A 118,677-nucleotide genomic window follows, 5' to 3' on the forward strand; every position below is an offset into this window, starting at 1 on the left:
CTTGTTTTTTTTTTTTTTTAGTTGTTGTTGTTTAAATCCTCAAATCTAATGTCAAGAAACTGCTGTTTGTGGGGAAATATAGGAATGATGAATGAGTCAAGCTATATGATGTGAAAGTTTCATCATCTGGCCAATGTGAGAATACAATATATGTATGATCAAGTGTGTTTGATGAAGTTATCAGTGATGTGGGGGCTGATTTTGGGCAGAGTTTGCAAAAAACTTTGAAAGAGAACTTTAAAACATGGATTGCTGAGATGATTTTCCTGAGCTGTTCTGCTGATGGTGAATTATTCATTTGCTCTGCAACACTGTCCTTCCCTGGGATTATAACTCAAGTGGTTGTGAGTCTGAAAGTGTGTCTGGACTTCAGTAAAATGACCGCCTACTTAAAACACACCATCACAATGATTCAGTCTCTCTGCAAGACGATTCTTAAAAATTCAGAGATGATCACAGTGAAATTTCAGGCTGGGTTTTTCTTTTGAGGCCATATGTTGCACAATGGGATTTAAATGTGACACAATAGGATGTGGGGCTGCGCAGTGGCTTCGTGGTTAGCACTTTTCGCCTTGCAGCAAGAAGATCTCCGGTTAGCGCCCCGGCCTCCCTGGGATCATTCTGCATGGAGTTTGCATGTTCTCCCTGTGCATGCATGGCTTTTCTCTGGATACTCCAAAAACATGCTGAGGTTAATTGGTAACTCTAAATTGTCCGTATGTGTGAATGTGAGTGCGATTGATTGTATATGTAGCCCTGTGATAGACTGTCCCCTGCCTTCCCCTAAGTTAGCTGGGATAGGCTCCAGGCACCCCTCACCGCAACCCTAATGAGGATTAAGCGGTGTATAGACAACGGATGGATGAACAATAGGATCTAAGTACCTCAGTGCAACCAGCAGGTGTCACCAGAATGTTGTTTAGGGCAGAACATTGTTTGAGGCACTGACTGACTGAGTTCACCAGAGGATCAAGTGAGCTTACAGGTTTAATGAGAACAGGAATTGGAAGTATTCAGTGATGTAGATGGATAGTAGAAGTTAAGATCAGGATGGATGTCGGGGGTCCACTCTGGGATACTTTGCACTTTTTAGCTGTCTCATTTCAGCTAATAGCTTTGCACCAAACCAATTATAGTCTGTAAATAGTGGCTAGATGCAGGAGAAGAAGAAATTAGGGATGAGCAGCTGACTAACTTTGGCCATTCGGCCAGTCTTTTTGTATTTCCGGACCCTTTACATAATTTTAAACATTCATACAACCAGTTGCTTTATCAATTATTCAAGTCATGCATGGAGTGGAGGCACTCAAGTGTGGATGGGCAATGCTTAAAGGCATTTTTGAAGTGATTTATGCCTACAGGATCTACTGTACCAACATCCTGCCTGCCTTTATTGTCTGTCTTGATTACACTCTCAGAGCAAGCTTCTCTATATGAAGCTCAAAAATCTAAATACGTGCAAAAGTTGAAGAAGAATCTGTCAATCGGTATTTATCTGCATGTAGACCTACCATGTCATAGCTGTACATATCCATATGTAAATTCATTAAGCCTTGTATATTGTCTCTATGAGATCTTTATTATTATATCTTTATTTTTTAGCTCTGTTGTACTTATCTGTATAAAGTTGCTGTAAAATGTAAATTTCCCCAGTGAGGGACCAATAAATTTGATCTTATCTTATCTTACTGGGTCTATGTTGCATAAACAGTAAAAGACTTTTTACAAGGAATTATTGGAAAACCAAGAAAAGTGCTACAAATCACAAGTGTGCATCAATCTTTTTCTCGTTATGACAGCATCTAATGAAAGTAAATTCAACCAAAATGCAATATTAAGTTGAGGGAATTAGTCCTTCAATCAACACAGAAACTTCAGTGTAAATATTGAGTTTAATTATATTAAGTATAATTTTCATCATTATGGCAAAACAGCTCATTAACACCTTAAAAGGTTCATTTAAATCCATAAAGATGTTTCATTTTTTTAATCTTGCAAACCATGCATTTAATGAAGTGGTGGCATCAGCTCATTATTTTTACATTGTGTACAGTCTCAATAAAGATATACTGAACATGTTCGAAGACATTTGTGACATTAAAGCTATAATTTTCAATTTTCAAGCGTGGTGACTTTAACAATACTTTTTAGGTTGCATGCTAACAGTTACCAAAAAATGTAATGTAATAACTGTGCCATGGCTTTCAGAAAAACTCACTTTTTCCCCTTTTCTGTGGTCAGAAATGGCAAATACATTCATAAAAACACTTGGTTTAGCTTTTATCAATCATTTTTATATTAATAATGAGAATAAGACAACCACAGCTGTTTGCTATTAGCACCACAGGGTTAGATTTCTGTGTTGTTTTACTGTGGATGTCCTCAAGAAAGTTGTTTTGTCTGATCTTTAATGAGTGCAGTGGCAAGAACAGCATGCATGCCGGTGTAGCTTTAATAAAGCGCATTAAGTTTATTGCATGAACCACATCAGTAACATCCTAATCTAATTTTAAACATGATCCATGATGGTGAAGATAACAAAAAAAGAAAGACATTCCTGTCAGAAATAGCATACTGTCAATATTTTAGAGACCCCCAAAATTTCAAAAGTCATGCTTTCAGGGGAGCTCATGTCTTATTAAAAGGATTCAAACTCCCTCCGGCTCCCCTGTAGTCTGAACCCGTCATGTAGGGCTGAAAACATTCAAGATATCTCTGCAGGGACTGCTGATTGCCAAACTTACGAATAAAAATGGATTTTATGGAAAACCAGTCAAGAGGAATCAATCAGCTGATAGATGGAGGCTCACATTCAAATTCCGAATCTTTTGCATGACACAGAGATCAAGGCACAGAAAGTATTTTCATCCTAAAACAAGCTTATGGAAATTGAAAGATCTCATTGCATAGGAAAATGGGAGTGTGCTGGTGTTCTTGTGCATTGTGCATAAATCGCTTTGGCTTTAATGGATAGATTAATGAAAATAAAATCCCTCAAAGGTACTAACATGTTTATCAATGAGGGCTTTATTGAAAATGACATGAAAGGAGCTGCTACCACAACTGAGAGAGGAGAAGAAGAAAGGAAACATTGCCTTCCTGAATGTGATCAACTAGTTTCTCCTTGTTATCACTCATTTTGCCCCTCTACAGCTACAAAATGTCACAGAAACTACCTGTGAAACTTCCATGTGTCATGCAAATGTTTTAAATTCCACTTCATCAGAAGGTTTGATCCTTAATCCAGCAAGGACATAATCAGGTGCAATGATTTCTATGATCCAGATACGAAATTTCTCAACTTAAGAATGAATAAAAGTCTCTGTAATTAATACACCGTATGAAAACGAGTTTGAGAATTCCTCCAGCAGCTTAGTAGAACAAGGCCCAAACATATATTCTTTCATTTCTCCACCTAGATATACACATTTTGCCATAAAATTATAACTGCCTAACCCAAGGCTCAATGCTGCTATAGTATCTTCCGATTCAGTGCCTCCACAGTGCTGTGCATCCATGTAGAGTTTTTAATCTTCTCCTGTCTTTGTTGATGGCAATTTTCATTCAACTGAGAAGAAACAGCTCAGCATTAGGTAAAACTGAGGTTGAATCATTTTTCATTCAAATACCAAGTCCTACTTTTGGGAGGCAGTGATTGATAATTGACATTCTGCCTTCCACTCTTGAGCTGATGAGTAAAAAGAGAAAGAAACACATTCCTCGGGGAGATTTTAACATTGACCTTCTCGTTTATTTTTTTAAGTTGCTTTGTACTGTTTATGCTGCTGCATGTTGACCTTAACTCAGTAAGATTTTTCTAAATCAAAAGAACTTGATTAACTCTGCTAAAAGCTGTGACACATCTTGCTCCTCTCATTGGAAAATATCAGCTTCTAAACCTGTGTAGTAGGGATACTGGCCTGTCCAATTGTCAGATTATTTAGCATTTTTACAGTTATCTGTATCGTTATTAAACGATTATCAATAAATTAAATGTGTTACTGCAAATATGATGATGCCTCTCTCTTTCTGTAGTCACTCTGTGGTCTCAGAAATACCTCCCTGGCAGGGGCAACCCGTAAAAACTGAACAAGAAGCACAAAGCATTGCTGCAAGCCAGCGCGTTTACTGCATTCACAGTGGCTAAAGCTCCGCTAACAGCTAGCGGCTAAGTTAGGAGACCACAGATTACCCTGAAACAGAGTCTGAAAAACAATAATTAATAATTAATGCTTCAAGAAATGGACCTTAGTCTGCAATAAAAGTGATAGAACAAAGATTGAGAAAACAGAGAAGAACGGCAGACGGAACTGCGGGAGACAAACTTATGAATCTCAATCAACTGATTATCAGTAAACAGGGAATGTCAGCATCCTGTGACGTTCTGACATCATCAGTCCTATTCCTAGGAGCTGTCTTACCAATGAATTAATAAGGAAGCCTGATTCTCTGCTGTTAAAGTACAATATTTAATGTATGCCAGTTCAAAATACCATTTATTGGTCTTTTTGATGACCAGTAATCGGCATCGATATCGTCCTGAAAAACCCATATCCATCCATATTCCTATTGACTAGTCATGTATAAATAAATACACTGAACTCATGAAGGGCCTTGTGCTTTTTAGAATGTTTTGAAATTTTCCTCAGACGTTCACTTCGTTTCTAGAGGACACTGAGGACTTTCACTTTTTGTATTTTGGGGTTTTCTTAATTGATTTTAACTGTCATAACAAGCACCATCTCTACTGACAACATCTGTATCTTTTCTACAAATACACTTTTTCATTGACTAAACAAATGAAATGCCTCCACCTTGCTTTAGATTTTTACCCCTATTGGATTTTTTTGTAATGCATCTGAACTTACACATAAACTTCTGTGTAAATTGAATATTGTATATCAATTTTTTACTGATTAGTTGTGAAACTGATGAATTACATAATATTTGTTCGGATCTTTTTCCTAATCATTGATATTTATATTCAAGAGGTGTCTTCATAAGCCATTTTTGGCCTAAAACCTTTCCTGCACAAACTCTTACTCTCTTTTTATATACATGTTTTAATGAATAAAACAACAACAACAATGGAAGTAAAAGGAGATGGGTGAAGGGAAGAATAATGTAGGAGGGGAATACATGTGATGGAGACTGAGAAAACCTTGTGCTAACACAGATGATAACTGGTGGCTACTATCATGTGAGCTATTATAACATGAAAACAGGTGTTTTTATATATGTAGAGTGATAGCTTTGTGGTGAAATCTTACCAGGAGAGTTTAAGAGGAGGGAGCTGTTTTGTTGTTGTTTGCCTGGTTTTGCCAATGCCACCTTTTGATTGCAGCATCAATTCGGAAAACACTTGAACAGGCTCCCCTCAGCTCTATGGAGCATTTTACTGTCCTTCAGCTAAGTGATCTGGTTTTACGGCAGATGAATTCAGTGTTTTGGTCCAGAGTCCGTCCTAATACTCACACTTCAGGCCTTGGGCACTTAAATTCATGTTCACGTGCTGCAGTTAGCAGGTGAGTGTGTCGTCTGCCTGAAATAGGGCAACACTCTCTGCCTGCCCTCTCACTAATGCCGCCTTGAAATGGTGTTTAAAGCTAAGTGTATCTCACGTTTCATCACAATCTACTGCTCCACAGCATTCCAGCTGGTGGTAGCCCATCCGTAAGCTGCTTTTAGGACCAACACCGACAAAGAAAGTGGAAGTTTAGGAACAAAATCTGCACATCAGGGTCTGCCACACTGACATACAGCGTATTATTCCATATTATCTTAATATCCTTTTACCAATAATTCAGAGAAATATAATGCTGTCTTAAAATCTAGAGCACAAAACATCTCATTATGTCTCTTTTATGCGTGAGATGCATTTTGTTAATTGGTAGCACTTTCAGCTCCTAAATGTTTGTTTTGTCGTCTGTTTGAAACTATAAGCCTGTATGGGTGTTTTTATATATATATATTTGTCAGTTATGTGAAAATTAAATAAAGCAGCAATACACCTGAGCTCAATCAAGACATCTGCTTGTGTTAGCAACAGGATGTCCTCATTTGCATATACTGAAAGAAAACAATGACTTGACATGAAAAAAGTACACACATACACACAGACACACACACCTTCACACTGAAAACAATGTTATATGACAGGATCGAGGTTAGGGATTTATAAATAGAGCTCATACAACCAGAACAGAATTGGGTTAAGTACTTGCAGAAGAAGTGAGTGACTTGATTTCCCAGATGGTTAAATTAGGAGAAGCCACGGCACACAGAGAAAAGACATGTTTTCAGCCTGGATTTGAACATTTCTGCATCCTGAACATGGAGAGGAAGTTTATACCACACAAGCAGAGCACAGCTGAACAGAGGCTTTATCCTTTAAAAGAGTTTTTGTTAAATTATACCCCTCTCGTTCACTATGCTCGGCCAACAAAAGGCGCCTGATACAACCACCACAACAAGGCCCAAGGTCGATAGCTAGACTCTCCTCTGTCATTACCCGGTGGTGGAATGAGTAACCAGATGCTGTTTGATCTGCAGAATCCCTCTCAGTCTTTAAGAAAAGACTAAAAACCAGCTCTTTACTGAAAAAAAAAGAAACATTCCAATTACCTCCCGCACTGTCTGTAGGCACCAAGGTCCTATTATCACACTTGAACTTGTTTCATGGCTCTTATCCAGGTTGTTTTCTCCTGACTAGATCTTTGCTTGTGCTCTGTCTACTCTCTGATGTACTTCACTTTGGATAAAAGCATCTGCTAAATGAAACTGCGGAATTGTAAATGAATTTGCATTAGCGACACGGACGATCTTGAAAGAGTGTTTCAGCAGCCATCAGGAGGTGTGTGATTTGACCAAACCTCTTAGATCTTATAAGCACTCTGGAAGTTCTGTTTTGAACCAGAAAGAGATCTTTCCCTCCCTAACAAAAGAGAAAATTCATAAATGCCTGGCCCTAACCTTACCTGTATTGATTTGAGAAACTGTGCAGCCATTGGGATGAATGGAAAAATCAGCAAAAAGTAACCCGAGCCCAGCTGGACCAACAAGCAACATTTCAGTCTTATGAGTATTCAGATGTTGGTTGTTATTGCAAATCTCCTGATGGACTTCTGGCAAATATATCTCCATATCTCCCTTTAAAGCTGGGAGGGATCATTAACTCGTACAGGAAGATAAACCAGTGTGTCGTCAACATAGCAGTGATAATGTTAATGTGATTGTGTTTTTAAATATGACCCAGCATCAGCAAGTACACATGAAACAAAAGAGGATGATGTACACCAGATGTGACCTCTAGAGCAGGACTAGATACAATTCCAAACGCACAATTCCAAATCTGTGCTTATGTTGCTCCATATCTATTTCCTAATGTTTGCCAACAAATTCACCGTAGCAGTTTATTAAGCTAAAAATATCTCTTTCAAGTTGGCCCTCATGTGGTCAGAGTATAAATGATGCAGATTTAATACCACTGCAGGTTCACTCAAAGGCCAGTGTTAATTCTTGATTATTCTCCCTTGCAGATGTGCACATGGACAATCATGGGCACATAGTTATTGTTATTGTATAGCGACTACTTAAGTCCACTGGGAGGACTCTGTTCCGCACATGCTCAGTAGGTTTTCTCTATGAACTGCGTGCATTCACATTACTGCAGAGACAAATTTATGAAAGCTGTAGGACAGAAGGGTCTGAATAGAGTCTTCCAGATTTGTGGAGATGATGAAATTTCTTGCATATCATTATGAGGCCATTGTCATACTAATTTCATCATCTTCCCATGTCCATAAGATCCACACAGACCTCTTCCTGGATGTTTAGTTCAAAATGTATTCCCACATGGAGTACACTACAAGGGCAATAATGTACATGCTCAGCAATACCGTGTATGCATGGGCTGTGTAGCTATAATCTACTGCACATGCACGGAACAAAGTCCTGCAAGTGGACTCGAAAACCAGTATAATTGCAGCAACTATACATCTGAGACTAACCAGGCTTAAACAGGATATCCCTGGGAGCAAGACTGGAGTATTGATTGCCATCATCATGACATCATTTGTGTTTGCTGTGATCAACAGTGGGGAAAACAACATTGGTGTTTCTGCAGCATCATTCAGAGACACGTATTGAGCACTTGCAACCAGAAGCTAACCTGGTTATATGTTACACTTCAATCAGTTCGAACAAAACTTCATCCTTTCTGAAATGATTACCGTAGAAAAACAGTTTTGAATTGTAGAAACAAACCTGAAAGCCTATAGTGAAGGAGTGTCTCGCTGAAATGAACAACGCAACATCAAAGTGACCCATCTTTCCAACATCCCAAGTAGAAACAAAACCAGATAGTTAAAATGTCATATTAGCTGTATTTATTTACAGCATATTTATAGATCTGAGGAGTTAAATTTAGCTTTAGGCTGTGGCAAGGTCCAAATGACAAACAAATGAATCTACCTAAAGAAGTATAATCAACAAAACCTAACTAAAACCAACAAATATCAGGTCACTGTCCGGCAAAAAAAGAAAGAAGTCCACCTTTACAAACTCCATTAGACCAACACAGTAATCAATAAGGAAAAAGTTACAGGTAAACTCACATGTCGCAAGTGTAGCAGGCTGAGAGGCGAGGAAGCTCTCTGTCACCGAGAATCTGTTGTATGACCAGGAGCCAATCATCTGCCAGCCAGGAGTTGATCCACCAATCACAGAGTCGTGCCTGCACATCCAAATTAGCATACACTGGAAAATATTAATGCTATCCGACAGTCTTTATCTGTCATTTTTTGAAAAATTCACTGTTGTTTTTACAGATTTTTCCTGTTTTGTTAAGTTATAGATACTAATTAATTAAAGCACTGAATATATGTATCAATTTACTTGCTAACCATAAAAAACACCCAAACAAACAACCAAAAATAGTCGAAACCTGTAGATAACGTCCAGATAAAAAGTACACTTTTAAAATGACAATTAGTTCTTTTTAATGTGTGACAGTAAAACTACAGTTTTTTAGTGTGTTTAAATCAGCAAAAAAAGAAAAAGCTATTTTATAGGTTTTTTTTGCTGTTATTAGAAAAAAAGATTAATAATTTTCAAACTCTGATTATACAGATTTCCACATTTTGTAGATTCAGTGAAATCTCAGAAAGATTAATAAAAATTAAAAAAAAACAAACAGGCCAAAACTGTACATCAAAGATCTGTCTTTTTATAAACAGTAATACATTGTTTTAACAATAAGTCATTGTAAAATTATACAGTTTTATTGTGTTTAAATCAGTTAAAAATAAATTTATTTTACAGATATTTGCATTTTTTTTCAAAGTTTTTGTTTGTTACAGTATTTGACAGTTTTGTTTAACATATTTTTTTTACCCTTGGTACCAGATTTTAACTGTGTTTTTACAGATTTAGTTTTTTACTTTGTACACACATCCACTCGCCTCTGATGCACATTATTCATACAATCCATTGGTTACACATCTTTACTCCTCCTGGCATCCCTGCTTTGTTTTGCGAGGATGTAAAGTTGCCTGTATAAAATATATTCTACGTACCACATGGTCTTTATGTGTTGCCTCACAATGGCAGAGCTTTCGGAAACATCTTCAGAAATGGAGGCATCTTAAGTGTCATCATGTGAGTGTAACTTTTTGCCATGTGATAAAAACATAATCCAATCCAATCTATGATAATAAGAATATTGTGCATAGTTTCACTTTTTCTCTCTGATGAATTGAATGCAATTACTTGTTTGGCAAACGTTCAATAGGGAAGTTTTTCTCGTTTGTTTACCACAATCGATACTGCTTACACACTCCACATTGATCCCTCCCTGTTGAAATAGTGGTCAGTGACACGGCTGATGACTAAATTACCGAGACCAACTTCTTTCACCAGACTGATGAAGGCAAAGCAGGGAAGTTCATTAACAACAAAACTACTGAGCAAGCACAAAACTACATCAAGCTGTGATCAGTCTGCGTTTGAAAGCTCACATTTGAGAGCGCACAAGGACGTATCTGTATGCACAGAGCAAGTTTTCAGTGCATGCGGGATCAGAATCGCGAACAGAATCAAAGTCATGAGGCCACGTGAGGAATAGCCTTCCTAGATTTGAGCAGCAGTAGGGCTCGATTTGCTCGCTGTCTTCAAAGCTGCTCGTTCTCAGTTCTGGCAGCTTGTATCCCTTCACATTCAAACTCCAGCTGAGAGCAGTATAAACTCTGTTGGATTTTGCCCATAATTGAAGTGTCATTCTGTTAAGTAAATTCAGGCTTCTTCACAGTGTGCTCCATTAGCTTTTTCATTTGTTAAAAAGAGTGCGAAAAAGATCTGACCCTAACAGCTGGGTATGGAAATGTCCTTTTGAAGCATGCCAGCCAAAAGTTGTTGCTAAGCTTCCTCTGAAGTCCTCCTTGGACTCACAAATATGTATTTGCAGACTAATTACACCTTACAGGAATAGTTCGGCATCCTGGAAGTGTGCTCACTTTCTTTCTGGGAGCAAAATGAGAAGATCAAACTCATGTTTGTGGAACTTGAGGACTAGAATCAGGAGGGAAGCGCTGGCGAGGCTCTGTCCACATTTCAACATACACTTCTAAAGCTACTAATTAACACACTGTCACCCCTTTTTTAATCCATACAGAGATACAAAAGCCAACAGACAACTTACATGATGAGCTCTCGGTTTTTCCGCCAAGAGTATTTCCGTGCAATCATTTCCGGCTGTACTAAAGGTCGGCATATGTTTACGTGCAGGTATACGGTGCATATCTGTGCAGGGGATTTATCGTAAGCTCACCTAAGAAGAGCCACAGGTGTTTATCGGTGCACGTCTCAGAGTAAAGTTGTCTTCAGCCAGTTGGAGTCTTTCATTTAAACTGCTCAAGGAGACTTTTTGACTTTGACCTTCAAGGTAGAACCTCCATCCAGGCAACAGTAGTGCACCTGTTAGACCATGGATCTACAGACGGGAGACAAACTTAAGCAAAAACTAACATAAACAGTTTTTTAGTGAGGTGTTTGGCAGACCAGTTGCTGTGTTCCAAGTGTGTGAACTCTGCTGAAAGGATGGAACAACATTCTTTCAAAACACATTCCTGAATTTGTCGTTTTGATGATGGTGGTGGAGGTTGCTGTCTAACACGTTGGTCAAAAGTCTTGCAGAAGTGTGATGTGGGGGCTCACTTTCATGCTCGTCAAGCCCTTTAGCGACCCCTCATATCCTATTGATGGAGGCAGCACCATCCTGAAAGAGCAGACTCCCATCAGAATAGAACTCAGAACAGGTTTATATTGATTTACAGAGACTCAAAGCATGCCAGCACAACAATAACAGAGTCACCATTACTGTTGGGCCAGATGATTCCGAGTTTTTCTTTGTCACTCATCTATTTTAAGGATAACTGCATATTGGATTCAAAGATGGTACAAACTTTCCTAAATTAAAAGAACTTGCCTGGTACATGAGGCAAAAAAAAAAAAAAAGTTTAGCTTCAGGGTCTGAGATTTCCCAGCAAGCAGGGAAAGTTCCCACAACACTTGCAAATTTTTACCTACAAGTTCTAAAGGTGTTTATTCATTTTTAATTTTATTTAATTTATTTTTACCAGCAGATAAAAAACACAAGCAAAATGAAGAAAACAGCTTTGCCAGTCTGACAACACAGGTGCAGCATTTAGAAAAAAAGATTCCAGATTCAAATTTAGAGAAGACAACTAGATACCGAAATGCTGCAAACGGCTCAGACTAATGGAGATGTTCCCAGGAGACACTAACAAAGCCACACGGCGGGGGACATGCTTGCTGTTGCCACGGTGACTCATGGAGTGACTCATGAAATCAGTGGTTTGGCAAAATGAGCTATCATGTATATAGGCCTTCTGCTTGTTTGATTCAGCAGTCTAATGGTATGATACATATGTGACTGTTGATATCTGCTGTGATGCTGACAATAAACTAAGATTACTTATAGGTCAACAGGCAAAGATATCCTCAGTGAAACTGCATTAAGCCTGGAGAGCAGTGATGCATTAAAGTCCCTGAAAACCTACATCTGTGGAACTAGGATACATATTTAGATTTTTTTTTGGCACAAAAATGAGCCCTTCATGCCTTAAAATGGCTTACGCTGCATCATTATTGCAGCTTGAGCACACCAGCTCACACACAAATCTGCTCAAACACTGTAAAATTACTCTACAGTGCACAATGTGTAGCATTACAGTATTGGACCGACAGATTCCGAAGAATAATGATACAGAACGCTCCACCTTGCATCTCGATGAGGCACGAGGCTCCACTTTTTGTCCTTATACTGATAAAAGGCACCAAATATGACTCCCTCAGTCTGACAATACTGATTGCAGCAACTCTCCATAAACCACAATTTATTGTTGGTCCTTTTTAGTCTGCGTACAGATTAAATAAATGAGACATCAGCGGCGGTAGATATTAAAGGACCGTTCTTCCATAGACTCCTGTTTATTAGCAAGCTGACACTTTGCTGATCTGGTGTGCTCCTAATCCCATGGATCCCATTTTCTGCTAAAAACAGCATTCTAGTCCCACCGGGTTCGAATAATCTGGGGATTAATATAATATGAACGTTGTCTTCCCTATTTACCGCTAACTGATGACACAGGTCACAGAGATGCTCAGAAAGGGATCAGCCTGCCATTATCAGTAATTGGAGGGATTAATGCAGCGAAAATAACTGTTTTACTGAAATTTGTTGATATATGCTTATTTCTTTGTATGCACCTTGAAAATTTTCAAATTTATTGATGACGTTAAACTAGGATTTTTATGGACTAGAAAATCAAAATGGTTCCAAAAATGTAAATTTGTTGCACTGCATAATGTCCATTTACATTATTGACTCACGTGAACAGTAAATATAGACTAAAAGCATCCCATCTATTGCAATTCAATTCAATTTATTATGATTTATTGGCATGGAAATCAGATTAACAGTATCGTCAATGCATTGATATTCCACTACCTCTGTATGAATTTCTGCTTTTCATACTATCCCGTTACACTTCCTGCAAATCCACTGGAGCTGAACCACAAACAGAAGCTCTACAAGATCTACAAACTGATTTTATAACTAACAAATGTTCCAAACAAGAGCTGATCATGAGCCAAGCACTGATTATTTTTTTCAAATGAAAGGCGGAAAGAGGCTTTTGACAAACACACACAAGCTGTTCTTTCATACAGCTTCAAGTTTTGCACTAATTCGCTTTTCTAAAATTTACCTGGCTGCAACAGTTCCAGAGTTGGACGACACATATAATAGTTTTCATCCTTCTTTATTGAATCAAAGTCACATTTTTGACTCCTGTTCAATGTTATAGAACTTTTGGCAGGATTATTTAGAGATTATACCCAAAATATTCCAGATTAAAATTAAAAACTGCCCTTTTATTATGATATTTGGTGTCCTTAAGGTCCCTAAGGACATTTAAGGACAGCAGTTAGCCAATATAAGCCTCAGTGCTTCTATTAGCAGGACACTGTCTTTATACTTGACTGGAAATGCTAAAACATGATCTAATTATTTAATGCTGTCAGTTTTGACTCTTGGTAGTTTTGCAGGGTAAGAGACATCACACACATACATATATTCTCATGTATTCCTCGTGGTATTGAGCCATGCAGATATTTTTGGTACTTGCCACATCATTAACATCGCAAAGCAGCAGTGATGTGAGCCAAGAAGCCTTTGACAGTCGTCATCTTTGCCTGGCATGAACAAACATTCCACCTGAGCTGCTGTGCTGATGATGAGGGCTCAGATCAGGGCATCAAATAAGGACTCTGCGGGAGACATTTGTAATGTCTGCTGAGCGGTGATTTAAAAAAAAGAACAAGGAGGGGAAAAAATGGTCCAAAACACACCACATTTGGGTCATGCTCAGTTCAAATCAGATCCTTTCTCTTTCCTGTTTAAATCCGACCTAACTACCCAGAGCCATCGGCTTTGCACACACAGGGATTTGTAAAACTATTTATATCATGTGCCCTTTTTTTTTTTTTTTTTTTTGCTTTTTTAAAAAAGAAATGTGTGTAAATGTTTGTTAATGTATTCCAGATGCAGCACAGACATCCTGTTAGGATAATAAGACCTCAAGGCTCTGCCACTGGGTATAAAGCGAGGCCAGACGTAGCGGAGCGTGAGTCAGTGTATTACCTTAAAGCAGCAGCTGCATTAATAAACAACACAGATGAGAGTTGCCCTACCGCAGCACTGCAATTGTAAGTAGTGGTAGCAGGGGCAAATCTGACGTGATTTGTTTATTTGGGGATTAGATGTGCCCCGAGTGCTCTCTGAAATCTGGATTAAAGACGGACGTGCGTCACACAGGAAGATTGTGTCTGATACATTATTCTTGGAAGTTGTGCCTGTCGTCTGTAAAGTTGCGTCTCAAGCAGAGCGGAGGAGCTTCACAGCAGCGAGGCAGCCTTCAGATCGCTGAATCAAGACTCGGTGTAAAACATGTGAAAGAGAGACTTTATTTATGAAATTTGCTGTGAAAGCATTACATTCAGAATATTTTCTGAAGATGAAGGTAGAAGTGAAGTAGGTTTGGGAGCTGATGGTAAGCGTGCTCGTGTTTCTTGCTTTTTTTTCCAGACAAATCGTCTGACGTGCTGTTAGGAAAGTTTTGTTTCCAAATGATATGCACCAATAAAAATAATAATAATAAAAACACATTTAGTCCTGGCAAAAGATTACTGCAATGAAGCATAAGCGCATTATTGGTTGCTAGAAATGGTGTGCATCAAGCTGGGTTTGAAGGAGTAGTTTAACATTTTGATTAAAGCGGCTTTTTCACTTTCTTGCCAGCAGGTGAATGATATATATCTTTGTAAGAGGGATCAGTCTAGCTTAGCTTTAGGACTGGAAGCAAAAGGACTCAGGAGGTCTGTTACAACCACTTAATTAAATGCACAGTTGCAAGAAGAAAATTCTAATTTATTGTTTCCGACAAACCTTTTGAGTTATTTTAATGCGTTGTCTTGACATAATAATGTTGGTAATTACAGGAATTTAAGATATAATTCTTGTTAATTGAGTTAAAAGGAAATTCAAGTTGTAGCATATTAACTAAACTGGTGAGATAACTTTATTTTTCTCCACCTTAAGTTCAGGATTTCAAGTCCTTTAAATACTTGCTAAAACGAATCCAACATTTTAAACACAATTAATTATAGAGGAAATGGTAATTCTCCTAATTTAATAGAGTTTGTTGGTGGAGCATAATTTCATTACAAGTTGTCATGACTTAAAAAGACTGATGCAAGCTGTTGCGTAATTTCTTTTTTAGGAGGTCTTGTATTTTGTGCACTGCTTCTGCTGGTTGGAGAAACTTTTGACCAATGAGGTCCTATTTGGCCATTTCAGAACTGGACCCACATTGGTGGTGGAATGTAACTAAGGACATTTAATCAAGTCATGTACGGTTCTCAGAAACTTGCACCTTCTATGCTTCGCCAGTCGCTTGGAAAGCAATTTCATCATCAATTTGATTTGTTCTAAAAGGGCTTTTTCAATCAAATTTGACTGAATAATTGTACTTTTGTTTTCTGCTACGCATCCAATACATTTCATTAATTATTTTCTACTGTACTTTTTACTCCACTATATTCATCGGACAAAGTGATTTTACATGTTAACCATATGAGCACATCATACAAGGACTTCATCCCATAGAAGAAACCATTACACAGTGTATAAAGTTTGTCCTTTTTCCTCCCACTGAAACATTAAAATACACATTGATGCATGAGTAATAATTATAACCCAGTCATATATCACTATAAGACTGCTCAATTTGGTCTATAAGTACTTTTACTTCAATGCTTCCAAGACCATTTTGCAGCTGTAATTTTTCTTAGGTGAAATTATAAAGGCTCAACTTTTCCATGTAAAGGAGTATTTTTTTTAAATAAGGTATTTCCAGCAATGGCCAACATTTGCTCAGTCTAGTTAAAAAAATGCAGCTTTAGTGTTGCCTGAAGCAATGGCACTTCCTTGTGATGGTAAGGATACAACTAATTAAAGCAACCCTTAACCCAAGGAGACAAAACTCATGAAGCTAACCTGAACAAATGAAATGAAATTCAATGCTCATGTTACAAATACTTTACCCAAACCTCTTCCTTACATTTGTGTTGAAGTACTGAACAAATCAATGAGGTGGTACAGTTTCTCTCTAGCTTCCAGTCTTAACGCTAAGCTAAGCTATTTGCCTTTTGGGTCCAGCTTTATAAATATGCACAAATGTTATTTATTTCTTAGCAAGAAAAGCAAGTCCTCCAAAAGGTAAAGTTGTTCCTACATTGAAGGAGGATCTGGTTTTAAAACAGTGACTTGTAAATCAGTCTCGTAGAACAAAACTGTAGCTCTTGTGATGGGTGAAACCACGCAGCACGATCACTCTATGAGAACAGCTTCTAGCGCACTATTTGCCATCATGATTCAAGGCTAAACAGGACGGAATAATATGCAGTCAGTCATGGTAATGAAATGAAGAAAAAGAAAAGAAAAAGAAAAAAAACGGCCATTAAACCATGTTGGTGTATTAAAAAAATGTTCACTTAAGGCGGTTCAAGTTGGTTACATCACTGATAAAGCTGTCCATGGTATTTAAAGTCCTTCCTAAGAAATACAGAAGATATTGCACGCCTCGTAGCCAGCTGTTTCTTGCACCCTTTGCCAACTTAAGGTATAATGGCACATGGATCAATTACTGTACTAAAAGTAAAGAAATAAATGTTAAATATGAGAGAATCAGTGAATTGAGAAGTCCGTAAATACGTAATCAAATAAAGACTTTGTTTAGCAACAGTGATGGGTGGTGCTTTAACCCCCATTCAGCAGCAGCATCCTGTTCAGTCCTGGCTTAATGGGATTCTTCAGCCTGTTTAATGCCAACAGCGGTCCAATGAGCAACACAGGGCAGCAGCGTTTACTGTCACTTTAACTGAAATGTTGTCACTGTAGTCGGAGCGCTGTTGAGGGAAGAAAGCCTGGTATTTAGCTCGCTTACTGCCTCATTAGCCATCTGCTCTGGACACATTCAGTTACGTGACTCAGTCTGTTCCAAAGGTTTCAGAGGCAACGGCAGCCAAATTACAAGCTCTTACTATTTTGACAGTTTGTTTCGTGAAGATAGAGCGCTTCAGAGTGGAGAGGGTTATTTAGGGAAGCCTTAGGAAGGGGCTGGTTGCACAGAGACACTCTGACTGTTGCTCAGATCATACAGTTCAGATAGATGGAACAGTTCTTCAGTTGTGCAAAGACGGTCTCGCTCATGGTGGCAAAACTCACCAGTCAGGATTACATCCAACAGTAGAGCACATCCCAGAAAACCAACAGAGAATGCTGCTTCAATTTGTCAATATTTGTGAACGTTGCATGTCAAGAAAAGCTCAAATGGAGAAAATAATGCAGAAAACACGATGGAAATATGACATTGCTTACACTTGGAAAATTATACAGGGCTTTTTAGCCTCTTTTAGTTCATTGTTTTGGTTTTCTGGACAGCAAACTACACCTTCACAAACCTCACTTACAGCATCAAAATGCTCTGATAGCAAGTTTAGAGCCAAACGGCAGACAGACAAAGTGTGTAAGTAACTAGCTGGTGAACACAGCGGAGCAAAGAGGTTCTGTTGCCAAACACCAAATGAATGATAATGTTCTTGTCATCTGCTCAATGAGTGTGATGTTAGCCAAAAGCAAAGCGAGGAAAGGATGTCCAAGTTCTCTGTAGCCTGGTTACATCCTGGGAATCACACATTTCTATTATCTTTTGGCAAATCAAATAGGTCTGTTGTTCCGCTATGTAAGAGACTATGACTTAATCTGAGTATTTTAGGGGAGATTAAGAATGGGGACATTGTAAAATTCTCAGAAAACTGGCGGCATGGATGACATGGACACAGATGAACAGGATGTACAACTTGCAGACACAACAGCTATTAAATCCTGGTATTTCTTTACCAAAACCTCTGACAAGTTAGAAAAGCGTTTGATCTTTTAAATAATCGCAAAAAACTCCACCATTTATCCAAGCCAGAAATGGCAGAATCAAAATGAATCATTGGATTGTCAACTTTCAAACAGTTATTGAGCTAATTGTGTATGATGCACAGCTTTGGTCTAAGCTTAAAATTGCAGCTTTTCATCAAAATAGGTTTATCATACCTCTCTTATTTAAAAATTGGCAAAAAATGTAGAGTAGGCTCACCAGATGCTGTAAAAAAAAAAAAAATAAAAAAATTTTGTGCTCTGGAAAACCACAACTGATTCAACTGTGACCAACAGTCACATTACAAAAATTCAGGAATTATTTGACTGAACTAAAATAGGAGACATGTACTGAAACCAATTTAAAAAGTAAGCTAATATATATCTGTATAAATGTTGGATCACCATTGTTTTTTCCAGCATTGCTAACAGCTGTGAGTACTTGCCAAAAATGCAGTGCATCTTGAAGTTTTTTTTTTTTTTTTTTTTTTTTTAAATGTCTGTAAAATAAACAATCAAAGAAATTCAATTTTCATTTTTTGACTATGGAGATTTGGCTGTGCAGGACTAACGTGACACTAAATGATCACAATGAAACTAAAAATGCTGTTCAATCTAAAAGATCTTTCACTTGGCAGACATTTGGATTGTCATAGGAGGGTGAACACAGGTGTGATAATTTCATTACTGATGCCTCAGTTCCATCAAGTACTCCACAAATCATGACAGTGTGGCAGCATGAACAATAGCAGGACCCTGGAACTGGCTCACCTAAATGGAAGGCAGCTGTTTTCAGTCTTATCAGCTACATCTGTGTGTATTCTCATATGACAAGTCAAAATGTCTGCCGTGAAAAACGTCCGCATGAATCTGAATGTATTAATTTATGCAGAAATAATACCCTGTGAGTTCTGGATCAAGAAACACTGTTTGTAAACACAGTAACTCAGCTAAACTGTCCAGCTGTGATCATCTAGTTAAAAAATGTGAGCTTTTGGAAGACTTACAAGGACATTTACTAAAAAACAAAGTGATGAGTGCAGCAGAGAACATTTTTTTTCAAAGGAAATAAGTAGCGTTATGGTTGAAGTTAACACAAAAACACAGAACTAGATGTAAACAAACAGGAGGTGAGCTAGAAAACTTTAGATTATCATGAAATTTGGTAGGTAGTAACCACTGTGGATAGTAGGCAAAGCTGCAAAGTCATGGTACCATTGGAAGTGGTGGCGAAATTTATAGGCGTAAAATGAGTCCCTTTTTATTTTTGTACAACTGGCAGTAGACTGAGCGTGCAACCAGCCCCATGAGGTTGTTGGAATATGATTGGGGTAAATATCAGCTCTTGATACAGGAGGGAAACCTTTATAAGCTCTATAAGTGGTCCAATCCATCAGTGACATGTGAGCCAGAGGTGGAGATATTCACACCCAGAGTGCTGCGATATTCCTCAGCCATTCTGCCAAACTCCACCGGAACATGCAGACCGGAAACAAACTGTACCTCCCTCCTGAGCTCAACGAAATGGTTTCGGAGTTTATTGTTCTTTCACTGCAACAGTTGAAGCTAAAGCGCACACACTCAGCAGTACACACACCAGTAGATGAGGTTAAACAGGATGTAGGCGCCGGGGAAGATCATGCGAGAGTACGTGTCGATGGCGTGGGTGTTTTGGATGATCCGGAAGCCGCGGAGGCCCTTCTTTTTGGCCCCTGTGGACTCGTTGTCCAGGGACAGATGCACCACCATCCGCTCCGGTTTTTCTGAGGCATCCTCAGCCGCCATGGAGGCTCTGGTGTACCCTGCCAGGCTGTTGGCGTCCGCCTCGCTGTACGTCCCGTCCAGCATCATGGTCTTGGTGTGAGACATGCCGCAGGTGCAGGGGAGGTTCTGGGACTGGATCAAAAAGAGAAAAAGAGTCAAGAGTAAATGTAAAGTTTTTAGCACCATTCGGAGTAACTTCGGAACTGCTCTCCGTACCTGTTCCCGGACTTTTTCTCGGAGCTTGCGGTCTTTACCGTCCCTCACCGTTGTCAGGTAGTTGACAGCAGCATATTCGAGCACAGACAAGAAGACAAAGACAAAACTGACCCAGAGGTAAATATCTACCGCTTTGATGTAGGAGACCCTGGGCATGGAGGCGTTGACTCCGGTGATGATGGTGGACATGGTGAGCACCGTAGTTATACCTGAAGCACAGACAAAATGCAACCTTACGTTAGCAGAGCAGTCCATGGGTCATATCATTTCAGCTCTCTGTCAAGTATAGATGTATCGCAGGTCTTTTGGTAGCTTTTAATGCTGTTTTTGTGTCATTTTTGTCAAGTCTGAAGTATGCATACAAAGACTGTATATAAAGATAAATCACAAACTAACACTAAAGGTAGGTAGAAAAAGTCTTCTCTTGGAATGAGAGACCTTGAAAAGTCTCAAATACAGCACAAGAAGCTTTTCAAATAGAAGGTTTAGTCAGACCTGGGAACTTGAAGCTGAATATACTATATGAAAGCAGCATACTAACTCTGAGTCAGGTTTGCTCTCAAACAGCCACAGTTCTTGGTGTCATAAAATCTAAAAGATTTCAGAAATATTCCTTTGAGATTCTGCTGATTCATTACATCATTTCTGTACATTTCTCTGCTGCACATTCATACTGCTGATCTCTGCACTATCACATCCCAAAGGTGTCCTCCTGGATTTAGGTCAGGTGACTGGAAGAGACCACTGAAGTGCACCTGACTCACTTTAATGTTCATGATGCCAGTTTGATGCAACTTTGGGATTGTCACATTGTGTGTTAACCTGCTAGAAGTCACCATTAGAAGGTGGAAAACTGAGGAAATAAAGGGACCCACATGGTCAGCAACAATACTCAGACTGGCTGTGGTGTTCAAACCATAATTGTTGGCATTGAGGAGCCTAAAACGTGCCAAGAAAACATTCCAAATGCCATTACACCAGCAGCTACAGCCTGGATTGTTGATGCAAAGCAGGTTGGGCCCATGAATTCAAGCTGTTGATGCCAAACTATAAGCCTACCATCTGCAGCCTCAGCAGAAATTGAGATTTATCAGATGAGACTATGTTTTTCCATCTTCAATAGTCCAGCTTTGGGGAGCCTGTGTCCACTGCAGCCTCAGATTTCTGTTCCTGGCCGAAACTGAATCTGATGTGGTCTTCTGGGGTTGGCTTTGATCTAACTAATAGTCAGACTATGTGTTAAAGTGTATGGGTTGCACAAAGTTTTTCACTTCTTAACCGTCTCAGTAGGATTCATTTGTCACAAATTCTGGGTAAATCAAGCCTCTTCAGACTTTTTTTGTTAAAAAAAAAAAAAAAAAAAAAAAAAAAAAAAAAAAAGGGCTCCTTCCAATATGGGAAAAAAGCTTGTTCCTCCTTGAAGAATTCAACAGTTAAAGAGATATTCTACTGGAAAATTTGAATAACTGCAGACTCAAAAAACATCCTCTTCTCATTTCTCCATAATATTATCTGCAAACCACAAATTAGAAGATCTGTTTTTCTCTTTTCGTTAGTTGGTGCACCTGGTCAGCAGGATTCTTTAGTCCTAAGTTAGCCAAGGGCTGACCAACACTTCTGGCTTAAACGTAACTGTTTACCTTGTATCAAAGAGTATAGAGGAGTCTAAACATGCTGCCATGCAACTGGACTTTGAATTTTGTTGCCCATCCATCTCAAGGTTAGACATATGGTGAGTCTGAGCAGCTTTTCTACAAAGCACCGCTGTAAAGAGATCTGACTGACTGTAGCCTTTCTGTCAGCTCAAAACAGTCGGGTCTTGCTACTCTGACCTGTCTAATTAAAAAGATGTTTCCGTCCGCAGAATTGTGTTTAACTGATACTGAGTAAATCATAGAGACTGTTCAGAAGAACAGGAGGTTCAGAAATACTCAGACCAGCCTGTCTGGCACCGACAGTCGTACCAGGATCAAAGCCACTGAAATCACATCTTCTCCACATTCTAATGTTTGATTTGAACAATAGCTAAAGCTGCTGACCTGTATGTGCAGGATACTTTTTGCATGACACTTGATTGGTTGATCAATAACTGCATGAAAAAGCAATAGTCACTAAGTACATGAAATATTTAATATCCATCTATCCATTATCTCTTCACCGCTTAATCCTCATTAGGGTCGCGGGGGTGATGGAGTGTCTCCCAGCTGACTTGGGACGAAGGCAGGGGACACCTGGACAGGTCACCAGTCTATCACAGGGCTACATATACAGACAAACAAGCACACTCACATTCACACCTACGGGCAATTAAAGTCACCAATTAACATCAGCATGTTTTTGGACTGTGGGAGGAAGCTGGAGAACCCAGAGAAAATCCACTCATGCACAGGGAGAACATGCAGACTCCATGCAGAAAGATCCCAGGCCCAGGCCAAATACTAATATTCAGATTGCAAATTATTTGAACAGTGGTTTTATGTTTGTCCATACTTCTGAGTTGGAAGGCGCATTTTTCAACTTTAAACAGAGTCAAGCTAGCTGTTAACCTCCTGTCCCTTTTGCTAACCATGTCCTGACTCTACCTCTATGCTTAACACAGACATAACACCGATATTCATCTTCGCATTTCACTCCAAGAAAGAAAGCAAACAAGCAAATGTCCCCCTTTGACAGCCTGATTCCTTTCTGGGCTTCTCCTGCGCTGGCTGGCTGGCTTAGACTCTCAGATCACTTTGATGTGTTTTGGAAACCCATTAAATCTGAGCAGGCAGGAGAGTCATTGTGCTGGATGTCCTCTTACCTAATGAGACTCTGGCAGGGACGGCCCTGCGGTCGATCCAGAAGGACACCCAGGACAACATGACCATCAGCGTGGCAGGGAAGTAGGTCTGCAGCAGGAAGAAGAAGATGTGACGCCGCAGAGTGAAGTTGATGTACAGACGGTTGTACCAGCCTGGAGGCGGAAGGAGAAGCAAAATACAATGGATTTTTGCAAACTGTTTAACTTGACTGAGGTAAAACAATAATATGCTAAAAGATCAGGGTGAAGATATAATAAAATGAAATAAAAAACTAATTTCCACAGGGATGGTGGAACTCTGGAGGGGCATGTGAAAAACAAAATCAATACAGTGCAACAGATTTCTGGATAACAGAATCTATAGCAACAGAGCAGAGCAAATGAGAACATAAAAAAATAATAACATGAAGAAAAATTATTCATTATATTTATAAAGTTCCTGAGATACAGTATTTCTCAGAGGAAGAGCCTTTCTCTGGATATGAGTCCAACCTCTTTAACTGGATGAAACCTCACTGGGCAAAGACAAACAACTGCTTTCAGAGTGAACATCTTTTACTGTTTCCTGACTTTGGTAGCGCTGTTCTGTTTAACTGCTACAACAAGCCATTATACAACAACAGGGATGTGAAAATGAAGCAGCTAAATGGAATTCGGCTATCACTCATCCTTTTTGCTCTAGTTTTCCTGTTGTTATGCGTAATACTGTCTCCCATGGGATTATTTAGACAATCATGACACAATCTGAGAACTAATATGTGGAGGCATTTTGCATTCAACACCACAGCTGGAGAAATCGGGCTCAGGTCTGTTTTTAATGACTTTATAAACTCAGTTGCCTGCACAGTAATTTTACCATTTTGTCACCGAGGCAGTGATGGCACTGCAGATGTCAGTAAATGGAAAAACTTGTGTTTGGTTTAGAATTAAGGCTACCTGGGATGCATGTTATCTAAAAAAAATCAATCACCAAAATCACACCATTTATCAAAGCTAGAAGCTGTAAAATTAGATAGATTTTTTGAACAAATCACATGAGACAAGCCCTATCAGCTAGAAAATGAAACAATCCTGAGTCTAAATCTGTGATATTTCATCAAGATTACTTCATTCTCCATGTCTCATTTAAAAATTCATCAAAAATATAGCAATTCCTCGAACCAGACTCTGTAAAAGTTACAATTTCTGCACGTCTTATCACAACTGTGAAGCCGTTAGAGACTCAGATGCAACCAACATTTGCATTACAAAAATTCTGGGACTTTTCAGCTGAATGTTTTCACACAGAGCAGAGAGAAAACAAGTATTCTTTCATCTGTTGGTAACACCGGAGGGACTTGGAAAAAATATTGTACACGTTGATTCCATTCTTTTCCCCATTTGTTGTTAATAAATAATAAAAGAAATTCATCTGTTTTATTTATTTTTTTTCAATTTTCATGATTTATGACATTCTACCTATGCCTTTCTGCAGAAAAACAAACCACTTCTAGACTCTCTCTACTTCCAGACACGGTTTGGATGTTTTATTACAGGAAAAAAATGAGCCCAAGGTGGGTAAAAATGTGACAGGAGCAGAGAATGCCCAGAAACTGTTTGGTGCTGGGAGAGTTTAAAGGTAATATTAATGGGAACAACACAGTGATGTTTGCCACCAGAGCAGCCACTGAGCAACTTTCTTTCCGTTCTTCTCTCATTTGTCTTTTTTTTTTCCTGGCTTTTGTGGCCTGAAGTAAAACCACAGACTTTATATACAGTCAGTGAGTAATACGCTTGCTTGCTTGTTTATTCTCTGACCACCTTTTATATTTCAGGCACTTGCTCCCATATGAGAAAGCTTGAGAATATACACAAATAATGCATTTTTTCAGCTTCTGGATGTAACTTTTGCACTTTTCTCAAATGTGTGTTTTGTATGAGGGTGAAAATGAACAATAAAACCCTTAATAACAAAAATGAATGGGCAAAAGATAGATAAATACAACAAACAATAATATAAATTTGGTAGAACAGTTTTTTTTTTTTTTTGTTTTTTTTTTTTTTTGGGGGGGGTCTCTCCGGTCCACAAAACACATAGACTGGCCCTTTATTTTTGTCTTAATTTACACCATTTATATCCAGTCACATCATTAAACCTCTCCCTCTCAGTTCCTTCACCAAACAGCACATCTGCAAATTGCAAAAAAAAAAAAAAAAAATTCAAAGTGCCAAGATGCATAAGAGAAAATGCAAGTGAAGTGCTGAGAAATCGCAGGCCAAGAAAAGACAGGCCCTTCAGGCAGATGCTGCCAAATGTGCAAAAAATCACTGACACTTTGCTGCAGGACCTTCCTCATCACCAGCGGCTGATGATGGTGGTGGCAGTCCCAGGAAGGAGGATGAGGAGAGGGAGAGGGATAAAGGGCGAGAGTGGAGAAGCTAACAATCAACTGGCTGCTTGGCTTCACAGTATGTAATAAGAGGTGATTATGATGATTAGCATTAGGCTACAGTTGAGTCCCATTAGGATCTGCTTGATACAATGGAGTGCCGGTGTTTATTAAACTAGCTGGTATTTGCAATGTTGACCACGTTACAATGAAACAAATTCTGCAAAATTTGCGTTTTTATGAATGCAGTTGTAGTTTGGAAGTTGCTGGGTACAACGGTAAAAGGCGTTTCCACTGCAGCATAAGATGCCACCAATGTACACAGGATTGAGTCAGTAATTAGCACTTTCAGTCTTTCTGTTTCCATCTCGGTAGCCATGACATTGCTTCCAAATGCAGCAAAACAATGACAAACAGGAGCAACTGGATATAAACTCAGTTTGAAGAGTATGTAGGAACAGTAGAAGTTTGATGTGTTAGCCTATATGGAGAATTTTGCATTGCTCATGGTGATGTTGGAGAGAAGAAGAGCATTCCTCAAAGACGTCAAGAAGGTAGAAGCTCGTGTGGTTCTCTCTGAGTTGAACCAATCAACATCTGTCCTTTTGATCACCACGTCAAAACCCACACAGCAGTTTTTGTTGGAGCTACCCAGGTAACGGTACTTTTTTTCTCCCCCAAAAATGGCCCCAAAAGAGGTTTTTCAGAGGTGATTCCTGTGGTTTAAACACATGCAAAGGTTCAGGCCACCCTGAAGTAATAGCTCCTGCAGTGGAAAACATCCGAATATTACCATGAAGGAAGGTCACGGTGACTAACACGCTGTATCCACTGGCTAAGATAATTAAAAAACATTTGCTAGTGGCTAGAAAGCTCTTTTCAGATGAGCTAAAATATCTTTTAATGAGTCTCTGATACCATGTTATTGAGAGAACGTCGCTATTTTATTGGCCACAATTTATCCACATAAACAGTGCGTCAGCTGACAGCTTTTGTGTTTTGTTCATTTATCTATGAGGTGATGGGATCTTATGGGATGTGTGTGTGTATGTGTGTGTGTGTGTGTGTGTGGGGGGGGTGTATTTGAGAGGCAGCTTTTGTGTGGCTTCTCAGTTTATGCAAAGCTACTTTAATCTAGATGATGTTCATACTCTGATCAATCATTTATCATCGCTTCTCTCTCTCTTACACGCAGGATACCTTCACCTGTTTTTTTTAAAGGATTCATCAAAGGAGATCACAAGCATCATTTTGACATAGTGAAGTGAAATTTCATGTGTTACAGTTTCATCACTTTTGTCCCTTTTTAAAGGAATTTTTCATGTTTTTCATGATTCTTTTAAACTCTTTACAAAGCTTTAGTGTTTTTAGAGAGTGTCACGGTTGGTATATAAATAAATTGTACATATACATACATACATATGTTTAGGGGAGCTGGATGATACGTTTGGCCAATTAGGCAGATTTTTTGTCCCAGTCCAGCCCTGGCTAACCTTAATACAACTTCATTCAGACTAAACTTGAGCAGTAGAGCCTTGATTCCATTGTGTATCCACTAGATTTCCAAGCACTACTGCTTGTACATAAAACTATTGGTGGTTTAGAGCTAAAAGTCAGTAATGGGCAGAAGTTTAAAGCACTTTAGAAGCTCAAATTCTTATGCATCCCAGACAGCACATCAAACCATCAGGGAGACATCTGATTGGTCCCAGATTTACTCTCCAGTAGGCTAATGAATTCAGACATTGAGCCAGAGCTATACAAAGAATCAGTCAATAAACTATTTACTATTCATGGCATTATCGCTTTACTTTTACTGCCTAAAACGTTTGCATAGTTTAGCACAAGTCTGATCCCATCTTTAACCATGAGTTTCTCAGGTCAAACTGAGTCCAGCCTAAACAACATAAAGGAACAAAGAGGACCTTTTCCAACTAAATCCACGTTAGAGACCTTCACTAGTATCCACTTTACACTTGAGACACTTTCTGTATGTTCCAAATATTGTATGCTTTAGTGTATGTCTCTCTTTTTTAATAATTTTAATTTCCCAGTTGATCCAATGCATTTCGTGGGGTGTTTTGCATATTAAATATGCTATATAAATGAACATGCCCTGGGGTTCTTTGACTTCCCTCATTACTGTTAAACTCCCCATGTGTTCTCCAACTTAATTTGTCTGTACGCCGATTAAACACAAATTCACTCAGGAATATCTACCATGTAGTCATTATGTCAACTGAAATATTAATGGTGTTAAAATTAGATGTTGACATTGGGCCCCTTGACAATACAGGGCCTCAAAATTAGCTGTAAATGAATTAACTGGATTAAGGAACTTTCAAATTCAGTTCGTATTTATCAGTTGATAAAATTTCTCCAAACTAATTCCCACGCCTTGGGGCTTTGTAGCCCTTAAGAGCAGTTGCCAGTTTTTCCCAGTGGGCATCCAGCCTTACAAAAAAAAATGCATTTAAAAGTTGCACTCAGAGTTTGCTTTGCTTCTTGACCTGTGCTGCTGTAGAAAGCCAGTCTGGAGGTAGTGTGAAACTTCTGAATGAGGAACTGAGACAGCGAAATCCTGTCGTCGGTGCTCAGAGACTCATCACCGCTTTTCCAGTACAGCATCAGGTCCTCGTCGGTGTAGGCATCTGAAGGAAAGGAAGAAGGAATGTAGGAAGTAAAGTGGAGAGGTGCATTAGTTTCAGTGTCAGCAGCTGGAACTGAGGTTAGAAAACACTCAGAGATCAGCTGAGTCTCAAATAAGAGTCAAGCAAATAAAGGGCAGTTACTAATAAAGGCCAGCTGAATAAATATATACACTACTGTTCAAATGTTTGGGGTCACCCAGACAATTTCATGTTTTCCATGAAAACTCACCTTTTTATTCATGTGCTAACATAATCGCACAAGGGTTTTCTAATCATCAGTTAGCCTTTCAACACCATTAGCTAACACAATGTAGCATTAGAACACAGGAGTGATGGTTGCTGGAAATGTTCCTCTGTACCCCTATGGAGATATTACATTAAAAATCAGCCGTTTCCGGCTAGAATAGTCATTTAACACATTAACAATGTCTAGACTGTATTTCTGATTAATGTAATGTTATCTTCATTGGAAAAAAAATGCTTGTCTTTCAAAAATAAGGACATTTCTAAGTGACCCCCAAACCTTTGAATGGTAGTGTAGGTTTAACCCATACATGGGTTTCTATGTCTAGGATGTGTTGCTGTAGTTGCTGCTGCTTCTATTTGTTAACAAGTCATTCCAAATATTCCAGTCTACTTATTTGTTTTTGAGAGGTATTAAGGTACTGTCAGTGAAACTCAATGCTTGTATCTGTGCAGGAGGAGTTGATTCACTGACGGTAACAGCGACTGAAAAGCTGCTAATTTAAGGTGACTGGAAATGCAAATGAATCTGTTTCCATGACAAAAGAGGCATATTCAGAAGACGTGGGTATGGCATGTGTTTTTGTTGGTGAAATTTATCAGGGTTCTTCAGAAAGTTCTCGGCCACACCAGAAAATGTCAAACAAAAAAGGTTGTTCTTGCTTTATTGTCGGCATAGCCCCCTAATCTTCAATGCACTTGGCCAATCGATGTTGAAAAAAGGTCACATCTTGAGCCAATAGCATGCACGACTTCATCATCACTCTGAAAATGACAACCATGCAGGTTGGCTTGCAGTTTTGGAAGCAAACAGAAGTCAGAGGGTGCAGTTAGGGTGAGTAAGGTGCACGGGGCAACAGCTCAAAGCCACATCTGGCTGCTTCTGCCAGCTGTGCTGTATTGGCCCATTGCCCTGGAGCAACAGCACACCAGCCCAAAGCTTCCTCTGGTATTTTGTCTGATTGCCTCAAACATTTGAGTTTTTGTGGACAGTGGTATAAGGCTTTATTGTATACAGATATGCCTCAAAATGGAAGTTACACCCCTTGTTTCCAGGTGAGGCTGAGAGCTTTTTAAGGACATTTCAATAAGCTTTCAAGGACTACTAAACATGAAGAAAGCCAGGACAACTAAAATATTAAATTCTAACATAAGCCTGTTTCAAGGACTGCTTCTGTCTGCAGCTGAAGCATGGAAAGGCTGTGACTGCTTAGCAAAGGCATCTGTAAAATGCAGCAACACCCGCTTCAGTGAAAGCATGATAAAATTACATGCTGTTGTTCTGCACCAGCTTCTTGCTGATGAATCACAGTTTGGTGCTTTTCGGCAGGGAGGTGTTGGTGAGGCAACATGCTGCCAACATGCTTTGGGCCTTTTGTGAACTTGCAGCGCATTATTTCCATAGTCTTCCTGGCGAAAGAGTGTTCAATACTGCTGCGTGCGAATACTTACAGCTCTCCAGCTCTAGCGTGCACGTCTGCGAGTCCAGAGGGAAGCGACTGAAGTCCATGTTGCAAGCAGCAGTAACTGTAACCCTGAGGAAACAAAAGCAGAGTGTAAATCTCACCAGCTCCACACAGGCTGCACCGGGGTCCTGCCAAGTCTTATTTGCTTCTTGTCGTCACCTCAGGCTGTAGAGAACGTGACCGTCTGGGAAGACCCGCAGCATGATGTTGTCAGTGGTGGTGTCATGGATGAAGGACCTCTTGGAGTGGACAAAGAAGACGTCGGGCACCCAGATTTTCTTCACCAGGCGCCCGTCGAAGGTCATGCTCTTGTTGGTGGCGCTCGGGAAGGCCAGCCTCTCGTCCTTCCAGTAGTGCCTCAGATACAGGGTCATGGTAAAGTCCTGAGGGAGCAGGGGGAGGGGGGGGCAGATGCAGAAACAGCCTCTGGATTAAGTCTCACTGCGACGACTCTACTTACTTGCTGCATCTGATTTATTGAATTCCTCTGGGATTACAGTGCTCTGGCCCGTGGTCGCTGGATTATTGAGATTGTTTATGACTAAACATACACAGTCATGGGAAGTGCTGAACATATGTTAACTAAACACAGTCCGCAGCGTCCATTGGTCCTAGATTACCCTTGTCTTCTCGCCTCCTGCCTCCCTGTTGCTATGCAGGCAGGAGCGGTCCTGAGCCTGCACTGTTTCCCTTTGCCACTGATCATCATCCTCTATCCTAGTCTCCTCGCGGCATTACGTAAGACCAGATCAGTTTGGAATAATGGCTGCTGCAACACATTGTACTCTTGGCACCCACCATAAAAGTACCTTTGATGTTGCGTAAGACGAGTTCAGGGGCATGTCTGAATCCCTCCGATGAGTAATAACTGTAATGTGTTTACTAATGAGAGATTATTTCAAGTGTACAGATCTGAAGTATCCTTGAATGTCATCAGTTTGTGGTATTTATAAACACAAATGTACTTGTTAATTAATACTTTGAATTGTATTTTGATGACTCCTTTGAATGAATAAATAGCACTGACTTCCTCTTGCAAATGAAAAGTTAAAAACTTATTAGGAACAAAGCAGCACATTTTCCGAAGTCACTGTGTTCTGGTTTTGTTTCCACAGCTGTACTTGTTCTGATGTTAGCAGCAGGTTATTGCTATCTAATTTTAGCAACAATTGGTGTGACATTATCCAACCAATTTTACCTTCATGCACTCCCTACTTGTGTAATTGTTAAAGTACATTTTAGTACTTGTCATTATTTTGTAATGAAGAAAAAGGAAAAAAAAGCTAAATAAGCAATAAAACTCTACACTATGCTACATTTTAGCATTCATCGTTATCTCATAACTACCACCAAATCAGCAATAAAACCAACTCAGATAGCTAACAATAACCAATAGCAAGCAAACAACAAACTTTATCACTGAATATACAGTTTTCTGACTTTGTGACTAACTATCGCGGGCTATTGCTAGCTAATGTTAGCAAAACTATGACAGATATTGCTCTGTAAGGATACATTAATGACTCTTCTCAACCTATCTTGTGGCTATCTGTCATTTTAGCAACAAAGACTTGTTCTAAAGGTGCTCAAAAACATTCACAACCACGGAACATTGCTAGACCACCAGCATTTCAGATTAACGTGAACGGCGTATCCCGGCACTCTTCACGTTTCATTTACAACTAGAAATGAGCTACTAGGGGCACCATGACAACAACAACAACAAAATCCAGGCCAGGCTCTCAAACTGAATTACTGTTATGAGTTGTTGTCAACTCAGTTAACATTTTTTTTTCCCCAATTTGCAACTGCTCAACACTGGCTGATGTGTGAAGCTGATTTTTGAGACTTTGGAGGCAGAGACAGCGACTGATGTCTTTTGATTGATCGCTTTCAACACTTACAGCCTCTGGCCTGTCTTCAACTCTCTTTGATTTATTTGTTTAAATCATTGAGCATGTTTTGCTTGAGAACCTCCAAGAAGAAGGCTGATCAAAAAGTTCAGAGTTAGGATGTCATGTGAGAAAACACTATCAGCAGCAGGAAATGTGTTACACATAATTGTTTATGATATGTCAAACACTATCTGCAATTGGCGCCAACTCTCTTAAACTTAAACCTCAATTTTTCATTTTTTTTCATTTTGATGAAGGGGAAAAAGTCACATGTGGTCAAATCTGGTTATTATGGTGAGTTGGGAACAAAAGGATAGTGTTGTTGTACCCAAAAAAACCTAATGTTTTATTGCCATGTTATGACCGGACGCACAGCATTCGGAAGCACTCATGTTAGCATGTGATGTCTACCACATTTTGTTTTGTCACTGTTATCCCTCTGTGTTTCATAAGCAATGGAAAACTACATTTTGGCAATTTAAGATATAATTTTTCACTTTACTTTGAAGGGTGTACCTTTTGTTACTCTAGTTGTGGAGGTCTACATCGTATTGGATGGACAACCAACCCCCCCCCCAAAAAAAAAAAAAAAAAACAATTACAAGAGCAAAGTTATCTGCTTCCAAAGTCTGAAAAGTCAACTTCACAATGAAGCAAATGCTGAGCAGTTCCAAGCATATAATAAGCACTGTGCATGTGGAGCCGAAACACTCGCTCTTATGTTCACACATATTGTTTTCTGGGCCTCTATCACATCCATGCACCTTGTTTTCATGCGTACAGGTTCTGAGAGTAATTAAACACTAGAGGGCTTCTTATCACCAGATTGTATGTGCAGACCTAAACCACCAACAAACTGATCCTTTTAACAAGTACTGTGTGTATCCAAAGACTGATAGACCCTCTGAGCCAAATTTTGTCTGAAAACTATCATAACACACCAGTGAGTCACACTGTTGCTTTCAGTGACTGCGTGTGAAGAGGCTGCACCACACTGGAACACACTGGAGTGTATTTTGTCTCGGCGCCACCACATAACATTGATGTGACTGAAAATAAAACAGTTGCAGCCCTTTGCACATGCAGCCTCAGTACCACGATCTTCCTCTCACTATACATACACACACACACAAGTAATACATATAAATCTGTATATTTCAGCACTTTTTCTCACAGACTGTACAATTACGGGGTGCTACTTTTCCTTTGAGGTTTTCTCCTACAATAATGTAATGGAATATTATTTCCATCCTGGTTACAGGTCTTTATTAAGCATAATAAAAAGGTAGAAACAGCCACCATACTCACATTTTAGGTTTTTGATGATGATTGCACGAATAAACTTTTTAATTTAGTTAGTTCAGCACAGCTTGTTTTAAATTAGTTTATAAAGAGCTTTCACAAACCATAAAATAGCCTCTGAAAGAATTGACTTGGTAATATGAGAATTAAAAATGCAGACAGAAAGGTTTACTAAGGCTTCATCCATTTGATTTACGTCGCCATTTTCAACAACCTTTCCAACAAACGCCATATTTCCACCTGCTTGAGTAGTACTCACTGTTTATTAGTGCAAAAACTGATTAAATTGAGCCTTTTTAAGAAAATATTAATCATTTGAGAGTTAACGTTGATGTCTTTAATAAGAACCAAAGGGCTTGATTCCTAGATCACATATTTGGTTTGGTCTTTTCATGGGATTGGTTGACAAAAAGAAACCTCATGTTTGCTCAACCTGCCTGCTTTAAAACGAAACAGCAAAGCGAAGCTGCCGTGCGACTGTTTAGCGTCCTGCAGCTTTGCAATGTGACATAATGTTATTTGGAGTAGCCGTCGTCTGGAATCATTCATCTTTCCTTCCCTTCTGTTCCAAAACAATTAAATACACAACCCTGGATTCCAAATTAAATGTAATCCTCGGCTGTCCTTGCAAACAGGAGCTTACACAACATCAGGACGACTGTTTGGGATCCCGTTTACGGTTCCAGAACAGAAGGCTGATTTAATTACTTTACTCAACGCTGCATTCAGTCTGACTTTGAGCAAAATAAACAATTTCTGCCACTGAGCTTTCATAATCAAGCTCTGATTATCCAGCTGAAAACTACAGCTAAATGACTAAAAGGACACCCTCGTGGCATATTAAAGGAGTCCCTCCGACTCCGGAGGCACAACATAGATATCTGATACAAGATCAAGAGATTTCTGAGTAAGACCGTATTTGAGCAGGGATCTCGTGTGCCCAGGAATTTAGACAGAGGACACAAGTGTTATCACAGTCTTACTCATGTGTCCTTTCTCATGCTGTTAATGAAGAATGTTCCCTTAATGGCTCATTAGCTGCTTTGTCTGAGTAGAGATTCTCCCCCATGTGTTGAAGCACAGGAAGTTAATTTGTTAACTTCCACGGACGCAAACAGTCCCAGACTCACTGCCACCAGTCACGTAATCCATCGGAACGGTATCATTAATAGTGACGTTATGCTTCTACTTCTTTCATAATCTCATTACTTTCAGTTAGTGTTGATTGAATATTAAGTTAGAGAGACAGAATAATCCAAGTAATCCTCTTTTTTCCCACCCTGACTGACTTTTAATTACTGTTATTTTCAGTCTTTGCAGCAGATCTGAGTTGGAGTTTTCACTAGATGACTTGAAAAACTCTTTTTTGAAAGAATTACACTCTCTGGGATGATTGGGGTGATATTGGAGGTGAGTCCATCTGCACAGAAAATAACTCAAAAAGCTAAAAAAAAAAAAAGCTTACTGGGGAAACTTTTCTGTGATCTGTTTTTCACATGGTGCAACCCTGGCGAAGAAATACAAAATAGTTTTTTGGCTTGGATGGTATTCAGATCTGGCTTTTAACTCATCATGCAGAGCTTTGCAAAGATGACGCTTAATTTATGATTTAAATGGTTGAACAAATTAGTTGTGTTGCCTTGGAAATGATTGCAAGACACTGCTGACAGAATACCTGTTTTGTGTTAACACCATCTTTTCTGTAGACAAAGTAGTTCCATAAAACTGAAGAGTAGTGCATGATTATGGCCAAAATGATATTCATGATTATTTTGAGATTACAATTAGACTGATAATCACAATTATTCATTAATTTTAAAGAGGGTTTTTTGCACTTTCACACAAATGAAACACTGCACTCATTTCCCGTGTTGTGCTACCTTCCTACTAATGTACAAATCTGCATCAAAAAAATACTTGAAATAAGGTTCTTCTTCAACAGACTTCAGTGTATCATGTAGAGGCAAAAATACAGATAAAATTGGAACCAAACCACCCTATTTGCTAAATAACTGCTTATCGATAATCGCTACAATTGGCCAAAGTTCCTTCAACACCTCTCTCACAGGCTACGGTAAAAGCTGGTTATTTGGCTGCAACATTGTACACACAGAAGCCTCTAGGCTTAATGGTTTGTGAACAAAAATTACTTTGAAAAGAGTAAAATAAGGTGTTGTAAAGTCAGATTTACCCAAGCCAAAACCAAGTGGCTTTTTTTTTAATTAGCTGTTTTCTGAGATCAAAGCGCATCTAAAATGTCAACTTCACAGTCGATCATGTTCATTTAACTGAGGGAAACAAATATCGTGATTTATTTCCCAATAATCGTGCAGCTCTACAACCGATGTGTTTCTTTTTGCAACCAAATCTGTCTCTTCAGTGTTTCTCTCCTGTCCCTTACTCATTTTGCTGGGCACACCTGGAGCCTGCATGTCAGCAAACTTCATGACTTGTAAAGACGTTAACTGTTCAGGGGTTTAAAAAACAGCAAAAATAAAAAACACACACACACACTGAACCCAAGAACTTTTCAGTTTGAGCAAATTATAATATACTGGATAGATTTCTTATTGAGAACTGTTGAGTTTTCTTTCGCATCAAGCACCCAAGAAGTTCTAACAGGATGTGGTAGAGTTAATTTACTGTGCGTCTTAATGTCGATGCTGAAACAATATATCGTGCAGTCCAACTGTTAACTTTACATTACGTGTTGAGTGGCACTTAATGCACTGGGTCCACTTACCATGTCCACCTCAGATATGCTGTCCAAACTCTCCACCTGAACGTCCACTCCGACAGGGACAGCAGGTCCTGCAGAGAAACAAACAGAATCGAGTCGGCACTCATGTTTTTCACTGTTGTTGAGTTGTTTGGAAAAAAGACTTAAAGAAAAAAGTCCCGAAACTCTACTGTGTGTTCTGCTGTTTATGCAAAGACAGACTTTAGTCTTTATATTATAATTGGTTGTATTCACAATCAGCACATACTCGTCTCACAAGAAAATTAAAAACAGCAACCCCCCCCCCCACACCCACACACACACACACACACACACACACACACACACACACACACACACACACACACACACACACACACACACACACACACACACACACACACACACACACACACACACTCGGCTCTCTGACTAGAAAAACTGTCAATTGCGACTTTTGTTAGTTCTCGAAGTCCTTGGGCTACAAGTTTGAAGACAACAAACACACCACACATTTTTTTCTACTTAGAAATGAATAATGATTTAAAAAAAACACATTTAAATTACACTTGTTTATGTCTTATAGCAATATGCTCCCTCATATATATTCCTCTGTGGGTGGACAGCTGCTAGTTCCTCTGTTCTGTTTTCTCCATCATTTCCATTACATCCTTTGGTTGACAATTTTGACATCATCTCATTTGTCCAATCATCCTTCTGCATCCGTCCCCTGAGCCAATCAGTCCCCGTTCTTTAAATATCTTTGCAGTTCTGCCTTTCAGACCCACTATTGCACACCTCCCCTCTGATCTATACCACCTCATCCAAGAAGTCTCAAACAAAATGATCAAAATCAACCATTTTTCAAACTCTGCTCCATAACCACCATCTCTATCTCCTTCCTTCATTTGGTACTAAGCTTTGTGAAGCTGCCTCTGATCACCACTTTGTACAGAACTCTCATTTGATTTCTTATATAGTTGAAGATCTGAGGCAGCAGTAAAATGAAGACAGTGCTGGAAACAGAAACATGATCATGAATTTGGGGGTGGCGTTAATACCAATTTATCCAATATTCACTCTGTTTTACCTCTGTTTTTGCTCTCCACCAACTCCTTAGAAAAGCATTTGCCTCTTCAGCTGCTAAATGCTCCACTTTGCTCACCAGCTCATATCTAATTGGGTCTATCTGCTGTTTGCTGCTGAGCAGATAGTGCAAAGTGGGTAGTTTTGGAGCCTTTTTTCTGAAAATAGCTGCTTGCTGTAGCCAAAAACGACACTCTGAGAGCACTGACAGTGAAGCTGTGTGCTGGACAGATAACCAATAGTCAATATAAACCTGGGGGGAATGGTTATAATTCTCAAGAGACACTTTTGATATTTGTTACTGATAACAATATTGAGAATTTTCTCACTTTGTTGGCATTTTCTACACTGTTTTTGTCAGAAGAATATTAACAAACTAAGGATAGATGTGCAAAAATGTCATTTGATTTTAAAATATTCTGACGTCAGGTCTGATTCAGTCATTCAGCTCATCCTGTCACACATACACTTCTAAAATAGCAGGATGGGGTATCCTGCTAAGCCATGACTAATAGCTCTGATCATTCCACATGGGAAGTCGCATCAAACAGAGCCCAGTATTCACGTATTTGTGGACGTGTTGTTGTTCAGCTGATTGAGAGGATTAAATTTAAGGTCAGTTTGGGATTTACAGGGATATGGGGAAAAGCATCCTAGTAGCCTTATCATCAATAGCAAAACAAATTCACACACCCTTCTGTCATTTGTGTATTAAAGTCACATTGGCTGCTGTAGTATTGTTAATCTGCGCAGCGGTAAGGGTGCCAGGCTTACATAACTGGTGGCACAGCAAAGCTGCTACCTAGAAGAGGGGATATTAACTCGTGCCCAGTTCCAGCTGTCAGCAGAGTGTCCTCCCTACTCTTACTCACACCATATGCCGAGTATCACGTGCCAGACTCGGAAGTGCCTGAGTTTCTGCAGACATGACCCCTCAGCGGACATAAGACCAGACACCTGCTGAGAAAAAAGCCTCAACCAGCGGTGCTTCTGGAGTGCCTCATCTATCTTTCTGCAGCTGGGTAGCAGGAGGCCCCAGCCGGATCTCATACGGCAGCGGTACAAAAAGAAAAAAGAGGGATATAAAGATTGGTATGTTGTCTAAATTACAGGGTTTGGAAGCTCCAAACGTCACACTGAAGCTTTAAAAGTGTGTTCAGACGCTACAGTCGGGCACAGATGAAATGTCCTGCATGCGGTTTTGCCAGAAGATTTCCTTTTGCTATTTGGAGCTGACAGCATCAACGAATTATTCAACGTCACTGATTATCAGATGAGATCCATGAATGCGTCACAGCGATGCTTGGCTTCATAATTCCTGTTAGCCCTTGTAGCCCTCAGTAGCACTTCCATGTGGGCTGCTTTCAAATGGGGCATGAAGCAAAAAAGTGCATCAGACAGTGTTCTCCCCCTCTGACCTTACAGTCCCACAAACATGTGCACCGCTGAGCATCGGAATCACAGCAGAACAAAGACTATACATCAAAGTTAAAATTCTGAGCAGCCTGTTTACGGGCAAACAGAGCAGGCGATTTGATACTTTTTGGGTTCTGCTTTTTGAGAGCTTCACTAAAAAAATGTTCATTTAATAGCAAATATTACTCGTAAAAATGGAATTATCATCAAAGCACAGGAGCACAACAAAAGCACATAATCCATATGCATTCACAAGGTGACATAAAAGAAATTATTCTTTTGTTATGTAAGGGGACTTAACCAGCTATTCAATTTGTTTTATCAGGCCAATTATTTGAGTCAATGAGTACATGGATTGTCTCTCTCTGTGGGGGAAAATTCACAATGTCTCCACTTAAAAAAGCTACACATGTAGGCTACATGATGATTATTAATCTAACAAATACAAGGTCTTTTATTTTGATGTGTACGATCAGGTGTGCATCCTGAAATCAGAAGAACATCTCACTCGAGGAGTGGCTTTCCAGGGATTTTGCTGGTACTTTTTGTGCGCAATGATTTGTGAGCACTCCCTCTTTTCTGTATGGCTGCATGCTAATCTAATTGAAATTTGTTTCTCAGCAGGCATCCAGAAGTATTTTAAAGGGTCACTTTGACCAAATTAACCCATTAGGAAAGCCTGAAGGAAAAAGGAGCTAGGCTATGCTCACCCTCCCTCCACCCCGAATCCTACAGCTCTCTGCATCCAGTCTCCTTCGAGTACTCATTATTACAACAGACTATACTTGGATGTCTCATCATATCATTGCCCATTTTTTCAACAGTTCTCGTGCTGGAATGATGCTTTTGTTGATTAATTTATGGCAATCTGGTTGCACATTTTATAAGAACGCCCTCCAATCCCCAAACCCTCTTGAAAGTCATGTTACGTTTTTAAAAATTGCTACAATAACATAATTTATCAGACTCACAAACTGTAAAAACTGAAAAACCTCAACAGATTTTCAGCTTTCTGATGGTCCTAATACGAACTTATGTGTGACTTAAAGTTCCCTCTGGAAAAATAGTCAAATTTAAGCTTAGGATATTTCATTAAAAACCACTTCATTCTACATGTCCCATTTGAAAACTGTCAAAAATAGACCTTTGCTCTAACCAGATTCTGTTAAAAACTAAAACTTTGGCACTCCTCAGAGCAACCAAAATGCCATTAGTGACTTAGCAGCAGCCAACAATCAAAAAATTAAAAATTCAAGGATTTTTAAGCTGAACTGAGCCAAACTGCAGGTTTGAATTTACATGGAGCAAAGAAGAGACATTAAGAGAGTGCAGGTTTTTCCATTTTTGTAAAACAAATAAAAGAAAATCAACTTTGATTTCTTTTTAAATGAGTTATAGCAGTATAACTGTGTTATGCTGCACAAAAGACATCTTTAGTTCTCTCTGTCTCAAGCCATGGTTGTGATGTTTCCCCAGAGGTGCGGGACTTTATATTCCAGTGAAAAATGAGCCCACAGTGAGTGAAAATGTGACAGGAACAAAAACCACTTCTTGGACTTCAGAGGGTTAATTTATACAGGGATGCCTCTTTTGTAAGCAGAGGTCTTAGGGGTAGAGGGATTAGGTAAGAACCATCCCATAAGGGCTATTGAGTTCTGACACTGTGATCTCTTGGCAAATACACCCAAATAAATTTGTACCAAGATAAAACCCCACAAACCAATTTGCACAATTGAACATGGAGGTTGTTTTTTTGTTTGTTTTAAGCCTTTAAGATTTTAGATATCTGCCTCCACCATAATACAACTAGATAAACGGAATTGGTGTGGTGCTCAGAGAACTAAAACTCAGTTTTTTAATATTGTAAACCATGCTAACCACTTCCTCGATTAACAAATTTCTATATCAGGAGCAGCTGGATGCCATAAAAAATCCTGCTGTGTCACTACACACGGTTAAATAAAAGAATGATGAATCTGTTCAGCTGTTTAGTTTCTACTATATCAAAGTTTGACAGAAAAATATAGTGGAATTTTATTCAACTTGTGCACTGTCTTCCACATCACTGGTCCTGTTCTCATTCAGCCGATTCACACACTGTTACACTTCATCATGTTGTATTGCACACTGATTGCATTTTGTGTAGAAATGCATGCAAGTTTGTTGTCTCTGTGCAATGCATGTCTGTCCTGAAGCATGATCAGGATTTACAGCTGTGTTGGAGAGTGCTGGGGTCAGCAATTAGTTCTGATCACGAGCTAACATTTTAGCGTAGCTCACTGGTGGACCAACTTCCAGACACAAGCATGCGTTTTGTCAATTGACTTTTTGCTTTATTTCCGTGAATGTGTTCAGTTGATTCATAAAACTGAAAGGAACACCCACATACAAAACAGCTGATCCCTAACCACGAGTTCAACTTGTAAATTATAAATTCAACAGTTTTTGCACAGTCAAATATCTCCGATTAAAGCTGCCCTTTGCATGGGTCCTCAAGTCTCACAGACTGGGCTGTCCTCATCTAATTTCTACAGATGTGTCAAGAACACAGGGAGAAACCCCCCCTCATGCCTTCCATGCTGGACTGACTCAGTTCGTGGATTAGTGACTGTAAATCCACTGTTGGTTCACCCTGACTAGATTAGACAGCTAGGCGTGCGCACTACAGATGCTAAGGCCTGAAAGAAATCCCAGTTACGGGACGTATTCGGCGGAGGGTTCTGAGAATTGCGTGGGTGAAATAAGGGGAAAACATTCTGTCTCTTTAATGCAAATGTGACTAATGCATGACAGGTCTATTCACCCTGAGGCAGACAGGGAGGAGGAGCTCCATAAATAGATGTACTCAGGAAGTCACAACTTGATGTGATGACAAATATTCTGTCCAAACAACTGTCTGCTCCTCTTGAGCTATTGGGGAACCGCCCAACAGGAGCAATTCAGGTGCTCTAATTAGGACAACAGGAGCATAATAACATTCACAGCTCCACCTGCACACAGCTAATGACAATCCTCATCTACTGTTGTTCTCTGAGACACAAGCAGAAGAATCCTTGCTAAAAAAAAAAAAACACAGACTTTCTTTTCAATATCTTTGTTCTTTGGAATAATAGATCACAACAAACCAATTTATTGTGTCCTTGTTTTTGTCTGATTCGGGAATTTTCACAGGCGTCGCTCTCAATATCTATCCCCCAGCACACAGGAAGTGGCCATGTAAGAGGCTTTCATTAGTAACACTGCAGTCGCTGTGCTTTGAAGCCAGGAGGAACCACGGCAGCTGCTGCACTATCACAGTTCTTCCTCAGCCAAATGATGGCGCGGCAGCCTCACAGGCGGCAGCAGGGCGCTAACAGCGGCTTTTGATGATGTTTGAATAAGACGATCACATTCTTCTTCTGCTGCTGCGGAATCCGCCGAACAAAAGCTGACAAATGCAAGACAAAAAGTCGTCCTCAGTGGGATCCGCGCTCCCATCTGTGGCTGCAACTGTAGTCACAGAGGAGCATGAAATTCACTGTGGGACATTTCATTTAGCTTGCCACCTCCTCCTGTGCTTAAACAGGGAACGTTTATGCTAAATACCAGGGAACGGGACTCTTCAGTGCAACAAATAAGCTTCTTATTTTTAATTGCCTACCCAAAAATCCCAGGAGCAGCGCCATTGTCCTGACAGTCAGTGCGAGAGCAAGGACACCCACAACACCCCGGAGTTGACTTTTGCTTCTGACTGATCAATGTCAGTGCTGGAAAATTGGAACAATCAGACATGGCTTCAAAAAGGTCTGGCAGCTCATTTTAAACATAATTTTGAAGCAACAGAGAAGATGAGAACAAAGTGTTTCTCTCAGGTGCAGCAGGATGACCTCTGCTCACCTCTCTGTCACTGCGTATTTATGATATAAAAGAACCTGCTGACAGAAATTGGTTGAAGTTGCTACTTTTTCTTCTTTAGCTCCAGACTACAAGCTCCACTTCTCGCATATTTCTATCCTCTTAAGTGTTTGGCAGTGGAGCGGAGAAGAAGACATGTGGGGAAAATAAACCTGACTCTGCTTTTCTACTCAGCATGGCATCAACATTCACTTCACACTCTGGTTCAACAAAGGGTAAACTGTGACGTGCTAATAGCTGACAGGCTGAGCCAATGTCAGCGGACTGCTGACCTCAAACATCTAACGGTTCACGTAGGTGTGTGATATCTCTCAGAAAACACACTTCTTTGGAGGCCCAAGAACAAGCTGCTTACCTGCAAACGCCGGCCTCATGGTGAAGTCATGTTCGTCGATACGCAGCAGATGGCTGGTCTTCACCTTTCGGGTTTTGGTTCCATCCGAGACCTTCTTCGACAGAGGGCTGACAACACACAGAGAGAAGAAAAGTTTCACCTTTGTTCAAGCATGCCACAAAACAACAGTCAGGTGTCCAGATTAGGCAACTTCTAATCATTCCTTTGATCCACGGCGGCCATTAGGAGATCCCTTAACAATGAACTTTCAACATAAGTGATGGAAGATAAAATCCACAGCTCTCAATTGGAAAAACTCATTACAATCTTTGTATGAAGCTAAGGCATTGATGTGCCAGTGCTGGTTATCTGGGAACAATGGTGTGTGCAACAGTCTGGGAAAGATAAGAAGATGTGTTGGATGTGGGATAAATGTGCAGGTGTAAAGACCCAAGTGACTCGGACAAGAGCCAAGTCCATGGCTCAGTGGGTTGGCAGCATGTGAAAGAGCAGGAGATATTAGGCATGGGTTGTCATCAGGTTTTCTCTGAGCAGTGCATGAGGCTTCATTGGGCTGAGTTAGACACATCATCAGGTGGATATCTTCCAAAACTACAGTTTATTTTACTCCATCTCAACCAGAAAAGAGACTAAAAAGCTTGAACACCTCACTATTGTTATGAGACAGACTTAGAGGATTGGAAATCTACCCTTTAAAGTGCAAATGAAGTTTGGTCAAATTGAATAAAACGCATTCTACAGTTTTCTTCTTGTCCACAAACATGAAAAGATCAAAAACAATAATGTGTTATTCCCTCTCTCGATACTTTTGATACTGGGTGATTCAAAAGTTCTGCATTACATCAAGTACTGTGTTTTTGTGTTTTTTTTTTAATTGTGCACCCGAACAACATATTTTTAAGTTCAAACTTTCGGATGAAGTCAGGTAAAACTGTTAAAGAGCAGACGGAGGAGGTTGGGGTGGATGGACGGATCAACAAAATATTGGATTTGATTCCAACCAACAGCCAGTGTTGTTTCTTCTTAAAAGCTTGATCACAGTTGTTTCCTAACCTTAGCCACATCTTTATTAACCTAATGGTGTAGTGTTATTAACCAACTTACGAAGTATTAAAACTTTTAATCTGGTGGACTTACTGAGACATATATGGGCATAATGTGATCTACTGTTTCCTGTGTCAACACTCACATTGTTGGTTTCTTGACACGTGAACTCTTCAGAAAAACAACCACAAATTCTGACTTTTCTTTACGCCCCTCTTTCCATACCACTTTCTACATTTGCACTGACTGTTTACTTGCACTGAATGCATAAGGTATTCAATATGAACCTCTCTCCTTGCATACTGGACTTAACTATTCTGTCTTTGATTCAAAGCTCCAAACCCACTGATTCCCACAGAAGACATAAATTTTTAGAAAAGCCTCACAAATACAGTTTTATTTGAAAAATACTAAAACACCCCTACAATGAAGTTTTTAACAAACAAAAAGGAGGAAATGGTACATTTGTTGGCGACTATAATCAGTGGCAGATTAATCGACACGGCTCTTTAGTGAGCATTTCAGGCAGCAGTATGGTGAATGTGGGACTGAGACAGAATAAACTACAGTGTGTGTGTTCATGGTAATGAGGGAACATGCCATCCGGGGCAACAGAGTGACTCACTGATGTGTGCTTAATAGCTATTTGACAACAATGGAGCTCTGTGACACAAAGGAATACGATAAATCAGACTTTGCACACACAGCACTTAGTAGAATATGTCCATTGATGGTTTGTGCATGAGATTTCTTCAGAAGAAGGAAAATATTTATGGACTTATGCTTTACATCTAGGAGAGTGGAAAGAGGGCCGAGCAATCTAAGATTTCTTTCTGAATTTCATCTTTACTTTTGTTGCACATCCTAATAAGTTTGTGTCTCTCTGTGATTATAATTGCACATTCTAGGTCAGAAAAGCAGTGTAGCAGTAAAAAGACAACTAAAACCTTGTGTTCAATTATCTGCTTAAACAATCAGTTGATTAAGATGAACAATCAGCAGCAAATCAACTCTCTGGTTGCAGCTTCTCGAAAAAGAACTTTTGCTTGCCTTTATAGTCTTTTGTGACCATAAATTACATATCTTTGGAGTTTGGACTGTGGGTAAGAAAACAAGCAGCTTCATTGGTTAGTTTCAGCTCTGGGAAATTTGGAGACACAATAAGTCATCTGTGATTTTTCAGTCTTACTGTGCAGAGCCGATGTTTGAAAAAGGAAATCTGCCTGGTTCAGTTTATTAGGTAAAGAGATGAAAGCCGAATTTTGCCAGCTCTATAAATCAATGCAACCACAACACAACTGAAGCTGCTGCGGTTTTAAATGACACAAGGGTGATAATTAGGGTAAAATACCAGCCAAACTACTGGCTTAAAGAAAAATCCCAAAAATCATAATATTTCCAGTCTCCTTCTCACCTTCACAGAAACCCTGAAATAGCATCTGGCACGCTGTATGTCGAGGGATGCATATTCTTTGCTGCAGATGCACACAGAGCCGATCGATGCGCTCTGGCTGCTTTTTACGCACAGTTTGGTTCCGTCAATCCGCCTAATTCCCAGAAATTTAGAGTGTGACTGCAGTGTGATGGGTTCGCATTAGCTACCACTGGCGAATGAATAGACGGTTAATTTGGTAGGAACAAGTTAAGTCACGGATAAAATGAGTACAAATGTCAACATTCTGGGTGTTCTTGGAAAATGAAGTAGAGCCTAAATCAGTACAGAGGCTACCTTGCCTGGAATTTTCTCATTTCTTCTAAACTGACATTTATTTTAGCTGCTCTACTGGGGTTTGGTGTTAAACTGATATAAGTGGTAATTCCACAGTGTGCGTGCGTAAAGGTGAGTTGGAGGAAGGATGGATGAGGCTCAGGTGGTTTCCCTCGATCTGCTGCTGGATGTTTCTCCTGCGCAGATCTCTGGAGGTCAAATCTACCTTAATGCCAGTGGAATAAAAGACTACTTACTTTCCAGGCTTGTGAGTCTCCGCCGGCGCCGACCACCGCTTTTTCCTACTTTTGTGCTTCCGGCACTCCACGATTACGATCAAACACAAAAGTAAAAGCAGGAACCGGGCGTAACACGGCATGGTGACTTCAAAAGTCCGGCAGAGAGTCGATCAGCGACGCCTTCGGTCCGCCTGCTGCAAGATGCTCTGTGCGCGGAACCATCTTCGTGGTCCGAGGCGGGAGGAAGAGTGCTGAGGGGTCGAGGGGACTGTGGCGAACAAGTGCTCCGGCTGCTTTGCGGGGAGAAAAACGGGATGGCGAAGTCTGATAAGCGCTCTGATTGGTCTTCAGACTCCAGAGGGGGCTCAGGAGCGCGCAGCATCAGCACCACTCTCGGCGCGCCGCAGAAAAAAAGAAATAATGAAATAAACAAACATAAAAAAATAAAATAAAAAAAAAGAAAACAAAAACACGTCCCCCCCTGACGCATCGGGAGGCAGGGACAGTGCTGACAGAAGGCAGTTAGTCCTCAGAGGACAGAAAAAGAAAAAAAGGAGGAACATGCGGGGTTTAACCTGCGATGTGTGGTGTGGAGAGGGGCTCTGTGGGTTGCCATGGGTACACATTCGTTGTGCGCGACAGGCAAAGTCTCTATAAAGCTATGTTTGAATCAAAAATAATTCACAGACGATAAAGACCATGTCTGTGATTGATACATAACAGGGTCTGATCTGTGCTGACAACCTTCTGCTCAAAATGTGGCAGCTGATGACTGCAAAACATCTGTGCTCTCTCCTGTGACTCAACATCAAATGTAGGACTAGTGGAGTCAGGCTGCCACTAACGGGGAATATCTATGCATGGAGCAATATTTTGAATAAATACATTAAAAGGGGATTAATTTCCATTCTACAGTATTAAAATATGCACAGGCATTAGTGATGCTATAGCTAGGAAATTGTCAAACTATAGCTTGTATTACCTCGCTATGGTGTAATTCGACTTCCTCTGATATTTCTGCTTCACACTTTAACTTGGGAGGCATCCAAAAATACCACTGGTGCAGATATCCTGCTGTGAGACTGAAAACAGAGGGGAAAAAAACTGAATTAAACAGTTAAAGTGACAGAAGTACATTTTGACTTCAGTAATCAGTTCTTTTTTGAGCAGTAAAATGATAAACCCTATTTTAGGCAGCTATATTATATTATTTATGAAGGCTTTAACACATGATTGGAATGACAAATAAACAGACCCAGAGCTAATTAAAAAAAAAAAATTATCATTCATACTTTTGTAAAAACAAACATTCATAAAACATTTGGTGCGCGCCTCAGAAAACAGTGGCCTAAGAATGCATATGAATGGTTTGAATTATTAAAGTCCCTGCAAGTGATTGATTAAAACCCTAAGCACATGTCTGTGCAATTAAACTATATAATCTATCCCCTTCCTGCTTAAAAATGGCCTAGATGTAACTGTAAGAGTAATTTGTCCATGCATGCTCAAACCAAAACTAATACTCAAGAGGTACAATGATGGAGAAAACCCTGTCTTGCAAGTAAAAAAAGGACTGGTTCTACACTAACCATCCAAAAAAAGTCGCACACTAATATTTCATAGGACTGCCTTTAGCTCTGAAAATGACACACATTTGCCGTGACATCGTTTCAATAAGCTTCTGCAATGTCACAGCATTTATTTCTGTCCAGAGCTGCTTTAATTTTCTATCAAGATCTTACATTGATGATGGGAGAGTTGGGAGCTGTGCAAAGTCTTCTCCAGAACATCCCAAAGATTCTCAGTGGGGCTGAGGTCTGGACTCTGTGGAGGTCAATCCATGTGTGAAAATGATCTCATGCTCCCTGATCCACTCATTCACAATGTGAGCCCCATGAATCCTGGCATCGTCATCTTGGAACATGTTCATGTCATCAGGGAAGAAAAACTCCTTTGATGGAAAGACCTGGTCATTCAGTATCTTCAGGTAGTCAGCTGACCTCATTCTTTGGGAACATAACGTTGCTGAACCTGACCAACCCCAGATCATAACTCTAACCCCCACAGGCTGGTAGGTACTAGCCATGATGAGTGCATCACTTCATCTGCCTCTCTTCTTACCCTGATGCACCCACCACTTTGGAACAGGATAAATCTGGACTCATCAGACCACATGACCTTCTTTCTCTACTCCAGAGTCCAGTCTTTATGCTACATAGCAAACTGAGGCCTTTTTTTCTGAATAGCCTCTCTGATCTGTGGTTTTCTTACAGCTACACAGCTGTTTAGTCCCAATCCTTTGAGTTTCCTTCGCATTGTTCATGTGGAAATGCTGTTACTTTCACTATTAAACATAGCCGTGAATTCACCTGTTGATTTCCTACAATCATCTAGGAGTTTGTTCCTTGAAGATAATGGTTCACCACTATCCTTCAAGTATTAATATTGTGTTTGACATTTCTTAACCTGATGTTAGTACTTTCATCTCCTTAGTTGTTTTCTGTGCTTGATGCAGGCCAGTAGTTTGACCCTTCTGAAACAGATTAACATCCTTTCTACGACCACAGGATTTGTCTTCTGACATGGTTGTTAAGGAAATGAGAAGCTCCTCACTGCATCAGCTAGGGTTAAATAAACTGATGCAGCTGAAACATATTCATCACTGCAGTAATTATCCAATGGAAGGCTCTTACCTATTTGCTTAGTTAAATCCAGGTGGTGACTCTTTTTTGGACAGGCAGTGTATATGCTTGTTAAGGATGAAACCGCAGTAATCTGAATCTGAGTTTTTGAGTTTTTCATTAGTAAACTGAAATTTAAAGCTAGAAATGTTCAACCATGACGTTGACTGGTCATTTTGCTCAAGATGTGTCTTCCAGCATGTAAAAAACAGCATATGGACAACAAGGTTAAAAAAAAAACATACAAAAGAAAACAAATTTTCACCAACTGGGGTCTTTAAGACTGAAAAATGAAGAAAATATATATGTATACATGGTTGAAAATAGATGTAGTGAAGATGAATATCCAGGTATGAAGAATAAGTGTGTCAGGACTGAGACAGAGCTGGCTCAATTGAACCCCTGGGAACTCACGGTCACATGTTCCTGCTGCAGCTTCTTATCATCCACAGGGCTGCTCCGAAAAATGAGATCTACTATTATTATTCCTATTGTTGAAAAACAACAAGAATATTGCAAAAATGTCTTCACGTCTCAGGAATCTGAACATTGTTGCGGCTTCAGGGTTTGTCAACATCCTCATCTTTTTTTCAGTGCGGGACAGCGTGAGGGCATCTTCTGAAGCTGACGAATGGCTCGGATGTCCACATCTGTCCCGCTCTCGGGCTTCCGTTTGCTGCAGCTGCCTGCAGTCTGGGCAGGAAAGTTCTTGAAAGATGTGAAACTGCATTAGAATCCAGTGGAATAACGCTTTTTTTAAAAATCTGATTGCATTTCTAGAATCACTCTCGCTCTCGATTTACACAAGTACACTTTTCTAACTGAGGACATACTGTGCCACTCTGATGAAAGAACATCGTCCTTGTCAGATTTCTGACCTTCACCTTCCATCATACGGTTAACAGTTTCCAACTTTACAGCAGTCTCTGCGGATGCTGAACACTGTTCCCACATCCCACAAAGCAGTTTTCATCTGAGATAAAAAAGACCTTATACTGTCAAAATTACATTTAAAATAGAAATTCAACAATAAAAATATTTTCCTCTTTTAAATGAAGGTTTTGAAATTTTGCTGCTAGCTAACCCAAATAATGGAGGAATTTGATATAAGCTTCTCTACCTTAATTCAATGCCTTTCAATGACAATTACTTAGGAACTAAGCATTTCTGAAACTGCATTCTGCCAGCCTTAAAATGCTGTTTAAAGGAATACAAAGGAAAAAAGCTACAAAAGAAAACGCTTCACTTCATCTCCAGCTATTCTTATCTTTTTGAAGTAAAGAAGAAGTGAGTTTAAAGACGGCTCAGACGATATGTTTAAAGATATAAAGGTTTTAGGGCAAATATGAATCAGGTCCCAAGTCTATGAAAACAAGAGCGAGTCTCCAGATCATCATAATGAGTGTGAATCTCTTCAAAGCAAGTCTGAAGTCAAAATCAACTCTCAAGTTCTGATGTGTGAGATTTTGTGGTGATATTTAAGTTGCAAAGGCAGAAAACAAACTGCTTCTTTGACTTTCTTTCTTTCACTGTGTGGTTTAGGGTTTTGAATGAACTAATAGATTAACAGTACATGGCGTCTGTGCTTTATAGCATCAACATGTTAGCATTTAGCTGAAAAAGGAACTGTTCTCTCAACAAAATCCAACTTTTCTCCGTCTTAACAACTGAGAAATGAGTTTAAATGTCAGACTTACTTTCTTGTGTTGTAAAAGCCACTTTATTCTTTTCAGCTTCATTGCTTGACGCCGTCCTTCTGGTTGATGCTACGTCTTGGCGGTTGCAGTTTATTATTCAACTGCTAGAGCTGTGCCAAAAGGTGATTATTTGCTAAAAAGTGGCTAGAAAAATTATTTCACCTCCTCTGTGCCCTGGATTATAACCAATCCAGCTGTTCAGCTATTTTAAAAACGCTATAATGCAGTGTTCTACTTGCCAAAAAACTATGGCAGCCCCTACATTTTGACTGAAGTGTTATTAATGCATGAAATTGACTTATGTCATTCATGTGGATTGTATTTTAGGGATTGTAGCCTGTAGAAGAATTGCAAAAGAGATTATTTCTTTAGTTTTTATACACAACCCATCCGTAAATCTTATTCACAGTTTAAGAAGAGATACTATACATACCAAACACACATACTATTGCATATAATCACCATAAATGTCATGCCAATTATGCTGTAAACTGTAAACTTTTCTTTAGTCCCAATTATTTGGTTACAAGCAGTGTTTAAAATTCACAAAGCTTTGCTATTCACAAGGACATAAAGTTGTGCGTATTTGCATGTTTTATGTGTTTGATTCAGGGAAAAGCAGCTGTATATGCACATAATCTGGGCAAAACAGCTTTAGCAAGAAGCACACAGTGATTTTTTGGCACAACATCAGCTCTCACCTGCAACAAACTTACACTCGCCCACTCCTGCATGATTTGTGTTCCCAGAATCCCACTGCAGCTGTCTTACAATGATGCCTTAGTGTAGCCTCACAGAGCCGCGAACAACAGTGTAAAGTCTCAGACGTATTGAGACATCAACTAGTAAAATCGACAGAGCACACTGAGAATTTAAAAAAAATGAAACGTCTGGCATAAAAGAAAGACACAGCTAATTCCCGTTCCTCATAGTTGCTATAGATAGTCACACTTTGCTTGAATCCTGCCAGGTGTTTGTGATTATTCACATGTCAGAAAATGCGACATGACAGGGGTATCGGGTTGTATTTTATTACTACATTAGGACCTGGCAATTACCTGATCCATCATTAGGATTATTTAAAAAGTAACAGCTGCGCTACATATCCCCCGTTGGATGTGTAATTAGAATGAGACATTATAAAACCTGACACACAGAATACACATTCTTTCATTTAGGTGATTTATTTTTCTGTTTATATCCCAGTATACCAGGCGTGGGCACAATGACTGAAGAGACAGACATGGAGCGATTCCAATAACATGGATATTCATATATGAAAAAAAAAATCTCTGCTGTCTTCAAGTAATAACTGAACACCCACAGGTATAAGATGTTGCTCAAGTAGGACAGAAACACCAGACAGGTTTGTTCCCCCTCAACAGGTAGACCGCTGCGACTACCTCTCAGCTATCTGTATGCTGCCAAGTTGCTGTACACGTCAAAAAGCCATCAGCGGTGATGTGCAAAGAATGAATTTAAATTGCTTCCCTGTTCCTGTGAGTCTCATCAGACAGATAAGCCCCTACTCAAAGTATATCAAAGAGGGTAAACGTTAGACAGGGTTTGGGTCTATTTATACAAGCAGAGGGGAGAATAAAAAAGACTGTTTGCATACAGCTTCAGAGAATGCAACACAAACAAGAGATTAATGCACAGGGACGTGGTGTGAATACCATGAAAACAGCAGCGCAGACGGGGAGAGGAGCAGTGACGGAGGAGAGATTCGAATGAATGGGATTACAGTGTCCACAGAAAAATGAGTCCCTAATGGAAACAAATCAGATCTGCCGTAGGCGTGAAAGTGGGAATCCGACGGAGGATGTACTGTTAGAAGTAAGCAGGCAGTTGCAGGTTTGGCAGACTTTCCGAAAACCCCGTCTTGTTTAGTGGTGCGAATATTCCCTAAAATTATCTCACCGGTAAACGTTGCCATGGCAATAACAGTTCAAAGCTCTCTGCCCCGATGCTGTTCTTCGGTAAACGCGTCGTATTCAACAGATCCTGGATCAGTAAACTCATTCCCTTAGCAGGACTGCTGGGAATTATTTACACTGCAGGCTGTGTTTTGGGGGCAGCACAGCAACCAGTGTGAGCGGTGCACTCCAACACTTTGGTATAAATGTGATGATAAAATTTTTACTAGCGCTTGTCGCAGGTCGTAGTTCCTTTTAATCTTCTGAACCCCAAGTTTCTGAGCCACTTTTCTCTTATTTTTCATTTCAACATAAAGTCCTGCACCTCTAAGGGAACAACACAGTCACAGATAGAAGCAGAGAGACCTCAAATATGTATTTAGTGCTATATGACAGCCTTAAATAACCGTAATTCGAAAAAGAAAATTAAAATCAAACTTCTTTGATTACTTATTTTCCTTGAAAAAACTGGAATCATCTTGTACAACATTTTCTTAGGTGCCCACAGGTGTTACCAAGGCAGACAAAATAATCACTACCTCTACGATCTATAGATATTTTATTACTTAGATTTTTAAAACTGTTTTCCTACTTGCCAACTATCTGCTCCCTGTAAACAAAGCCTGCAGTTCAGCTGAAAAGTCGCAGAAATTTGGTCACCTGACTGCTGGTCACAGCAGAGTCTTTAATGGCTTTTCAGTTGAGCCGAGGAGCACAGAATTTTGTGGGGTTTTTTTTTTAACAGCATCTGATAGGAAGAAACTGCTTATTTTCCCAGATTTTATAATCAGACATGTAGACAAAAGGAATTTTGATAAAATATCATAATATGAGCTCTGATCTGGGTCATTTTTCCCACAGAAAAGAATGCTACAGATGAGTAGTTTGCTGATTGTCAAGAGGCTGGAAATCTGACGGCTGTTTTCTCTCTCTGTTAAATGCAGCAATTTTGGTCATTTTTCTAAAAAAAACAAAAAAAACAAAAAAAAACAAAACATGTCTTTCAATACAACTACTGGGTTCTGGAGTTCACAGGATTAAAATGAAGCAGCACAAAGCAGCTCGTATTGTGTGGACAGAACCACATTCTGTCTGGTGCAAAGTCCCTATGCTTTAGCAATTTCATCATTCTGTCAACAAGCAATTCAAATAAATACATGCTTTAAATCATGAATAAACTAGTTTAATTTCACACTCCCAACAATAGATGTATTTAAAATGTTTTTAAATAGGAAAGTTTAACGTGATTATATGTTGCACGATATTCTGTGGCCACATTAAAAGCATACTTAATCAATTTAGCGAAACGCTCCTCCAATTCTTTCGAACTTGCAATGGAGAGTTGAAGAAGAGCGCCACGCTGGATTACTGTTTGCTAACACATAATGACATAGATTTATTTTTTTCCAAAAAAACACATATTTGTTCTGCTCAAAATTAGCTGCATGTGTCTGCTTGGATTTGAAGGTTTAGTCTCTTCCGTATGTTGACTTACCCCTGACTGCAGCAACAACAGATCCGACTTCACTCAGCGTCCTCTGGAGACACAACGGGCTTTATGCTACCGTTTCCAAACATGCTGCAGCTCTCCCCAACACCTGGAAACACTAGGATATGTAAAATCCTTTAATGCGACACTCAGGAGGTGCTGTGACGATACTGTCGCACTTCTACAAGAAAATGTTATTAACCAATATTCAAGTCTCAAATAGGAGTGAGAGTTGAGCTTCTGTTAAGAATATCTGACAATACTTGATATATATTTCTGAAGATGATCTGTGTCAGAATTTGTGACTTTTAACTTGACTACTAACTTGAGGTGTGATATAACATTCCTGCAACGATCACAGAATATGTGCACCACAAATATTGGTAAATCCCTCTGCATGTATCTATAAATGAATATGGATGTTTCTTACAGTTATCCACTAATGTTTTACACTGTATGTAAAGCTTCTACTTTAGTCCATTAAATCCCTGCAGCCATCTGAAGGCAGCAGGACACATGTGTTGATAAATCTGCAGCCTCTGATTTGAAAGCTTCTGCAACACACACCTCTGCGCAGATGACACCGGTCAGCATTCTGTCTGTGGTGGATTACTCATTAATCCTGTGCATCCCTGCCTCCTTTCCAGTAGTCAATTACAACATGATCGGTGACAGCGTGAGAGACCATAGAATTCAGACTGGAGAGACTCACTGCGGTTGCTGCCCTCACACCGTTAAAGCAGAGTCCAGCACTGCATGTTGTTACTGAGCTGACCTGGCAGGAAGTTAAAACACATGAAAAATCATTATAGCACATGCACTCGGTGCAGATGCTTCCATGATTAAATAATTAGACTGAGACAACAATCCCCCCACAACTGCATGTTGTTGTCATGTTATATTAAAGTTTTAATTAAATAATGGGAACAAGCGGCCGCCCTAGGATAGGCAACAACTATATGGGAGAGGACACGTGGTGTGTGTGGCTACTGCACTCATCACAAACAACAAAGGTTCCCGTTCTTAAAAATGCATGACGCTCTGGAGAGTAAAATTCACATTGATTAAAAGACACCCTGGAGGTGCTGTGGTGAATGGAGTGCCTCCTCTGCAGGAATGAAAGTTCCCCCTCAGTGGAGACCGAACCCTCTGCTGACGAGCAGGGAGGGCAGAAAGTCAGTGTTAGCCATTGCCTCTGCTCTGGTTCCTCTTCAGCCGGTCACAGTTCTGTAGGGGTGCTGGCAGAAGGGGTCGACTCGGGGTTAAGGTCACAAATCGTAGTCGAACTTGTACTCGTGCGCCAGATAGATCCTGCGGAAGATGAGCGCGGCCAGAGCTAGAGTGAGCACCACGATGAGGACTGCCGAGCCGGCGTGGCTCTCGTCCTGAGGCTGGCGAGCAGCCGGGGCGAAAGCCGGTCTGCTGGCTGCTGGCTCTCTGCCGTCTCTCTGGCCCTGCTCCCTGTGCTGCTGGGAGCGACGCTGCCGGGGGCTGAGAGGACGACCGGAGCTGCTGCTGGTGGTGGTGGAGGTCCGGTGTTCATCTACACCTGTGGCTGGAGACGCCTCTGCCTGTGGAGGAGGACGGCATTGAGAGGATTACAGAGGCAAAACTTGGCAAAAATAATTAGTAATCAGTTCGACTCTGTCCTCTGGAGCTGCTGTGTTGTGTTCAGGTTGTGCTACAGCTCTGTTTTCACTCTGCTGCAGCTCTACTCTCCGCTGGAAACATTTCAGAAGCAGAGTGTTTGTTCTTCAGGAGCCACATTTCTAATAATAGCTTTGCTGTTTTGCCAACATACACGCACAAATACATGTCTGCAGCTCATTTATTTTAGAGACCTCTTCCACTACAGGAAGTCAGCCACCTGTAGATGAACTTTTAACTGCTGTCTCGGGCTTTGGTTTTGTTTACACTGTCCTCTGCCCTCTTTGGAGGCGACACCCAGGAGCAAAATTATAGAGGTGATACTAAATCCAGTTCTTGGTACTTAAAGGGTTAGAGGTTAGGGTTATGGGCTGGCAGGGCTGTTGCCTGCAGTCGGTCAAGCAGATGTTGCACATAATACGTCAAACAGATGTGTTGTGACATCTCAACCACAACAAACACATGTACGCATAGCAGTGACCACCATTTCACCTCTGTTTTCTAATGAGGAACAATACACACATGCGTACTTTCCCGTTTATAGAATAAATTGGAAAAGTAAAGCAGGGTAATCATTAAGTTACTGTAAAAGAAAGTAGCTTTAGACATGTGTAACAGATGCCATGTGGCTGTCATTTACTCGGTTATTAGCTTATTGTCCGACCCCACCTTGTCTTTCATTTGTAACCTATTTCTCTGAACAGTCTATGTAGAGTAGCACACATCCACCCTAGGCCAGTAAAGCTGTAATTCTGTATTTTTCTATGCTTCTCAGCCTCCTGACCTCAGTCGGGGAGCATAAATCTCATGCAAAAGCAGCTTTCATGATCACTCCTTTTACGTGTCAACGTAGGCGATTGTACAGCGTCTCTCATTAAACTGTATTCATGCTGATTCTGTCACACAGTGAAATCAGCAGTGAAACCAACACCTTGGAAATGACTGCAGGCTAAAAGAACTTAGCTGCTTGTGGACAATGATCATAAGACAACAAAAGAATTTCCAACTTTGATAACTGACAGACATTTTTTAAACCAAAAATTCATTGGTTTAAGTTTCTTAAATGTGAATATTTGTGTTTGTTTTAGTCTTCTGTGGTGGTAAATTGACTATCTTTGAATTGTCGGTTGCACAAAAACAGACACTGAAGTTCTTGGAACCGGTAAGGAGTTTATTTCACAATTTTCTGACATTTTACTGTCCAAATAACTAATTAATTTAGAAAATAGAAAAGAAAAAAGCTATTTCAAACATATAACAAATAATGGCAAAAATAGCACAAATAACCAATAAAATCCTCCATTTGTGCTTATTTGTATTATTTATGTTCACGCTTCCAGTAATCAAGTGCCCCTTCTACAGTTGAGCTGCATTTAAAGAAGAGAAAGTGGAACAGCTTCAGTTGCTGCTTATTAGTGATGAGGTAAACAGTTTTTTGGCAGCAAACTTTTATTTTGATGGCTTTTGCACGTCTTATTGTTCTGGATTTACATGAACAGTTTTGAAGTCAACAGGTGGTGAGCTGAACTATTTCTTTAAGAAAGCTGAACTCTGATTGAGGACAAACTAATCATTCACTGAAACCACGCGTCATTAAGCTTCACAAGAACAGACGCTCATTGGTGTTTTCAGTAGCGTAAATAATTACAACAAAATATATACAACAACTTCTCAATAAACTAAATAAATAACTACCTGTCAATGCATGACTAAAATGGAGTAGGAAGGACCTTCCTCTTTATTATAGCTCAAATAATCTCCTACCGTTCAAAAGTTTGGGGCCACCCAGACAATTTCACGTTTTCCATGAAAACTGACACTTTCATTCAGGTGCTAACATAACTGCACAAGGGTTTTCTAGTCATAAGTCAGCCTTTCAACATCATTAGCTAACACAATGTACCATTAGAACACAGGAGTGATGGTTGCTGGAAATGTTCCTCTGTACCCCTATGGAGATATTCCATTAAAAATCGGTCATTTCCAATAGTCATTTACCACATTAACAATGTCTAGACTATATTGTATTTCTGATTAATTTAATGTTATCTTCATTGAAAAAAATGCTTTTCTTTCAACAATAAGGACATTTCTAAGTGACCCCAAACTTTTGAACGGTAGTGTATATCCTATATACATATGCATTGTCAACATGCAGATTCCAATCCAACAGTAACAACAATAATGTGAATCACACTCCTAAATGTAACCAAGCCCCTTTCCTATCCCTCTATCTTCCACATCTTTCTGAACTGATATATTTTTATGTTTTGCTTGACATCTAACATCTAAGCCATTTCACAAATTCATGCTACAAATTGAAATAAACATACGCTTCAAAGTGGTGCAAATGGAGTGCTACAACCCCCCCCTTTCAATCAGATGTCTGATTGAAATGCATGTTGACTGTCAGTAAAGATGCCACGCTTTGCAATTTAACTGTCTAACCCCTTTACAACATCTTAAAGTATTGGGAAAGTAACGGTGCAGGTTATTAGCAAAGTGATGTCTATCCCCAACTTTATGTAATCATATAACTTTGGCAATTTATTTTTTGCATGGAAATGTGCCTGTTTTAAGCCAGTTTAAAAATGTAAATTAGTTGTTTTATGATGCCATCAATGACTTTCTTGATTATTAATTCCATTGCATTCAGAACATGTTTTCTTCTTACAGTTATTAACTATTTCAGTAATATCTTTTTCTTCTACCGCACTAACGATTACTGAGCTCAGATTTCTGCCCCCCATAATCACAAACAACCCACCCCCTTCTGTTGTCTCTGGATCATTAGAAACTATAAAATAGTTAATCAATATTAGAAATTCCATTAATTGCACCCCTGCTTGGCATTAATGTGCTTACACACACAAATGCACAAAGACTGCCAGCATAAGTAGTGCATACATACAGAAAAATGAACCCTGTGAGCAAATTTTTACAAAGTTCTGTGTTTGCCGTCACTAGAGACTTACTTTTCCTTTTCTGCTTTTTCATAGAAATTTGTAATTCATGAGCTTCCCGGATCAGCACATTAAAAACTAAAACTCTCATTCATCACCATCAATACTTGGTCTTCGAGTTAGTTAAAGATAAAATTAGGAATCTCCTGTTCATTTAAAGTGAAAAGTGCAGATAGCATGAGTGTCTTGAGGGCAGGGAGGCTGTGAGGGAGATGACTAACCAATGAGCAGTGCTGATGGCCTCAGCTTTTGCACAGGAAACATACATTTCACCCAATTAGAGGATGGCTGGAGGGAGCCTGGAGAAACTGGGGGGGAGGCAGTAAACAGTGCACAGTCATCATACATCCCCCTCCTGTACTCTGTACAGCAGCGAGGGATACCATGAGCCAGCCTGTCTCATCCTGGAGTTTTAAGTCTTTTCCCTCCAACTCCAGCAGCAGATGTTCAGCACTATTTCTGACGTGGCCCCCCTCAGTATATCCAAATACAGAAACCCTGATCTAAGTTGACCCTCCTCTCTGCTCCTTCAGCCTCTGTCTGTCTCTGTGATTCTGTGGGTAGCAGCTGGCGACAAAATCAGTCCTCTTAGGCAACAAAGCTCACCCATATCATCAGAATTGGTGAAGAGAAGCTGTGGAAACACAGGCTTCAAGCTACCATAGCACATCCACTATGATGTTAAGGGAGAAAAGTGATGTCTGGCTGTTTGATTTCACACACTAATTCAGTGCAACCAATATAGTCGTCATGCAGAATCCTATCTGTCCATACACATGAAAATGGAGCTCAGTAGGATGTCAGCAGGTGATGAAGCTTGCCACCAATTAAAAGGAACGCCGTGAAAATTGGGAAATCGACTGCACATTGACAGCACCGTACAATCTTGTGGTTGTACACTGTGGAGCTCCATACATCCACTATTCTCTCCAATACTTTGGAGGAGAAATGGACTGGAAAACAAGGCAGAAAATGCTGAAGAAATGTCTGATTTTTTTAACAGTTGAGAAAGAACTAGCCCCCAGAAAATCCAGACTACCTGCAATAGTCAGTTCAGAAAGTAATTAAACCCATACAGCTTTAACACACTTCATTGTCTTCAAGATTTGATTTTTAATTGGATGAAATGATATATTTTCAATCAATGTGAAAAGATGTTTTTGAATTTAATAAAAAAGGAAATTTTACTTTTTCAGTGGCAATGCTACAAAAGATTATTGCAGCAGGGCTTATTTATATGGTAGATTTGGATTATTATTCGTTTTTTGTGACATATCTTCCTGTGGCTGCTATTTAGAGGGATCTATTAGCAGGAATTGAATACTGTATTAATAATTATGGTTTCATTAGTGTATAATTACCTGTCGCTATGAATGGTTGTGTTTTGTTGAAAATGAGCCTTTTATATCCTCTTCCACAGAGCCCACCGTGTTTCTACGGCAGTCCAAAACAGACAAACCAAACACTGGCTCTAGAGAAGGACTTTCACATTTTCACACTGAAGTGGCAGCCACTGTAGAATTTCCTACACACTTAGGAAGGGAGGGGTATTCTGTTGGCTTCAATCTGTTAACCTCACTGCTAGATGCTACTAATCCTACCTAAATCCATTTCATCGTGATATTTATTAGCTTTATTTGAACTGCCCGAGTTTTTACACATAAAAGGCACAAGTCTCTTCTGATATGTTCAGTGAACTTGAGAGGATGTTAGGCCTCTTCATATTTTGATTTGATGAATGCTTGACAAGAATTACCCGTCTCTCTTTTCCTCCCTGCTCTCTTCAAACTCTCTTCAAAAAACATCTTGAGTGGTGATGGCCCTCCTAGCATCAGAGCTCTTCTTTCTTTATTGCTCACAAATCAAACAGATTTATGTCACAGTGTCTCCTTTACAGCAATTACTGGAATAAAAGTGGTGATATTACTTACACCAGTCTTTTGTAAGTCAAAAGATCAGCTGTCAGAGAGACTCCGTTTTTGTTTCACTCTTCCTCTGGTCATGTGTGAGTCACCCACAGTGGCTCTGATATGCAACAATGCAACACAGTCTTAGCATCAGAATGTGGGTATTTCTCAGAAGGGAAAATTTCCCGCTGTTTGGCAGTAGCCTACAAATCACACACACTTCACATTACTGTTGGCAATTTTCCAAAACATAACCCAAAGGACAATTCCAGTTCATTACAACTTGGGTTCTATCTTCTTGTTCTAGTCATCATTTCCACAAGGAATGAATACATTGTATTCAACAAAGTCATAAATGCTGATATCTGGGAACAGAACATTCTAACAACTAGAATTACTGCCTCAAGGTCGTATACCTTTACCAGCAATTCAAGTTTCAGTGCACATCCACGTCTGTACAGATCTGACCTTTTCAATATAAAATGTCGTCAATTCATCATTTTATCCTGTTAGACATTTTTGTAATTTTTTTTCATAATTAGTGTGTTAATTCTTGAGTTACGGTCCAGTAGAATTGCCACCTTGCAGCTGCATGCCTCTGCCTATCAGTGAAGTTGAAGTTTGCATTCCTGTCTGTCTCAGCTCATACAATATGTAGTGAAGACTTTGAAGGCATTCATTACGAGGGAGATTTTGCAGAACACTGTATTTTTTATTTAGCCTTTACTTATATAGGTAGTCTCGTTGAGACACTGAGTCTCATTCTCAAGAGAGACCTGTCCTTAAATAACATAATAAGACAACAATGAGTCACTGACAAACAAAACTAAGGGACCTAAACTACACAATACAACAATACAATATAACACTGAGTTCCAGACAAACAGGGTCATAACAAAACACAACATAGACATCAAAATGGATGTGCAAAGCACCAAGCAATGAAGTTAAAATGTAAAAACACTAAGAACAAGAGCAAATCCTAAAAGATTCCATTTCCATAGCTTTTAAAAGACGTTTGAAGTCCTCCAAGGGAATCAGGTGGGACAGCTTCAGATTCTGCTGTAGTGAGTTCCAGGCTGCGGGAGCAGAGTAAGAAAAAAGCTGTCTTGCCGAGCTCTGTGCAGACTGAGGGGACGGTGAAAGTAATGAAGTCCTGGGAACGTAGACTATGAATGAATTGTTTACGTGACATGAAAGAGGATAAATATATGGGCAGCAGACCAAGGATGGATTTGTAAATGAAATGATGCCAGTGGAGAAGTCTGTGCATGGTCAGTGATGACCAGTTAACCAGGGAGTACAAAGTGCAGTGGTGTGTGAGAGGTTTACAGTCCATTATAAATATAAGTGCTCCATGATAAGCAGCATCCGACAGTTTGAGAGAGTGGGTTGGGGCATTCACGTAAACAATATCTCCATAATCAACAACAGGCAAGAAGGTAGCAGCAACAAGTTGTTTCCTGGCATTAAAAGACAAACAGGATTTGTTCCTGAAAAACAAACCTAACTTTAATTTCAGTTTCTTTAAAAGATTTTCGATGTGGGTTTTAAAACAAAGGCTATCATCAATTGTGATGACGAGGTATTTGTAAGAGGCCACCAACTCAACAGGGGTACCTTGTGTGGTTGTAATACCACGGAGAACTTCTGGCACCTTCTTTTTACCAGAAAACAACATAACTTTTGTTTTGTCAGCATTTAACATTAGTCTAGTTTAACAGATGTGACTGAATGATGTCAAATGCTGACTGAAGATATTCAAGCACAAGGGCAACAGTAAATGATTGTATCATAAGCATAAAGATGAGCAGACGCATTTATGTTTTGACCCACATTGTTGACATAAATAGTAAAGAGAGTGGGTCCTAAGACAGAACCTTGCGGCACACCTTTTGTAACGCCAAGAAAGCTGGAGGAGAGACCACAGAGCTGCACACATTGCTTATGATTGGTGAGATAATTTGAGAACCAGCCAACAGCTTGATCTGATAGGCCTATATCTGACAGCCTCCGATATTAAATATCATGGTCAACGGTATCAAAAGCCTTGGACAAATCAATGAAGAGTGCCGCACAACAGTTCTTGGCGTCCAAGACTTCCACAACATCATTTAAAACTTTCATTGACGCAGTTGCTGTACTGTGCTGCTTCATAAAACCAGACTGATGAGGAGATAAGATACCGTTTAAAGTCAAGAACTCCTTGATCTGATCATTCACCAGCCTTTCAAGAACCTTAGCTAAGATACAGAGTTTGGAAATGGGTCTGTAGTTGTTAAACTGCGTAGGATCACCGCCTTTCAGTAGAGGGAGTACAAAAGCAGATTTCCAAACATCAGGAATGACAATGTTTTTGACAGAAAGATTAAAAATATGTGATACTGGCTCAGCTATGATATTTGCTGCAAGGCACAAAAAGTATGGTGGGAGGTTGTCAGGACCTGCAGATTTTTTAGTGTCTAGGCCCTTTAAAGCCTCACAGCGATGTTGACTCTTGATTTTCTAGATATGAAATTCCATCACTTCATCATTTTATCCTGTTTGACATTTGTTCAGACTTTGTCTTAATTACCAGTTACCAGTAACTAAGCAGTTGAGTCATTGTGAAAATTTGTGCCAAATTCCAGCATAAAAAAGATGTGATGGGTCAAGAAACATGAGCAGACAGATTATGAACAAATGAGCAATCAATCTTGATATAAAGCATAACATTTGGAGGTAAATCTGACTGAACACAGTTCCAAATATGACGCTTTACAGGAAAACTGTGATGGATGACACCGTGACACAATAAAAAGATGCACTGAGCCCTTCTCTAACTACCTATGTATTTACTATATATACCATTATTGCATTACATTCACTCTGTTTCTTTCTGTGTCCTTTCTCCGAGTGTCCCTGGTCCCAGAGCTGGATGCTGGATGCTTCAGATGTGTGGCTGTGTTTTATGGTCCTTGTGTCCCACCCCCCCACCTCTCTATCTCTACCCCTCTATCTGTATCCCTCTATCTCTACCTCTACCCCTCTATCTCTACCTCACTACTTCTTCTGTCCCTCTCAACCCGCCCGGCCAGCAGGCAGATGGGTCCCCCCACATTAGAGCCGGGATCTGCTCGAGGTTTTTTTCCCTGTTAAAAGGGTGTTTTCCTTGCCACTGTCGCCTTTTGGCTTGCTCTGGGGGTCAGGCATATGGGTTCTGTAAAGCGTCTCGAGACAATTTGACTGTAATTGGCGCTATATAAATAAAATTGAATTGAAAAAATTGAATTGCAATGCTACAAATGTAAACCCTAACTACATTGGTCTAGTATTATTTGGGGACCTCATGCATTTGATATTATCTGAAGATATGATATCAATAGGCTATCATGAAATACCTATTGAGGCCAACTTTCATTTGTAATTGTTAGTGCAGCCTCCGTAATTCTTGATCAGAAAAGAGGCCAAAGATTATGGTGGAGAAAACAAAAGCCTTGCAAAAAAATGAAAGACTAAAAAATGTAAATATCCCCTATCCCAAACCCAAATCACAGCAATGCTGAGTCACACTGGATTAATACTATCACAGGACCTCAATATTTGGTAATTAGCGGCTGAAGTTTTACTTCATACAATAAGGACAAGGCAGATTCACATGAGATTATGATGTCCTCCATAATATTACAAATTTTTATCGGTCCCTAGGTAATACTAGTCCTGTGCGAACAGGGCTTACAAGCCAGAATTGTTTACATTTTTTATAGTCTAGTATAGTACAGTATAGTATAGTATAGTACAGTACAATATCAGTGGTTTGAGACATGGCTGAGATGGATTATTCAGCAACAATTCAAAATGTAAACTGAGCCAAATCAAACTGCATTATTGCTACAACTTTGTTGTGAGGCTACCTACATTATGTTTCAAGTGTTGATTTTAACAGCAAACTGAAGTAAACCCAGAGGATGGTAAAATCATCTAAATACAGAATGCTTTCTGAAATTGTTACCAAGCAACTAATTTGTAGCTGATAAGACTAAAACATAGAAGACCATGGGGATGGTTTGTTCTGTGTGTGGTGGGCTGGCTGCAGGCAGGTTAGGCACTGTCCTGTGTAATCCCATAGTGGCGGTAAAACACCTACCTGTTCAGCCAGGGGCCTTTCAGCAGCTTCCTGGCCTTCAGATGTGGAGGTGTCTCCCTGGGTGAGCGCTGAAGGATCACTTTCTGCACCTCTGCTTTCACTGGCTTGTCTGGATAAACTCGACTCTGCCTGCATGGACACACAGGGAAGTGCAGTCAGCTACACTGTGCCATGGTTCTTGCCACAGGACTGGACATGACAAACTGTCATATTTAATCTGATAACATACTGTATGCATATGTCTTTTCATGCCATTTAACACTCAACTGCATTTTAGAGGGAAAATTCAGAGACAACATTTCTTGTTTTTACTTTATGGTTACTAGGATGTTGCAAATAAAACATACGAGGCACTGATAAAATAAGCTACTTTATTAAAAGTTTATCTATCTCCCTGTCCTGCTTTTTCTATCTTTTTGCCCTCCTCCTATTTTTCTCTCTTTGTCAGCTGCGTCTTTTCTTTTGTACTCTCCTTCTCGATCTGTGTTAGCATGCCAACAGTATTAAACTCTGGTATGCATGGCAAATATTCATGCTAATCAGCCGCAATTGTGTATTTGGTGCTAATTAGCAAAAGCAGGGCATGCTAATGCAAAAAGCTAAGGTGGTGATCATACTGAACATTATGCCTGCTATCATGTTAATATCAACATGCTAACAATGTGATACCAGCATTAAATGCCTGATTAGCCATGTGTGATTGTACACTGTCTTAGCTTATCATGTTAACTAACATGATAGCACCTGTTTCATTGCACTAAATACAAGAACAGCTGACACTGATGGGAATCAACAGACACTTCAATCCTGGGCGACGCCACAAACATGGTTTAACATGCTATTAATGCCATAATCAGCTTGCTGACATGTTGATATTAGCATGATAGCAGTCCTGATGTTCAATATGTTCACTGCCTTGTCATGCTAGCGTGCTCACATATGCATATTGGCAAGGGGGTCGGATTACAGTCATGTCATAATCACCATTCTGCTGTTCAGAGTTTCTTATCATTCTCCTGTCTGTTTAATGTAATCTACATTTAGCTGCAGCTGGGATTGACTTTTTAAACTAAAAGCCAACAAGAAAAACAGGGATTATGCCTTTAGAGCAACTGGAATGATTTTATTAGAAATGTCTCTGCATGAATTACCAGGTTACAGACAGAAGCCAAACAGAGAAAAGAAAAGCAGTACATACTAGAATATCACTATTTGTGTATCAAAAGAGCCACTGATTGTACCTTGTCATTAGATTGTTTTGTCAGCTGCTGTTTCCAAGATATACGATGAACTTGTAAACAAAACTTTATCAGCAACATCCATGAGAAATCCATAAAGACCTCAGAATAAATGAACAACTGGGAAAACTTAATCTGCTGATAAAGAAGAAGCTCCCAAATGGTTACTAAATGGTCCTTGCATATTAAAACATTGCAGATTAACTTATCAGCCACAATGGAGCAACAACCCAGCTGCTAGTCACTGCTAACAGGGGGATTGACTGTATTTGGTTAACTAGTTTATGTAATTTGTTGAGGTCAAGCTTGTTCAACCGTATTCAATGTGAATTCTCATGTTCTCTAACTAAAAGCAAAAGGATAAAAGGAGGGACTGCAACCTTTGAGATGCTGCAACGGTTTAAATGTGAAACATCTCAGTAGGCATTTCTTAAATTATGTATTGATTTTAGTATTTCAGAGCAGCTACTTGAAGAAAATAGTGGAGAGATTACCTTTTTCATCATCAATAATGAACTTTTACGTTGTCAAACAGTTTTTGTGGCCTGGCGCTCAGCAGTTCTGATAAATAGATGCCCTGGACATTACTGGAGGAGGCTGAGTGTTCGGTTATTTTGGGTGTTGGGTTATTTTAAATGGTTTTTGGTCCAGCCTTAACTAACATGACCCAGAACAGAGAAAATCATCTGTTTTTGGCTGTGAGTGAACAGAGAGAGAAATAGAAAGCAGCAGCAGACATTCATCTGAAGCCCGTGCTGTCAGCAGCTCTTTTTGCTCTGAGGGTTAAATGGCTGACTGAACTGTGAATCAAACGTGCCTCATGCCACTGCCAGTGTTTGTACCTTGAAGTTTATTTGCTGAGCCAGTTCTTTAGCCTTGTGATCCTCGGCGCTGGGGTTGCTGTTGGGGGTCAGAGCCAGGAGGGCGGAGCGCATGGAGCAGCCACACGTCTCACAGCAGAAGTCCTGGGACCTGCCGGAAAACAGGCGGCACATCGTGAGGTCATCCTGCCACAAGGGCCCCTTTTATTTCAAGTTCAAAGACCTTCATCTTTTAAAAAGTTGCTTTTGACACTAGCATGACATCTGATGAATAACCAAGCTCCCCTGCTCTATGACTAAACAATCTACTTCACAAATGAAAAAATTAGCGTGAGTACAGCATGTGTACAATGCGAATGATTCAATAACAAAATAAATGATCTGTTTATTATGAACAGCACCCAACGTTAAAGTTTTGGCTCATTTTACCTGCAAAGCTGAATGAAAAATTAATCTGCCAAGACTTTTTACCAACCAGCTTCTACTGTAATTACATTTTTCATTTATTCATTCATCATCATGTGCAATTAGGCTTAAAATACCAGACATTCTGTATTCAACTATTTCATCCATCGCTCCATCCATTATCTATACACCGGGGGGTGGGGGTGGGGGGTTGCTGGGGTTGCTGGAATCTATCCCAGCTGACTTAGGGTGAAGGCAGGGGACACCCTGGACAAGTTGCCAGTCCATCGCAGGACTACACAGAGACAATCACTCTTGCATTCATGCCTATGGACAATTTAAAATTCTGAATTAACCTCAGCATATTTGTGGAGTGTGGAAGCAAGCCGGAGTACCTGGAGAAAAACCCACGCATACACAGGGAGAACATGCAAACTCCATGCAGAAAGATCCCAGACTCAGGCTGGGATGCAAACTGGGGATCTTCAAGCTGCAAGGCAGCAGTGCTAACCACCGAGGCACTGTGCAGCCCTCAACTGTTTCATCACTGATGTAATGTATTAGCTTGGAGTCTCAAGTCAAACAAAAACAGCAACTGACAGATCACTGTAGCGTAGAAATAACAATATAGAAAGTTTAGAGGTTAGTTTATTCCATGGTAAGATTAGATCTCCAGTTTTAGTGGTGATACATGTGCCACAAGTAATTGTCAGAGCTCTGCACAGTTTCAGGAGGGAAGAAGATAACAGCAACTAACACAAGGAAAAGTGAAAATTGCACCAGTCTCACAAATGTAGGCTTGCTTCTAGTTTCATAACTAATTTGTCAGTGGGAGGAAAAAAAATCATTATTGGAGTGCTCTTTCTACATCCATTCTATTCTGAAGGTGGCTGAGACACAGTGTGGGACTTTTTGGCAATTTAACGATAATTCCATGACTATGAAAATGGCGATAAAGCCAGCTGCCTCTTAGCTCTCCAGCTTAAATGTCAGTCAGCCTCTTACTTCACATCTCAATTGTACAACTCCTCCCATTCCCCTCCCATTCCCTAACTAAAGAGCTAACTAAAAGAACAACTGCTTTCACTTCCTTTTACTCTAACCTCTATAAATCTGAAACCTGAGTGAACAAAACTACAGATAACTTTTCAGATAACTCAGATATCACTGCTGCTTAGATGAACCCATTCAGTTAGAGGAAATACCCTATTTGTTAATGCAAAATGACAAAGCACCAGTTCCAGATAGTTTCTGATTGACTTTTATGAGAACATTTCCCACTTAACTGTAAAACATTATTATTGATCATTAAACATCTTTAATGATTCCTCAAAATGATGCTCCCTCCATTCAACTTTAAATGAAGCTTCAATTTTGCTTATTCTCTAGAAATAAAAGAGCCACTAAGATTTCAGCAACTGGAGACCCACAGGCTTGTTAAATTCAGATTTAAAGCTTCTAGCCAAGATCTTGGCATGCAATTTGGATCTTTGCCTGATATAATTTCTGAAGATCAAACAGGGTTTGTCAACAAACGGTAATTATCATCTAATAGAACAAGACTGTTAAATACTGTGCTTTCTCCTGACACCTCTCAGGCTGCTGAAATTATTATATCATCAGAGGCGGAAAGGCCTTTGATCGGGCTGGGTGTGATTATTCAGATTCTGTTCTTGGGAAATTTGGTCTTGGGTCTAAATTTATTTCTTGGACACAATTTTTATATTCTGTCTCTACTGCTCGTGTGATAGTCTTGATTTGCCAATCCATTCTGGAGAACATAATAGTGTGGCTTCTCCACACTATCAATATGCTTATTGAGGGAATTGTTTGTATTTATTTAAAGCTATCATAGTTGTTGTCATGTGAGGTAAAATTGTTTTAATAGAACATTTGCATGCAGGGAGAGGAGTACTGCACAATCACAATCCTCTGTAAAATGTTACATTTTCAGTGTGGGTAGGTTGCTGCACAGAAGTTGTTTTTGTTTTCCATAGCAAAGAAAACAATAATGAGCGGCCAACAGAAGGCTTATGCCCGCGTCGTACATCTGGTCAAGTCAATCTACCCAACAAGGTTGCTCACCATCCCCCTGCTCTTTGCTGTAGTTATAAAACCTCTTTCCATTTCTCTTAAATCTTTCTCACTTGTTACATAGCTGCACTGCAGCTATGTAACATGCTGGGTTGCTGGGGGGGGGCTGGAGTCTATCCCAGCTGACTCGGGCGAAGGCAGGGGACACCCTGGACAGATCGCCAGTCTGTCGCAGGGCCACATACAAAGACAAACAAGCACTCTCACATTCACACCTACGGGCAATTTAGAATAATCAATTAACCTCAGCATATTTTTGGACTGTGGGAGGAAGCCGGAGTACCCGGAGAAAACCCACGCATGCACAGGGAGAACATGCAAACTCCATGCAGAAAGATCCCGGGAAAGCCGGGACACGAACCAGGGACCTTCTTGCTGCAAGGCGAAAGTGCTAACCACTACGCCACTGTGCAGCCTTCTTCAAAATCATTTCTCCAAATGTTAGGCAAAATGGTGCAGTGTACTTGGGGTGCATTATTGGGAAAATAAAATATCAGAAAAAAAATCATGCCTGATGTAACCTTGAAAAGTTTGTAATAAAAGACAGTTGTTCCTGTCTAAGTGTGTTTATGATTATTGGTTAACCAAGTAAATGTTAGTTATGACTTAACTAATCAAAAATATATTAATCGATAAGGCAGAAGACAAAGGACATGTATGTCAGAAAATGTATTGTACATCAGCTCGAGTACCTGGTGGAGCTTCCTACTTTTCTTGTTAGTGTTGCTTACTGTAGAGACCCGCCTACTGGTTCAGAAAATTGCTGAAAATTTCTATCCCGACACCTGTCCACCTGAATGTTTTGTATTTCTTCCCCTAACCCATGCAGCAACATCAGTATAACTATTGTTTTTTTCATCCAGTCTGAATACAGCTTTCACTTTGTAACTAGAGAGAGCGCTGGAGGCTTGTTTCTCAGATTTATACTCAGAGGGCTCATTTGGCAGTTTTTATGATATCCACATTAGATACAATTTCCACCAATCCCATTTGTTCCGGTACTTTTAAGCCTGTGATTATGCCTGCGTGTATTCTACATCCTTTCCTCAGCTTCTAGTGGGTTCTCTTATTGTTGATGTGCTTTCTCACCCTAGGGCATTTGGCATGATCTCAGTTTAATATGACCTTATATCATCCTTGGGTGTGGTCTCTCTGACAAGGATTAGGGATAATTGGAGAGAGGAGTTTGAGCTTGATGTGACAAATGAATGTAGGCACTAATCAGGGTCAACTCTGTATCATTCTGTGCCCTTTACAGTCCTGCATAGGGTTAATTTTATAAAAACTAGGCTTTTTAGGTAGGTTGTTTCCAGATACTTTTTTGTTTAAAATGTTAAGCAAAGCCCCCAATATTACATGAGAACCGTGCCTCCTGAAAGCCATCCTTGGGGTACCAGCCAGGCTCACTAAGAAAAATTCTGATGGCTTTGCTTTTGTCTCACTCAAAGCCTGGAGATTTATTCTGTTAGTGTGGAACAGTATAAATCCACCCTCTCCCTCATCCTGGCTAACCAATTTAATGAATTGTTTGTAATTAGAAAAGGTGAGATATTCCTAAAGATGTTCGTCTGCAAATTTGTACAAATGATGGCAGCCCATTATCTCATAAGCGCATTCTCTTATCTCTCTGGACTCCTTCTAATTCTTAAAGGACCGATTCTTTAAAGTAAACACTTTTTTACATATATTTGCCTCCCTGCTTTATTTAATTGAATTTACTTTTATGTATATGTTTTATTGTTTTCTCTCGCTTTCTGAGAGTTTGGGATGGCTGGGGTGTTGGACGAAGGTATCGTTCTATTTCTTTGAACACATTAAAATAGGGGGGAAATAAGAACACAAAGCTGTACCTATTTTACACAGACTGTATTTAATATTTGTACAACCTTGGTTTCCAATAAAAACTGTAGGGGGAAAAAAGGAAGTGCTTATGAGTGACATCACATCGCACACCTTTGGCGTGTACTCAGGCTACCCCAAGGTGCCATGGCACCCACTTTGAGAACCTGATATTCTTCTGTGCATGAATCTGTTTAAATCTGCAAGCCCCTGGTGGACTGTAAGTTTTAGCCCTGTTCCGAAAAGGCTTTTTCAGTGTCTGTAACTTCAAATGCAGCTGAGTTGCTGCTGTCCCCACCCTCTTCAGGAAGAAGACTCTCCCTGTATCTGTGATTGACAGAGTGGAGGAAAACAACTGACTGCATGCTGTAAATAAATGTGTGAGACTAGGACTTCCTATTGCTTCTAACTTTCTCTCTGAACAGTAAGTTTACATTAAAATATCACTGCTGGCTTGTGAATTGGCAGTGGATAGCATCTTTATATTCTTGTACCTCCAAGATTTTAAGACAAACTGATTTTAACTATGTTGGACCTTGTAAGTATTTTAAATTAAATCCAGAGGTTAATCACTGCCCAGAATTTTCACACACACTGCAGGGTAAACATGAACAAACAGAGAGAATGACTGTGAAGCAATGTACCGTGTCAATCAGCAGTGTGTTTGGTACCGAACAACAGTTTAGATTTGTTGGCTAATGGTCAGAGAGCGTGTCTTAGTCAACATGAACAAAGGACAGGAAACCAGAAAAAGAACTCTCAACCCATCAGGCATTTAAATATTACATCTCACACAGCCAGCAGCTATTGATGTATCCACCAAAGAAAACTGTCCCATCATTTGGTGCTTGGGCCAATTTGGCATCTTGCTTTCTAAGTTCTAGAGATTTTTTTAGACTGGGCTGCCTTTATTTTTCAGGGCTGAATATGAATGCTAAAAACAAACTAGCAAAAAAAACAGCTCCCAACTCCGTGTGCATCTGTGCGTATATGAGTGTGTTTATACCACTGGCTGGCTGTTTGCACTGTTGGCTGACTCGCTGTGTATCCTCAGCTGACAGGTTTGTTTTCACTTTCACCACCTGTGGCACATTCACATGCCATGTCCCTGCTATGGGTTGGGAATGTTGTGTGCACCTTTCGGCCCTCATGTCAGTCCTGACAGCGGGGTTCAGTGCAATATTGCTTAGAAAGGGCCCAACATAGGCACAGAGCGTTAATGTGGAAAACATAAAAATCCAACTCAGAAAAGAGGTTTCTGTGGATTTGCCTTGGAAAAGCTAATCGTCCCTTGCAGCAGCTAATGGGCTGATGTTACAGCTGCGAAGAGGAGGCATGAATCATGCTCTAAGGAACACCACATCATCACTGTACAGCTCCTCAGGCTAAAGGTGGCAGGATAGGATAGATCTGGATACATTATGGTATTAAATGAACCAAATCAGTGTCTTCCTCTGGAGACAAATGGAAATTGGATTCTATTCAACAGAAGCTAAGATACAGAAGCAAGAAGCTGGGCTTATTAGGCATCAGGCATTTTGCAAGGCATGTCAAATGTTCTCTTACGCCTCCAGTCATCATGTTACTGGACTATGACAACTTAAACAGGCAGCCTATGTCTCCAAAAGCGGGCACCATGCAGACAGGCTCTGTGGTTGGTTGATGGTTGCTCACATGGATGACTGTTAGAACCCTTTTAGGCATAAACGCTGATCATCAAGGGCACATCTCAGCTCAAAGAGAGTTGCCAAAACTGGAGGTCTGCATCGTAAAATCCAAGATGCATACTGAGAAAACAGCATCAAGTTTAAGATGTGGTGTTAATCACTGGTTCAGAAGTGTTGTTTCTGCAATTTTAGTTCATGTTTAATATCATTTAGTGGCAGAAAGTTTTTCAGGCCTCAGTAAGCTTCATTGAAAGTGCTTTGTAACTTTGTAAAACAGACAATCTTAAAAGCATATAGGTATATGTTGAGCTTGCAAAGAAGGCAGTGTTTGAACTTTTCTCTTTTTTTAAGTCTACACTACTTCCATTATTTTCTGCAGCACTTTAAAGGAGACACTGTCAGAAAGTGGGAAGGGAGGCAGTGGGATGGCTATTTGAAACAATTTTACCCTTGAATGCGGTTGTTGTATTACTCAGTTTATTTTCAGGGAATACATTTACATAGCACTCCCCTTATTTCCTTCATTAAGACCGCTCTGTTGGCATAACCTGGGTTCCAAAACAGAGGGTTTTGTCACAAAAGGAAAAAGACACAGCAGGGTTGTTGGTGCTGCAGCACAGCATGCTGAAATGTACATCCCTGGTAGGTGCTGCTAGTGGACAGACTGTAAATACACGAACATCTATTGCTTATCTTTTGATTGCCGAGTCATAATATAATTATATTTGCAATAGGCTGAAATATTCCATCCCATAGTTTTAGAAACTGCTATGAGCTGTTTAACTGTAAATAACCCAGCAGCTGATGCTTTCTTTTGCTTTGAAGGTCCTTTCTACAGAACAAACAAAAGTGCTGTCCGTCTGATGTGCTGCATGAATTAAAATAGATATGATTCATCACACTAAGCCTTTAAATTTTTCAGAGAACTCGCAACTGCAAAAGTTCCCATGAAATCTAATTCAATGTTGAAGCACTATTTTATATGTCTTATGCAATACATAATCTACATAATAGTATCTGGTGCAATGATGACAAAAAAAGTCATTTTATAGTCATTTTTTTATTGTATTTTATAGTCTGTCCTGGAAAACAATATGTTACTAATAATACTGTCACACTGATATTCTCATCCCCAATGACTATAAATTCTGCCAGTTGCCGACCGGAGCACAGGACCAACAGCTAGCAGTTATGGGTTGTCATGGTGTTTTTGCTTTGCCAACTCCTGCAATCTTTTACCTTTGCCTTTGTATTAGTATTAGTTCATATTGTGTAAACTGGGGATGTGTCAGATACCCATCCACAGTTGATGCATTATTTGGATGAAATGTAAGTCTGTGGACAGGTACAGCAGCACTTCATTACATATGGCATATTTACAGTACTTTTACCGCAATACTTTGCTGTCAGATAGCCCTTTTCACTGAGGAACAGAAGTTGTAATATTGCTTTAAAGCCACCAGATTCCATTGTTAGTTCAGTTTGGATCCAAACTAACATGAACTACCGTAATTGTAATCTATTCTAAGAAACACACTGATGCTGGAAAAGTACCTCATCAATGCTACTTGAAATAGCTTTGTTGAGAAGAAAATGGCTGGAGTTAAGACATTTTAAAGACCACAAAGCAATCTTTCCTCATGGCTCTACTCTGTGTTGAGATAGTAGCTAGTTTTCCTGGTCCCAAAAACACCTGTAGAGCTGATGCAGCTTGGTGGGCGGTGCCTGTTCAGACCTGTGAAGCTAGTAAGTCAAAGCAGCCTGGACTTGTTGCCTCCCTCATATCCCATTTTTAAATAAAGAATGTAAATATGCTGTAGAAAATAGCCTCTGATAGCTGTTTTTTGGGAAGTAAGACATACTAGAGAAACTTCCACAGTACTGACATCTGAAAAATGGAATGTTGAAACAGGACTGAGAATTTCATCCTCTCATCTGTTTCACATAATGAAGCACCACAACACACATGCAGAAAACATGCTTAATTTACTACAACATTAAAAATGAACCAATGAGGAATATTTGTTAATTATCTCTTTGTGGTGGCCAATACAAAAATGTCTGGAAGAAACTGATAAGACACTCGGCTCTACAGGAATTTTTGATCAAGGGCAGCATATGGGTCTCAACAAAGAAGTAGTTCAACTACGTTTAAAATGTAAAGCTCAGGCAAACAACTCAAAGTGAGTTTCACTTTTCACTGCTATGTCCTCTGCAATGAAGTCTCCTCTGTGTGTCGAGTTTAGCCTCATTCTAGTGTGAACCGTAACTGACACACTGAGCAGAACAGAGGAAAGGAGAGCAATGGAAAAATCACCACTTTCAGTTTGGTTCCTACATTGTCAGATTTAATTATTGTGAGTGAAATTCAATTATTGGAACAGCATCAATCTAATTTTCTTCCTGATCGGATAGTAATTTATCAGGAAGTGATATATTGTGCATGCCACTTCAATATGTTGGGCAATAAAGGATTTTTACAACTTCTTTAGCACATATTTTCTATTCGGGCCGATAAACTGAACAGCTCCTTTGAAGAAAAGATCAGTGAAAATACTAAAAAGTACCCATGAAACTCTAAATAAACGAGCAAAACATGGCCCAGAAGACTAGAAGTTCACTATTTTCCCAGTTTCACTTACAGTTAATTTGTAGTGGTGTCAAATATTAATGCATGCTGTGACAACTGTCCCCCCCGGGCAACCACAAGCGATTCATAGAGTCTGTGACCAGACAATTATTTACACAGCTTGAAGCAGTATAAAATGTTGGCACTGAGACCCAGGGGTACAAGGAAATGCCTACTGTGCACAAAAAATTGTTCTCAAACACACAACATACCTTGACACAATTCAACAACTGCAAAACGATGGATGAATAATTTGGGATACCAATGTTTCCTCCAGTCACAAACATATTTGCAGATGCACAAACAAATATTTCAGGAGGTAGGGGTGAATACAAAATACTAAAAAAAGAAAATTGTTCTAAAAACTGTACAACACACATCATCTTTCTGTCTCAGATATGCTTCTGTTTTAATCACACACATACCATAATGGCAGAGGCTTGTTCTCTGTAGTTAACGTTAGTGCAGCAGCCAGACACAGCTGGAACGGATGTTTACACATACTGCTGCACCACCTTTACCAGCACCGGGAACGTGAAGCCCATTTTTATGTTGCAAATGAATTTTTGTTTATATTCACTGTGTAACTACAGTGAGTGTGTGTCAGCCTCTGAATGCTACCAAAATGTTTGATGTATAACTCAGGACTGCACCTGTGGCTCATGTAGTAGAGCAGGTTGGTAGTTCAATCCCCTCCACCTCCACATGTCGAGGTGTTGCTGGGCAAGACAGTGAGTCCAAAATTGCTCCCAGTGGCAGACAAACACTTTGCATGGCAGCTCTGCAGCTGTGTGAACGTGTGAATGAGAAACACTTTGTAAAGAGCTTTGAGTACCACTAAGATGGAAAAGTGCTAAGTAAGTGCAGACCATTTACCTGAACGTATGCTGTGCAAGAGTGACCAGTGATGGAAGCTGCTGCTGACTCTGCAGCCTCTATACACAGGGTCTAACAGCAAATCCACATGACACACACCGGGTGGCTGCTACTGTCAAGACTGAAAACCCAGATCTTAAAAACTCACTGCACTGCAACCTGGACAGAAGGGCTTACTTTCCATTCTAAATGACAGAAAAATGCTAGTGATGCCTGGTATTAAAATATGTTATCAATAATGCAGAAGATGAGGGATGTATACTGTAAGTGTCAGGAAAGTTGTACCCACCAGGCGGATACGTTCACTGTGTTGTGAGTGGGAGCTACAGATGTGTTCGACAACCAGCCACAGGGGCCACACGAATTGCAAAATGAGCACATCTGACAACTGTCCAAGGAAGAAAAAAAAACTTGCCACCTGGCAAAGTAAAGTTGTGAAAATTCCTCAGAGTTGCTGCCTGATTTAGTTAACATCTGCACATCATGCTAATGCTACACTATTAGAATTTCGCAAAAGTAGCAAGTAACTGTGGGCTAATGCATCATGGGAGCTGGACATCAGACGACAGTTACATAATACACACAAAAAAAAGAATACCTTTATCAGCGATACTCTCCAGCGCCTGCATAAATACATTCATCATAGTGCCAGCAAATACTGACAATTTCACTAGACAAATGGAGCTGCCGCCAGAATATTTGTGGACATCTGTTTCAGCTTTCCAGCAGCTCAACGAATGTTCAACACAGTGAGCAATTCTCTCCATCATGTAGGTAAGGTATGTGTATTATTTTATATAAAACTTTTAAGACTTAACTGCTGTGGGGAGATTGGGGCAATCAAGTTTTATATCATTTTGACAGTATTACAGGTCATTTGCTGTTGGGGACTTTGTTAGATGTGTTCATTAAACTTACAGCACTGACTTCGATGAAGCAAGGAAGTTGTGCAGCTGTTTTCTGTGTTTAATACTTTGGATTTCAGACTGTCTGCCATTAAATTGTGGCAGACAAAGGCATTAATTTGTGTTTTTTTAATTTATAATTCACTTCTCTTTGTGTTTGTCGTCTATAACATATTGTGACTTGAACAAATCATTTTTTATTAAAGTGTTTATTTGGCAATAAACATTGTACTTCAATAGTTTGTTTTTAGAAATGAGCTAGAAGTTTCTCCCTTCAGCTCCAAGGATGAAGGGCTGATAAATGTCCACCTAAATAAAATACAATTTCGACCTTAATATCACCAGATTCGTATTTTAAGTTTCTTTTCTTCTCATTGTCTTTAATTTATTTAAACAATTTGTCCTTTAAATTACTTCATCCATTATCCAACACGATCATCATTTAGGTCACTATATCCTTAAACTGTACTTCATCTCCATCTGTCACTGACCATCATCCAGGGCCCCGAACTGCCGCTCAAAAATTCATTAGCCAATGGGGACGTACCCCTGACAAAACCGGCCCACATGAGAGGTTTGTGTCAGAACTGCAAACAAAAAGTCTGGCAGCACAAAGAGAGCTGGCAGCGTAACCAAAAAGCCTTCTTTGAGGGCAAAAGTGTGATCAGTGAAAACAAAGCAGAAGGACTTGTAAACACAAAACACATTATCAAAAGATGAAAAAGAACACATAATTTATTTGCAAGTTTTACTTTTGAGATGACTTTTTTGGCTTCAGCGAGTTTTATTCTCACTCATTTTTTTTTATATTTAAGAAGTTTTGTTCGAATTTACTGGCAGAAAATCAGACTAGATTGTACTTACTTTTTCAAATAAGAATATTACATCTATTGATATTTTTATGAAATAAATGATTGAAAAAGTTCGTTTTCCTTGTGGTATGCCACCTTTATATGCAACCCTTTTTCAGAGGATAAATCAGAAAAGATTCAGATGGACAACTGCACCCAATCATCTTCACTCTACAGAAGTAGCAGCCTGCTCTTCACAGACATGCTACACCCTGCTGGTTTGCTTCTTTGAGGAGATGGATTCATAGTGCTGTAGTATAATGAGCCCAAAGACATCTCTTAGCTTTGAAGAACAACTTGAAGACGAGAGAAGACCAACGAGTGCCGAGTCCTGACCTCAATCCCACTAAATATTTATGGGGGCACTTTCAGACTGAGATAGCCAAACTTTCCTGACATGACAAGAAGCTCTATCAGATGTTGTCACATCATATTGGAATAACATGGGTTACCAGGCTTTGAACAAAGTTAAGAGTTCAGCAGCTCAAGTGCTGCTGGCATTAAAGTAAAAAAGGGGGGAAAGAAATACTTCCTAAAAATTCCTGGACATTTTTCAGAGAGCCAGCTTCACATTCTAGTTGCTAACCTGACATTATCTGTTGCAATAAAACATTTTGTATTAAATTTCAAATGACAGCAAAATTGAAGAAACTTCACTGGTGCTCGCAGATTTTTGAACCCCGGTGTATTTGCAGTCAGTTGTCACGAATAGCTGATATTTTTCATATTCATTTCTAAGACATCCCAGACCTCCACAGGGCCTCCGTGTTAGTCCTCCTACATCACAAGTTGGCAGTTTCCTTGTCAGTCATAAACTTGGTAAACTCTAAAAAATATTGGACAGGAGTCTCTTCCTGCTGTGCTGAGGCCCTTCGCTGACTGACAGCTCTCACAATCACCAGGGGCACAGAAACAGGAGATGAGAAGCCAAAGAGAAGTGCTGCCTCAGCCTTTAGACCAAGTGAGGAAAAAAAGGTTTCCCATCGGGGAGATAAGCAGCCACGTATTTATAGCAAAGTGCGTCTTCCTGTCTATCTCATCTCCATGTGCTAATGAAACAGGCTGCTGATCAAGACCCCCTTCTCATTGGCTAATAGAAGAGCGACTTTAGCTGGATCCTCTCCATCTCTGGCTTTGTTCCGTTTTCTCCGAGGGAAATGCAGTGTGAAATGAAAAGCAACATGCCCGCTCATGCTCCCTCCAGAGACCGGGTATTATGGCGATAATGAATTCGCCCACTTGCAATCCCGGGACTGGCTCGGGCACATTTTTTTGACTTTGTGACAAGCCAGTTATTAGCAAGAGCCATGTCCACTGAGGTTCAGGTGCTGATGAAATTACATGCTTGTGCGGACTTCATTGTTTCAGTGCTTTCAAACAGCATCACATCTAAAATGCCAGTATTGATCATGCTCTCAACCTGTTGCTAAACCAGCCTATACAATCATATCATCCATAGAATACACATCATCCAACACTGCACATTATTCTCAGCCCATAGCACTGCATTCAAAATACATTCTGTGGAGAGAGTAAACACTGCAAATATTTTCATCAACAAAATCTTACTTTTTGGCAAGGGCCCTCCTTTCTTCTGGAGTATAATCAAGAGATCCTATTGCACCCTCTCCTTTTGTTGGCATGAATCCGATAATAGCTATTAGAGCAGTTCGGACTGCAAGAGAAAGAAAACAAAGAGGAGAGTTAAAGAAGGGAAGAAAATAAATTAAAAACAGAGCACATTCAACATTGCTTGGTAAAAGAGGGAAGGTTAAATTACATGACAAGCTGCCCGTGTCGTCATGTTCAGTACCCGTGTTATGTAAGCGGGAATGATGCTTTGTCTAAGCGTAAGCCACCGTGAGGACATCCACCATGCATCTGTACTCACATGCTCCAGATGGCACAAGCCATGTTTTACAATATGGTCAGGGTCAGGGGTGCGTTGGCATCTGTGTTGTGACTGCCTGAGGTCCATCTGTACTCCAGTAAATCCAGACTAAATAAAGTATCTGGAATCCCATTATAATACTTTCTGAAAATTAAGCCTTCTTTAAAGGGTATCCACATTAGATTTCACTATGTGACTGACAATAACAACATTACATGCACACTAATATTATGGATGCGAATGTTAAGGACCTTCTGGTTGAACGGCTTGTATGTGGTTTGAGCATTTCACTGAATATGCATGGACACATAAAGGGCAAAATTTATATTTGTATTTGCTCTGTTGTTGATTTTATCCTATTGCCTGAAATATGTTCAGACACTCACAGGTGTCCTACATTGCAACAGCTATATAAAGTAAAAACAATAGCAGGTCACCTTATTGATTACAGCTGTCCTCTCCCTGGGCAAATTGCATATTTTGTTGATTTTTAAAGTGGAATAAAATAAATACAACCAATGTAGCAAACAGACATTAAGAGTGAGTCTTTAATTTCATAACCCCAAAGAAATAAACAATAAAAATTTAACAGTAATTGTGAAAATTGCAAATGTTTGGATGAGATTACACTTGAAAACTCCCTGAACTTCAATCATCCCTGTAAAGCTTCAATCGTTTGAGACTCAAAGGACTTATTAGGTCTTAAAGGCAGGTCAAGAATCCTCTTGGGCTCATCTTAGCGAATGCTGGAGGATCTGAAATGGAGCTAACTGATGGAGGAAGGCTATAAAAAGACATCAAAGCACTTCCAAGCTTGCAGTTTCCACTGTCCAAAATGTCACAGAGAAATGACAGTTAAAAGGAGAACTGTGGAAGTCAAGACAAGATCTGGAAACTTTGAGATAATACTGGAGGTCTGCAGGACAGTAGTGCAAAGAAAATCCCCATATGGCTGCAGAGGAACTGCAAAACACGTTTAGCTGGCACAGAAGTTGTAGTGCACTGTTCACTGCGTAGCACAAACAGGATCTACCTGAAGGAAACCTGCCACCTCATCACAGAAGTCAAAATGTGATGTCTGTAAAGCAATATCTGGATAAGCCAGACAGGTTTGCGAACAAGGGACAGATGAAGATAAAATAGAATTTTTTGATGACAATCACCAAAGAAAAATAACATCTGACTGTAAATGTCCTGCAATCAGTCAAGAACGCTAGAGTGAAAAAAGGCAGGATTCTACAAAAGGACAATGATACAGAGCCGCCATCAAACACCACTTTCAGATACTTCGAAAAACACAAACTGAAGCTTTTAGAATGGCACTCAGAGTACCCCGGACCTGAACTTCAGCGATTTTCAGGCAGAACAAGAAGATCCTGAGCTGGATAGACAAAGCCTCTGCTAGCTGTGATTGTGATGTGTGACTTAGCAGGGGGCCTTAATCTTCGGATATGCCACAATTACTGTTGATTTTTTTTGAAAGTTTTTTTGAAGTTAATGGTTGGAGGACGAAATAGTCAGTGATCAGAAACCTCGAAGAAGTGTTTACATGCTACAGTTTCCCACTTTCACAGTGGAATTCTCTAGGGAGCTTATCTAGGTTTCCTATAACTTGGATAAGGGTTTACTCATATTTCTGAATCCAGGATACGTGGTTACAACTCACAAAGAGAATGCTCCAAAAGCCTGATGACAACCAGGATTCTAATTTCACTGTATATGTACTCATTTACACAAACGTCATTTAGCTGTTACACGTCATGATTTCCTTAAATATGGTCTGTACCTTACAAATAACCTACTAAGACTCCAGACGTGATCATGCCGGGACCGTCTTAGTGTTACAGTGCCAAAGAGGACATAATAACATAATAATAAATAAATTAAAACCATACAAGATTATTTTTATGGATCTGCTGTCCACTATTCCCCCCTTTTAAAACTGAGCTAACAGGAATAACAGAGGATATCACTACTCTACACACCTCATCAAATTATGTAACTACACTATGGTTTGAGATGGAAACCTCTTTAAAGAATATTGGACTTGACTATCACGATTCACTTGAGTAACCAGAAAAATCTAAGTGGGAGCAGAAAGTTAGTTGTAGTAGTTGTTTCCAACAATTCAAGTTAAAATTATGCAGTCTTTGATTAATACGTGCGTGTGTGTGTGTGTGTGTGTGTGTGTGTGTGTGTGTGTGTGTGTGTGTGTGTGTGTGTGTGTGTGTGTGTGTGTGTGTTTGTGTGTGTGTGTGTAGGTGTGTGTGTGTAGGTATGCGTGTGTGTGTGTGTGTGTGTGTGTGTGTGTGTGAGGGGGGACCCTCTACTTGTTCTATCTGACAATTTATGTGAATGTAAAAAAAAAAGTGGCATTAAGTACAAATACACCAGAAAGCAGCTTGAGGAAAAATGTGTAAACAAATTCATAAATAAGTATAAGATTGTAAATAAATAGGAATATAAAAATATTACTCTTTTCCAAAGTGATATCAGAGCGAATTAATTAGCCACGCTTTATTAAATATGTAGGCGTAGTACATGAACGAAAAGCAGCAGCCAGCTGTAGTGAGTGTAGTCCTGGAACTGCTGCTTGCCTGTGACATTTGCAACTCAGTACAATTATCAAGCCAGGCCTCCTGCGGTCATTCCAAACAGGATCAGACACAACTTGTGCAAACACTTTAAGAGCTCAGCAGGGGAAGTCAAATCTCTAAGGAACAGCCAGACATGTGACATGCAGTATCATGGTAAAAAGAGGTTTAAAGCTACCGTTGTCTTTGACTTAATTCTGTTATTGATTTAAACTTTATTTTTTGGCTATAAGTGGGAGCGAGTAGGGGAAAAATGCTTTGAGGAGGATGCACCGTCTCCCACTGAGTTCCCACTGATTAAAGTCCCATGCTGAGAGGTAACATGAAAGCAGAACTTGGCAAAAGGATGGAACGCCAGTAGAGAACTAAAGCGAGTTCTTGGGAGATATAAATGATCGGTTTTGACTCTGGAGGTATAAAAATGCGCTTCTGACACTGAACAGCTTCAGCACCAGGTAGTCAGTAATTATTTATTGATCTGCAGTGACCAACACTAAGAACACACAATTCGCCCAGGAACCCCAAAACACCAGAGGAAAAAATAGCCATCTCAGATTGGTTTGGTTTGGTGGCTGCATTGCAATGTTTTACACGTTTCCAGTTAAAAAAACAGTGTTACCTTTTGACAGGATGTTAAGATGGCAACTGGACAGTCACATGAGGGTGAAAGTTGAATTTTCCAGGTTTTAAATTCAACCAAAGACTTCAACTTTGTGGTTGAATGTGTAACATTAATTTTTAAATGGTAGGTAAAGCCGTAATTTCAATGAGGTGCAGAAAACTAGGCCTTAAAAGGCCGATCTGAAATTTTAAAATGTCTTTTGAATTTTTAAATATGTCTGAAAATTTCTATTCAACTTCTTTTAAAAATTTGGTTACAAATGCTTACATATTGTTTTGGTAAGCTCAGCAGGGCATACATTCCCACATTTTCCATCAGTGTAACGAGTTAAACCACCTCTTCCTTTCCTCCTTTAGAAATATTTAGTCAATAATTGCTCCCTGTCACTATTTGCAATTTTTTTAAAATAACTGCTAAGTCAGTGAAGGTCAATACTTGCTGCACAGATACTACAAATTAAAAGCCTTCCTACAGTCCAAAGGACATAATCACTATCTTTCCTGTAAGTTAAGTTTTAAGTCGTAACTGTTTAGTTTTATTGGCAGTAGCTTAATTCTAAATGCAGTGAAGCAGACTCTAAACTCTGAGACCAGTGAAGCAGAAGAAAATGGAAATATTTATTTTCAAAGAAAAGAGGAGCTCAGCAGAGTGACAAGTACAACAATTTCGTGCTGCTATACTGACTATTAGTGTCATTGCTCCCAGGGATTATTTATAGATTATTACTGATAAACTCCTGTGACAGATTTCAGCTCTACAAATAATAACATGCATTCTTAAAACCTCTCCAGTCTGCACTAAAACACTGACTTGTGCTTAGAGAAAGAACTCAGGGAATGAGCTACATGCAGAGAACTGGGGCTGTATTTTTTATGATACTTACTGCTCCAAGACGGCTGCCAGGTCTCTGGATGGTGGCCAGAGATGCTGAGACAAATCTTCTTCCCAACTTCGAATCTTCCATTCGGCTAAGAGGAAAGGCAATGAGGAGAAGGTGGAGGTGACTGTGTGGGTGGAGGTAAATGAATAAAACATACATTCTTAAAAGTTATGACAAGCAGACTGACACGGGAACTTGAAACAGCCGCGAGTGTACCTCAGAATGTCTACTGCTATCAAGCAAAAGTAACTTTTCAAACAATGAAAATGAAAAAGAAACTTTTTTTTAAGCAGCTGGACACAACAGAAAAGTGACTGTCACAACAATTCAGAGTATTCTGGCTTTTATCAGACTGTCATTAGTGCAGGTGTCATACAGCTGCCTGAAAATAAAAAGACAATTTCATATTCACACAACACCAGTGCAATTCCCTCTGACAGTGGGTTGACAACCCAGGCTTTGCCCTGACAACTGTCACTACGTGTGATGCAACCACAATGGCTGAGGGTTAAATGACATGCTGTTGTTTCTTTTCACACTTTGATCATCTAATTTGACGGCTTCCTGTTTGGCTTCAGTGGGACAACAATCAGACGTGATTGAGATTTCGTCTTCATCTGCGTCTTACTGTGAGGAGGATGATGCTAGGGGGCTTCATGGGGTACTCTGGTGGAAGCACGATCCTGCCGTGGTAAACCCCGCCATCGAAATCTGAATCTGGGGGTCCGCGTACTGAAAAGTGCCATTCAAAGAGGTTATCCTGCAGAGAGAGGGAAACGTCAAATTGAGCACATATTACCGTGTGTGAAGTCATGTGAAGGCGCGGGTTTCTTTGAAGTGAGAACACCAGCAGCAATATGTCCTGTGGAGTGTAAACTCAACAGTGGTTTGCTGTAATGGAGAGATGTTACTTCTATTGCCCTGTATTCTACAAATATAGAACATAAAATTCTATTACGATGAAAACCTCACTATGTATTTTAAATGACATATTATTTTGTGCCTTCATTTAAATGATTTTGGCAAATCATGTTTATATGTTCAACATAATTCATGCCACTCAGAAATGCCATCAATCAGCATATTACTGGAAAGCTAATTTTTATAAACAATTTTGAAAAGTTTTTTGCCAGTATGTCCACAGACTTACAAATACACAGTAAACATCTGTCTGTTTAAATCTACGAGCCCAATTTGCTGGTTACTTTGTATGTTTTTTGCATGGTATTTTCTATATTGATTCCTATAATTCCTTGTAATATAATCAGCAAGAACAGATTGATAGTGTAAACAAAAAAAAGTTAACAATTTTTGGAACAATAGATGCCATCATGTGTAAACAGGAGCAGTAATGTTGTCCTGGTGTGAGTGAGTGAGCTGTGGGCTGGTTTTATAGGCAGCATTTATTAACATCCTGGCAAATCTTGCACACAGTGATCATGGATGTACAGATAACAATCAGTGGATTCATATAATCAGTCTGTTCAACAGAATGTGTCTCATGTTTTTATTAGTTTAGATTTGAGTTTTGACTTTGAGAATGAGTGAAACAGATTAACCAAAACATTACAGTGTTTCCTCTACATTCATTTAGGAGTGGCGAGCCGCCATTGCTAAATCCTAGTCGCCACTCCTTCACATTTCTTTCTTTTTTTTTCTTTTTTCCTATTATAATTATATTATTATTTCCTAGAATCCAGCACTGGGTCGAGTACTCACGAGTACTAAGGTAAACTTCAGATAATTATCTTGCTTAGTATCTACTCTTTGATACGTCGGGTGAATACGACGTTAATTACTCGTGAGAGCGCGGCCTTCAAAGTGACATCACGTCAAGTACCCATGCACAGAGGAGTGTCGTCTTGGAAAATAGGGCAGGGACTTACCAGAGTAAAGTTATTATTAGCTTAAGATAATTCATAATAGATTTTACAAGTTAAATAGACATTCGCAAAATATCGATGGCTAGCTAACGTTATGTAGCATATTGCTAGCTGAAGTTAATTGGGCAGCGTGCCAACTCAGTGTCGCTAATGTGAGTAAAGTAATTGACAGCATTATGCTAATATCTACACTCCATGATGTAACTGCTGACTGCATTTTCAGTTGAGCTTGTTCAAATATTTTTATTTATTTACTTTTATTTTTATATTCAGCCTTTAAAAAGCTATTTTCAACTGGCCATTCAATAAATAGGTTGAAAAAGGAACATTTGCAGTCAAGTGTCATTTGTTTATGCCGCAACGGCTCCAGAGAGCGTGTTGCGATGCTGAAAAAAATCCTAGAGGAAACACTGCATTATCTCATTATCTTGAAACAAGGGTTATTTGGGTTATCTTGTAACAAGGGACTGGGATATACAGTCAAAATCAATATGAAGTCTTGGTGATTCAGAAATGATTTGTCCAGTAGAGCAGCCCTGACTCCATTCTTTACAAGAGTCTCATTGCAGCACATGCAGCAGAGAACGTATCACAGCAGAGCAGACGGTGGTGTTTGGTCGAGTGGTGTATCCACTCTAAGTTGCCAACTAATTTGTGAACTACATTGCCGGACAGTTCAACAATGGCCCCATCATTTTCCTTCCTCAATATTAAAAAATAATCAATGAATAACTTTGGCTGATATATCAGTGTGGGATTTTATTATTTCTGAGAATCAGCATCAGCCCCAAAAATCCAGTATTGATTGTGCTCTAATGCGCTTGTCAAACTCACTCAGGACTTGGTCAGATTGTTATGGCAGGCCAATTGGGTCAGAGCATTGCTGAGCTGCTATGGCTTGTGCCGTGTTCCTGGTCTGCAGCAGTGAGCATCTACAAACAGTGCTGACAGTAATATAGATAAACCATGAACCACAAAAGAGTGTTGGGGGTGTGCTGAAACAATTCTGATCCATGGTGCTACAATAATCCACACCTTAGAGAACTTAAAGGATCTGCTGTCCATGTATTTGTGTCAGATCCCATGTTTCAGCAGGCTGGAGATGGGGCACTTGCACGAGCAAAAGTACATTAGTTAGGGGCTAGCCAAAATGTTCTGGGTGTAAGTTTTGAGGCAAACTCCTTCATTTTGGGTTAAATAGTGAAAGGAAAAGTACAATTTATTACCACATGGGTAGTTTTGGCCTATTTTTTCTATCGGTTATGCAAACAATGTTCCCCCTGAAGAAACAGCTGAGATGTGGGAACGTGATGAAATACCTCAGGACAAGGCAAGCAACACAAGCATTCAGGGGATGAGACAGGTTGAAAATCAGATTTATACACCATTACACTCACTTGACAGACACTGCAGAGTGAGTGTAATGGGGCTTTATGTAATGGCTTTTTCAACAGCAACATTCAATTTTTCCTTTCATGTATGAAGAGCAATTTTTAATTCAGCATCTTGTTCAAGAATACTTTGACATGTTGACATTTGATATTGGACCTAGTTCATGTCCAGCACATGAGCTACACTACTGCTGACAGTAGAACATTAGTAGAACAATAGCAGAACATTTTACATTTGAAAGTTTAATGGGCACACTTATTCAAATCTCATCTTTGGCATTCACAGGAGAGAGCAATTTTCTTAATCAAATACTCGCTGTGTTAACAATTAATGGATGACATCTTCAGAATCCTTGAAAATGAGGTTATTTGAGCACTAAATTACATAACCACCATTTAAAGCAGTACAGCACCTGAGGTATAAATCTGTCTATTCTCATACTTGAAAATCTTTCTAATCTTTTACTGGGGCATTTGCTTTGTGGCAGCATTTCTAAAAATATGAATAAATGAAATTAATTGATCAATTATGCACATGTACTACACTACTGCTAACAGTGGTTAAAGCAATTTATTATGAACCAGAGCCCTGATGTCGTATTTTGGGCTAGAATTTCTCTTTCATTTGTGTTTCAGGGGAACTTAAGCATGCTCCTATGTTTTCCATTGCCTGCATTCTATATAGCACATGCAATTAGATCAAAACAACTGTGAAAATAACCAATTGTTTTCAGAGCACAAAAAAAACACAGGTCCCCTAAAAAAAAACCCAAAAAACTAAAGAATCACATCTGAGGTACTATAACTCTGTGTGAAGGTAAAATTGAGCGTGTTCCCAAAATGCTGGTAATAATCACTCATTGGACAAAAAAACTGTGCACACAATTATGACAAGCGGCGCAAAATCAATTGAACAGAAGTGGGTCTATAAACTGTGAAGACCATTTTCAAAGGACAAATTGGGAAATAATTGCACTCTTCTCATTTGTTTTACGCTCCAGTTCACTTTGACGTACTTGAAAGCTTGCCAAACCTGTTTGATCCTCTGATTGCTTGTGTTTCTTGTCCTACCAAACTCTGATTTTGTAAAAGTCACTGTGTTCCAACATCTAATTGCTTGGTGAGTACAGTGTTATTATTTCTGACCACATGGACTGAATTTAGATAAAATCCAAAATTCCCTTTAGACACAGAGGGCCTAAAATTAAAAATGCCTCCTTCTTTTGTTGCCTGGCACCAAAGTAGATCTGTTAGACGATGTAGTATGCAAGGTGCTGCTGAAGTAATATAGTTCAAATCCTGACAAGTTCTTTTTTGAACTTACTTCCAGTGGCTGGGCATGGTAGTGTTCTGTCGGATCCCTCAGTTCAGCAGCCTCTTTCATCAGCCTCTTTACCGCTGGTCATTCGAATGAAACAAAGACACACACACAAATAAAAAAACAAGATTAGCACCTGCAGGGTTAAACAGTTCACATCTTCCTCATTATCATTACTGCTTACATCCTAAGTTTGCCGCAATCCACCAACAAGCCCTGTGGTGTAAAACCCCACAATTCCACACAAATGTCTTAAAACATTTCAGCTGCAGCAATTTTATAGGCCAAGATTCCTGACTTCCAAAGGCAAAGGGCTGCAAAATGTGCCGCTCCATGTGTATAAGGACGTTAACGCAGACGGACAGACGGGAAGAGCATGAAGAGGAAGAGGGCTCCGTGTACTGGCAGTGAACAAAATCTCTGCTAGAAATCACACTGACTGTCACACTTACTCAGACAGCTGGAGTAAAAGGCTGGAACAACAATGCTCCTTCAAATGTGCTATCGAAAACTCAATGTTTAAAGCCACCTTTGACACTTCTGATTCCTTTACAACTACAGACACTTCAGCACACAGTCTCCCACTAAGCCTTTGGAGTGTGTGGACTGGTGCATGGCATGATTTAATTATCAGTGTTCGATTGAGAAACAGGTTTTAACACTTCAGAGGAAGAACCAAGGCTAAGTATTTAGTTACAGCAGATAGCTAAGTTGTCTATTGAGATAAAAATTGCTGCCAATTTCTGTTATATATTGTTAAGGAGCCTTTCTGTTTTTCTGCTCCTGTTTTAATTTGCACTTCCTCAACAGTTCTTCACAAATTCAGGATCTCATGTCAAATCATACTCACCATTTCATCGTTTACATTTTCTATTTTAAAAGCATTTGTCTAATTAATTCATTTCATAAATTGCTGGTAAGCTGCTGTCTAGTTAGCAATCTAGTATTTCCTAATATGCTTTTAATGTGACATGGGAATGAGACGGTAGCGTGGTGTTTTTTTCCATCTCTTTTTGTGCTAATAATTGTTGCCCAGCACCCACAACAAATTTATGATGTGTGTGCCTCCTGCAGAACTTTAATATGAAGCAAACAAGCTCAACTGAATTTGTAACTCAGGCTCAAGGCACATAGATCGTAAACAAGTTTTTTTTTTTTTTTTTTAAGTTGTGTTTATGAGTTTATACGCAGACACAACATGCACACAGAATGAGGCGCTGAAGAAACATCTGTTGGCATTAACCCTTGTGTCATGATCCAACCGGCTACATAATTCGTGCCCGCTGCGCTGATCTGAATAGAGACAAACTCATCACTTAAGGAAGGGTGGTTACACAAGTCAAGCTGATGATGATGGTGACGATGATGATGATTGTTGGGGGTCGGGGGGGTTGCTCACTGCACCGGCAGGAAAGGACACAGGGACACTCCGAGGCATTGGCCACTCCAGTCCGAGTGCAGGAGGCAAGTCCACTCAGTGAGGACGCATTAGAGTCTAAGTGGGGCGACGCCTAGGGTGAGATATCTCATCACTCTTTAAGACAAGGTCATGAGTCACAACAACAGGTGCTGATGTCACAGTTTCAACCTCGTGTTAACTAAATGTTCATCCCAAGTTCAAACAAGCTGTTGTGTTCGCGTATAGCAAGGTCAATTTGTTCGCTTTAGCTCTCCTACGGGCAGCGACTACAGCTCCAGCTGTCGGCTACCAGCCCGCTGCAAAAAGAAACAGGACGGAGCTGCAAATTGGGAAGTAATTGTGAAAAGGAAAGCAGAACTAAGAGGTATTCACGGAAGCAAAATTGGTTTGGAATCCAATCGAGTGCAGACTGCTAGAGTGTTGAGCTGGAAAAGGAGACTGTGAAATGAACACAGGAGAAGAGGACGAGGGGCAGCAGTGGTGATGGGTGGGAGGGCAAATAAGAGCAACGAAGGCGAGGCGAGCTGAGGGGATGTTCAAGCGGCAGGGGGGAGTGAAGCAGTGGAGCAGAGAGATGGCCTGACACCACGCGGCTTTCAGGGCACGTGTTCCATCTGATTCCGCCCGAGGACAGACACTCTTCAGTGAAGATGTGAACCAACCACAATAATCCCACATTGGACATACAAGGAGAATGGAGATGGAGTCTGTGTATGCACAGGGTCATGGAGGGCTTGCAGTCTTACTCATGCTTAAAATTATTAAGACAGTGCAGCAGATGAGAAACTGATCCTGTGTTAAAAGACATTCGACCTTCATATATCAGCCTACTACAGCATCTTGGCTCAAAACTAATCAAAATACACCCCGTGTTTGGGCAGTTTTGGATTGCTAAACCTCTTTCAGCTGCTTCGATCTTAGGGTCATAAAACTTTCTCTTTTTCAATTTTACTAAAAGGAAAAAGCAAAAATTTCTGCATTATCTAAAATGCAAAACTCCACCCACGATGACCACAAAACGTAAAGATCTACTTCACTGGAAGACATTTTCAAACTAGAAGAGAACAAAGCGGAGCAACATTTTCATCAGAATGATGAAATAACGTGCTTGAGGATGATGGGAAGTGTGGCTTTTGATTCCAGCGTTTAGTGTCATCTTTGGTCTCACACATATGTAGGTGTGTGATTTTAAGTTGGTTTACAAAGCAAATGGACAGATACTTAAAAGGTGTTATATGTAAGTTCTATTTTCTAAGTTGATCATCGATGTGATTCAGCTGCATCTCCTGGGCATCATCCAGGCAGTTGATATCGACGCCACCATTTCAGATTACAGCTGGTAGTTTGCTATCTCATCACGTGTGGCATTTTTTCTCTGCTCTGTATGTTGGTGAGCGTAAAAGCAGATGAACTAGGTTTGTAACTGCTTCAGGTTCTGGTTAGAGTGACCCCACAGGTCAAAAACAGCGCAGACACGGAGCCAATTTTTAAAAAAAATATGTAAGATGAGTTAACTAACACTACATGTTGGGTTTTAAACAGCCTTCCTGTGTGTTCAGAATCTCTGAATTTTCTGCTCACACTGCACGGTTCAGTTGGTGCTCTGCTCTGAGAATAAATACATTTTAGAGGTGGCAGTAAATACAGATTTCCTGGACTGATAAATTTAGTGCAACAGTATTTGAGGACATCTGCTCCATCTGAACAGCTGTCACTCCACTATGTAGATCAGGTATAAGGAATATTTTTGACATCAAACCAGTAAGACTCAAGTTTTCTGTGAAGACATTAATATTGTAAGAGGCTATTTACTGTGGAAGACTGCAGGTCATTTCCTGCGCCTGATAATTTGTCCAGCTAATTGTGGAATAACATAATTAAGTCATAATCTTTTGCCACTGAATCTATTTAATTGAGAACTCAATAACCTAATGTTTCCAATAATTCCCATTATTAAATGCCAGCAAAAATTGTCTATCAGCATATGGAAAAAACATTCAATGTATTTAATTAATTTCAACAATTAAGTGATTATTGTTTTTTTGTTTTATCCTGTATGAACATGTTTACTTGGCAGAAACTATTCTGTTTCATGAAGCTCACTAAACTATAGGTTTTAACAAATATCTAAATATTAAAATCCACATAAACAGCCAACTTCACCTTGTATGTTGATACTGAACTACACAAACGCATATTAATACAAAATGCAAAGCATAAAATACTCTACAGTCTCGCGGGAATGCTAACACTATTTTGAGAACTTGGTATAATGAAAAAACAAAATAAAAACAGTAAAAGATGCATCTTTGATTATGTAGCTCAGACACTACTTTGTGAAATTTTGTCTCATGCTGAATAAAAATAAAAGATAAAAGCAGCAGGAAACTCTCCGTGGGCACAAAAATGAGCCTGGACACCATGAACACTGCTTTGTGCTGAGAAATCCCCAACACTGAGAGAGAGACCTTTAATGTTTGGCACAAACACACTAGTATCATCTTTAGAATTCCTACGGCAACAGAAGTACAAGCAGCTTGTAGCCAAGAGGGCAAGTATCAGAACCAAAGTGTCCTTCAGATGGTGACTGAGGCCACAGAATTGTTATGCATGAGACGAAAAAAATAAAAACGGAGGGGAGGAAGAAAAAAGGAGAACATTTTTGACAGCAATTAGAGTGAAAAAAGGAGAGGAGGAGAAAGATGACGTGAGGTACCTTTTGAAATGAGTTTTCAACCTACGATGGAAGCTGCAGAGCCATACTTCTGTTGTGACTGGAGTGGAAAATGTCATTCCGCCCAGGAGGGAAACTTTTGAAAATGCTGATTGATATGCTGGTCTTATGTGTTGTGTCTGTGCTGCCAGTGCAAAGGAAGATGGAGTAGGAGGGAAGACTAGAGGACAAGTGTTGCATTGCTGACAGTGTGAGGAGGAAAGTGAAAGCTGTGGAACTTTAATGCTTTTTTATGTGTCTGTGTCTTAATCTTTGTAGATGCATAATTTTTGTTTTCCATTTCACATTTCCAGAGTTATTTATTACCGTAAACGCTTGTTCTATGCTGACTGAAATGAACATTGCGTTACTGAGGCTAAATAGGTCTTAAACACTATATGCTTTTTTCTTCAAAACAACAAACACCTCTATTAAGTGAATGGTTTTGGTGAACCAACACACTTAATATGTAATTATGTCTGCTCCAGGAGTCTTGAAAATATCAGACCTTGAGAAACTTGGCAAAAATACTTCTCCCTGCTCCAGCCAAATATCTGAGAAATACATTTCCTATGATTAAAACTCAATCTTGTACTGGCAGTCTTTCACCACACATCATAACAAACACATCTGGTTTCTAAGTGAACTGAATAACCTCTTGTAATATAGTTGTTGAGATCCTCCAGACAAGGGCTAAGCAATTATTCTACTTAACTGATGATTTGATATTATGACCTTCAAAGCAGAATATTTTTACTCCTGCCCATATGCTGGATAATGTAGTTCTTTCACACATGCAATCAGCATAACTTTACTGCTTCAACACCAGTGAAAAAATACCTCAGTATTGAAAAGACAGAAGGAGTCACAGGTGCAACTAAAGGAAACTGCAATGGATGAAAGAGGTGGTGAAGAAAAAAGAAACTGTATGCAAATACTTCAAAAATCTCAATATCAGTAGCACCCCCCAATCGACCGAAGTTAATCATAGCAAGTAGAAGACAAAATGGCACTGCCAATACTTTTAGAGACATTTCCTCATTAATAAAAATCGTGAATGCATTAATAATTTAACCTAATGATGGTGCTAGATTAAAATACTGGAATTAAAATTTTAACAATCAGTTCTAAGCTACAATCCCTCCAGTAGTGGTCGAGACGTTTCACTATAAAACTAAATGTCAAGCTAATTGGGGCGTCAGTGGAAAGTTTCACGCTTGCCCCAAGTTCTTGCACTTCAGTTCTTGAACAGTAGTTTATGAAAAATTAAAGTTTAAGAAAGTCTTGGCAAAACAACCCTCTTAATATGAGAAGAAAAAAAGAACACATTAAGCCAGAGGGAAAAAAGCAAGAACGCTGATTTGCAAAGCAAAGGCCATGTATTTAGTGAGTCAGGCAATTGTTTACTTCGTCATTCATTAACCACATTGATATCAAGACAAAACACATCAGGATCTGTCTGATTGAGCTCTGTAGGTGATAATGATGTATCAATCGCACCGTGTGTTCGCTTTGTGGTGATTAACCAGGGCAGCAGGTTGCATGTTTTGAAAAAAGAAAAAAAGAAAAAAAAACACTTCACACATTGGAAGAAATACAAACAAATGGTCGTATCAGCCACTATCAGGTAGGGACATAAGAGAAACAACTAAACACCGTGATGTCTGTCAGACGCCAAGCAGAAGTTTGTTAATTACTGTGAGCCTAAAGTTAAATTAACTTTGGACAATAAATTTATCTTTCACTTGTCCAAGCACAAATATCACTTGTAGGGGTATAAAAAAAACAATAGTTTTCTTCTCACCATTTTGATTGCAAATGCAGAATTCAGACTAGACAAACAAGCTGATTTAAGAAAAAAAAAACATCTGAACTGTGACAACATACACTACCAATCAAAAGTTTGTGGTCACCTAGACAAGCTGTTTTTTCAATGAATATAACATTGAATTAATCAGAAATACAGCCTAGACATTGTTAATGTGGTAAATGACTATTTGAGCTGGAAACGGCTGATTTTTAATGGAATATCTACATAGAGGTACAGAGGAACATTTCCAGCAACCATCACTCCTTTGTTCTAATGCTACACTGTGTTAGCTTCTTGTGTTGAAAGGCTAATTGATGATTAGAAAACCCTTGTGCAATTATGTTAACACATGAAAAAAAGAGTGCATTTTCATGGAAAATATTAATTTGTCTGGGTGAGCCCAAACTTTTAAATGGTAGTATATAAGTGACTCCATTTATGAATGTTTTTATCATGCCGATACAATATGTAGTATTTTCACCTCAACAAACCATTTCCATAATCATGCAGATAAACAATGCAGGGACACTAATGGCAATTATTTTTCTTTATATTACATCTGAGCCATGACTTCCCTGTTAATGATGTTTTCAATTTATCCTGAATTGCGAAGTCCTCTATACAGGTCAATGATCATTCTTCTGAGGTTTGATAACAATGATAGAGATATTACAGTGCTCGTGGTTTTCAAATGCATGTGATGATTAGTGGATAATTGTGGGAGTGGAAATGAAAGCCATGCATATGTGCCCATTTCCACAATGACTGAGATTTATAAAACCGGCTCAAAGAACATGCATATGCAAATTTCTGTCTTTGTGCATATACAATTTCCACCAATTATGTCAATTAAATCACAGCTACTGCAATTTGACCATCAGACTCCTTCAAATTGTGATGATTGTAGAAAGAAAAGATAAACACTGAGCACCGTCCCTAATTTTCTATTATTTCCGAGCCTATGAAGGAAACCTGGAATTTTCAGTACAACACAGCGAAAAACTTAATAAAACTTACTATGTGTCTATATGTACCATGTACAGTAAGTTAAACTTCTGTGTATGGTATATGCACACCCAGCTAGTTGCCGAAAGCGACAAGCACTGCAGCTGGATGTGTGGCCTAAGCTGTCCTGACAGCTCAGGGAGTCGTGGTATCCTCCACTCCTACCCAGCAGGCCTGGGCACATTCCAGTATCACCGGGCCTAACTCCCATAGCAGCAGCAGCAAATGAGGCATTTAGCTCCACATTATGGCAGCGAGGAGGAGAGCTGAGTGTGTGGAAGAGGCAGACTCCACACGCAATCAGGAACAACATTTGTACCATCTTCCAGCCCATACATAGCTTTCCCTACATACTCTATGCACACATGCTGATTTACTGTAGAGGCCTTTTTCTACCTCCTAAAAGAAAGCTGGTGGGATATTTTCTTTTTGTCTAATAAAAATGTTAGTCACAACATTCTAGGAAAAACTGGTGGCAAGAGTGAAAAAGTGAAAGAGAGGAGGGATATAGTGAGGAATGGAGAGACTGAGAGAGCTGTAGCTAAAAGCAACCAGGTTTTAAAATCCTCTTTATCTTCCTGTCCACCAGTTTGACATGATTTGCCATTTCTGGAATCCATCAGTGGCCTGCAGAGTGGATCCAGGAGTGCTCAGAGGTGTGATAGGCTATCGGGACTGGACAGGCACTTCAGAATGAGAGATGAGCCGCTCAGGAGAGTCAGCTCAGTGTCTCATCACCAGTATCTTCTGGGACAATGGCTGGCAGCTCCAGCTTTGATGCCAGGACCAGCGGCAGCTCGCACTCAGCCTAGTTCCTCAGGTCAGGAACAGGATATATGGCATCTAGACCAAATCTCAATGGGCAGAGTTTGATCTCCAAAAGTCAAGTCCAAGTCCATCAGCCTGTCTAACCAGCCAGTGAGCAAAATAACCTTTATTTTAACCTTAAAGAACAATTAGGGTTCATCAGCTTTGACCTAAACATCTATGACAACACCAAAGTAGAGCTCCGCTGACAATGGATTTTTGGGTAAGATACCAAAATTGATTATGATACACCAGCCAATATTTTGTTTTAATAGAAAATAATAAACATTTATGCTAATAATGTGTTCAATCAATTGTTAATTAATTGCGTACAAGATATGTGGTGTGGAACATTTTACATTTGAAAACGATTTATTGGGCACGCTTACATCAAATACATCTTTGGCATTCACAGCAGAGAGCAATTTTCTTAATCAAATACTTGCTGGGTTAACAATTAATAGATGACATCTTCAGAATCCTTGAAAAGTTTTGAGTGCTAAATTGCATAACCAGCATTTAAAGCAGCACCAGCACCTAAGCTGTAAACCTGTCTATTCTCATACTTTAAAATGCTTCCAAACTTTTATTGGGGCATGTGGTATGTGGCAGCATTCACATAAATATTAATAAATGAAATTAATTGATCAATTATGCACTGTTGAAGCACGTGGTGCTGCCTAATACCAATTTCTAACACAAATCTTTCTGGAATTTAATGCTTTTGACTCATATCATGCTGCTCTGTAAATGAAGCTTAATGCTGGTAAAATCACAAAATGATTAAATCAGCAGTCTTTTCTATTTCTAAATTATTTAGATTTTCCCTGATGCAATAAATTAATTTTACATCAGTTTTTATTTTTGGCTTGCTAAAAGTAATACATTCAACTTTCACAGAGCTTTCTAACAAATATTCAATGTAGAAAGCAGGACATAAAACTAGACGGAAGAGACACAATTTTGGGGCATAAATATTAATGTTCAGATAAGGGTAATCCTGTTGGAGTTCTGTCTGTATAAACTAAAAAAAAAGAGGCTTTTATAAATAATAATAATAATAATATAAAAAAAAGCTTACCAAAGTCAAGCTTCAGGTCAACATTCACTGTGTAATAGATTTAAATCATTTAATGAAGTATTACTACAGAAGATACTATCAAAATAGTAACTGTTCTGCATTCTAATTCAGTGATGAGAACTTTAAGACATGAATTGTTTCCAACATGTATTTAATGCTTTTTCTTTAATTGGCATCGAACAATTGAACATAGAACAATTAGCACAAAAACTGTGATTGTGTTAAGTCAAGAAACATAATAATAATAATAATAATAATAATAATAATAATAATAATAATAATAATAATAATAATAATTAGAAGAAGAAGAATTAGAAGAAGAAGAAAAAGGAGGAGAAGAAATTCCAACAAGAAAATAATAAGACCTTTCTGTAAACAGACTTTGACACAGAATGGGTAGGTAATTTACTTATGGCTCAGAAGTTGAACTGTAGTCAATAGAACATTATTTACAGATGTGCTGCATTTAATTCATAATTAGAGATTGTCAAACCACAGAACACTTAGCAAAAAAGGCAATCACTACATATAATAATAGATAGAGAGATTGACAAATTACACAAATTATCAAAATGTTGCACATTCAACTATTTCTTCCCTTATAACTAGCATTTAACTTTTTCCAAAATGGCTGTCATCAAAGTTCAACAAAGTAGTAAAATATTAGTTTCAGACATGAACGCTGACATAGGATTACCTTGCCCCCACTAAACACTCTCAGTGATGGTGAACTAGTGACTGGTATGTACAGGAATCTACAAGCCAGTTTGTTTTGCATAGGAAAATTAACACTGCGTACGTTCCGCCTGGCTGAAAGACCTTTCTCTTTATCGATGGTAGAAGTTATCGTGTAGTCATTCAGCTCACCTTTCATGACATCTTCCAAGTGCACAGCAAATGAAGCAGAGGGGGCACAGTACTGTTCGTAAAGAAGCTGCCTCAGGACTGCTTTCTGTTTTCCCCCCACAGTGGACGGCTCTGTCTCTGCTGCACTTTGAAGCGCGGTGCCTGTGGTGCTGACACGAGCCTTTTTCTACTGAAAAACAGATGAGAGCTGTATGACTTTGACGCATGATGTAATTTTGAGCAATTGAGCATTTTATGTATATTTTAAAGACACTGCCTTTCAATGCCATTAAAATACAATACCTAAAATGATCTATGTAATGTGACACTTTGGATTCCCTAAACTGCAAATAAAAACAAGTCATGTTACCTTTGGTGCCACCGCTAGCATTTCAATCTTCACCTTTCACTTGATGCCTGGGACATTCTCACACTTATGTAGTTAATCTCAGATATCAAGTGTTGTCCAGAAGCTGTTCTGTGGCCCAGCACTTCCATGCAGTCAAGGGATCTTGATGCTGTTGCCTTGGTAAGGTCTGTCTCCTCCTCATTACCAGCCAGGGTTGATGTTCTCAGGAGATGCAGGACAGGCTTCAGGTACGACAAGCATACTAGCGCTTTTCCAGAGTGTGTCTGTAAACACCCGAAGGGGATGCAGGGCGTTGCTGACTGACTAAAGGACTTCTGTGTCCAGTCAAGTGGGGACCAGGAGTCCTTTTTGTCTTGTCATCAGACAGAACCTGAGACTGGTCTGCCCAACACCTTGCCAATCATCCTCTGTCTTGAGCCCCATCTGGTTGGACACTGTAATCACCAAGTGCTCCAACAGATTGAACTCTTGCTGAGCTGCAATCAGGAAGGTCTTCTTTCTTCAACTGTGCGACAAATGGCCAACCAACTGTTTACAAAGTCTGAAAAAAAAAATCATGAATATATTTGAATTGTATAAAAAACAGCAAAATGGACAGTGGAAAAATGTAAGAACAGCAAGACTAAAAGTAATGATTAAGTTTACTTGTACAGCACATTTCTAGCAAGAACACAAAGTGCACCACAGAAAAGAATATAATAAACATTAAAAATAAAACAAATAAATCATAAGCTGGATATTTATAATAATCATCATAATCATAACAAAGTATTTATGTAGAACTTATCATACAAGCAAGGCATCTCAAAGTATTTTTAAACAGCATCTAAGAGAATAAATGGCAAAAGCAACGTTATAGACAAGCAAACATAACTAAATGTGCACCGATATGTAGGGAGAGAAAAAGACAGAGGCCTTCAATTACCTGGTCCACTGATTCAGTTCCACGTCAGCATTTCATGCATCAGTGGTGATACACGTCTAGCAATCTTCTTTCAGACACCAGCTGGGCAAACACTCCTTTAGTCCATTTGCAATCTTCTCTTCCATATGATCAATGGGAAAGCATGCCATCTGCAGGCATACAGTTCTGGGAGGGCAACTTAACTGAGGGCAGAAACTGCATACCGTTTATGCAGCATTCAAAGGAGTCTTTAGATAGATAATAGATAAAGTTCTTTATTTCTCCCCACTCCAGGGGAAATTTACATTGTTACAGCAGTTTTATTTACAATATATATATATATATATATATATAATTTAAAACCAATCCTTGGCCATGGCGATAATAGAAACCATGTCTTTGAGAGGCAGTATGTTATGGCAACTGTTATCTCAAGGTGCCTTTATGAGCGCTGTTCATATGAAGTAACAGTCACAAATGACTCTGAAATAGTACTTTGATTATTAGACTGCGCTAGACTCACACATTTTAGCCACACACTCATCATGCATTGCTCTCACAGGTGCTGATTTAAGTTTGAGTGGCTGTTTCACGACAGGACTTGCACGACACTTTTTTTTTTGCTGCACGTCTGTTGTCTGAAACCCAGAACACAGCAACACCACTGTAATGCTATTTTTCTTTGGGACTTAACTGCCCAACATTGCTTAAAGCTCAGCGCAGACATTTTTCAAAGGTGTTAAAGTTCAATTGGGTTACACGTGTTTGTTAGTACAGTACTAACTGGTAACCCTGACAACTACGCAAATAAGAATAGCACTTGTGACTGTTGAGTATGACTGTCACACAATATGAACGGCAGCAAATGTACAAAGGAATTTGCGGGTCAACATGAACAGTAATGATTTGAGCTGTACTTTTCTAGGAGAAAAGAGTGCACACTGTCCATTTGTATAGACTGACTCACCTGTATCATCAGATCTGAACTCAAATTAATGCAAAAGAGGGAGTCAAGTATCCCCACAGGTGTTTACCACCTCCCTGAACCTCGGCTGCCTGTCTGTTACTCTGGCTGCTTGTATCATGACTTGCATCACAACACATTACATGAATAGAGATTTCATGTGTCAGTTCAAAACAAAGGGATTTTTTTTTTTGTTTTTTATGGTTTTGTGATGGGCTTAAATTAGATTATGAAAAACAAAACATACTGGGTAGATTGAGCAGTGAGTCCACCCCAAAGTAGAAAGCTTTAAACAGCAAATCAATCAATCAACATTGAGACTTGATGTGTGTTGTTAAGCTAGCTGTGCTATACTATTGCCAGACAACTTGGTGGGATTTTCACAGCATTACTTTACGTTGCAGCAGGCACTCACACATACCAACTGGTTACTTAGTCAAGGGAGTCAGCTGCTCCAAGGACTGCCAAAGTAATCAAACGAATAGTGATTATTTTTCATTCTTGGAGTGCAGTAGAAGAGGGCACTGGTGGCTGCCTGACTCAACAGTCGTCAGAAAGAACAGATGGTCCCCTGCAACTGTGTGTGCTGTGGGCTAGGGATATTCTGAATTCAGCTGCACTTTATGATAGATGAATATTAATTAAAGGGGTGTGAGCACAATATAAATGTCCATTTGACACCATCACAAGAGGTCAGGCCTCTGAGGAAGGTTACACTTTCGGTAGTCTATTTGGAAGCTAATGAAGAAGTTTCACTGGGACCATCCTAACAGTTAAGAAGCAAGGCCTTGCAATTCTTAATTGAAAAATCAATGATTCGGACACGTGCTTTGTTGTCAGTGAGCACTAGTTGAAATATTGTGCAGCTTTGAAGATATTGTTCCTAGATGAATTGGACTTGTGCCTTGCTCGAGCATGTGTAATGAAGTTGGGCTGACCATCTCACTAACAGAAACTTACAAAACTCTGCGACTGTAAGAAGAGTGGCCACAGGAAGAGTTGATTCCCTGGGCAATACAAACTAAACAGAGATAGCATAATTATAGCTCGTATCACCATATTCACAAGACTATAATGCAAAAAACATGACACATAATTTATATAGCTACTACATTAATACTTTGTTACAACAATCCCCTATGCAAATAATTGCTTTATTTATCACCATTTTCCAGTACTGTGTCTCAGTAGAAAGAACCCAGGTTCTTGCAAGTTTAAGGTAATTTTGAAAGCTACCAATGATACTCATATGACTTTACAATAGATGTGTTTAAACTAGAGCTGGGACTTTAACGCGTTAATTTCGATTAATTCATTAATTACAGCGAAAATAACACGTTAGAATTGATAGCGCTATTACTTGCACCCTCCTCAGTTCCCTCATTTCTGGCACACTGGTAGCTGTGATGAACACTCCAGCCCAGTAGGTGGCGGTAATGAACCTAAAGTCTGTTTGGAGCCATGAAGAAGAAGCACAGGAAGTCAGGCACTGGTGAACAGTGAAGGAAGACAAGATTGAGCTTGTTGGACAGAAAGTTTTCTTTTAAAAATCTTCCCGATGGCAGCATGGATAAAAGCCTGGTTGTGTGCAAATTGTACAACAAAGAGTTTTCTGATCACTGTGTCATTTCAAGCCGACGGTATCACCTCAATGTAAAACATGTTGCTGTTAGCACCAGAGCTAACGTTAGCTACGAGTCATGCTAACGGTGTAGCCATCCCATGATAGACCACTTTTCTAGACAGTGCTTGAGTTTACAGAAAGTCTTAAAATGTTGAATAAAATCACTATAATTGCACTTAGATTTGCAGTAATCTGTGAATGTAGTAGACAGATGTAAAATGCAGATAAATAGAAATGAAACATTTTTGTGGTTTAAGTTTTTACTCTGTCGAGGTTCTGCCTCCTTGGAGGAGGAATAACATAAACAACAAAAATATCTCTTTTAATAACTTAATTATAAAATTTTTGTTTATAAAAAATTACATAAATAAAAATTAATATTCCTATAAAAAAGAACCATCAAAATTACACCATTTAGCAGACCCAGAAAATATGAAAACAGAATGAATCTCTGGATTTTCAACTTTCTGAAGCTCCTTGAACTACTTATGCTGATTTGATGTGCCATACAGTGAAAAAAAACAACTAAATTCAGGCTTTAAGTCATCAAAATCAATTTTCTATACGTCCCATTTTCCTTTTTTAAAATAAATTTTAAATTATAAACACGTATGTCTATTCATTGAGTCAACTGTCAACCACAATTTTATTTGAATTGAAAAACTTCACTTATTGTGTCAAATATTGCTATTTGACAGAACTGCAATTAATTGAGATTAATTAATTACAAAGCCTGTAATTAATTCGATTAAATTTGTTTTAATCGCGTCCCACCGCTAGTTTAAACACAAAGCCACTTGTAGCTGTGTAGTAGTTTGTTTCACCACTGTGATAGTGTGGTAAAAAACCTTAGCAATGTTAGCATAACAGTGAGTTCAGTTTTGGCTTCTATGCAAAAACAAGAAAAAGATGCAGTCATGTAGGAATGAAGTGGTTAAATCAGGAGAATATCTTTTCAAGATCTTAGCAAACCTAAAACTTATATTAAAAAAATCTATTTAAGCCAGTGGCCCATCCCCTAGTCAGACCTCCATACCCTTATTTTCTGCTTGACTTCATAAGGCGAAACTACTTTCAGCGCTGACCCTAAACACTGACACTGGGCTCTGCCATCACAAACGTACTGTAATTCCTACGGATGCTGAGCTGGAATAGCAGAGGGAGAAGGGGAGGGGGAAGGCATTCCAGATCTCAGCACAGCATCCTCTTAACAACACTGTCCCTGCCAGCGCCTGGATGCACTGTGACAGCAGCTCCAGTGCTCCATATCCCCCACTGAGTTTCATATCCCATGCCCATTTTTGGCTCTTCCGTTAACAGTAAGCAAAGATGACAAGGAAAAGCCCTCTCTCACACAAGTGCCTCTGGCCTCTGTTGGGTTCACAGAAGTCCGGTCACTGGCCCAAGGCGATGGGGTGATAATCCTTGTACGCCAAATCATCTTATGTAATACACATTTTGAGTGTTTGCCACTGGGAATGATTCATAGCAGATCCAGAGGGGAGAGAGGAGACACTATTGCGTAATAACAACTCAACACCAAAGATGTGAAAGGAAAAATGTTTTTTTTAATTCCTCCAAAGTCAGGACACTTTTTATTGTTCTTGTGCTGCTGTCGCTGCTTCCACAACATTGAGCTAAAAGGTAAAGCCAGGAGTATGAAAGCGAGCTAATCCTACTCTTTGAATCAGTCCCTGAATATAGTGAAAACTGTGGGGTATGATAAGGTTTAGTAGAGAAGGATGGGATAAAGTGAATATTACACACCAAACAATGTCTAGCGACAGCCAATCAAATCCAAAATACTCCACACAGTGCTGCGAGTAGGACTATTGGGAACGTGCAGAGAAAAATAAAAGGCCATCCAGGAGCAAACACGGAGACAGCTGGCAAACTTAATTATTTATTTATTTTTTTGTTAAGGGCGTTGCCAGTGTACGTTATTTAGAAATTTCTTCTTGCTATTCCGACCTGTTAATATTCTCAGGAATGGTAAGACAAATTTCCCAGCAGGCTAATTGAAGGTGTCAGTGGAGAATGCTTCCCTCTACAATGTGTCAAGGGGTTAGTGAAGAAGAATAGCACTAAGTTAAGCCCTTTTCAGGCATGGGATACGCAACATTCATCAGTCTATTAAAGTGACGGCATTGTCATTCAGGCATAGGTCACTTCGACATTAATGGCCCTCAGGGCTTCATTCAGACACAACCACAACAGTGACAGAGACAGCCACAGTGCACACACGATATTTTCTATACATGTGAAATTGAATAGTACATCAACTGAATTATAATGCACAAGATCAGAATTTCCTTACAACAAAATGGCGAGGAATGAGGAGGAAGCATGAGAGTTGCAGTTGAGGTCATGGTCAGAGGCCTTAGCAGAGGAGGTGGGCCCATCAGGTTTGGGTAAACTTAATAGAAAATATATAGTTTGGATGGGTCGAGTCAAAAAGTTGCAAGACTAGGTTTTAACTAAGTTCTGAAAATTCCAACTTACAGAAACATTGCATGCAGTTAACACAGCTGGGATTACTGCTCCATTTGCGTTCTAGCTTCTCTTACCCTTTCTCTCTCTCTCTCTCTCCCAACACATGCATGCGTCAGAGGGTCCTCTTATACTCTGCTTGTCAATAATCTGCATTACCGAATTATAAAGTAACCGACATCCATCACACAACTGGCATTTGTGCTGCCAAAAATGCACCCCAGACCAAGGCAGTTCAATAACAAAACATTTTAGGGAAAGCATGACGACAGATACAGAGTTTACTATCGATGTTTGGTGTAACCTGTGAGTGGATCACGTAATGCGAATGAGGAAATTAGTCTACAGCTACAGTTACACATAATTCGAGGTCGAGCTCTGCCTGTCGTGCATTTTTAGGCACTTGAGAAATCTCTGCCTGAATAAACTTAGTCCAATGCACAAAGTTTCAAGGTTTATTTACTCATTATTTTAAATTAAGTTACAAGAAAATCTGCAGATCTCAATTTAGGTATTTCCCCATCTTGCAAAATTCAGTACATCACCCCACTCTACTGGAATACTCACCTAATACTAATCAGGAAACTAGAAGAACTTTTAAATTAGTAGCACTGGTGCACCTAATTTTTTTTCCATCATTAAGTGCACTCACGTGTGCTGTTATGAAAAGCATGAAGTGATCTCTATTTGTTCAAATAACAGGAAATGCTAACAAAAAACATCTTTTAATAACCTGTTCACTCCAGCTCCTCTCACACAGAGGAATGATAAAAAAGGGCTGAGAATATGCATGGACGGTGGGTGTGGAGCTAGTTGCGGGGGCTAGTGGCGTGTTTATTACTGACAGGTCAACAGTGCATTAATAATTACTGTGGGCCAACGGCCTTGTATTCGCAAATGTAACAAAGTGCTGTGTTTACAACTAATATATCAGATGGAGATGGAATAATGTTGTGTGACAGCAGGAAATAGCCAGAGCACTGAACGTTTGCAAATATATATAAACACTATTACCAGAATGTAATAACAACAATAAAGTTCATAAAGGACCTCATAATTTCCAAAAAAGACAGGCTTTGTGATTAAGTATTAGGTAAAAAGTACAAAAAGCACCTGCTAAACAGCATGAACAAATATCATTCAATGTATGCAGTACTCCATTTTCACACCAAACATGAAGCTAAATAGACCACCAAACTGCAGTTTCTCGACCTTACTGAGCAAAAAAAAAAACTATAGAAACAACTGTGAGTCAAAGCACAGGGTTCAGTTACAAGGCAGCCAATGCAAGTTCACATTGGCCAGAGCAGCAGAGATGAGTAAAGGAATCAGCTGTAGCAACTCAAAGAGCAGATGATTTTCGATCTGCTATATAATGCAAAATGTGGGTGAAAATAAAAAAATATACATATAAAAAAACCTGCTACACACATACACACACAGCTGCTAAATGTCAGGTGCAACCAATACAAATCTTTAATTGCACTTCACAGATTTTTGGTCCCACCCTGGAGGTCTGATAATAACAGTACTTTGTTACATGGCATCAGCTCTGACACAAATCAGTCTATAGCAGACAGCAATGGTCATTCTGTGTAGGGTAGTTTTAGCTCACCATAACAGTAGGCTGCTATCACCAAACACAAACTGAATAGAGTGCGGCAACGCTTTCATCAATTTAAGTTTCAATTACCATTGTGTTAATTGCTATTATGGTACCAGACTGAGGTTGAATACTTGTCTCTGATTGGCTATTCCAACCCTATACATATGCTGACTTGTGAGCTAACGATGTGTCTCAATCCTCACTTTTAGCAGACTAACTTTTTTCTGTTCATCTTCAAAGCGTTCTAAAGTGTATTTCTTTGAAGATGGAATAAGTATGTGCACAAACCTTCTCCAAGTAGCTGTCTCCACAGCTCTCCTACTCCAAAAACACAAAATGTATGCATTTTTAAGAGACCACAAAGCTTTGATGCCCCCACTCCTATTCATGCTGTAAACAGAAATCCAAAAGATACAGGACTGGACAATAAATTAAACTAGGTATTAAGACAGTCCTACAAATCTTATGTTGGAATCTTACACCAGAACTGAGCTTGTTTAAAGGAAAAAAAATCACATAACGTCCAGTGTACTATCAATATATTGAATTATGGAGATATCCAGTATGCTAGTGCTGCTTGCAGTACAGCCATTCCATACATTTACACAGCATAAGATGGTCAAAAATGTTGAAGAGGATGAAAAAGAAGATCATTAGTATGCATGTGTAAACAAAAAGTCGCTCTTATTGACCAAAATATCAATACAACAGAGGCAAACATTGACCTTGGAAATGCAAATAGAACTGAATTGATAGAACCCACCCCACTGCTCCAGTTACCATAGGGTGAGATATACAAATACTATGCTTTCAAAGCATATGGCACTACAAACATTAAGATGAATTTGTTGCTACTTTCACAATTTATCTAAGGGCATACACATAGCCACGAGTGCATCAAAATTAACAGAATGTGTTATGCTTAATGAATAACTACCTCTGTATTAGGTTTGCCTTGGTTTATGATCAGTGAAGAATCGGCCCATAGTGGTTTAACTTGAGTATCAAAGGTTCTGTTGGGGTGAGCTCTGAAACTCCAAATGTGAAAACAGAACAGACAAGTTCCAATCCAGTGGCTCTAAACAAATCATGTATGCCCGTGGGTACTGAGCACCTGCATCTGTGTGTGTCCTTGGAGCAGGAGTTGTGCACCAAGAGAGCAAACACTAAGCTTACATGATATGCACTTGAATAGTTGGTGATACGTGGCATGAATTCATTGCATTTAGTTTCCAGTAGCCTTTTTTGTCATTTTTGTGTGTGCCCAACACTCAAATTCTCAGTTTCAATTTCACAGCAGCTGCATAGAGTGGGTACATGCTGTATGCCATCATGCTAACATACAACATAATAGGGGAAAAATACTCTGGATATTTACACGGTTGTAACATGTCATGTTTGCCTTCAAGTTTGACTGAGATGGTCACACAGGCCTGTAACACTAAGGAATAAACAAATGCCTCCACATGTTGATAAACACAAAGTCATGAGCATATTTACTGACTTATACACTAGTTGTGTGGTTTAATAACAGCTGCTCTCTAAAAGCTGGACACTAAATAAAATGTCATTCACATGTGAGATGAGAAACTAGGTTATTCAGCTGAATGTCTATTTACAAGACTCTAACAGAATTATTACAGTAGAAGATCAGAAATTTTACAAGGGATACTGATGCATCTATTATTTTGTTATTTCTCAGATGGCACTTCTGGACTGAGTTACCTCTGTAGCATAGGATGGTGCCTGACAGAAACTACATATATAGTATTTTGCTGCTCTGTTTAATTCCCATTTAGCATCTGTTCAACAAATGTGGAACATGGAAGCTACAATAAAACAGATTTTTAAAAGTCTGAATTACCTATTGCACATTTTGACTTTTATTACTACACAGATCACTAGTTATTGTTGACCATAAATTAAATAAAGCTGCTGACCTATAAAAACACAAGGTGATCAGAAACCTGAGAAGGAAGTATTCATGCCACACTATCCCAGACTTTTGTAGCGCTTCGGGTAGTATTATCTCAGTTTCTGTAAGAGGACATGATCTTAATCTGCACAAACATGTGTCCCAGTGGTTTACTATCATGACTGTATGCCTCAAACGCACCCACTGTTGTTATTATTTTTAAAAATTTGTTAATATATCTGCAGTATGATTTTTCTTATGTAATTCATTCTAGTATTATTTTTTAATATCTGCACAATTACTCAATTTTGAACTAAAATCACAATTTAAAACAATGCAACTGACAAATTCCTAAAGGGTGCAATTTAGGATATACGCCATTCGGCAAATCCAAATTCCTAAACTGATAGCTTTTTGCTTTTTTTGCTATGTATGAGTGAACTGAATATCTTTATGGTATTGACTTTTGGTCAAATATAACAAATAAGGTGCATAAAACACATGGGACTGTGACAAATTATAACACCATTTGGAAACTATTTACTGACATTTCACAAAGTCATAATTAATTAATTGAAAAAAAATCAAAAAAGAGATCATGTATGTCTTTTTGAGCAGAAACAATAACTTCAGGATGAATAACATTTTTCCAAGGCTTCATTTTATTGTGCCTACCAACCTTCATGCTACTGTTGTCCTATATAGAATGCCTGGGCTTACTTTTAAGTTGGATGTTTTTTTATTTTGGAAAAGTACAACAAACCAGCATTTTGAATTAGACTGCTGGGCCAACCTACTATCTGAAAAGTAAGATTAAAAACAGCTACTTTTAGTTTCAAACGCAACCCCTTTCCAAAGTGACAATGAACTTTATCTGTGACTCACTTGTTGCTGGGAAAATAATCGATCTACAGCTTTTGTCATTGAGTGTATTTGCAAATCACAACAATTATGATGTGGCTTGCCTCAAATAGATGATTTTTTTCTTACCTTCTCTTTTGCTAACTGTGTCAACTACAAAACAAACTAAAATCAGATATAAATGTTATATAATTTCCATGACTGTACAGGAAGACAACACATGAAGACGTGTCTTAAACAAAGTGCAACTCATTCAGCCCAAGAACAGAGCTGTGTTAATGTAATTTCCTACAGAAAGCGAAGGAGTACAGGCGATTTTGCTCTGAATATTGAATAGCTAAGTATTTCCACAACTGGAAGAAGTCAATGAATATTAAGCAAATGCGTCAGTATATTTGTCAGTGTAGTAATTTCATTCTGACAAGAGGCTGTTCACAATGTTTATACACTAATTAATAAATGTCAACAGTAAAATGGTGGTTTTCAGTTGTGTCGGTTTTGTTAGCATACTCGCAGGCAGCTGAAGAACAAAATAACACATGAAAATGAGCTTACCCGGACTTTTGAGGTTGTATTTATTCTCCATGCTGACAGACGTCGGGTACACAACGGAAAAGATGAAGTTCTGTTGAGTTTCTGTGGCTAACTCGTTAGCTAGCTAGCACCCCGGCTACTGTTACCGACTAAACGTTAGCTCAACTTAGCAGCCCGACTAGCTGGTTTCGATCCTCAAATGTGGGTAGGACAGCTCGAAAAGTGGCTCGTATTCTCATCCAGGTGTTCCTCTATGCAGTTACGATAGAATAAGTTTGAATTCAGTCGCCACAGGAATACAGAGGAGTTGTTTCTCAAGTTATCCGTTGTTTCGGTTTTGAAACTGTTTGCCAGACGCTACCAGCGTGACGTCACATGTGGAACGTAATCAGGAAGTGAGTGGCCACTGGCTGACTTTCTTCTTCTGTGATTTGCAGCGGCGCATGCGCATCATTGACAAAAACTTTACAGCAGGATATAGTTAGGGTTATTTTCAGTGGAGTCAAGAAAAATATTGACTCAAAACTTGTGAGTGACTATCTAATCTAGAATTTTAAAGACTAATGAATACTTAATGTTGGAAAATAAATAATTTATAGCACCAAAATATTTTCATCAAGTCATCTACTGTTCTACAATCTACAATTTGGATTACTATAAAACCATAGAACCCATAAAAAACATAAAACTACGAAAACCATAAAACAATCCTAGGATTCGAAGGCACGTCTTAATAGGTGGGTTTCAAATGTGCTACACAAATAATTATGACTTGACATGATTTGATAGTAGGGCACATAGTAGTAGGAAATATCAAGAAAACCAACAATTCTCAATTATTCAATTTCTAAAGAAAAAAAGCTATGAAAATGACCTGTTCCTACTCATGACTAAGTTAATTTTCTAGTGTAATGGTATCTTGGGGGAAAAAGTAAAAAATAAAAACGAGTAAAATAATCAGTTAATTGTTTGGCAGACAATAAATAGCAGATTTGATGAGTGACCAATTGTGTATGTTTCCTTTAGGCTGTGTTTTTTAAAATGGCCGTAAACTCAAACTCTGGACATTTTTGACTGTTAAAATACATTGGCTTGGACCTGAGGGAGTACTGATGACCTATTTAGCAATTTTCTGGCATTAGATACACTAAAAAAATAAATCTGTTATTTAGGCTGTTATTACAGAAAACAAATCTTTAGGAACGTGAAAGTGACTCATCTTTCCCATGTAAGAAGCACACACTAATCAGCCATCACTGATTCATTTACAGGTCGAATGAGTTTGCTTCAGGTTGGACAAAGGAAAATTAGCATACACACTTACTTCTTTACAGCAAATGAGCTCAGTATAAATCAAACAGTTTGATTTGAAAATTAGATTTCTCTCTACAGAACAGGATAAGAGGATTGAGGGCACATCAGAGGCCGTATATCAGTGGTGTAAAATTCCCACAAAAATGCGACTCATCAAATTGCATTGACAGAACTGACATGGAGTAAAAACCTGGGGCATCTGTGCCTTGCTTCGTTCAGAATTCAGCTTTAGTCCTGCTAACTTACAATCTGTATTGTTAAAAGAAAACTTGTTGACAACAGATTAATAGGTTTGGAATGAAAACTAAATCAATAATTTAATTTAATTTAATTTAATTATTAACTTGCTGTTGGATTTGTTTATCTCCTTCAACATCAGTCAGCTGTAATCATCCAGATATCACATTTAGAATATTTCAGCACCTCGATCCTGGTTTAGTCTTGTAATTTGAAGCAGTTATTGGCTAAATTCTTATCTGATTCTTCATGAACTCATAAAATAAACCTGCTCAGAAACGCTGTAAAAGTATTGGCAAATTCCACAGCATGCATTGTATTTAAGTTAAATGTTACATTATGTTTCCTTTCACACAATGTAGCATTAGAACACAGGAGTGATGGTTGCTGGAAATGTTCCTCTGTACCTCTATGTAGATATTCCATTAAAATTCAGCCGTTTCCAGCTAGAATAGTCATTTACCACATTAACAATGTCTAGACTGTATGTCTGATTAATTTAATGTTATCTGCGTTGGAAAAAAAAGTAGCTTTTCTTTCAAAAATAAGGACATTTCAAAGTGACCCCAAACTTTCCTCAAACTGGGTCTGCATTGATGATTCAGAATGTGCAGCAGGTCCTCAAACATCATATTTTTGTGCATTCAAACTTTATTCCTGAGCCCCAAGGGAAGCTGATACTTACCAGTGAATTGTTTTGGAGGTGCTGTCAGGTGAGGAGGGAAAAAATAAGATATTGCATGTTCCATCTTTTATCTAATGTTCCTGCATGTTATTTTTGCTGAGTTAAAGTGCTGACAGTCGTTCTGCTTCATGCAACTCTGACAGAGCCTTGGCATTTCTCAGGTTTGTTTTTAAGCTGCTCCACCATGAGACACTGCTGACACCTTTCTGCATCGTTGTCAATCCCACTGGGGGTAAAACACTCACACACGTTTCCTCTCTATTGATCCACATATATATATGTTTAGACTTAACTGTTTCTCTCCTGTCTTTTTGCCACCAAATGTTTTAAAGGCAACGAATTGAATATGACAAAAAATAAATAAATAGCGTCTGTCTCACAATCTCATTTCCGTTTTTTTGGCCCTGAAGATGAACGCAAAAGTTTTTCAAAGGCTGAAATGTCAAGCAAATGTCAGTTTCAGGGATGAAGCAATAGACAGAAATCTGTGAGTCACACAGCAGGTTGCTTTATGGAGATTTCAAAGAGATTTTACAAATACTTTGGCAGAATTATGGGCGTGGTAAGATAGTCCTGTTTTTTCATTATTATCGTAAGACCTTGATTCCATCTTTGTGGGGTTTTTTATGATTCACTGGATAATTTCACAGGCCTCTAAAAAATGTTCCAATATTATAATATGAGGGGGGAAAAGTTGGGAAAAAATACAAAGCAACAAAGATGACAGATGCTGAATATAAAAAAACATAAATGTGTTAATTTTGATGGCAGTTCATTAACTTGTTGTTGAGACATTTCAAAACTACAAATATCAGAGGATTACCAAAATTAGCAGTTTCCATCCTCTGTGTACCCTGAATATTGGTACAAAATATAAAAGAAATCCATGTGAAAGTTGCCATGATCATTCAGTCTGGACTAAAGTGGAGAACTACTCTCTTGACAAACTGATGTTCAGAGCTGCTACCATGGCTAATAATGCATAGACGCAATGAAAAAGAAAGACTGACAACAAAAAAAATGACACCTGCACTATCATTCAAGAATTTGAGCATTGTTGCAAGGTGAGAAGGAGGCGGATGGGACACAAAAACGGGGTGAAGTTGTTGGCACCCCAGACAAGAAACCTGTGCACAAGGTTAGAGTGTAGCAGGACCACTGGCTGGATCATCGTGCTTTCATCATTTTTGTGTTTAGTTTCTGGTATTAAATTGGCAGATTGTCCTCAGTCCTCATGTCACAACTGCTGTCATAACCCCCAGAGAGAGTGTGCTCATTAGGACTGGCAGAGTTTTTTTTCAAACAGATGTTTTTAAGCAGATAATTGTCACCTAGTCCTTGTTCAGAATCGATGAATGTGAAAGTGCCTCCTAATGATTGCCTGCTGAGATCCAGACTTCCACGTTTCCATTGCTATGCTGCAAAGATGAAACTTTGAGGATTATGCTTCCACAAAGGGAGGGGGCTGATGGTTACAGCCCAACTAGATCACATTGGTATTGCTTCCTTTGTTGCACATAAAGTGAGGCTTTCGTATTAAAAAGCAAAGATTTTCTATTTGTGTAAGAAGAGGACATAGAAAAGAGAAGTATTCCTCTGGCACATATAATGGCCCACTTGCCAATTTTCTGTGGGAATGTTTTTATTGTACTGAGCATTGCTGAAACAGCAAAACAGCATATAGCCGTTATACAATACAACTTAAGAAGATTCCTTGACTGCAAAGCACTCTCCATTATTGTTTTGAACCAACCGCTGTACAAAATGAATTCCGAACCTCCAGATCGCATTGCAAAGCAACAAAAGGAAGCTTGACCACTGACTCATGTCGCACCGCATCAAGGGCAATCCAGTTATTCTGCATGTGTGCCCACGCACTTCAGCCCTTGCAGTCGATTGCTCTCGTCATATAAAGATGCCAAAGGCGTTAAAACACACTGCTGCAATGTCAAAACCCACAGGAGTCGTGGGCATGCCATTTAGACCACTGACCCCTGCCCTCTATCAACATGTGTGTGCTTTTTCTGCATGATGTGCATCTATGGAGCACATACACAGAGGAGCTGTGTGTTTCAGTGAGAAAGATTTCACCAACTGTCAGCAGTTGTAACGCGGGTGAATTGTAATTGATTCCCTCGCCTTTGACACTGCTCAGGATAAGCAGTTTTTATAGCATAAAATACAAGCAATCTACTATAAAGAGGAGCCCTGACCTGAAAGTACACGCCATCAGGAGTTAAAATCAAATTATTCAGATATTTCTGAAGATATGCAGCCATCTGAGAAGTACTGCATACACACTGTAAATTCAGCTTTAGACAATAAAGTCAGCATTTTTAGGGCAAAGTCACCATGTCTGCACAATTTCACGCCCCTAAGCTGTAGAACTCCCTGCCTGGAGGTCGCTGACGGGCAAACCCAGTGTCCCCTTTTGAATCTCTTCTTAAGACTCCCTTTTTTTCTGTATGGCTTGTTCTTAACTAATGGTATTTGCTGTAACTATTTTATTACTCCGCCAACTCACACAGCAGAGTTATGTGACGATCGGCGCACGTTTGTCCTTCTGTTAATCTGTCTGTCTGTGCGCAACGTTACTCAAAAAACGGACTACAGATTTGGATGAAATTCTCAGGGAAGGTCAGAAATGACACAAGGACCACCTCAATAGATTTTGTCAGTGATGCGGCTTATAGTCTCGATTCACGGATTCACAGTCACCAGTCAGGAACCACTTGACAACTGGAGAAAGCTCAAGAGGGAGAGCTGACACCAGAAGCCCTCTCTGAACACAGACAAGGACTTTAATCTCCTTCTTTTTACTGCCGGAAGTTATCATGTGGTCATACTTAGGGCACGTGACGCTGCTTGTGCCAGCTGCAATGATTAAAGAAGACTGAGATAAAATGAAAGCTTGAGGAAAAATTTATAGTGGACTCGAAAAAAGACAGTGTGTTGCAAAATACTATGATTTCAAAAGCACAGGATGATTGATGTTTTGCATTTTCTAGTACAAAATGGTAAAATGCCTTCATCTCTCCAAAGGATACTATGACAACTTTTTAAGGCTATAGTATGAGCCCAGGGTATAATATGAATCCTGAACATGTCCTGCAATCAGACTTGTACTTGTACTCAAACTTTTGTCTTTCTCCTAGAAATTAAGATATGACAAGAAACGTGGATGAAAAATGTCAGGAAAGACAATAACCTCAACATTAGCCTGCAGGGCCCCGTGTTCACCTGGCAGATCCTTTTGTCAATGTGAGCAGCGTGCTGGCAAGCATGCATATTCACACATGCACATTACCTGAAGGACTCAACCCATCTGATTAGTGTTGTGAACAAAATAATTAGATGTTGGAGCAAAGGAGTGAAGGGAAAATGATTTGAAATGATTTGGCTCAGAGAGGATTATTTAACAGTTGGCAGCAATCTGTGTAAATTTCACATGTTTATGATGGACAGATGAAAGCACACTTGGTACAGGTGAGAGCTAAGAAACACATCACATGGTTCGTATAGCACTGCAACTATTATACATGCAATTGATTACCTCAGATGTTTCTCCCATGCATGTTTGGGTTTTCAATTATTTACATTTTATCTTTGAAGATGGATTTTTTGTGGCTGACACAACTCTGACAAATCATCACCTTATGAAGTTGATACAAGTTAGCAAACAGTATCCTCTTCACAAATGTCACAAACCCGTGGAAAAATAATCATTTAGAATCAAGTCGGCCTGATGAATCTAAGTCCAACGTCATTTGGTTGTTTTTGGTTCCCAATTCCTGAACAAAATCTCTCATTCTTTAGCCAAATGTTCACCAGTTATTCTCTAAAACAGACTGTGAATAAAGATGGATGAATCCTTTGCAATGCTGCCCACTGGTTTCCTGAACAGTGGTTTTGAAGCTGAGTGTGGTAGCTCCAACCATCTTCCTGTCTAACCCAAAAATTTGCAAAGCGGTGCAGCTGAAGTGGTCCATGCAAATATTGATCATGGACTGTCCTGTAATGGTCCCCACTTGTGGCTGGAAGCAGCCTCACCTTTGATTATACATGTCTGTGAGCCTTAATGCAACTTAGACAAGTGGGTTGTGTAAAAATTCAACCCTTGTACAGTTGTCATGAGTGAGGAAATCAGATCATCAGACCAAAAGCATTTTTTGTTCCAGGCTGTAAACTGCTCTACAGTTTAGCATTCTAACACGGGGATCTATGGGGATTGATTCGTTTTTTTGGAGTCAGCCTCCTGTTAGAGATACTGTAGTTTTTGGCACTTCCGCGTTGGCTCCGTCTTCCAGCTCCAGAGGTTACTGCTTGGGTCTCTAACTGTGTTTTCATGCCATTTGCTGCTGAGCGGATATAGTGTAGAGTGGGTTTATTGGAGCTTTTCACTGAAAACAGCTGCCTGCTGCTGCAGGGAACAAGGTTGATTAGCGCACAGAGACTCGACTGAAATAGCAAATTTGCCATCAAAACCAAAACAATGAGCTAAAAGAAACTAAAATAGCTCTACAGAACAGAGGAGCGGGTTCATACTACATGATATCAGCATGACAAGCCTGACCTAAAAGACATACGGCACTGGAAGTGAGATTAGACCCTGGGCACAACATTCAGGGACCAACATCAAGAATTTATGACTTTAATTGCCTAATCTGGCACACTGACCTGTCCTGCAGTGTGAATCTACGTTGCTGGAGTTACTGCTAATATTAAAATAATGATTTGCTGAGCTTGAATTTACAAACCTTGACATGTCCTGGTGTTCAGCTGATGCAGTGCAGTAAATCAAACTACCTGCAAACACATCAAGCACACCCGTTTTAGAAAATAGACTACACACTTACTTTGTTGCTGAGAATGTGATGAGAAGAAGGATGTTAACCTCAAATCTGTAGTTAGCCTGGCTCTGTTGAAGGCTGAAAAATACACCCATGTCACACATGTTCACATATTCCTCCAGTATTTTCCATGTTACAGGACATAAGTAAAACAAAACAAAAATCCAGTTAAATTATATGCCATCTTTAAAATAAAACAACAAAACTGAATTATATCCACGCAAATTGGCTATATTTTTACAGTTAATGATATACGTCATTACATTTTTTTCACTGTGAAACTATGGAACTTTACTATACTTAAATAAATGGATGAGTGATTGTTTTTGTCACAGATTTTTGATGTTATTTTAACCATTTGACGCAGAACATGGATCAACAGATACCCATTTTCCATTGAATATGTGTCACTTCTGACCCATGTTGTGCATCAAAGGGTTAAAGAAAACCCCTCTAGTGAGGACTAAAAATGGATCATTTTTAAAAAGCTTGTAATTTACAGCATAATTACATTTAAAAATTTTAATTAAAAACATAAAAACAACTGCTTGTAGCTTCAGGAGGAGGAAGTGCTGGAGATATTTCATGGTGTATGATGGCTGGGTGTTGTGGCTTTACTGAGTCTTGTTGTCACAGTGAGGTTGCCAGGTTTGTGTTCGTGCAGAGGTCTGAACCAAAACATCACCAATATTTCTGCCTCTCCACAAAAGCACCAGGCCCATAGAGTCACTGCAGGCTGCCGAGAAATAGTTCCAGCATATATTTCGTCATGAAGCAACGCATTCTCACTTTAAACATCTGAGCGTTAAACAAAGAAACAAGGTTAATGAGTGTTAATTATTTGGATTCAGAAGTCTCACTGAGGGAATTGGTGAACTTGAACTCAAACTTTCTCCCTCTGCGTCTTTTACGTAAACGCATCTTGTCTCCGGCTCTGTTGAGAACATGCAGAAATGAGATTGGCATCAATCTTCTTACGTCACTTTTACACACACACACAAAAAAAGCGAACACGCACATTTTCAAAACGCTGAACTTTCTGTTCCTTGAGGAGTTTCTTCACACTCGATTCTAATCATAGATGAAGAGAATATTAACTTGGAAATTATTCACATCCATTTTTGTTTTTGTTGTTTTTTTGCGCATATACTCTACACAAAGAACTAGTCAAATAATAAGAGAATTAAAACCAAACTCCAACTTGATTTCTTCACTTCTCCATGTTAAAGCACCACATTCACAGTGGAGTCCCCTCAGTCTATCGCCCTGCCAGCGCTTTTCATCTGCCAACACCAACATAAATCACAGCTCTCAGTCTGTGATAATGACTGGTTTTTAAAAATGATGGTGTTTGATTTTGACATGTCTGGACCACATGATCAGCTGACGGTTGATCCGCGTATAGATTAAGTTCTAATGAAGGGAAACGGGGGGAGAAAAAAAAGCTTTATGTAATGTCATGAGGTTGGCTCTCCATCAAGTGCAGCAATCTTCCACCCACCAAATCCAGATTAATTCTGCTTGTGTGTGTGCATGTGTGGTTGTGTGTGTGTGACGTGGGTAAATCTGTCAGTTGCTAAGAGAAACTGGCAGGCAGTTTATGATAATTACTCGTCAGTGCTGCGGGATTTATGGGACGGAGCTCTTGACTTGATCACAAAACATTTCTGCTAAGCTTACATTAAAGTATTGATTGATGGCATTTGAGATATGTGCTTCACATGATGTTATTTACAATCATCTTTCTGTTTCCCAAGATGGCAGACTTTCACTCTTACCGCTATGTCTTTACTGCATGCACTTAGCGTTTGCTGCCCTCTACTGTTTTAATAATTATAATGCAAACAGAGACAGCATTTCCCACCCAAAATGGCCAGATCTATTCTTTTTTCAAAATAGTTTACAGTTCAAGAGATAGTAACAAAGTCCAGTATGCTCAAATCAGTGCACAAATGAAATAATTTTACAAATCAAATAGATAGAAATATAAAATTATGCATATTCTGTTGTGTTCGTCTATGGCAAATAACATCACAGCTGTGCAAAGAGTCAATTTAAAATTAGTTCTACAAATATCTCATTTATTCTTTATTAAGCTTGGAATACACTGATGTAAGAGGCCACAGCCAGGTAAGAAAATGAACAAACAATACACAGACACACACATAAATAAGTAACAAAATAAAGGCAAAATTACTAAAAATAATTAAAACAATAAGAATAACATAGAGAATTTAAAAGTCAAAGCAGATAAGTCACCAGTTCAAGGTAAAATATGTTTAAAACTTAAACTGCATCAGGATAAAAATGATTGAAGCTTTAGATTGTTGTGCATACAGTGAGCAAAATGGGATTTTCCAAGCTCAGAAAAAAAAAACATTCTTTCAACATAATCCAATCATTTTAGCGTGTGTGGCAAGGACCCACATTTGAACATAGCAATGAAGCAATGCAAGTAAATGAAGTGTAAGGGCCTAAAAAGTAAATGAAACCCAGCGTCTATCAGGCCATACAGAGAGAGAGAGAGAGTCAGCTAACCTCAACATACTGCTCTCTGCGATGAGTAGCTTCACTGCTGATAAACTGGAGTACAGCAACCGAGGATTTAACCATCACAGCTAATGCATGTATGTTTAAAATGACACCATAATCCAAGACTGATAGAAAGTGGTCTCCGTTGAGGGTCTTCAATAGATGTTACTCGTCTTCTTCAGAAGTTTGCTGTCAAACCATACAGATCCTCAGAATCACTGAAAGACTTTTCTGCAGCTCCATGACAACTAACCATCCAGAACAGAAAGCTCCAACACAAGCCTGCAAATAAGTTTACTGGGTTGAAATTGAACTTTTAAGCTCATAAAAATCTTTTTTTTTTTTTTTAAAGTTTAGTCTTTAAAATTTTGTTCTATTTTTTTTAGTAGATGAGCTTTAATATATGTTGTTGTGACACCTATAGCCAACTGATATTCATGTACTGGAGCATTTGGGTAACTGTTGCATAAGTGTGACCATGGCAGTTCTTTTCCCAGCCTCTTCTGTACACACCTTTAAGCATCTTTAAACAGTCACACACGCAC

At 39.3% G+C, this 118,677-nt stretch overlaps 2 protein-coding genes across 2 annotated transcripts; both read right to left on the reverse strand.

Annotated features, from left to right (window-relative positions):
- Positions 1-14,530: 14,530 nt before the first annotated feature.
- LOC111580831 (gamma-aminobutyric acid receptor subunit rho-2-like) lies at positions 14,531-45,969 on the reverse strand. Its single transcript, XM_023288744.3, has 9 exons — positions 45,253-45,969; positions 42,244-42,350; positions 35,517-35,584; positions 29,736-29,959; positions 29,563-29,645; positions 27,727-27,867; positions 22,848-23,000; positions 20,048-20,256; positions 14,531-19,963 (listed from the first exon to the last, which is right to left on the reverse strand). The coding sequence occupies exons 1-9, from the start codon at positions 45,372-45,374 to the stop codon at positions 19,649-19,651; spliced, it is 1,422 nt and encodes a 473-aa protein (XP_023144512.1). The 5' UTR covers positions 45,375-45,969; the 3' UTR covers positions 14,531-19,648.
- Positions 45,970-52,496: 6,527 nt separating this feature from the next.
- ube2j1 (ubiquitin-conjugating enzyme E2, J1) lies at positions 52,497-108,908 on the reverse strand. Its single transcript, XM_023288756.3, has 8 exons — positions 108,536-108,908; positions 87,571-87,644; positions 83,601-83,732; positions 82,976-83,060; positions 78,555-78,660; positions 65,741-65,870; positions 63,661-63,789; positions 52,497-54,588 (listed from the first exon to the last, which is right to left on the reverse strand). Exons 1-8 carry the CDS (start codon positions 108,564-108,566, stop codon positions 54,286-54,288), a joined length of 990 nt encoding a protein of 329 aa, XP_023144524.2. The 5' UTR covers positions 108,567-108,908; the 3' UTR covers positions 52,497-54,285.
- Positions 108,909-118,677: the final 9,769 nt, after the last annotated feature.

Source organism: Amphiprion ocellaris, chromosome 12 (genome assembly GCF_022539595.1).
Source record: "Amphiprion ocellaris isolate individual 3 ecotype Okinawa chromosome 12, ASM2253959v1, whole genome shotgun sequence".
In the NCBI taxonomy this organism is placed as follows: Eukaryota; Metazoa; Chordata; class Actinopteri; family Pomacentridae; genus Amphiprion; species Amphiprion ocellaris.

Coding starts and splice junctions, on each gene's coding strand:
- LOC111580831 (XM_023288744.3), bottom strand. CDS start 45,374: ATGCCGTGTTACGCCCGGTTCCTGCTTTTACTTTTGTGTTTGATCGTA. Junction 42,351..45,252: donor GAGACTCACAAGCCTGGAAA/GTAAGTAGTCTT, acceptor GTGTGTTGTCAG/CCCTCTGTCGAAGAAGGTCT. Junction 29,960..35,516: donor GCATATCTGAGGTGGACATG/GTAAGTGGACCC, acceptor CTGCTCCCTCAG/GACTTTACCATGACCCTGTA.
- ube2j1 (XM_023288756.3), bottom strand. CDS start 108,566: ATGGAGAATAAATACAACCTCAAAAGTCCGG. Junction 87,645..108,535: donor ATACAACCTCAAAAGTCCGG/GTAAGCTCATTT, acceptor TCGAATGACCAG/CGGTAAAGAGGCTGATGAAA. Junction 63,790..65,740: donor CTCAGCAAATAAACTTCAAG/GTACAAACACTG, acceptor GTGTCCATGCAG/GCAGAGTCGAGTTTATCCAG.